The sequence below is a fragment of the Caretta caretta genome, chromosome 5, assembly GCF_965140235.1.
Source record: "Caretta caretta isolate rCarCar2 chromosome 5, rCarCar1.hap1, whole genome shotgun sequence".
Taxonomy (NCBI): Eukaryota; Metazoa; Chordata; order Testudines; family Cheloniidae; genus Caretta; species Caretta caretta.
In genome coordinates, this window is record NC_134210.1 from 30,529,850 (window position 1) to 30,674,028 (window position 144,179).

The 144,179-nt window shown below is 43.9% G+C and overlaps 4 protein-coding genes across 7 annotated transcripts in view; 2 read left to right on the forward strand and 2 right to left on the reverse strand.

Moving 5' to 3' along the window:
- Positions 1 to 5,642: 5,642 nt before the first annotated feature.
- Positions 5,643 to 43,313, forward strand: CCDC152 (coiled-coil domain containing 152). The gene is made up of 8 exons (XM_048851694.2): positions 5,643 to 5,729; positions 8,257 to 8,362; positions 20,581 to 20,649; positions 28,073 to 28,137; positions 28,614 to 28,716; positions 38,913 to 39,040; positions 40,065 to 40,151; positions 42,726 to 43,313. Exons 1-8 carry the CDS (start codon positions 5,643 to 5,645, stop codon positions 42,846 to 42,848), a joined length of 768 nt encoding a protein of 255 aa, XP_048707651.1. The 3' UTR covers positions 42,849 to 43,313.
- SELENOP (selenoprotein P) lies at positions 42,971 to 55,837 on the reverse strand. Its single transcript, XM_048851691.2, has 5 exons — positions 55,696 to 55,837; positions 53,960 to 54,175; positions 49,953 to 50,165; positions 48,602 to 48,719; positions 42,971 to 44,822 (listed from the first exon to the last, which is right to left on the reverse strand). The coding sequence occupies exons 2-5, from the start codon at positions 54,160 to 54,162 to the stop codon at positions 44,463 to 44,465; spliced, it is 894 nt and encodes a 297-aa protein (XP_048707648.1). The 5' UTR covers positions 54,163 to 54,175; positions 55,696 to 55,837; the 3' UTR covers positions 42,971 to 44,462.
- A 32,281-nt stretch (positions 55,838 to 88,118) lies between these two features.
- LOC125637335 (uncharacterized) lies at positions 88,119 to 90,217 on the reverse strand. Its single transcript, XM_048851689.2, has 2 exons — positions 89,310 to 90,217; positions 88,119 to 88,723 (listed from the first exon to the last, which is right to left on the reverse strand). Exons 1-2 carry the CDS (start codon positions 89,890 to 89,892, stop codon positions 88,182 to 88,184), a joined length of 1,125 nt encoding a protein of 374 aa, XP_048707646.2. The 5' UTR covers positions 89,893 to 90,217; the 3' UTR covers positions 88,119 to 88,181.
- An 18,640-nt stretch (positions 90,218 to 108,857) lies between these two features.
- The window catches only part of ZNF131 (zinc finger protein 131), a 41,772-nt gene continuing 6,450 nt past the window's right edge, over positions 108,858 to 144,179 (forward strand). Inside the window, exons 1-7 of one of the 4 annotated variants that reach the window (XM_048851682.2) lie at positions 108,858 to 108,981; positions 121,005 to 121,158; positions 123,908 to 124,046; positions 125,042 to 125,143; positions 125,707 to 125,851; positions 129,641 to 130,329; positions 139,853 to 139,983. In XM_048851682.2, coding sequence (XP_048707639.2) covers positions 123,923 to 124,046; positions 125,042 to 125,143; positions 125,707 to 125,851; positions 129,641 to 130,329; positions 139,853 to 139,983 — 1,191 coding nt within the window. In that variant the 5' untranslated portion in view covers positions 108,858 to 108,981; positions 121,005 to 121,158; positions 123,908 to 123,922. The remainder of the gene's footprint in view (positions 108,982 to 121,004; positions 121,159 to 123,907; positions 124,047 to 125,041; positions 125,144 to 125,706; positions 125,852 to 129,640; positions 130,330 to 139,852; positions 139,984 to 144,179) is intronic. The other 3 variants (XM_048851683.2, XM_048851681.2, XM_048851684.2) reach the window with 3 other exon arrangements.

Below are 144,179 nucleotides of genomic sequence, written 5' to 3' on the forward strand. Positions count from 1 at the left end.
TTTATTTTATTTTTTCAAACCCCATTATAATAGTAATAATTATAATCAAACTACAGGAACAACTGAGTAGGTGGCAGTAGCACTTAAAAGGGTCTGGGGGTTATAGTGGATCACAAATTGAATATAAGTCAACAGTGTGTTTGTAGATGTGACAAAGGTTAATATGATTCTAGGGTGTATTCATAGGAGTGTCATATGTAAGGCACGGGAGGTAATTGTCCCACTCTACTGGACACTAGTGAGGCCTCATGTACTGTGTCCAGTTCTGGGTGACACACTTCAGGAAAATGTGGACAAACTGGAGAGTCCAGAGGAGAGGGGGAATATGATAAATGGTTAAGAAAACTTGACCTATGAGGAACGGTTAAAAAAACTGGGCATGTTTAGAATTGAGAAAAGAAGACTGAAGGGGAAACCTGGTAACAGTCTTCAAATATGTTAAGGGCTGTTATAAAGAAAAACTATTCTCCATGCCCACTGAAGGTAGAAGAAGAAATAATGGGTTTAATCTGCACCAAGGGAGATTTAGGTTAGGTATTAGGAAAATCTTTCTAAATATAAGGGTAGTTAAGTACTGGAATAGGTTTCCGAGGGAGGTTGTGGAATCCCCATCACTGCAGGTTTTTATGAACAGGCTAGACCAGTGGTTCCCAAACTGGGGTTCGCATACCCCTGGGGGTTCGCACAACGTTACAGGGGGTTTGCCAGAAAAATTTCTCTAATGGTGGCCAGAGGACCCCGGGCATGGGAGGCAGCAGGTGGGACCTGGTTGCAGGGCAGACAGCCCGAGTCCCACGGAGTGCTGAGCAGGTAGCCGAGCCCCGGTCAGTGGAGGGACTGGCAGCCCAAGCCTGTGGAAGTTGGGGCCAGCAGCCCGAGCTCTGCAGAGCACGCAGCTGAGCCCTGGTCGGCAGGAGCCTGAGCTCCAGTGGTCAATGTAGGGCTGGCAGCCTGAGCCCCATGGAAAGCAGGGCCGGGAAGTTGGAGCTAGCAGCCCGAGCCCTGCCCCAGTCAGCGGGGGCGCCGGCAGCCCAAGCTCCCGTGGTCAGCATGGAGTCAGCAGCCGAAGTCCCATGGAGCACGGGGCTGGGCAGTTGGGACCGGTAGCCCAAGCTCAGTGGAGCACTGAGTGGGCAGCCTGAGCCCTGGTCAATGGGGTTGGGCAGCCTGAGCCCTGTGGAGTGTGGATCCAGCAGCCCAGACCCCAGCACAGGGCCAGCAGCCTGAGCCCCATGGTGGGCAGGGCAGCAGCTGGGACCCCAGGTGCACAGATGGGTAGCTTGGACCCTTGGCCAACAGGGGAAGTTGGGTGGCATAAAGGGCAGAGTGAGCAGGGGCCACACTGTATGTGGAGGGTGGTCCAGGCTAATTTGTCCCTTATGGGGCACCCCCCTAGGAATGGCCCTGGTGGTGGAAGAAAAGGTTTTTGCACGCCAAACCAGCCGCAACCACGTTGTAGTCAGTGTAGCAGAGTTAAGGTGACTCAGTAATTTGATACTAAGTCATTCTCTCTGGAGTGCTACAGTGAGACGTGAGTGAATCTTCTCATTTTCTAGTTTGTTGGTTGTTAGCATTCTCTCTGTTTTATTTTTATTACAACACAATAAATATTTTGTACACAAGTTCAGTGGATAAGTGGCTGAAAAAGGAAAGTGTAAAGACACAAGAATCAGCTAGTGTTTCCTCAAGTCCACACTATGGAAAATCTAAGTCTAATGATCATGATGCTCCTGGAAACTCACCTACAAAGAAAAGAAAATATGACGATGATTATATAAAATATGGCTTTACATGCATTGGTGATCAAGAATAGATCACCACTATGTGTGATTTGTGGTGATGTTCTAGCAAACAGCATTCTCAAACCTTCTCTACTTCGGTGCCATTTAGAAACTAGGCATCCTGCACAACTCGACAAGCATGTTGATTTTTTCAAGCGAAAATTAGCTAAGAGGAAAAGTGACACTACCAGTTTTATATCCAAAGCAAGTACTGATAATGAAAATGCACTTGAAGGATCATATTGCATGAGCTACTGAGTAGCAAAAGCATCAGAAGCCTATACCGTAGCAGAGAGCTTGATTGGTCCATGTATAAAAGACGTAGTTCATTGCATGCTCGGAGAAAAGGCTGCAAAAAGGATTGACATGGTACCTTTGTCCAATAATACATTGTCACGAAGAATTAATGACAAGTCAAATAACGTAGAGACTACAATGGTACATAGAGTGAAAACTAGTCCATATTATGCTATACAGTTGGATGAATCAACTGATGTAGCTAATCTAGCCCATTTTGCTATGGTTTGTACGTTATGTGAATGAAGCTATGGTTGAAGACTTGTTGTTTTGTTGACCATTGGAAGAACGTACAACTGGAGAAGATATCTTCAATCTGACTAATGAATATTTTCAAGAAAAGAAAATAGATTGGTTTCGTTGCCTAGGCATTTACACTGATGGGGCCACATGAATGACGGGGAAGTATACTGGATTTGTAGATAAAACAAAAAAGGTTGCATCAAAAGTCTCTTGGACTCATTGCAGTATCCATAGACAAGCCCTTGCAACAAAATGCATGCCTGAGGGACTGAAGGAAGTGCTGGAATATGCAGTAAAAATGGTAAATTTCATAAAATCACAGCCAACAAATTCCAGAATATTTCACGTACTTTGTGAAGAAATGGGTAGTATACACAATTTTCTGTTGACCCACACCGAAGTTAGATGGCTCTCACGGGGCAAAATCCTTTTGCGCTTGTTTGAGCTTAGAATGGAAATCCTAGGGTTTTTTTCAACAGCCACCCTTTCCACCTTGCCAGCTGTATGGAAAATAATGTCTGACTCCAGAACCTGGCTTATTTAGCAGATATTTTCTCAAGAATTAATTACCTAAATTTATCTCTTCAAAGCCTCACTATAACAGTTTTCAATGTGCAAGAGCGAGCTGAATCCATGATAAAGAAGTTGCAGTTCTGGGAAAGTTGTCTGAAAACAATCAAACTGAGTGTTTCAGTACTCTTCATGACTTCCTGGCAGAACATAAACTTCAGTTGGATCAGTGCACTAAAACCAATACACCTAACAGGACTTTGCACAACTTTCCAGCTCTGTCAGGTGATAATGACTGGATTCACAACCCTTTTGATGATACCACTTTCTCAACACAGATATTGAACACTGAGAAAAAGAGAAATTGATTGAGATCTCCTGTGATTACTGAAAAGGAGTTTCAGTAATCTGTCATTGATCAACTTTTGGCTGAGTTTAAAAAACGAGTAGCTTTTTCTGCCAGAAGAGGGTATTACAGTTTTGTTACCATTTTCAACAACATACTTATGTGAGAAAGCATTTTCCTCATATGCACATCTGAAAACCAAATACAGAAACAGACTCTATGCCAAACCAGACCTGAGACTTTATCTTTCTCCAGTGGTTCCAGACTTCCAAGAGCTATGCAGAGCAAAGCAAGCACATCCATCACACTGAGGAAATTTAAACTTAAATCCCTGGAAAATTTTTAGGAGGGGGTTTATAAGATTTCACAATTTAGTGAAAGGGGTTCGCAGGTTCTTAAAGTTTGGGAACCACTGGGCTAGACAACTGTATTTCAAGGATGGCACAGGTTTACTTGGCCCTCCCTTACCACTGGGCTTTATAACTTCTCGAGGTCCTTTATAGCCCTCCATTTCTATGATTCTGTACAGGTAATTACTTATTAGGAAGAAAAGTTTTATTCTGTAATGCTAACCACATTTTGTACATATCTTCCTGAAAAATATTTGTAAAGTTAATTAGCTGTTTAAGTAATCTGTGAGAACAAAAAAAAAATGTACTCATCACAGAGTGCTAATGTTTTTACATTATTGTTTTACTAATGAAGCTATATAATATATGTGTATATATATATTATACAGGCTTCTAATCATTACATTACCAAGAATATCTGCTGGCTTGATGACATAATTTTGTCTGCTAATCAAAACTGGTCACTTAAATGCACATTTCTGTGTAATTTTCTCTTAAATGGTTTTATCTAGAAATCCATTCAATTTTTTTTTATACTGCACATTCCAACCTCTGGTCTTTTTCTATCATGTTGCCACTTACTGTTTGTAAAAATTGAAAACAAAAGGTTGTACAAACCATCTTGAAATTAAAAGTTGAAATTAAAAGTTGAAGTTAAAGCTCTGTCCTAATTCATAATTTGTTCTGGTCTTTCGGTTGTTTCCTAATAGAGTCTTCAGGTTAATGCATATAGACTGTCTTTATAAATATTTATTACAAGTGAGACTTTCTTGTAAATTTATGTTTAAGTTCTTAGAGTGAAATTTCAAAAGTGTTGACCTTTGTTTCCACTCAAGTCAATGGAAGTTTTTTACTGTTCACTTCAGTGGGAAAAGAGTTAGGCCAGCACAGATTGCTTTTGAAAATCACACCCCACTGTGAGACATAAAACTGTGAATATATGCTATATATACTGTAATACAAGGCTCACTGGCCTGCACCCAAATCATGGTTTAAAAGAACACATAAAAGTGAATTTATGCAGGATTGTAAACCTGAGTAGTTAAGTCTAGCAGCATGTACATTATAAACATAAAATAACTGGGCCAAATTCTATATTAATTTACACTCTGTAAAATCCCACTGATATCAGTAGCATTGTATAGGTTTTAAAGCAGCACAACATTTGATCCACTGGTTCTAGTATCGGTGCAGTGTGGTATAAAGGAGTAAGCACATAGCTGTCTTAACTATTCATGTACTGTGTAGTTTGGGTACATCACTTAGCCTTTCTGATTCAGTTTCCCTAGCTATAAAATGAGGACAATCTATTTCACAGGGTACTGTGGATTAATTGTCTTTTAATGTTTGTAAAGTTCTTTGTACATGTAAACCACTAATATTTATTTGGCATAGTATGTTGATGATATGGTTGCAGCTTTAGTTTTGAACTTCAGCAGAAAATTCAAATTCTTACAAGATTGCCCGCTATTCTATTTAATAACATTGCCTCTGTTTTCTGACATTTAAATATCATTCCTAGAAATGTCACTAAAGGTACTAGAGAGACAAGATGGGTGAGGTAATATCTTTTATTGGACTAAATTCTGTTGATGAGAGAAACAAGTTTTTGAGCTTACACAGAGCTCTTATTTGGATACTAGTGAGAATGATTTTTTTAAATGGTTCTCATAGGTGCATATGAAATAGCACATCTAGAAAAATGTCTGCAACACTTTCTGGCTTATTAATAAAGATAAGTGAAATATTATATGTAAAATCAGCTATGTCTAAGTTGGATAGAAATTCATTTTAATTTGCAAGACTAATTTGATTTGAAGATAAGACATATTTTGCTCACATTCACACCCATGCAGTCCCTTTGACACGTGAAATGAATGAGGGCATAGGTGCTGGAACTTGGGGTGTGGGGGGTGCTGCAGCACCCCATGGCTTGAAGGGGTTTCCATTACATACAGGATTTACAGTTTGGTTCAATGATTCTCAGCACCCCCACTATAAAAATTTATTGCAGAACCCCTGAATGAGGGAAGAATTTGGTTCAAGTAGTACAAATTCTTAAATCAATGTTAATTTTATATATAATAAATACTGGGTGATATTTTCTAGAAACAAATGAATCACACCAGTGAAGCAAATATGAAGAAAATCAGCGTGGCAAATCTTGATAAACTTTTAGATGACTTCTCACAGATAGAAAAGGTAGGTAACAAAATTAAGCTGAAATGGTTCTTTGTTAACACTTTGTGACATCTTTTTAAATGCTTTTTTTAGTGAAATTGTCTTCAGTGTGGCATCTGCAGTTGTCATACTTGTGGAATGTGCCCCCTAGTGCCACAGAACTTCAAAATCTGTTGCAAAGTAGTGCCTATTTGTGCCACACAATATCCTCTCTCATCACTGAATGTTTGGAGCCAACGCTGTAAAAAGGCTGTCGTACAAACATAATCCTGGATCTGACAGTGGATCAGACATCTGCCCTGCATAGCAATAGAATGGGCTATCTTCAGCTTTAAACCCAGCAAGTCAGGGATAGCTGGCACCAAAGACTTCAGAGCCAGGTATATCAGATCTATAGCTGTAAGGCCAGATTTCTAAAGATATTTGAAAATCCCACTCGTAGCCTATCTGCATCTTCAGGTGCCAAAATACCTTTAAAAGTCTTGTTCATGGTGCTTTATTCACCAATGAGCATCAAGACCTCATTGGCACAGGGAACACCTCAGAGAAGCGGCCCCTCTGGTACCAAAACTTTATCAGTGCTGAGGCCACTTTGGCTTCTAGATAATATGACAGAGCAGCTCTCACCAGCACCAGTTGCTAATATTAAGTAAGCACTTACTGGTGTGTTGGTGCATTGGTGCTAGACTCCTTCAGTACCAAAGAGCTTTTTCCGTTGGAACAAGTCATGCAGATACTTTTTCCGTGCAGGAATTGTCCAAGGAAATTGCAGCAACAGTGAGGACCTCTTTTAAGTATGATCTCCTAAGCATCAAGCAGTTCATTTTAAGGATGTATCACTTCCTCAAAGATTGCACACTTTCAGAGATATTACTGCAATTTTTATTTAATTAGAACGACTCAGCCCAAGTTCCTAAGGGATTGTACTGCTCACTAGATTCCCACAGTGGGAATATGCAGAGGCCACCTCAAGAGAAAATAATGATTTTCCATAAAAACTGTGGTTATACAACAGTGTTGTCTCTGCATATTCACACTACCTGCCCACCTTGACTCTTCCTCAGAATTCTACTCATATGGGGCCTTCATCAACTCCACTGAAATTAAGAGGGATTCCCATTGAGTTCAATGGGAGCTGGATCTGGCCCATAATGTTCTGGAGTTTAGTGGAAGAAATTGAGTCAGTAGAGCTACACAGCCCTTTTATAACGACTGTCATTATCATTACCTTCCTCTCCTCTTTTCCAACACCAAGGTTGGATAGGGCCAAGATTATGAGCAGATGCTGTCCACATCAGTTTTGAGTTACTATTTTAGCCTACTGAGGGGGTTGCCTGGATGGTTTTATATATACCACTCTCTCCTGGGACATCCATGGCTTCTTTCACCATGCACTCTTCCATAGAGAATAATTTTAGGGTGTCAGTATGAGGTTATTTTAGCAACATCTCCAACCATTGTAGTTGGCACCTTCTGATGATTGTATTTAACTACTGCACTTTGAGTCTTCTACAGATGTCATCATTAGGCATGACAAGGTTAAGTAGACACGTATGGCACAGGCCCCTCATTTTAAATGTGTGCAGCTTTTACTCCAGACACTTAGTCTGTACCCATGTTTCCTAATTGTAAAGTAATATGGACACATGGGTGTATATAATCTGGTTTTAGCTGTCGTGGACACTGATTTAAGATTCCAATTGTTTTTATTCAGGCACACAAACATTCTGCTGGCGTTAGCGATCCACTTGTTGATGTCATCATCCTAATGGCTGTCATGTATTATGATGGAGATCAAGTAGCAAAAGCTGTCCACTTGGTCGATGTCTACACCAATCATGACTAGTTTAGCCTATTTCTTTGATTTTTTGATGTTACCATTAGTTTGGTCTTTTGTCATTCTTTTTTAATCCCCGTTCTCTGACTGCTGTGTACGGGTTGGTTGCAACTTTTTGGTTGTATTCCTCCAGAGGCATTATCACTACAATATCGCCTACAAGGTCAAGGTGATTGATAATTTCCCCCCATTATCATCCAACTTCCATCAGTACTACCGAGCGTGTTGGACAAGATGTTTTCTAAATATAGAGCAAAAACCTTGGCTTGAATATTTAGTTCTGCAAGAAGGAGCTTACAGAGCCCGAATGGATTCTGCTTCCCAAAGATTCCCACAGCTCTGCAGCTTGGACGGGGACATCCCTAAGCTTGAATATGGAGAAGCAATACTCTGAAAGACCATTTCCATAGTAACCATTATCAGAGAGGAGCCTAAACCTTTAATTATCTACAATGCAAGCCTCTAACACCTAACTTCATTTCTTTACGGCTAAATCATAATGGCAGTATAATAGACCTGGGAGGGAGGCACTGAACTATTCTGTAAACCTCAGCTCAATGTTGTTGGTTTTTTGTTTGGTTTGATTTGGGATTAGTTTTTTGTTTGGTTTTTGTAACTTTCACTTGAAAAACCAGAGATTTAGATTGAAAATTTAGAACAAAAGGATTTAATTTAGCATTAACCTACAGATATTTCAATATTTTTTTGAAGAAAATATGCGAAATTAATGGAAAGAATAGCCTTCTGGATCTTCAGCTGGAAAAATGTAATAGGTTATTAACATTAAGCCAATCGAAGGAAGACTCAATAAAAGAGGGTAAGCATTATTTTAATGCTTAAAAATACAGTTCTTGTATTTGACAATTCAAAAAATAATTCCACTATCTTCCATCATAAAATGTACAATAATAACTTAGTAAGGAATGTAAGATATCCTATTAATAAAGCAATTTTCTACAAGACTTTGGAGCCAATCCAGTCAGATGTCCTATTTAAATGTATGGTAGACAAGAATGTTGATTAATTCATAACAGACTCAATATCAAAGGTAGAAGGCCAAGGGGAGACGATTACAGTAATCATGAGAAATAGCCAAGGCATGGACGAGAGTTTTAGCAGTACAGATAGTCAGGAAAGGTCAGATTTTGGTAATGTTAAAGAAGCGGTGACAGAATTTGGAAAGTGGGTGGATACAGAGGAAGAAGTAAAAAGAAGAGTTGAAAATTACTCCAAGCTTTCAAGCCTGGGAGACTGGAGGGGCGATGGAGTTGCCAGTAGCAAAGGAGAAGGATCTGGAAGAAAGGTAATTTCAGGTTAGGAAAAGTTTGAGAAGGTGGTGGGATGTTCAAGAGGAGATTTTCAGAGACATTTGGTAATGGTGAGAGTGGAGAAGGGGAAGATATCAAGGGTATAGACAACAGACGTTAGCTGCTCCCCTGATAACTAGTGAAGCAGCAAACATTTAGCACAATATTGCTTTTTTTATGTAGGCAAAACTCCCAGTGGGCCCACAGTTAATTGTCAAGGTGTTTTGTTTTTTTTTTAAATCAATCACACAGGTATAACCATATGGAAAATTTGTCAAGATATGTCTTACAGACATGGTCACATTAAGGCATAATTCTTGGGATTGGGGATTCTTAATCACAAGTGGTTTACACTCAAATAGGGGTGGAGCAGCAAGCATTGGTTCAGTCTGCAGCTAGTTTCTCTCCACTGCCTTGCCAACTGGGTATACTGACTGGGTTGCCTCATTTGTGAATATCACCAAGGATTCAAAATGAAAGGAAGACAAGAGCCGTCCAGGGGTGTTGGAAAAATATTATTAAAATATAATAAAAATTTCCACAAGATGTATGCAGCAAAGGTTTTCAAAATGTGCTTGGACTAGAGCCCTGCACGGGATTTTTAAAATCCTACTTCCACCCGCTCCTGCTATTATGACAGAGAGTCCTGCTGGACCCATGGGATCCCAGTCCCTCTGAGGGCTCTACACTAGTCTTGTGCAGGACTCTACCTTGAACCTAAAGGATGGTATATGGGCAACAAGTTTCCATCATTCTGAGTGGAGAGGCAGAACCAGTCACTGAAAATGGAGGTAGGAGTAAAGATGTGGATGCTCTCCCTCTATGGGTCATATTTGAAGAAAGTTGGTTTTCCTTGGGTCCTAATCATAAAGCATTGAGATGCAGTATGTAATCTATTTTTTAGCATGAATAAACATTATTTCTGAAAATAAGTCTGTAGGACACCCAAATAAGACACAATTTAAGGGACTGGGATTGGAAGTAAGTAAAGAAGAATTACATGATTCCTGAATAAAGAATGCAATTGTGTTCTGTAAATTATAGGTGGAGCTGAGAGCGCCACCTATTGTTAAGATCACTTGACACTAATTATGAGACCCTGTTTTTACTTGCTCTGCCAAACTTACTGTGTGTGTTGAAATTTTCCACGTAGTGTGTCTGCCTCGGGTTGAATTCTTTTAGAAATTTTCAGCAAAAATGGTTGAGCTCCTTCTCAAAATAAGGTGAGGGGAAAACACATAACTTTAGACACATTAAAAAAAATCTTACCACCTTTTTTGGTGAAAAGCTTTGTCGTCTCCATGCTTTGGAGCAGGCACTTCAAATTTGGCAGTGGGGGGTATCCTTTAGCATCAGAGGTGTGCCTTTTGTTGTCTCTTTGAAAATTCTCCAAAATTTGGCCAAATTATGAGCCTCTGAAAATCTCAGTTCACAGTAGAGACAAATCTCAGTAGAGACTTGGAAGTTTGACAGGTAATTTTTCTGAAGAGTCCTTCTGTACAGAGCATATTCGAGTCTGGTACTGTAGGCGCTGAACAGGACTTTTCCTGCAATTGCTGCTTCTGGCTTCTGAGGATGCTGTGGTAATGGGCACAAGAAATGAGAGCAAGGAGATTAGCTGTCTTTCCTGTGCTCTCTATGCTCCCCGTACTGGCTGCCAAGCAGTGTGAAGAGGAGGATGAAGTAGCCTACTGAAATGCAGGGGCTGGAAATTCAGAGGTGTAACGGAGGGAATAGATTGGGTGAAGGAGCCTAGGGGAAGACTGGGAGAGGAAACTGGAAGCTTAATCTAGCTCCTTGTGTACATCGTTGTTAAAGTCTTTGATTTCATGATCACATACTATTTGTTTCCACACGACCCCTACTTCATTCAGTGCAAAGGATGGATGATGCTCTGGAGTTGTATCAGGATTGTACAGTGAATGAGGTTTTGGTCTGTTGGACCCCCTGCCTTATTTGTTGCAGATGTTGGAAGATATACTGCGAATGACAGAGGATTGCAGGAAAAGAAAGGATGGCCTCAGACACAGGCAACCTTTATTCTAGCATTTCCTGACTTCTGAGTGCTTGGTTTTGCAACCTTAATATTCTTTTAATATAGTTTTCTGTGTGTAGTTTCTAAACAGTATGAGTTTTTTAAAAGAGGCATGCACACAATATCTAATGAGGATTTTATATTTTAACATATTACAGGAGAGCCATCTTGTGTTCACATGTTAATATTGCAAATGTTTGCAAAAACTGAATAATTTTTTGCTTATAAATATGTTCTAGTTTCTGAAATTATTTACCAATAAGAAATGGCCAGTTTCCCAAACAAATACAAATTGTATTTTCATAGTGGTTTTATTTAAGATGCTGTGATGGGGTATTTAAACCTGCACTAGCATGGAAGAGGATAAGGAGCTACTTTGGGCTGGAGTAGCCCTGCCCTGTCACACCTGCAAATGGTGCCAGGACTGGAGGAGGAGTTAAAAAGAGATAATTCCACTCAGATGGGGAACCCTGGAATGGGAACAGACTGTTGAGCTTTTCCAGCCCAGGAGAGGGGACTGACAGCTTGCAGGGCCCCTGCCCTCCAGGAAGGAGGGTGCAGAAATCCTGAGTTGAAGGAGAAAAGAACTGGAGCCCAGTGAACTCTAAAGTAGATACTTCAGAGGGGCCCTTGGAGTATCAGTAAGGGAGGTCCATATGCTGGAGGGAGCTGCTTTACCTTTCTCTTGTTTAACTCCTTTTGCTGGCTATGGGCTGTTTAGTGGCATCACTCGGGACACAGAGAAGGGATCAGACAGTCTCAAGGCCCCAGTAAGAAGGTGAGTGCTGACATGCTAAAAAGATGACCTGCGACACCTGTTGGGATGGGGGTGGAGTAATTGACTTGTGTGTGTGCACTCCCCATGTAGCCTAAAGGGGGTGCTCACCACAGAAAGATTTGTAACAGATGGAAAACTGGAACAAAGTACAGAGCTGCATACTCTTTGAATTTCTCCAACTTTGGTCTGGATTATAAAACACATGTTAATATCTGATATCCAAAAGGGGAAAAGAGAGATTGGACAATAAAAAAACCTTATGTTTATTTAGGAGCTATGTCTAAATTAATCCTCCTTCACCTTCTACTTAATAGCCAAATTTAAATTCAATTAAGAAGAAATGGAAGAATATCAGAAACAATATCTCCATTTAAAATAAATTTGATGAAATTGGAAGATGCATTTAGCCTTCATCTGTTGGTATTTCCAATAAAATGTGAGACTTAGAACACACAAAAACTATATAAATTATCAAGATACTGGTTCCTCTCGTCCTGTAATCTTTAGAATTAATAATCCCACCAGTGTCATTGTATATTACATTAAAAAAAACTATATTAATTAAACATTAAGGTTGCAGAGTCAAACACTAAACGTTAGGAAATGACAGAATTCGAATAATAGCATCATAGAAGTGTAGGACTGAAAGAGACCTCAATAGGTCATCTAGTCTACTCCCCTGCACTCAAGGCAGGTCTAAATAATAACTAAACCATTCCTGACAGGTGTTTGTCTAACCTGTGTTTAAAAATCTCCACCGATAGAGATTCCCCAGCCTCCCTAGGCAATTTGTTTCAGTGCTTAACTATCCTGACCACTGTTCCCTCTAAGCTGTGTGTGTGTACGTGCACACACACAGATTCTAAACCCCATGCACACGGTGAAACACCGTGCGCACAAAAATTTGCACAGAAGAAATTTTTTACGCAAATGGCCTGTCAAAAATTTGAGGGAACATTGATCCTGACAGTTAGGAAGTTTTTCCTAATGTCCAACCTAACCTTCTCTTGCTGCAATTTAAGTCCATTGTTTCTTGTCCTATCTTCAGAGAACAGTTTTCACCCTCCTCCTTGTAATAACCTTTTATGTACTTGAAAACTGTTATGACGTACGTACGTCCTGTCCCCCACCCAGTATTCTTTCTTCAGACTAAACAAACCCAATTTTTTCAATCTTTCCTCATAGGTCATTTTTTCTAGACCTTTAATCATTTTTGTTGCTCTTCTCTGCAAAATGGGAATAATAACATCTTACCTCACAGGGGCGTTAATATAAATTAATTAATGTTTGTGAAACACTCAAATGCTACAGTAACGAGTGCCATAGAACAGTCCCTGAGAAACTTAATAATTCTGTACTCATAACAGGTTTCAGAGTAACAGCCGTGTTAGTCTGTATTCGCAAAAAGAAAAGGAGTACTTGTGGCACCTTAGCCCTGGTCTACACTAGGACTTTAGGTCGAATTTAGCAGCGTTAAATCGATTTAAACCTGCACCCGTCCACACAATGAAGCCCTTTATTTCGACTTAAAGGGCTCTTAAAATCGATTTCCTTACTCCACCCCTGACAAGTGGATTAGCGCTTAAATCGACGTTGCCGGCTCGAATTTGGGGTACTGTGGACACAATTCGATGGTATTGGCCTCCGGGAGCTATCCCAGAGTGCTCCATTATGACCGCTCTGGACAGTGCTCTCAACTCAGATGCACTGGCCAGGTAGACAGGAAAAGAACCGCGAACTTTTGAATCTCATTTCCTGTTTGGCCAGCGTGGCAAGCTGCAGGTGACCATGCAGAGCTCATCAGCAGAGGTGACCATGATGGAGTCCCAGAATCGCAAAAGAGCTCAAGCATGGACTGAACGGGAGGTACGGGATCTGATCGCTGTTTGGGGAGAGGAATCCGTGCTATCAGAACTCCGTTCCAGTTTTCGAAATGCCAAAACCTTTCTGAAAATCTCCCAGGGCATGAAGGACAGAGGCCATAACAGGGACCCGAAGCAGTGCCGCGTGAAACTGAAGGAGCTGAGGCAAGCCTACCAGAAAACCAGAGAGGCGAACAGCTGCTCTGGGTCAGAGCCCCAAACATGCCGCTTCTATGATGAGCTGCATGCCATTTTAGGGGGTTCAGCCACCACTACCCCAGCCGTGTTGTTTGACTCCTTCAATGGAGATGGAGGCAATACAGAAGTAGGTTTTGGGGACGAAGAAGATGATGAGGAGGAGGTTGTAGATAGCTCACAGCAAGCAAGCGGAGAAACCGGTTTTCCCGACAGCCAGGAACTGTTTCTCACCCTAGACCTGGAGCCAGTACCCCCCGAACCCACCCAAGGCTGCCTCCTGGACTCAGCAGGCGGAGAAGGGACCTCTGGTGAGTGTACCTTTTAAAATGCTATACATGGTTTAAAAGCAAGCATGTGAAAGGATTACTTTGCCCTGGCATTTGCGGTTCTGCCTTTGCAAAAGGTTTCTGGGGAGGGCAGCCTTATTTCGTCCTTCATGGTAGGACACTTTACCACTCCAGGCCAGCAACACGTACTGGGGAATCACTGTAGAACAAAGCATTGCAGTGTATGTTTGCTGGCATTCAACCAAAATCCGTTCACGCGGTGGGAGGAGGCAAAATGCGACCTTGTAACGAAAGCACATGTGCTATGTATGTAATGTTAACAGCAAGGTTTACCCTGAAAGAGTGTAGCCACTGTTTTATAAAATGTGTCTTTTTAAATACCGCTGTCCCTTTTTTTTTCTCCACCAGCTGCATGTGTTTCAATGATCACAGGATCTTCTCCTTCCCAGAGGCTAGTGAAGCTTAGAAAGAAAAAAAAACGCACTCGCGATGAAATGTTCTCCGAGCTCATGCTGTCCTCCCACACTGACAGAGCACAGACGAATGCGTGGAGGCAAATAATGTCAGAGTGCAGGAAAGCACAAAATGACCGGGAGGAGAGGTGGAGGGCTGAAGAGAGTAAGTGGCGGGCTGAAGACAGGGCTGAAGCTCAAAGGTGGCGGCAGCGTGATGAGAGGAGGCAGGATTCAATGCTGAGGCTGCTGCAGGACCAAACCAGTATGCTCCAGTGTATGGTTGAGCTGCAGCAAAGGCAGCTGGAGCACAGACTGCCACTGCAGCCCCTCTGTAACCAACCGCCCTCCTCCCCAAGTTCCATAGCCTCCACACCCAGACGCCCAAGAACGCGGTGGGGGGGCCTCCGGCCAACCAGCCACTCCACCACAGAGGATTGCCCAAAAAAAAGAAGGCTGTCATTCAATAAATTTTAAAGTTGTAAACTTTTAAAGTGCTGTGCTTAAAGTGCTGTGTGGCATTTTCCTTCCCTCCTCCACCACCCCTCCTGGGATACCTTGGTAGTCATCCCCCTATTTGTGTGATGAATGAATAACGAATGCATGACTGTGAAGCAGCAATGACTTTATTGGCTCTGCAAGCAATGATTAAAGGGAGGAGGGGAGGGTGGTTAGCTTACAGGGAAGTAGAGTGAACCAAGGGGTGGGGGGGTTCATCAAGGAGAAACAAACAGAACTTTCACACCGTAGCCTGGCCAGTCATGAAACTGGTTTTCAAAGCTTCTCTGATGCGTACCGCGCCCTCCTGTGCTCTTCTAACTGCCCTGGTGTCTGGCTGCGCGTAACCAGCAGCCAGGCGATTTGCCTCAACCTTCCACCCCGCCATAAACGTCTCCCCCTTACTCTCACAGATATTGTGGAGCACACAGCAAGCAGTAATAACAGTGGGAATATTGGTTTCGCTGAGGTCTAAGCGAGTCAATAAACTGCGCCAGCATGCCTTTAAACGTCCAAATGCACATTCTACCACCATTCTGCACTTGCTCAGCCTGTAGTTGAACAGCTCCTGACCACTGTCCAGGCTGCCTGTGTACGGCTTCATGAGCCATGGCATTAAGGGGTAGGCTGGGTCCCCAAGGATACATATAGGCATTTCAACATCCCCAACAGTTATTTTCTGGTCTGGGAATAAAGTCCCTTCCTGCAGCTTTTGAAACAGACCAGAGTTCCTGAAGATGCGAGCATCATGCACCTTTCCCGGCCATCCCACGTTGATGTTGGTGAAACGTCCTTTGTGATCCACCAGAGCTTGCAGCACTATCGAAAAGTACCCCTTGCGGTTTATGTACTCGGCGGCTTGGTGCTCCGGTGCCAAGATAGGGATATGGGTTCCATCTATAGCCCCACCACAGTTAGGGAATCCCATTGCAGCAAAGCCATCCACTATGACCTGCACATTTCCCAGGGTCACTACCCTTGATATCAGCAGATCTTTGATTGCGTGGGCTACTTGCATCACAGCAGCCCCCACAGTAGATTTGCCCACTCCAAATTGATTCCCAACTGACCGGTAGCTGTCTGGCGTTGCAAGCTTCCACAGGGCTATCGCCACTCGCTTCTCAACTGTGAGGGCTGCTCTCATCTTGGTATTCATGCGCTTCAGGGCAGGGGAAAGCAAGTCACAAAGTTCCATGAAAGTGCCCTTACGCATGCGAAAGTTTCGTAGCCACTGGGAATCGTCCCAGACCTGCAACACTATGCGGTCCCACCAGTCTGTGCTTGTTTCCCGAGCCCAGAATCGGCGTTCCACAGCATGAACCTGCCCCATTAGCACCATGATGCATGCATTGGCAGGGCCCATGCTTTCAGAGAAATCTGTGTCCATGTCCTGATCACTCACGGGACCGCGCTGACGTCGCCTCCTCGCCCGGTATCGCGTTGCCATGTTCTGGTGCTGCATATACTGCTGAATAATGCGTGTGGTGGTTAATGTGCTCCTAATTGCCAAAGTGAGCTGAGCGGGCTCCATGCTTGCCGTGGTATGGCGTCCGCACAGAAAAAAGGCGCGGAACGATTGTCTGCCGTTGCTCTGACGGAGGGAGGGGCGACTGACGACACGGCTTACAGGGTTGGCTTCAGGGAGCTAAAATCAACAAAGGGGGTGCCTGTACATCAAGGAGTATTTCAGGCAGGACTGCACGGAGGGTTCCAATAAGAAATGGTACACCTAAGTTATCGTTGTTATTGGAACAAGGAGGTTAGCCTGGCCTCTGATTGATACATGGCTAGATTTACCTCGCTGCACCTTCTCTGTGAGTGACTGCAGTGTGACCTAGAGGAATGAGTCCCCTAGACAGGGGAGGAGGCAAATGAGTACAAAACAAATCTGGTCTATTTCTTGTTTTGACCCACTCCATCTATCTTTTACATCTTTGGCTGGCAGCAGACGGTGCAGAAGGACTGCATGCCATCCACATCTCATGGCTGCTCGGCAGAAGATGGTACAGTACGACTGCTAGCCATCCCCATCTCTTGCCTGCCTGGCAGAAGATGGTGCAATACGACTGCTAGCAATCCTCATCTCTTGCCTGCCTGGCAGAAGATGGTACAGTACGACTGCTAGCAGTCCGTATCGCCTGCCCGCTCACCATAAGACGGTTCAATAGGACTGACTGCAGGACTAAAGAGAATGACCTGGTCAAGTCACTCCAAATTTAGTCCCTGCGCCCATGTCTGCCCAGGCGCTCCCAGCCGACGCGGCCAGGAGCACCTCGGACACGATGAGGACGACTACCAATCGTATTGCACCGTCTGCTGCCAGAAGGCAAGGGGTTGCTGCTACTGTGCAGCAAAGCCGTACCGCGTCTGCCAGCACCCAGGAGACATAGGGTGACGGTTACCTGAGCGGGCTCCATGCTTGCTGTGGTATGGCGTCTGCACAGGTAACTCAGGAAAAAAGGCGCGAAATGATTGTCTGCCCTTGCTTTCACGGGGGGAGGGAGGGAACGGGGGGCTGACGATATGTACCCAGAACCACCCGCGACAATGTTTTAGCCCCATCAGGCATTGGGATCTCAACCCAGAATTCCAATGGGCAGCGGAGACTGCGGGAACTGTGGGATAGCTACCCACAGTGCAACGCTCCGGAAGTCGACGCTTGCCTCGGTACTGTGGAAGCGCTCCGCCGAGTTAATGCACTTAATGCACTTAGAGCATTTTCTGTGGGGACACACACACTCGAATTTATAAAACCGATTTCCAAAAAACCGACTTCTATAAATTCGACCTTATTCCGTAGTGTAGACATACCCTTAGAGACTAACCAATTTATTTGAGCATGAGCTTTCGTGAGCTACAGCTCACTTCATCGGATGTGATGGCCCAACCTGATGATCACTTTAGATAAGCTATTACCAGCAGGACAGTGGGGTGGGAAGAGGTATTGTTTCATATTCTCTGTGTGTATATAAAGTCTGCTGCAGTTTCCACGGTATGCATCCGATGAAGTGAGCTGTAGCTCACGAAAGCTCATGCTCAAATAAATTGGTTAGTCTCTAAGGTGCCACAAGTACTCCTTTTCTTTGTACTCATAACAGGGCTTGAATGATGTGCAATAATGCAGAATGGAGCCACAAACTGAATGATGAGAAAATGAAATATTGCATAGCTGCTCCTTCAGTGAGCACCATTCATCCTGTGCACTGAATGAAGGGGCCGCTTTAAAAAAAAATGTGAAAATGTAATTAAAGACTGTATCATAATGCATATGCACAAAGCAGCCAAATTAAGATTTTAAGGTTACCTTAATTTTGTCATTGCTTTGCTGTTGGGTGCTTAACTTCACAACCTTAACATTCTTTTAATGCAGTTTTTGTATGTAATTTCCTAGGTTTAAAAAAACCCCTGAAAAAACAGAAATTCTATCATGTTAGCACCATATTTACACCCACTTGGTCCATCAGCAGGCTTGGAACCTTTAGATCTAAAGAAATCTCTGCTGCTTAATCTAACAGAGTAACTGGTAGAAGTAGTAGGTTGTCATTGTTTTATGTGGGTCAAGCACTAGTTAGATGAGGCACACGTTTGCCAGTGGATTTCACAGGTATTTATTGACAGCAGAGGAATGCTGACATTTAAGGAGCCTTGTTCTGTTCAAGAGTTTGAGGGCAGCATACTTTAAGAGTTGTAGGCTCTTCGTCCTTGGCCTTCCATTATGTTTTTGTCCCAGTCTTTGTCCTCCACCCCCACCGCACTTTGGCTCCTCATCTAAGTCTCATTCCCCTTCCACCAGCCCCCTTGATTCTGTGTCCCGGTTCCCTGGTTTAGGGTCCCATTCTTCTCCCAACTGCTGCCTCTTGGTTCACAGTTTCAGTCCCTCCCTGGTTTCTCATCCCACTTCCCCCTCTACCTATCCCCGCCTAAGTCTCCACCATGGCACCATGCCCCAGTTTACCTCCTCCTCTACATTCCAGTCCTCCTCCTCCTTGCTGCCTAGGCTCCAGCAGTTAGAACACAGGACAGACAGCCTTCCTGCTTTCACTTCCTGTGCTTGATGCCCCAAGAAGCCCCTGGTATTGTGAATAGTTCTCTGAAAACATTCAGTCAATGTGCAGCAGTCAAAAAAACTAACAAAATGTTGGGAATAATTAGGAAAGGGATAGATAATAAGACAAAGTATCATATTGCCTATATATAAATCCATAGTATGCCCACATCTTGAATACTGTGTGCAGATCTGGTTGCCGCATTTCAAAAAAGATATATTGAAATTAGTAAAGGTACAGAAAAGGGCACAAAAATGATTAGGGGCATGGAACAGCTTTCATATGAGGAGAGATTAATAAGACTGGGACTTTTCAGCTTAAAAATGAGACAACTAAGAAGGGATATGATAGAGGTCTATAAAATCATGACTGGTGTGGAGACAGTAAATAAGGAAGTGTTATTTACTCCTTCTCATAACACAAGACCTAGGGATCACCAAATGAAATTAATAGGCCGCAGGTTTAAAACGAACAAAAGGAAGTATTTCTTTACACAGTACAGTCAACCTGTGGAACTCTTTGTCAGAGGATGTTGTGAAGGCCAAGACTATAGCAGGTTTCAAAAAATAACTAGATAAGTTCATGGAGGATGGGTCCATCAATAGCTATTAGCCAGGATGGGCAGGGATGCAAAACCATGCTCAGAAGTGTCCCTAGCCTCTGTTTGCCAGAAGCGGGGAAAGGGTGACAGAGGATGGATCACTTGAGGATTACTTGTTCTGTTCATTCTCTCTGGGGCACCTGCCATTGGCCACTGTCAGAAGACAGGATACTGAGCTAAATGGACCATTGGTCTGACCCAGTATGGCCATTCTTATATTCTTATATTGCAAGGAAATTCCTGTTCATCCCTGTTTGGATTATGCCCCATACAAATAGAATCTTCAGAGAATTTAGCTGCCAAACTCTAAAAGGTCTCTACTGAACATGTGCAAATTAAGATTTTCAGAGGCTCAAAACTTGGCCAAGTTCAGGGAGATTTTCACAGGAATGGCAAAAGACACATCCCTAACATCAGCATGACCCCTCACTTCCTGGCCAAATTACAAGTCTCTGTTCTGAAGTAGGGAGGTGCTAGAGCTTCTCAACAAAAAGAGTTGTAAGAATTTTTTTAACATGGCAGAAAACAATGTATTCTTCCCTCATTTTGTTCTGAGAATTGTCTGAACTATTTTTACTGAAGTTTTCATTAAACAGAATCACATTGAGGCAGACACCTAGTGTGGAAAATTTCTGTTCAAACACTTAACATTTGGCAAAGCTTTAAGTGACTGAAAACAGGTTTGTTCTTACCATGGACAGTGTCGGGAAACCTGACTATAGATGTCATTGCCTGCACTACCTATAATAGGTATAACATAGATTTGTACATTTGGAAAAGTCTGTAACTGAACACTGAAATAGTTGTAAGATTGTTTTTCCTTGAAGTACCTGCTACCTGTTACAAAAGACCACTCATTGTTAAATAAGATATTTATGGTTGTTTTCAGTTCTTAGAGTGGAATCCTAAAATGAAAATAATGAAAAAATTATTGAAAAATAATATATTTATATTTCTTTTTGTTTGTTTAGAATATGCCACTCTCCAGAATGTGATAAAAGGTCTAAGACAAACAATTGAAAATCAGTGTAACCTGAGAGGTAAAAAAAACAAACACACAAAATCCTCTAAAGTATATTGCATTATATTTTAGAACAAATATGCATCTACTGAATAAACAAGGAGATTCCTAATTCACATGTAATCCTTTTGTTAGACCAATCTTTAACTGCCAATCAGAAAACACAACAAAATTAAATTAAAAAAGAAACAAACCTATCATTTCATATGTACCTAAGTTTAAGTGTGTGATACACAATAAAGGTCTTTTCCTGCAGTTCTACACATACAAAAATTGCTTTATCTTCAATGGGAGTTTTGCCTGAATGAGGATTTATATTCTGAATTTGTGGTTTGTTTTTTATTTCTTAGCAGTGCAAGAAATCTTGCAAGAAATCAAGGTAGTGTAAATCACTTTTTTTAAGTGCTCTGTAATCCAGCAAAGCACTTAATCATGTGCTTACACATGCATTAGTGCTTTCCTGGGTCAAGGAAGCCTAGGCTTTAGTTTGATAATGTTCTTAAAATGCAGCTATCATCCAGAAATACTTTGATCTAGGTAGTTATTATTAGATATTATTTTGAAATTAAATGATAAATATATTTGTCATGTTTTGTCTTATTTTTGATACACATCATAATTAGAAGCAGATGGTTATACTCATAAAGATGTTGATTTCTGTGAAATCTCTGCTTCTTCTGAATTGTTACTTGTGAAATTCACCCTGTATGAAGGGCCAGCAGAAACTATGTTCTTGTTAAGTGCTCCTTGAGCCTGTGCATTTAAGTGGTACTTAGGCCTTGTGCTGGGAAGTGAATTTTCCCTAGAATGAATGCCATCTCTCTTTCACTTATTAGTTTCACATTAATAAAAGTATGATATCCAGTTCTAATCAGCTCATCTTGTATTCTGTCAGTTTGCCCAATATTTTGCATTTACAGGTTTAAATTTTGCTTAGTTCTAATTATCTGCTACTGGCTTATAAACCATTTATTCTATGTTAGTACGTCTGAATTGTTCAATACGGTTTTTAATTTTTCTGTGATATTGACAGTCTTAGAGACATTTCCTCCATGCTTTTTTCTCCTTGTGTTTACTTCATGCCCTCTCTCCATATTTACCCTACAACTTTGTTTATCTCTAGAACCTTGATATCATCTGCTATGCCCATTCCAAATACTCCCCCAGCTTCTCATAATGCTAATAAAATATTACACCCCTTCAGGAAAATGCTGATAGAATGTATATCATGTAAATAGACTCCCTGAGGGAGTACTTCTGCTGTCCTTCAGAAATGGTGATTTCTTTCACCCATTTTAGAAATCCTCCTTGTGCTGTTTTAACTAAGTCATCCTGCCTAATTCATTTACTGGACAGTGTCAATCTTGAAGAATAGAATGCAGTGAGAGAAAATTGTCCAAATTTGAATTTTTGCCAGTCATACATTAATGTCACAAATTTTACTGCATGTGCATAGTCTTAAAAATGATTGTGTGTGTGTATTGAGTTTCTTAGTTTCTTTCTGTGTACTATTTTTATGGAAAGATTTTTTTTTGAAAAAAGACTCCACAGTTTTCAAATGTCCTTGTAGTCTTAGTCTCTGGTCTCCAGTTTGATGACCTTGATTTGTTTCCAGTATCAACTTTTAGCAACAAAAATGTCTACAAGTATGAAACCAAAAGCTAGAGAAAAGTATTAGCAGATGATTCAGATCTAACAACCCCTGCCTTCTAAAAGAATCATGACCATCCAAATTTGTGAATTTTTGAATACATAACTCATAATGCAGCGTTTTATGTTGATGACAGCTAAGCAAAATAGATTAAAATATATATATATATATATATATATATATATATATATATATATATAAAAGCTAAGAGTCTGCTCAACGCACATCAACTAATAAGAAAGGATCAAATCCTGCAAGACACTGCGCCATCTAATTTCCATGGGAGTCAGACATTTAAACACCTTTGAGGATCTGGGCCTCTGAGTGTCTCCTGTCAGCTACTGAGCAACCTCAACTCACATTAGCCTCTATGGGACCTATGAGCATTCAGCATGTAAAAGGAGGTGCTCTGCACCTCTGCCCTGTTCCTCCATAATTCCTACTGAAATCCATGGGAATTTTGTGTGGGAAACAGCCTTAGGACTGGTGGCTTAAAGGGCTTTCATTACCCAAGTGAAAGTGATTCAGCTCCTCTTATTGAAGCTTCACTGTCCCATTTACCATCTGTCTGGGAGGTAGGTTGGCCCTCTTTTTAACAAATGAGCCAGGACTCTAAAGTACGGATTCTCATTTGTTCTAAAGCCACTTTACACCACTCCAGCAGTGTAAAGGACCTTAAAAGGGTGTATATATAATTTACTCCCACTTTATGGCTCCTTTACACTGGTGTAAAGTGGCAATAGTATCTATGAGAATCAGCCTTAAATAAAAAGAAAAGGAGTACTTGTGGCACCTTAGAGACTAACAAATTTATTTGAGCATAAGCTTTCGTGAGCTACAGATCACTTCATCGGGTGCATGCAGTGGAAAATACAGTAGGGGGATTTTATATACACAGAGAACATGAAACAATGGGTATTACCATACATACTGTAACGGGAGTGATCAGGTAAGATGAGCTATTACCAGCAGGAGAGAGGGGGAGAAAAAAAAAAAAAAAGAAAAAAAACCCCTTTTGTAGTGATAATCAAGGTGGGCCATTTCCAGCAGTTGACAAGAACGTGTGAGGAACAGTATGGGGGGAAAATAAACATGGGGAAATAGTTTTACTTTGTGTAATGACACATCCACTCCCAGTCTTTATTCAAGCCTAACTTAATGGTGTCCAGTTTGCAATTAATTCCAATTCAGCAGTCTCTCGTTGGAGTCTGTTTCTGAAGTTTTTTGTTGTTGTAATATTGCCACTTTTAGGTCTGTAATCGAGTGACCAGAGAGACTGAAGTGTTCTCCGACTGGTTTTTGAATGTTATAATTCTTGATGTCTGATTTGTGTCCATTTATTCTTTTACGTAGAGATTGTCCGGTTTGGCCAATGTACATGGCAGAGGGGCATTGCTGGCACATGATGGCATATATCACATTGGTAGATGTGCAGGTGAACTAGCCTCTGATAGTGTGGCTGATGTGATTAGACCCTATGATGGTGTCCCCTGAATAGATATGTGGACACAGTTGGCAACGGGCTTTGTTGCAAGGATAGGTTCCTGGGTTAGTGTTTTTGGTGTGTGGTTGCTGGTGAGTATTTGCTTCAGGTTGGGGGGCTGTCTGTAAGCAAGGACTGGACTGTCTCCCAGGATCTGTGAGAATGATGGGTCGTCCTTCAGGATAGGTTGTAGATCCTTGATGATGCGTTGTAGATCCTTGATGATGCGTTGGAGAGGTTTTAGTTGGGGGCTGAAGGTGATGGCTAGTGGCGTTCTGTTATTTTCTTTGTTGGGCCTGTCCTGTAGTAGGTAACTTCTGGGTACTCTTCTGGCTGTGTCAATCTGTTTTTTCACTTCAGCAGGTGGATATTGTAGTTGTAAGAACGCTTGATAGAGATCGTGTAGGTGTTTGTCTCTGTCTGAGGGGTTGGAGCAAATGAGGTGGTATCGTAGAAGCCTTAAATAAGAATCAGGTATCTTCTGAGATTCACTGACAGGATATAATCTTAAAGCCTTGGTGGCTATCACTAAATTCTTTCTAGGAATTAAGACACTATCCTTAGCTAAGAGATTTGCTGTCTAATTAAAGGCAGACTGAGGGCCAGAGTCCTATTTTGTAAAATGTTCTCTAAGGCTCTAGGATCTGATTGCCCCAAGCAAAAGACATGTTAATTAGCTATCAGGTTTTTCTAATCTTCTGTCATACAGTTCCCACTATAACATCTTTATCCATAAAAATAAGTGTTAACATCCAGAGGCAATGAAACATCTTAGAAGGGCATGACATTTTAGTAAGGTTTGTTTTGCCAAATAAAGTTTAGAAGTCCTTTCAACTTGGCAAGTGTTCACTAATTCCATCAAAAGGGATTAATTCAACAAGATTTACTCAATACTGCTGAAATAAATAAGGCTTAATAACATAATGAACTATTAAATCCATATCAATTATAAGGCTTGAACTCATAAAGTGGACCTAGAAGATCGCTGAACTGATTAATAGGTGATTATAGGGTCTAGAATTTCTGGCAAAATAACATGTATCATCCGTATGAAGAGTCAGTTTGTTATTTCTCTTGCCTGTTGAAACTCCATGAAAATCCTTTGCCTGTATTAGGTTTTTAATAATGGTTTGTTCATAAATCCAATAATACGGGGCATAGACAATCTGAGTTGTGATTTTCCCCAGCCTAAAAATACTACTGAAAATATTGGGGAAAAAACAAGGTTTTCTGAGGTGAAATATAAATCGCTTACACTATATGATTCACTTCAGAAGCAATCCCTAAGACACAAAAAGGAACACATACTATTCAAAATGCAAAGATTGCATTTCTATAAGTAAAACACAAGTATGCTATAACTGAGTCCCTAGCCAACTAAGTAGTTAGGCCAATCACTCTTTTGTGTCTGTCCTTAAACATTACTATACTTTTACCAAAATAATTTGCTCTTTCAGCACCTATGCTACTAAGTTTGAAACAAATTTGTTCAAATGGAAAGGTACCATGCACAAGTTCTGAATTTTTCAGTTTTGCCTTTGTGTGGTTCCCGTTCTTTGTTGTTAAGCAAATGAAGCCAGATTTCCAGAGACTGTAATAATAGTGTTCTTTGCCCAGTGGTTCTCAAACTTTTGTACTGGTGACCCCTTCACATAGCAAGCCTCTGAGAGCGACCTCCCTTATATAAAAAAAGTGTTTTTAGTTTATATTTAACACCATTATAAATGCAGGAAACAAAGCAAGGTTTGGGGTGGAGACTGACAGCTCGCGACCCCCCATGTAATAACCTCATGACCCCCTGAGGGGTCATCCCAGTTTGAGATCCTCTGCCTTAGCCTCTCATCTGTCAACTCTCTCCAAAATTTCCAATTGTTTTTGCAAATTTATTCCTTCTTTGTAGAATCCTTTGTTCTGCAGAATGTGTGCTGTATTTTGATCAAAAACCTCTTCTGTTTCATAAAATGTCAACAGACTTACAGTAGTTGGATGCAAGTGTAGAGACACAATATTACTGAGAGTTCCAACAACAGTTATTGGGAAACTCAGTAGTAATCTCCCCTTTTTCAACCAACCAACCACCCACAAAGTTGATGATGGTTGCAGAATTTCTGAACTTCCGCACTGTGCTTTAGGATTGTGTTAGGTGTTACTTCTTTCTCAAGAAGGTTTAAATATTGTGCTGAACATTCATACCTCAGAAGTTTAGGACAATTGTATCTGAGAGGTTCCTTCATTATTTTAATTTTATTTTGTTGTCTGAGCAAATGGCAAAGAGCTTCATGTCGTACTTTTGTTTGTATTCTTGGATGGCATACTCTGCGATTTGGACAATATTCTGCAGTTTTCATTTTAGATGTAGTAGAAACAATAATGTTACATATGAATGCATTTTTCCCTTTATGGATGGTTGAAACCATTGTTGGGTCATTTCCCATATTTGACCAAACTTCCTGTATTAATGTCAATGTTGAGTCTTTTAGTTTTCCATTTACTATTTCTTCTAGTTTTTCACCTGCAGCATACAGTAGCAGACCTGTGAGTTCACATCTGTCAGGAGGAATACATTCAGGGTGAAATGCTTCAACCATTTCTTTATACTACTCATTTTGTGCTATGTCGAAAGCAATGTTGTCATAAAAGTGGGTTGCAATTTTCTTTTCTAGTTCAAGTCTTTTCCTTTCTGTTTCCACAGGTGTCCACTAATTGTGTGTTCCTCATTTGCTGCAAACCCAACCTGAGACATATACAGTCTGATTTTCAGAAATTCTGAGCACTCATGATTAAGGCTACAATTTTGTCATTGAGGTCATGGAAGTTATGGAATCCATGAGTTCCAGAGACCGCCGTGACTTCCTTCCCACAGTGGCTGGGAGCTGCAGATTCTCCCCGCTGCCCACTGTGGCCAGGAGATTAACTAAGAGCCCCCAGAGCTCCTAGCCACCACGTGTGGTAGGGATACCCCGCAGCCCTCGGCCACCACGGGCAACAGGGGCTCCCGGAAGGTCCAAGCCACCGCAGGCACCAGGAGACCCCACAGCTCCCGGCCTCCACAAGTGGCAGGGGGGACCCTGCAGTTCCCAGCCACTGTAGTCAGCAGGGGGGACCTGGGAGCTCCCAGCTGTGGGCAGCAGGGGGACCCCGGAGCTCCGAGCCACAGGCAGGGAGACCCTTTAGCGCCGAGCCCCCATGGGTGGTGGGGGGCCCTGGAACTGCCCAGCCGTCACTGGGGACTCTGCAGCTCCCAATTTTCTCATGGATATTTTTAGTAAAAGTGACGGACATGTCACGGGCTTCCGTGAAGTTTTCTTTATTGCCTGTGATCTGTCTGTGACTTTTACTAAAAATATCCATGAGAAAATCTTAGCCATACTCATGATTGCAACTGAACTCGAGGGAACTGCAGATGCTCAGCACCTCTGAAAAATCAGGTCCTGGATGCTTCAAGGCACCCAAAGTTAGTGGGCACTCTCTGTACCTTAGTTTTTCATCTGTAAAACTGGGATAATAATACTTCTCTACCTCACAGGGGTGTTGTGATGATAAATTCATTAATTTTTGAATTAATTCAAAGGCTCTGAGATGGAAAATTGTGAGGAAGTTTATAATTCTGTATTCAGTGCAGGATTTGGATGGAGTTTAGTAAGTAAAGAATGAGGCCACACATTGAATAATGCAGGTAAAAAGAAACCTTGAACCGTGCTTCAGTTCACTCAGTCCAGTCCAGTCTGTGCACTAAATGACACAAAAATAGGATGAGCACGTGTAATTAATGTTTGTAAATGAATATGTACAAGGGGGCAAAAATAAGGTTACATGGACAACCTTAATTCTGGTATTTCCTAAATGTTGAGTACTTAACTTTGCAACCTTAAAAATGTTCTTTTAACAGTTAATTTTTATATGATTTAATACAGCAGCACCCCAGAGGCCACACTCAGTACTGGGGTCCCACTGTGCTAAGTGCTGTACAAACATCTGTAAAGACTTCATTCCTGATCCAAAGATTTTAGCATCTAAAATTCTGATCAACTAAATCAATTATTATAAGGTTCTTCCAAATTAATAAGACTGAGACAAATACTATAAATAAACAATAATCGTGCTTTTAAAAGAGTTTTAAAATGTATTAGAAACCACAAAGATGTAATAAAAGGGTGTGGTAATGGAATCTACTACTAAATAAGAAGTTTTATTTTAAGGTTCAGATGGATAATAAAAATACATACAAAAGTATTTCCTTATTCTGACTGTTGTTCAAAAAAATGAAATCTCATCAATTCCATCTGATGCAATATTTTATTTATACAGATGAAAATGAAAGGCTGAAGAATAATACCCGTCTCTTGGAAGAGAAATTAAAGGTTCATGAACAGGTGAGACATGACTGGGCAGTCTGTATTCAAAGCAATAGGGCTTATATATCTATATTTCCCTTGACTGGAGCATCTCAAGCAATGGTTTACAGGTTTTCATGTTCTCAGGGGCATGGTATTGAACTTTGGGGAAATTCTATGACCTCTGTTATATGGCAGGTCAGACTAGGTGATCACAATGGTCCCTTTTGACTTTGGAATCTATGAATCATTCCTGAAAGGGCTGTGGCTGAACTGAATTATTCTTTTAATTTATCTTATTATTGCTCTTCTGAAGCTGATCTTGCACATAAAAACAGATGAGCAGCTGTTTAAAGGTCAGATCAGTACAGATAAGAGGTGATGTTTTGGAGAGCCAGGGTAGGTCTTGTAAGGTGCTGAGCACTCTGGCTCAGTCCAGCAAAGTACTTAAATATGTGCTTTCCTTTAAAGGCACTTAACTTTAAATTCAAATACTCACATGTTTAAATTTACAGGAATATAAGAATCAAATTGACAAACTTGTGACAGAAATTAAAAACAAAGACGAAGAATACAAAATGGAATTAACAAAGGTTCATTGTGACATGAGCAGAAAACGTAAGTTTTCTGAATGCTGCACTAAGTTTTAATGATGCTGAGATATGACATATCCAAATCAAAATCACCAGCTGTTTATATATGTTCTGTATCTCTTTTTCACTGTTTCATATTGTTCAGGAAACTTATAGGTAGCACATTTTGTACCTATTTGAGACCTTTTTGTAGATAATTTAAAAGCAAAGTTTCTATAGACGTCTAAGACCCTCTGAAAAGATATTCCTGCCTACAATAAGGGATAAGGGTGAGTTCCACTTAACAACAGATTATATTTATTTGTTTAATTTGAAATGTATTACTTGTAAAATATTGAACTCTGTGTGTGTGCGTGTGCGTGTATACATGTAACCCTTCTGCCCATCAGAGTTGGCAGCAACAAAGGCTGGGTTCAATATCTAGGGGTTCCATTCCAATAACACAATGCAAAATCGACTTGAGCCCCCACCCAGTGATCTGAGACAAATATATACCAGCCCCGCTGGGTGCCTCTAAGAGGCAATACTTCCCCTCTCGCAAGCACAGAGTCTGAGTGTAGCAAAAAGCCTTTTAATAACAGAGAGAAACAATGTGCCATTATATTGGGGAAACACCTCCAACAGGATTCATAACACAACCCATGAGCAAAAACCCACCCCAAGCAAATTGGACCATGTCCTTTCCTTTTGATTCTTGAGTCCAGCAACCCAAGGGACACTCAAGTCCCAAAAGTCCAACAACCCAAAAGTCTGCCCCTAGTCAGTGCAGCCCCAGAGTTCAGAAGTTTATCTGCAGAGTTTTACCTCCCAACCTGGGTGGGGATGAAGAGCTAAGGGGCACCTTACGTGGTCGGAAGCCGATTGCCCCACCTCTCTATGGGGCTCTGCTCCGCTCTACCAGCCATCCCACGAATCGCTTTGCTCTGCCAGCCATCCTGTGAGCTGCTCCGCTCCACCAGCCACTCTGCTCTGCCAGCTGTCCCATGAGCCGCTCCAGTTGTCCAAAGAACTGCTCCACAATATATCTTCAGGGCCCCCCCCCTTAACACAACAATCAGTGATTTCAGCTCTTAGCAATTTTAACTCTTTTGTGATTTCAGCTTGTAGTAGGGTACACCATTAGCCCAAAGTGAATTCAGCTCAGTAGCCTGTAACTAGACTCCTAATAAAATCAAAATTAACTCTGATATTCTACAGTGGAGAGAAGAGAAGAGAAGATGCAACTGACATATAGAGCCCATACCACAAGATATGAATACCTGTCCCTAGCCTCTGTCAATTCACTGAGTTTTGGAACCCATGTCCCTTGCCTAGCAAGTGCTACTTAGTTGATGGCGAGTCCCTCAATCATAACAAAAGGCCAAGTACAGTTCCACTGTCCTTGATTCACATAATCAGGATAATAACAATTTATTCTTTCTGCCCCAATAACAGAGAAACTGGGGATCCCACAGCAGCCAAAGTGACCATTTGGGCAGCTATGGGCTCATGCGAGACTGGGTGGGTGTGCCTATGCAAATGAGATCACCCCTGAAATTATTTTCCACAGCTTGCCACAACTCACCACCAGATGTCAGGGTGGAGCTCATCCTGACTCTGCTTACAAATAGCAGGGGTAGGCAAACTATGGCACGTGTGCTAAAGGTGGCACACAAGCTGATTGTCAGTGGCACTCACGCTGCCTGGGTCCTGGCCACCGGTCCGGGGGGCTCTGCATTTTAATTTAATTTTAAAATGAAGCTTCTTTTAAACATTTTAAAAACCTTACTTACTTTATATACAACAATAGTTTAGTTTATATATTAAAGACTTATAGAAAGAGACCTTCTAAAAATGTTAAAATGTATTACTGGCACATGAAACCTTAAATTAGGGTGAAAAATGAAGACTCAGCACACCACTTCTGAAAGGTTGCCAACCCCTGATATATAGCAATGGTAACTATTATCCTTTCTCAAGGTGAGGTTCACAGCTTCTTAGGGTATGTCTACACTATGAAATTAAGTCGAATTTATAGAAGTCGGTTTTTTAGAAATCTTTTTTATATAGTCGATTGTGTGTCCCCCCCACACAAAATGCTCTAAGTGCATTAAGTGTATTAACTCGGCAGAGTGCTTCCACAGTACCGAGGCTAGCGTTGACTTCTGGAGTGTTGCACTGTGGGTAGCTATCTGTTAGCCGACGGCCAAGGATGTTTGGTGAGGTGCCAGCTATGCCCGTTTATACCATCCGTGACTTTAACCGCTAGGACGCACTGTCCCTTCGCGGCGGGCAGCCCGGGCTAGGCTGACGGATGCCCGAAGGTCCTAACCACCCGTGACTTTAACTGCTAGAGCTCAGAGCTCCTTCGCAGCGGGCAGTCAATACTGACTGACAGGTGCCCCAATGGCAGCACTAAGAGCCTCTCCACACCCGTGACTTTAACTGCTAGAGCTCAGAGCTCCTTCGCAGCGGGCAGCCAGGATTGACTGACAGCTGCCCCAAGAGTTTGCCCCGTGGAGGCGGCACAACTCAACGCTAGGCTCTTAGTACTCTCACCTAATGGCCAGGCTTTAGAGCCAAAACGGCTGAGGTTCTTTAATTGTGTTGGCTGCTTTACAGTAAACCAGAGAAAACAAGTCAGGCTTATGCACAAATGGTTACCAAAATTTATTAAGCTAGATTCTAATCATGTGGTTACAAAATTGCTAGTGCCTACTTATTTAAATGTAGAGATGTTACACACACAAACAAGTTACAAAACTGAAGCCACAATCCCAAAGAAAGAAAACAAAGTATAGAGCTCTATTTCAAAATATGTGTACACTAAAGATAGGAGATCAGGTGTGGGTGCTTCTTACCCTCCTTGCATCTCTCGATTCCAGCGGTGCCAAGCCAGGATCGGTCACTCAATTCCGTGGAAAGACGAATAAGGGACAAGGCTTAGGGACCCTCTTAGCTGCAGAAGCCTTGGGAGGCTGTCACTTATCTGACCAGCAGATAGATAGTGAAAAGCACTCCAAAAATCATGGTGCTGTAGGTCCCCTACTTATACCTCTGTACTCCTTTATTCTCTTTCTCCTTTCTTATGCCAAATTGAGGCTGGTCTGTCTGGGTGACGCCAGCTTTCGCAAGAGTAGTTTACACTTGCAAGGGAGAGAAACAATAAGTGTCGACTACTGGACATTTCTTTTATCAGGGTAAATATTTTCCCACCTAGGATGTTGGTGTGTGTGCATCACGCTATTTAGTAGGGGCTAAGAGCCATGTCTGTCACAGGACCTCTGCCTGCTGTGAGCTTAATCGTTGTATCTGTTCCCAAAGGCACATTGTAGCAGCACACCTGTGCTTTTCACAGCTTCAAAGGCTGTGCTGGAATATATGTTAAGTGCCCTGTTCCGGCTTCCTCCTGTGTTTCCAGCAATGCTGGTCTGAGGGGGGGGGCTGGCTGTCTGGCTACACTATCCCACAGTTCCCACAGTCTCCGCCGCCCATTGGAATTCTGGGTTGAGATCCCAATGCCTAATGGGGCAAAAACATTGTTGCGGGTGGTTCTGGGTACATGTTGTAAGGCCCTCCCTCCCTCCCTCCATGAAAGCAACGGCAAACCATCGTTTCGCGCCTTTTTTCCTGAGTTACCTGTGCAGACACCATACCACGGCAAGCACGGAGCCAGCTCAGCTCACTGTCAGCATACATCTCCTGTGTGCTGGCAGATGCAGTACTGCATTGCTACACAGCAGCAACCCATTGCCTTGTGGCAGCAGACGGTGCAATAGGCCTGATAACCATCGTTGTCATGTCTGAGGAGTTCCTGGCTGCCTCGGTAAGGTCAGTCAGGAGCGCCTGAGCAGACATGGGCACAGGGACTAAAATAGGAGTGACTCGACCGGGTCATTCTCTTTAGTCCTGCCAGCAGTCCTATTGTACCATCTTATGGTGAACAGGCAGGAGATGAAGATGGTCAGTAGTCCTGTTGCACCATCTTCTGCCAGCCAAAGATGTAAAAGATAGATGGAGTGGATGAAAACAAGAAATACACCAGATTTGTTCTGTATTCATTTGCTTCCCCTCCCTCCCTCCGTGAAATCAACAGCCGACAATCGTTTCGGTGATGTCTGTCAGGGGCACCTTGAAAAGTTTAAGGGAGATTCAGTCCTGCCTGAAATACCGGGGGGAGGGATAGCTCAGTGGGCTGAGCATTGCGTTGAGCATTGGCCTGCTAAACCCAGGGTTTTGAGTTCAATCCTTGAGGGGGCCATTCTGTGTGACAGTTGTTTTTGTTTCTCCTTGATGCAAGGCCACTCCCTTTGTTGATTTTAATTCCATGTAAGCCAACCCTGTACGCCATGTCGTCAGTCGCCCCTCCCTCTGTCAGAGCAATAGCAGACAATCATTCCACGCCTTTTTTCTGTGCAGACGCCATAACATGGCAAGCATGGAGCCCACTCAGATCACTTTGGCAATTAGGAGCACATTAAACACCACGCGCATTATCCAGCAGTATATGCAGCACCAGAACCTGACAAAGCAAAACCGGGTGAGTGGGCAACATCAGCGCAGTGACGAGAGTGATGAGGACATGGACACAGACTTCTCTCAAAACACGGGCCCTGGCAATGTGGGCATCATGGTGCTAATGAGGCGGGTTCATGTGGTGGAATGCCGATTCTGGGCCCAGGAAACAAACACAGACTGGTGGGACCGCACAGTGTTGCAGGTCTGGGACGATTCCCAGTGGCTGCGAAACTTTCGCATGCATAAGGGCACTTTTATGGAACTTTGTGACTTGCTTTCCCCTGCCCTGAGGTGCAAGAATTCCAACATGAGAGCAGCCCTCACAGTTGAGAAGCGAGTGGCAATAGCCTTGTGGAAGCTTGCAATGCCAGACAGCTACCGGTCAGTTGGGAATCAATTTGGAGTGGGCAAATCTACTATGCGGGCTGCTATGATACAAGTAGCCAACGCAATCAAAGATCTGCTGATATCAAGGGTAGTGACCCTGGGAAATGTGCAGGTCATAGTGGATGGCTTTGCTGCAATGGGATTCCCTAACTGTGGTGGGGCCATAGATGGAACCCATATCCCTATCATGGCACTGGAGCACCAAGCCGGTGAGTACATAAATCGCAAGGGGTACTTTTCAATAATGCTGCAAGCACTGGTGGATCACAAGGGACGTTTCACCAATATCAACGTGGCATGGCTGGGAAAGGTACATAATGCTCGCATCTTCAGGAACTCTGGTCTGTTTCAAAAGCTGCAGGAAGGGACTTTATTCCCAGACCAGAAAATAACTGTTGGGGATATTGAAATGTCTATAGTTATCCTTGGGGACCCAGCCTACCCCTTAATGCCATGGCTCATGAAGCCATACACAGGCAGCCTGGACAGTAGTCAGGAGCTGTTCAACTACAGGCTGAGCAAGTGCAGAATGGTGGTAGAATGTGCATTTGGACGTTTAAAAGCGTGCTGGCGCAGTTTACTGACTTGGTTAGACCTCAGGGAAACCAATATTCCTGCTGTTATTACGTCTTGCTGTGCGCTTCACAATATCTGTGAGAGTAAGGGGGAGACGTTTATGGCGGGGTGGGAGGTTGAGGCAAATCGCCTGGCTGCTGGTTACACACAGCCAGACACCAGGGCGCTTAGAAGAGCACAGGAGGGCGCGGTGCGCATCAGAGAAGCTTTGAAAACCAGTTTCATGACTGGCCAGGCTACGGTGTGAAAGTTCTGTTTGTTTCTCCATGATGAAATCCGCCACCCACTTGGTTCACTCTACTTCCCTGTAAGTTAACTACCCTCCCTTCCTCCCTTCAATCACCACTGTCAGAGGCAATAAAGTCATTGTTGCTTCACATTCATGCATTCTTTATTTATTCATCACACAAATAGAGGGATAACTACCAAGGTAGACCGGGAGGGGTGGTGGAGGAGGGAATCACCGGGAGAGGTGGTGGAGGAGGGAAGGACAAGTCCACACAGCATTTTAAAAGTTTAAAACTTATTGAATGCCAGCCTTCTGTTGCTTGGGTAATCCTCTGGGGTGTAGTGACTGGGTGGCCGGAGGCCCCTCCACCGTGTTCTTGGGCGTCTGGGTGAGGAGGCTATGGAACTTGGGGAGGAGGGCTGTTGGTTACACAGGGGCTGTAGTGCCAGTCTGTGCTCCAGCTGCCTTTTCTGCAACTCAACCATACGCTGGAGCATATTAGTTTGATCCTCCAGCAGCCTCAGCATTGAATCCTGCCTCCTCTCATCATGCTGCCGCCATCTTTCAGCTTCAGCCCTCTCTTCAGCCTGCCACTTACTCTCTTCAGCCCACCACCTCTCCTCCCCATCATTTTGTGCTTTCCTGCACTCTGACATTATCTGCCTCCACGCATTCGTCTGTGCTCTGTCAGTGTGGGAGGACACCATGAGCTCAGAGAACATTTAATCACGAGTGCATTTTTTTCGCCTTCTAATCTTCGCTAGCCTCTGGGAAGGAGAAGATCCTGTGATCCTTGAAACACATGCAGCTGGTGGAGGAAAAGAAAGGGACAGTGGTATTTAAAAAGACACATTTTATAGAACAATGGGTACACTCTTTCATGGTAAACCTTGCTGTTTAACGAAAGCACATGTGCTATGTATGTAATGTTACAAGGTCGCATTTTGCCTCCCCCCACCACGTGGCTAGCCCCTCACCCCTCCCCACTCCCCGTGGCTAACGGCAGGGAACATTTCTGTTCAGCCACAGGCAAACAGCCCAGCAGGAATGGGCACCTCTGAACGTCCCCTTAAGAAAAGCACCCTATTTCAACCAGGTGACCATGAATGATATCACTCTCCTGAGGATAACACAGAGAGATAAAGAATGGATCTTGTTTGAACGCCAGCAAACATACACTGCAATGCTTTGTTCTGCAACGATTTCCGACTATGTGCTACTGGCCTGGCGTGGTAAATTGTCCTACCATGGTGGATGGAATAAGGCTGCCCTCCCCAGAAACCTTTTGCAAAGGCTTTGGGAGTATATCCAGGAGAGCTTTATTGAGATGTCCCTGGAGGATTTCCTCTCCATCCCCAGACACGTTAATAGACTTTTCCAGTAGCTCTACTGGCCGCGAATGCCAGGGCAAAAACACGCTTGCTTTTAAACCATGTATACTATTTAAAAAGGTACACTCACCAGAGGTCCCTTCTCTGCCTCGCAGGTCTGGGAGGCAGCCTTGGGTGGGTTCAGGGGGTACTGGCTCCAGGTCCAGGGTGAGAAACAGTTCCTGGCTGTCGGGAAAACTGGTTTCTCCGCTTGCTTGCTGTGAACTATCTACAACCTCATCATCATCATCTTCCTCGTCCCCAAAACCTGCTTCCGTGTTGCCTCCATCTCCATTGAAGGAGTCAAACAACACGGTTGGGGCAGTGGTGGCTGAACCCCCTAAAATGGCATGCAGCTCATCATAGAAGCGGCATGTTTTGGGCTCTGACCCGGAGTGGCCGTTTGCCTCTCTGGTTTTCTGGTAGGCTTGCCTCAGTTCCTTAAGTTTCACGCGCCACTGCTTTGGGTCCCTGTTATGGTCTCTGTTCTTCAGGCCCTGGGAGATTTTGACAAATGTTTTGGCATTTCAAAAACTGGAACGGAGTTCTGATCGCTGTGTGGGGAGAGGAATCCATGCTATCAGATCCCGTACCTCCCTTTTGGTCCATGCTGGAGCTCTTTTGAGATTCTGGGATTCCATCATGGTCACCTCTGCTGATGAGCTCTGCACTCACCTGCAGGTTGCCACGCTGGCCAAACAGAAAATTAAATTCAAAAGCTTGCAGGCCTTTTCCTGTCTACCTGGCAAGTGCATCTTAGTTGAGAGTGCTGTCCAGAGCAGTCACAATGGAGCACTCTGGGATAGCTCCCGGAGGCCAATTCCATCTAATTGTGTCCGCAGTACCCCAAATGTGACCCGGCAAGGCTGATTTCAGCGCTAATCCCCTGGTCGGGGGTGGCATAAAGAAATCGATTTTAAGAGCCCTTTAAGTCAAAAAGAAGGATTTTGTCGTGTGGACAGGTGCAGGGTTAAATTGATTTAATGCTGCTAAATTCAACCTCAACTCCTAGTGTAGACCAGGGCTTAGTGTGGGTCAATGCCTGTCTGTAGCTGTAGGGGGCAGAATCAAAGCATTGAACTGGGGACAAGGGACTAGCCCCCACCCCACCTTCCAGAGAGGACCCCCTCAGTTACTCTTTGTCTCCTGTAGCTAGGGGCAGGGCGGGGAATCCAGCACTTGCTGCAAGAGAGAGAATTTTTTAAAAAAACCTGAAGGTGGTGGGTGGTCGCCTGCCTGGAATTAGCACAGTCCCTCCCCCTGCCCTGACTGTTCAGGTTATAGGGTAGGAGGATGGTGGAGGGAGACCAAGGCTATGCTTCTCCTGTGCTGTGCCCCTGCCAGAGGGTACAGAAGAAGAGGGTTGTGCCTTGTGCAACCCAGTCGCCTCATCTTCTCAGAAAGGTTTCACTTTGGCTGACTCCCACAAACCCCTGAGCCAGTTCCCCAGGAGTTCCCCACTAGTGAGGGAGGAGTCTGACAGTCAGAGACCACAAATGTCTCAATGGGTGGTGGAAAAATGAAGAGAGCGCTTGAGCCACCAGAAGCAGTTACATCAAAGGGCAGCGGCCCGGCATAGGAAACCATAAGTTTCCTTATTCAGTTGTCTGAATCCACCACAGACAGAGCCAGGAGCGGCCAGTAAGACCATTTTGGGTGCATGCCGTCCCATGGCTCAGGTCTTACCATCCCTCCCTTGGTTCATTGGGCAATTCAGTCTCCTCTTAGCCTCAGGGAAGTCAGGAATTCTGCATGAAGTGGCGAAGAAGGGAATCAGTCTCCCCCTCAGAAAGAAATTTCCTCTTGGGCTAGGGAGTTCTTGGATTTGGCACAAAAAGCACCTTTACCTCAGAGGCCACCATCTTGTGAGCCCCAGCCAGAGGCTGCAGTATCCCCTTACGGGCTTTTTATCCACTCTCAAAAGGACAAAGATAAAGAGATACCTGCTAGCAGAAGAGGTTCCCAGGACTCCTCATCTGACTCAGGTCCCCAATCCCCACCTCCTTTAAGAAATCAAATTATAAAAGGGGGAAAGATTCAAGAAATTAATTCAGAAACCTTGAAGAAAACTGCCCTGTTCTTCTTGGGATAGCAGTTCCACTGACACATCACCAGAAGGACCCAGAACTAGAGGCTCTGCTCAAAGTTTTCATACAGGGAAAGAAAAACCATAATAAAGGGAATACATTGTTTAAGCATCTGGTTCTTCATCATTATCATTTAATTAACCAGTTCAAAATCTGAACCACACATTCCCCTTTATATCTTTTTGCAAAAAGTAATAAAGGCTGAATGGGGAACATCAGCAAAGTGTATGAAATTGTCCAGGTGTGCCAAAATATTCTACAACACAAACTGTAGCAAACCAGTTTTTGTCTCTTTTCCCAAAGTGGACGGGGCAGTCTCAGCACTAGTCAAAGACACTGCTACCCCAACTCTCTGAGGGCTTCTGCAGCAATGCATTTTGCAAGAGCAGAACTGGCCTGGACTGACAATTTGGCAGCCAGACTGCCAAGAAAAAAGGCTAAGAAATCATTGAGGTTAGGTTTGGAGTTAAAAGAAAATCCCAGTGGCTTCAGCAATCATAGCCAATGCTACCAAGGATTGCTTTGATGTTTTCAGCACATGCTGTGGCCTCCAATGTGGTGACCAGATTGCACCTCTGATTATGAGTCTGGAACAGTGAAGTACAGGCCAAAATCATGATAGTGGCTTTGAAATAGTCAGTTATTTTGGGAGCCATTAGACCAGTGGTTCCCAAACTTGTTCCGCCACTTGTGCAGGGAAAGCCCCTGGCGGCCAGCTTCCAGCAGCTCCCATTGGCCTGGAGCAGCGAACCGTGGCCACTGGGAGCTGCAATAGGCTGAACCTGCGGACGTGGCAGGAAAACAAACCGGCCCGGCCCAACAGCGGCTTTCCCTGCACAAGCGGCGGAACAAGTTTGGGAACAACTGCTTTAGACATTTAAAATAACCATTTTTTATTCCAAACCAAGAACAATACATTTTTAATATGTTAGTGTTCCCCTTTTTTCAGTTTGTGTTTTTAGTTGGTTCATGAATTTGTCACATTACAGCTTCCGCTGCTTTTGAAGTTTTCTCAGCTAATAAAATTAATTTTCTTGATAATTACAATTTTATATTATTATTTTATTGTTATTAGTTGAACTAAAAGAAGAAGAGCATAAAGAAAAGCTAGAGAAAAAAGAGCTGACAATATTAGACTTAACCAGACAGCTGAGAACTCTAGATAAAGAGAAACAGAATGAGATAATCAAACTGCAGATCGAGGTATGCACTACTGGGAAGAGAGGTGTAAGTTTAAAGACCAAATAGACACGCACCTTGGATAGATTTAGAAGAGTCTATGTAAAGAAAAGGGTTGAGATTAGCATTTACTAATGTAATTTGGATCCTCACAGTTTTAAAATTTAAAGAGGCAGATCCACAGGTGGTGTAAATTGTCATAGCTCAATGAGCTTTTCATCTGAGCTGAGGATAAACCCTCCAAAGTTGGCCAGTACAGAAAATGTTTATAACCTATTATGTTGTTTTTGAGAAAGGTAGAATTGTTTTAAGTACAACTGTTATGCCCTCTTTGAAAATTTTGCCCTATATGTTTTTGAGCACCTAGAGGGATGAAAAAAAATGCTTTTGTTTTTTGCTTATTTTTTCAAATGTTTATAGTTCCTGTAATGTTTGGAAGATGTCTTTATTTAAAAATGTTGAGAGCTTGAGGCCCTGATCCAGCAATGCACTGGCAGCAGCCCACTGATTTCAGAGGAGCGTTGCATAGGTACTGTAAGCTTCAGGACTGGAGCTTTATTTAACCGCTGAGGTTTTAAAGCCACTGCACTGCTACTGAAAAACTAAGCAAAGATTTAAAATGCTCTAAATGTTAATAATAATAATAATTAATAAAAAAATAGGGGATGAACCTCTGGTTGGGATGAGCTCTCCTCAGGACCCAAACTTGGGGCTGGTTTAATTAAGAGTATGCAGTGCCTTCTTTTGCCCAGACACACTCCCTACAGTTGGGGAAAATCCTCAGCTGGTTGGCAAACTAATATTATGGCCCCTCTGAACCACCAGAACCAAGGGCCTGGGCCTATATTTTTAAAGGGACACTGTCAACTTGTAATTGTATTAATTTTTAATTTTAAAAAACTAATTGGCTCACCCTGACCATTTTAATTTTAAGGTACAACATTATGGTGCAAAAACATGTGGAAATTATGCCTATTTTTATGAAAATGTTTTCTTCTGTTGGGTCAGTGTAAATATTAGGGATTTTTGTCCTTTCCTTTTGTTTCAGTTCAATGCTAAACTAGCAAGAGTTCAGAATAAAACAACAAAATCATATCCAGATACCACTGTCTTGCCTCAAAATATCTACAGACGGGTATGTGTTTTAATAGCTTTTTCCTAAAAATGTCTGTGGGTTGCAAATACTGTTGCTACCATGTGTTTATATAGAGTACCTAGCTGGTATTTCTGTATGATATGCAAGGTTTTAAAGTGCAGCTTGCTTTGAAAAGTGACTTTGTAAAAATGGTAATGTGCCACTCCTTGTTTATTGTGCCACCATGGCTCCAAACCATATTGCTCATTTACCAAGTAAAACAATTATTTTTCTATGTATCTGAAAGTGAAGCTGTGATCCTTCCAGCTCATGTGTCATCCCCAGCACTAAAGATTCTAGGGAACAGATTCTATCATCAGTTACTCCTATACAACCCCAGTGTGTTTAGCAGAGGCTCCAAAGAGAGGCATAATTTGCCTCAATCACACCACCAATATCCTGGAAAACTGTCCAGAAGGAGGAAGCAACAACCAGTGGATTTAATTGCAGTGTGCATCCCCCAACAAAGGGCCTGATCCAAAGCCTGCTGACTCTTTCTATTAACTTCAATAGAGTTTGGATTGAGCCCTAAATATTCCTGTATATAGCTGTCACATGTTGGCAGCTATGCATGACGTGCAGCCCCACCATGGCCTTCCAGCTTTCATTGATTATGCTCTTTCCAGTATGATGATGTCACGGTTACTACAGAACCATTCTGGTGCCAGCTTATGGAGGTCAGGGGTTAGGGTTGAGGATTTACTATTATTATTATATATCTTAAAGTGTATGTAATAATAATAAACTCTGAAAATTTTAAATATAGCACCAGGTGGATTTTTTTAAGTATATGCATGATCCCTTGCATGATCCCTTGCTTAATTTTACTGCCATTTGCACATAACCTTCAAATAAGCTTGAATTTTTTTGTAGATGTTTAAATATATTTTGTTAAAATAATACCCATACACAATCAAACATCTACTATTGCTTTCATTCCAGTGTAAAGTGAGGATTGTGGGATTTAAGATTGGCCATGTACCAACAAAGCACTTAAGCACATGTTTAACTTTACCTTGAATAGTCCTATTGACTTCAGTGGCAGTACTTGTATGCTTAAAGTTAAACTTGTGCATTGTGTACATGCTTTTCTAGATTAGGGCCATTAAGCTGTCAAAGAAAGAGGATTTTGTGAGACTTATCCTTGTAAAATACATATTATTATGTTCTCATTATTGTACTTAGGATAATTTTTCATTAGTAGCATCATGTTGTGTTGATACAGTGGAGTCGCATCATACGCGCATTTAACTTATGTGAATTCAACTATATGCATGTGGCAAAAAAAAAGAAAAACTACAATAACTCACGGCGGTGGAGTACTGTACAGGAGTAGACGGGAGAGCGCTCAGGGGTCGATTGCTGCCCGCCGATGCAGTGAGCATCTCGCTGTGCTGAGTGTGATTCTAGTGTTTAAAGATACGTATTTTTTTGCACAACATTGCCCCTAAACGCAAGCCAACTACTTCATCTGGTACTCAGCCAAAGAAACAGCGATCTGTTCCAATGCTGGAGGAAAAACTGGCTGTGTTGGACTTATTGAGAGACGGTATGTCGGTCTCCAACGTGGCGCATAAATATGGCCGCAACAAATCTAGCATCCGTGGCATCAAGTGCTCCATTAACTGCTAAGGTGAAGAGCCAGGTGCATGATAAGACTTCAGTGAAGACTGAAAAGGCATTAAACTTATGGCTGGAAGACATGAACCATAAACCTGTGCCTATCGATGGCAACACGTTGCGAGAAAAGGCTCTTAGCCTCTACGCGCTGTTCATACCTCCCGACGAAGAGGGACAGCCTTCTGATGAGAAGGAATTCAAAGCCAGCCAAGGTTGGCTTAACAGTTTTAGGAACCACTTCAACCTCAAAAACGTGCAGACTACTGGTGAAGCTGCATCTGCCAATGAAGAGGCAGCAAAAGCCTACCCCGAACAATTAAAGAAAATCACAGAAGAAAAGGGCTTTCTTCCCAAACAAGTTTTTAATGCTGACGAGACTGGGCTCTTCTGGGAAAAAAATGCCCAACCGCACTAACACTTTGAAATCAGAAAGACAAGCCCCTGGCTTCAAAGCAGTTAAAGACCATGTGTCTGTGTTGTTTTGTGGCAATGCGGCTGGGCATTTAATAAAGCCAGGCTTGCTCTAGAGGTCTGCAAATCCCCATGCCTTAAAAGGCAAGAACAAAAATCTCCTGCCTGTGTTCTGGCAATCAAATAAAAAGGCTTGGGTGACAGCAGCAGTATTTCTGGATTGGTTCCACAAGTGTTTCATTCCAGAGGTCAAGCGGTATCTTGAAGAGAAAGGACTTGACTTTAAAGTGTTGCTGATCATAGACAATGCTCTTGGCCATCCTGAGGCACTCCAGTTTGTGCATAATGACATTGAAGTAATCTTTCTCCCTTTTTCATTCTTTCATTCTTCCGTCTCTCTCTCTTTTTGACTATACGCGATTTTCGCCTTACACGCTGACTTTAGAACCTAACCCCCATGTAAGATGCGACTCCACTGTACACCTATGCTGTATTTCACTTCCAGATTTTAATTACCAAAACATTTTATTTATATTTCTATAGAAACTTCAGCATCTCCAGGAAGAAAAAAACAAGGAAATTGAAATTCTCCGTAACACTATTAAAGACTTAGAACAACGACTCAGCAATGGCCCAGATTCCCTCCTCAAACGGAGGCGGTTTTGAGAGTAACTTTGAACATGCAGTACTGAAATGGTTTATTGACTTAATACAACTGAAAAATATATTATAAATGCAATAGCACAAGCTATGTACTTGGAAAGTGAAAACAAAATATAAGGCAACTCTGGAATGCCATCTATTTTTTTATTGAAAACTCCCTTATCAAATATACCATACATCTATATTCTCCTTATATTCAGTACTGCTTTCTTGCTTATTAGCATTCACCATAAAAGGATTCAGGTTTTGTAGGAGACACAGTTTCCCTATTAAACCATCATTAACTATGGCATGTACTTTCAAAGCATTCACCTCTATTCTCTTTTCTTTCTTCCATGATCCTTCAAATTAAACACTACGTTGTTTTCAGTTCAGCTAAGATAGTCAAATTGTAAGAATAACTACACCAAGAGAGACATTATACAAGTTTCATTCGTAAGTTATATTAATAATCTATATATGGATAAATTTAACACGGGCATAAATAGGTGCAATTCAGTGAGAGTTGTGTTTGCTTATACCAGGATTGAATTTGATTCATAACCTTGTTTCATGCCCTGATTCCACATCAAGATCTACTAACACTGCCCCCTGTGCCCATGCAGAATCCTATTGTCTTCAGTAGGGCTTCACAAAGGTACAGGGGTCCTTGCTAATGGATCCTGATACAGGATCTGGTCCTTAAACTATAAGAGTATCAAAGAGTACAACAATTATTACTTTTGAACAATGCAATTTTTGTCATATAGTTTACAGCTGAAATTAAACATTGTTATGGCAAGTTGCTCTTGAATAAGCTTTTTGTGTGCATCAAAAACAATATGGTTGGATCACTTTCATAGCTCCTTTTTTAATTGAGAAAAAAATTAACTTTTTAATATTTCGTGTTCTTCAGAAATAAGTAGTAAAACATTATTAGAATGTCTTTTCTGGCTTTCTTCTATTCTTGGTTGCTAAATATCAAACAGAAGCCCCTAGGTTATAGTTTATGCTTCTGTCCTCATTAATGCAAGCAGAATATTAGGAGAGAAACGAGAAAGACAAATTAACCAAATACTGTAGACACTCTTCAACTAGCACTGAAAAAACAAACTATGGCTTAGGTAATTTTACTTTTTAAAAAACCCAGAAAAATAACCCTCTACTAATGGTATTGTAACACACATCAAATTGTTTTCAGTGTTATATTTTAACTTCTGTACGCTTTTCCATTTCCTGTCTAGGGTATTAATCTGATACGTTTGAAGTTTGTTATTACAAGTTGTATTACAATTAAATGCATTAAAATTGAAGGGATCTTTCCTGATGTTAAAATGTTTAGTTTGCTTTTCATGCTCAGTTTCCTGTCTTTCCGTCTCACTGTCAGGTGTCAGATGTTTCATGCTCACTTGCTGCTGGTGAACGTCAAGCAGCTGTGGGCAGACGTCACTGTCAAGATTCAGTGATGTTCTCTGCTAACAGCTGGCCATGTCACCTGCAGGAAGATGGGAGTTCTTCCTGACAGTGTCAGGTGGCTGCATTTCCTGATTCTTCAAACAACAGGTGTCGGCAGTGTCAACATCAGCTACTAGAAATTGACTGTGACACTTTCTGCCAGTTACAGGTTAACTGATTGTTTCAGCTGGCAGTTCCTTTTTTTCAAGGCCTCTTAATTTGTGTAGGAACCTTCCCCACTTCTCTTTGTGGGGCAGTTTCTACATTTGGTTGATTACCTTTCTGACCCTGTCTATTATGACCCACAACCCTATTATAACGTTGACTGCTCTGGTGGGAATGATGTCTTGGAGCTTGACCAGCATCCTGTTGAGTCTGATCTTCTGAAAGCTGGTCCCCTTCCTGGTGGTGGTGCCTGTGTCCATGATGTCTATGTTGACTGTGGTGGTGTGAATGGTTGTTGTGTGGCTTCAGTGCTTCTTCAGTTGTCTTTTCGTCTGCTGTCTGAAATATGTTTTTGCATATATCTTCAATGACTGGTGTCTGGAAAATATACGTTCATACAATAAAAATGCACTCATCTGAAGTAAACAGGGTTAGTTTTAAAATCTCAATTAACTGATGTCATTATTACAGTAACTGAAAACAAAGGCTTAATCAAATCAACATAAAATATTGTCATTGCTTAGGTATTTTTGTTCATTTATCCTTTTTAAATATGTTTTTGAAAGCCATGACTGTAACATGAACAAATTAAAGGCTAGATTTTGATGCAGTAGGGCAACCTGCATTGCAGATCCCAGCACTCACGGGAGTGCTGGAACTATGCAAAAGATGCTCTCACCAAAAGTAAGTTGGCATGGGGAAGGAGAAGCAGGTCAGCTGGCTGGGGGAATTTTTCAGCATCTCAAAGGGTATCATCAATTGCTGCTCCCCATCGCAGAAGGGGAGCTGGGGAGGAATTGTGCCTCTGAGGGCTTTCTCTGAGGCACAGTGTCTCCCTATGTTCTCCAGGTGCATTATGCGTATACTCTGCCACTTACTTCAGGCTGTGTCTTAATGGCACAATTTAGCCCTAAATAACTATGCCAGCAGAGCAACTATGTACACTAGGCCACATGGCTAAAGTTGTATTTAGATTTCCAGCTAAGCTAAAGAGAAACTCCTTTATTTGTAACCTGCAAAATATTATTTCAGAAATTTGTGAAGGACATGAGGTTTAAGAAAGAAAATCACTTCTGTTATCAAGCTGCTTTGTGCTACCAGGTGCATATTCACATGAAACAGAGTAATTCAGATGTTTAAAAAAATGAAGCTGAGGAAACTGAATGCCTCAACTGACTAGTAACAGAATATGAAAACGCTCTCTTTTTCACAAGGTCATTGATTTCAATCCAGCCCATTTTAGTAATGACTTAATGTCATACTGTTTCAGTGGATTATTAGCAAGACAAGGTGGGTAAGGTAGTATCTGGTACTGGACCAAAGTAGGTTGGTGAAAGAGACAAGCTTTTGAGCTACACAGAGCTCTTCTTCAGTTCTGGGAAAGGTTCACTGGGGGCACATCTACAGTGCAGAGTAAGCCCAGGGTGAGCAGAACTTGAGTAAGCAGCCCTGGGTTTGTTAACATAGGGTTTGAGTATCTACACTTGTTTGTATCCCCAGGTTAGGAATTGTTGAGCCCTGGGTCCCAACCTGGGGCTCCAGCATTTATACTGCATGATGTGGGCCAAGTCCAACCACCCATATCCCAGACTTCCTAGTGCCCTCCCAAAATGTGGTTGCTCTAACCCTTTGTTCATGGTGCAGTCTCGCAAAACTTGATGGTCCACCAAACTTGTCTTTGTCTGTTGACAAAGAAAGTTGGCCTGGGGGTTGTGGAATACTTTTGGCAGACTCCCAGAGCACTAGTTCAGTGGGACTGAAAAGCAACAGCGCTTGAACCCTGGATCCTGGCTTGATTCAAGCTTGAACCATTCACCCCCTGGAGCCAAGCCCTGGATTAGCAAGAGTTGTGTGTAGATGGAACCGGGGTTAAGCTTGAGCCTGAGTTTGAATCCTGGGCTTACTGTGCAGTGTAGACATACCCAGAGTGTCACAGCTAAACACAAAGTGGAATAGATTGTTTGGCATAAGTAGTTAACACATATTGTATCAGACCATTCAATGTGAAGTGGCCTGTTAACACTTTTGCAGTAATCAGACACAAAAATGAGGGTTAGTGGGTAACAGATTGTTGTAATAAGCCATAAATCCAGTATCTTTATTAAGACCATGATTTTTGGTGTCTAGCAAAGTTATAAATTTAAGCATCTAGGTTCATGTTTTGAAGATGTTGTGCAGGTTTCCTTTGAGGACAAAGATATGAGAGATCTGATATGGAGTGATCACTTTGTGAAAAGTGCTTCCCCATTGGTGATATGGTATTTTTTGTCTTTTATTATTTTTCTTGTCTCTCTAATATCCTGGCACCAACATGGCTACAACTACACTGCAAACATCAATGGATTATGTGAAACTTTATGGAATGCTTGTAGGATGCTGCATGTATTAATCCTACTTATAATAATTGTATTCCATGTTATAAGGTAATGTTTAAATGCTTTCTCTGTAATTATACATATGTTTAAGACACTAAATTTCCCACAGTTGGGGAGAAGAATTACCAAGTGTGAAACATTAGTTTATCCCAAGAGGTGTTATCTCCGTCAGGAAGGATTATTGAATCCAAATGGGCTACTGGGGGAACAAAGACTTTGTCAATTGCTCCCCCCCAAGAAGAGGTTATATGCAAGAGTGCTCATCTCATGAGCTTGGATTCTGGGGTGAAGGGGAGAAGGAAGGGTGTGACAAGGAGAAACTGGATCTTTTAGACTCTGGACTCTCAGTGGAAACATTCTTAAACATAAGGGAGAGATCCCCAAGTTGCTTGGCTTGGGTTAGCCCCAAAGGACATAAAAGTTTACTTATTTATAGAAGCTTCTATTACCTTTTGAACTTAATATTGTACCTCATTTGTGTGTGTATGTTCATCTGCTTTCATCTTTTATGTAAGAGAGTTATTTCTTTTCTTAGTTAATACATCGTTAGTTAGTTTATTAGAGGATTGGCTACAGGTGTTGTCCTGTGTCCCTGTACAGTGTGGCCAGGGATTGCTTGAGTACAAACCCGCCCGGACTCCCTGAGTATATACTCAGGCGGCTAGCCCAAGCTGCTGCCCATGCTACCCCTGGCTCCACTGCTATTTTTAGCATGCTAGCTTGAGCAAAACTAGTTTATTTCTGTCTGCCTGAGCTGGGAAGTATTCTCCCAGCTGCGGTGTAGGCATACCTTCAGGGCTCATAAAGTGGACTAGTGAAAAGCCGTAAGATAAGTAAACAAAAGCAGCAAGGGATTTTTGTGGTCAGCACTAGTAAATGCAGTAAGCAGTCTAACGTATTGTAAACTGCTAAATGCTTCCTGTTAGTTAATTTTCCCAATTTTGTGAATTTTTCAAATCCACTATAATTAACTGGTGGCAGTTATTTCACTCTGATACGGCCCAATTGCACAGCCCATTGGTTGGCTTCATATTCCCCAGATGAGAAGAATAGGCACTTGCCCTTCTGCTGCCTATCAACTAGCAGCACGAGCAGTGGTTGTATTATGCATATCAGCAAATCACTAAGGTTAATGGGTAATATCCTGGCCTCATTAAAGTCAATGACTTCACCGAGACCAGGATTTCACCCAGTATGTACAAATTACACATCCAACCTAATTGCCATTGACTTCAATAAAGCTAGGTTTTCACCCATACAATTCAACAGTAAAACTATCATTGGCTTCAGCAGGACCAAGATCAGGCCCAAAGGCAAATTCAGAAGTGCTCAAAATAAGTCAAATGTGACATTTTATAGTTTACAGAGGTATTAATGATCATTTCAAAAGTTAGGAAGTATCTAGAGAATGAGTCACATTAATTAGAAAGACAAGAGAATCTCAGAACTCTGTTGGTTTTCTGTTTTGCTGATTATACACACAACTAAGTAAACAGAATTGGCAGCCAAGCCAGGATTTAGATTTCTCAAAATGATTCACATTTTTACACAAGGGCAGCAATTTAGCCCTTATATTTCAATCTTTTCTGAGCTCAAGTTGATCCATTTTGAAAAATGTGTAACAAATTACTTAATAATTGAGGAGCCATAAAATGGCCAGGTTGGGGAACAATGGCTTTTGGGATTAATCAGGTAGAAACAGTTCCTTTAAACATCAGTCAATCTCACTTCCCCTCCCAATATATTTATATATATAAAAAAAGAATAAAATTAGGAAAATACCATATAAGAGCAGTTTCCACACTTGTATTCACAGTATGCAATCTTAATAGTTTTTTCCACATATGGGAAAGACAGGAAGCTATAAGGCAGACCAAGATGATACACCAGACGGCCACACCTAAGAAGAGAATGAGATTTACAGTTATACAAAAAACCCAGAAAATATCTATTACTATTATTCTTTGTGTTAGTGTACTGCCCAGGAGCCCTAGTCACGGACCAGGACCCCACTGTGCTGTACAAGCACAGAACAGAAAGATGCTCCCTGTTCCCAAATGTTTACAATCTAAATATCTATAATGTGCAGTTTCAACATATTGCAAACGTAAACTTAATTCTGTAAAAATAGAACTCTTCCTTACACCCAGCTCTGCCTGAATAAAGACTATGGGCCATATCCTAGGAATGCTGTTTACAACAAGACAAAAGCAGTTGTCAGTCTGATACATGGGGGTGGCGAAGCAACAGCAACCGAAACACCATGCACACGTTTCTCTCCAGGAAAAAGATCATTGCACAAAAAGATCATTGCACAACTTCCCAGAGGGAGGGATTGTGGACAAGCTAGGGGTGTCGTTGGTGCATCCATGCATTGCACTGGGTGAAAACTCCATAGGTAGATAGGAGCCGTGAGCTACACCTGCTTCTTGTTTCCATGCTGCATGAAATGGCACAGACAGGGTACTCAGATGGGGCTGAGGTTTGTTCATCAAACCTAGGATGTTTTCACATGAGGAAAATATGTTTATTTGGACTTTGCTCTATGCTCCAGGATTTGGCTGTAGATAAGGACATTGACCTTCGATACTGTTAACTCATCTACATAGTTATTTCTTTTTTAAAAAATCCTATTTAAGCAACACAAATATTTTCTTTCTACTCAGTAAACCCACAAATGTCTAAATGGATTTACCCCTCCTTTTCTCACACAAACAGCCTTTTAGGCTCAGATTAAATATGCTAAATAAATTTTCTGTGTAAATCAGACTCAGAATCAGATGTCCTAGTGTTGTGTAAATATAAAAAATGAGCAAGTGTGATTGGAATCCTCGACCAAATTCTGCTCTGTTACTCTGATCTAAATCCAGAGTAACTGCACTGAAAAGAATGAAGCTATTCCAGATTTACACTGATTTAAATAACAGCAAAATTTGGTCCATATTAGTTCTTCTCTGGCTGTAAAAGGTGAAAAAGACTTTGCTTAATAGCATTTAGAAAAGCAGAATATGATGCACTTGTTATGAGATAAAGGGCTTTTGGCAAGCAAATGAGAAAATATTCTGTTGGGTTACAAAATACAACACTGTAAATTAATATAAATCATTTCCTAATTTCTCCTTTATATACAGACCTGTCATAGATAAGAAAATCATCTTTGTTTCCATTTAAGGTAGTCCAGACATCAGTTTGATTCTCATCCTGCTGGTATACAGTAATATTCTCCGATACCTTCTCCTTCAGTGTGTGAATTTTCAGTTGGGAATGGATTCCTTGATGATTAACCACCATGTATGAGATATTGACCAATCCTTCATTCTCTAACTTTACTCTCAGGTCTTCCAATCTGATGGAGATTTTAAAAGAAAAAGACCATTAATCAGACAAGAATCAACTTTATTTCTTGATAAATAAAGTATGTTTTTTAAATGGACATTTGCTTTTATGGATCAATGATTTGCTTTGATCTATCTGAGAGCTAATAATTCCAATTCTTCCATTGCAATCATTGATTTCAAGCAGGGTCATTAAAATCAATGGGAGCGTTGACATTGTCATCAATGTCCTTTGTATTATGCCCAGGATTGGATCCTATAAGAGTACACAGTGTAGCTAAAAAATACAGTATCCTATCCTTTAATATATTTTACATACATAGGTAAAGCAGATGCATTCATTTAATTGATCTTTCCATTTCAATTCCTTTGTTTCTTTTACTGATATAGATTTAGATATTTAATCTAACGGGTGTATTTGAGTGATAATTGATTAATGACCAAATACTGGTGTGACATCTGAGTGCATGTACAGTCCAAACACAGCAGAAACAGTGCCTCACTATAGATGATCAAGAAGGGGTACTTACAACGAAGGGCTGCTAACTCTCCCACTCTTTTGGATGATATAACAGCTACTCAATAAGTCAGAAAAAGGATATGGTAGCCATTGGAATAAAAGGGGGAAATAAAACTTATGCAGGATGAGGTTGTGTTACTAATGATCTTCTTCAAGAATTACAGGATAAGCAAATTCGGTTCCCTAAAATTGGCAATGCAAGAGTTCCGACTTTGATACATAGCAACAGCATGGTCATACTTTCATACCCTACTGAAGTGTTCTTTAAATGCATTTGCTCTGTAAACTGAATGAATGTATTATTAACTACCATACAGTGAAAATTCTTCATTACCCAGAACTTGAAATCCTCTGGTCCATTATAAAATTTGGTTTTCTAGGGTCAGAGTCTACTCCATTGACGTTAGTGGCACAACTCCCATTGTCTTAAACTGGGCCAGAATCCCATCCCTAGTTTTTCAAATCCAATTACTGAAAAACTCATAAAGACCATTGTAATATTAGCCCAGTGCAACCTCTAGAAGGAGTTTAAAAGAGTCAGGCTGTGAAAGCAGCTCTGTCCGTTTTCAACTCAAAGTGATTGCACAGCTGCAACAGGAATCCAAGTTCTGAGCAGGGGGAGCAACTGCTGCTTGATTCCATCCAAAAGAATTGTCTGACTCTTGCTGCTGTTGATTTTTTTGTATTCTGGTAGGGTTCACAGGCTCCACCCCATTGTGCTAGGTACTGTATGAACATGTAAAAAGACAGTCTCTGGAATCCTTGGCCTATCTCCTTACTCACAAGTTGACCCTTACTCACATGGGGAAAAATACATTAAAAATACCAGCTTTCATGTGTCTTTTTCCATTAGAATTTGAATAAAGATTATTTATCTTGAATAAAGAATATTCATCCTACTTATGCTTTTACGGACAGTAATTCCTCACTTAAAGTCATCCTGGTTAACGTTGGTTTGTTGTTACATTGCTGATCAATTAGGGAACATGCTCGTTTAAAGTTGTGCAATGCTCCCTTCTAACATTGATGGGCAGCCGCCTGTTTTGTCCACTGCTTGCAGGAAGAGTAGCCCGTTGGAGCTAGCTGGTGGGATCTTGGAACCAGGGTGGACCGGCAGCCCCCCATCAGCTCCCCGCTCCCCTAAGTTCCCTGTGAAGCAGCCACCTGGCAAGCTATCAGTTACTGGCAGTTCAGCTGTCCCTCCCCCCACTGCCATGTGCTGCTCCTGCCCTCTGCCTTGGAGCTGCTCCCAGGAGCCTCCTGCTTGCTGTGCGGGGGGCCTAATGTCAGGGTGTCCCCCTCCCCGCTGCTCCTGCACCCCATTTATGCCATCTCCATGGGGGTGGGAATGACACAACAGGGCTCAGGACGGAGGGAGCTCCCTGGGAGCAGCTGCTGTCTCAACTTGCTGACCTACTTAAAAAGGCAGTGCACTTAGAGTGGGGTCAGCCTACTTAAAGGGGCAATGCGCTGTGTGTCTCTGTCCGCCATGCTGTCTCCCCTCCCTCAATTCATGCTCCCGTTTAGAGTGTGAGGCTACATTAACAGCAATGGGTTAACCCTTGAGAGCTCAGCCAAAAGTTAGTTCATCATTTAGCAGTAAGGCATTCCCTGGGAAATATCCCACCCTCTTCCACCCTCTGACTTCACCACCTCAACCAAGCTTCACAATCGTCATCACTGGGTACAGTATTAAACTGTTTGTTTGTTTAAAACTTATAGTGTGTGTGTATGCCTTGTGAAAAAAATTTCCCTGGAACCTAACCCCCCCATTTATATGAATTCTTATGGGGAAATTGGATTCGCTTAACATCATTTCACTTAAAGTCACATTTTTCAGGAACATAACTACAACGTTAAGCGAGGAGTAACTGTACAGCTTACCTCTGCTGATCACAAAAAAGAGAGTGAAACATATAAAGGTCTCTCTATTTCAAGTAGTCTTTTACATATGTGAGAAATATGATTTTACTCAGCTTCAATATCTCTGCCAAATTACTAACTAAGGAGTCAGAGATAGTGGCAGTTTGAAAGAACTAGCGAATCTCAGGTCATCCCTTTATTTTTTCTTTTATCAACTCAAGAAAACATTCTGTATTTCAACCAGCTGTTTACAATGAAATTCAGCACTGCCTGTGTTCGACCCTGATTTCTAGCAATGAAAGACCTGACCACAGGTGTAAATGATGACTACACAAGGAGCAAGGCACTGGAGAATGAAGCCCACTGATGATCGCCTTAACACAGACGGAAGGGTATGCTCATAAATGGATGAATCTGAGCATGCATTGCAAATGAAATGGAGACCCTTGAATGTTAGGGCCAGGATTTGCAAAGGAGCCTGAAGGCATAAGCAGCTTTGAAAACCACGTCCCACAAGACTCACCTTAAGCTTCATTCTGATTTCAGATGGATCTTTCTCTTAGGGACTGGTTTTGCAGTGAGAATAGGATCAAGCTCTTAAAAAGTAGCAAGTCTGGCTTACAGCTTCCGAATGTATTGCCATTTTCTTTTGTATTAGTTTGTTTACCATTACTGATCTAGGGACTACTCTTGGTAATGCTTGGAAAACTCTGTAGGATCAGGCCCTAAATCACATCTCAGTGCAGTGGGTCTCAAACTTTTGTATTGGTGACCCCTTTCACACAGCAAGCCTATGAGTGTGACCCCCCTAATATATTAAAAACACTTTTTTTATATTTAACACCATTATAAATGCTGGAGGCAAAGCGGGTTTGGGATAGAAGCTGACAACTTGTGACACTGCACCACCCCCCCGGTAATAACCTCGCAACCCCCCCCCCCCCCCCAAGGGATCACCACCCCCAATTTGAGAAGCCCTGTCTTAGTGGGAGTATAGCTCTGGAGGAACAGTTTCTGCTGGATTTGCTAGGGTTCATTTGCATTTGTGTGGCCTAAGATCTTAAAGGTCTATTTTGGTTTTGGTTTTATTAATGAAGAGTTGGTTGTTGTTTATATTTATATGGTGGTAATTGGAAGATGGCAAGACTTTTAAATGGTTGCTTCATCTACCAATGAATACTGAGGCAGTGATTTAAGAATCTGAGTCACAGGGACGGATTTGTCCATCTAGGAACTCAGTCAATGGAGCTGCACCTGTCACGGGTCCTGTTTGATACACAAGCAGGTGAAGAAGCCATAAATCAGTGACCATATCGATCTATAATATAAAAGCTTTGCATACATGTTGTAATTAAATAGCTGAGTTTTAAAAACTGCTCTGTCCCATTTTCAGATGTACATGGAAGAGACAAATGTCCTTACCTGGAAGCCTGCAGCAGGCACAAATATCAGCTGGCTTGGAGGAGCGCTACCACTGTGACTGAGCCCCTAGAATTCTGCATTGGACTGCGCTCCTGGATTTGCCATTCTGGTGGTTCTTTACAATGGGCACTTGAACCTTGGCTCTCTGTCCCTCCTCCTGGGAGGAGACAGAGAACCAGGGCCAGACCCAGCCCTCCCCACATGGCTGGGCTTCAGCTGCAAATGAGAGAAAACAAAGGAAATGAGATACGTGCACAGAGCAGTTCCAGTTGCTGAAATTCTCATAACAAAACCAGCAGGCCGTTAACTCTCTGGGGCTCGCACAGAAAGTAAGCTCAGAATTTGGCCCACTATGTTTATTGCTATTGGCAATATTCCTTTGATTCCATGGAAAGCACTAATGGATAACCTTGATATTTTCTTAATTGAAAACAGGACAATCTAAGTATTCCAACCAGTTGGGTGACCCTTTATATTAACTAAACAAATTGAGTTGTTCCCTACTCCTATTTCTTCTTCTTATCAAACTGCAATTTTAATGACTACAGAACTGACTCCAATTCTGCTGCTTTTGACTTATTTGTGCATTGACGTCAATGGTGCTATGCCAGTTTACACCAGGTGGCGATCTGGATCATTGGTCCAAATCAATCTGGGGTGCAATTCCATTGACTTCAAAGTAGTTGCCCCAGAGGTATATGTTGGCTCATAGCAACTACTATACAAACTGGGAGCAGAATAAAAAAGTCCAGAATTTTTAGAAGATTTTTTTTTTCAAATTTGGACCTTAGCCAGAAAAAGCTCTAAAGAAGGCAGACACCAGAGACAACTGAGTAACAAAGAAAAGGAAATGAAAAATCCAAAATTTCAGGATTCCCTAAATCTCACAAAACCTCTTGCATGCACCCAGGGCATCTTATATTTGTGATCATCATAAAACATAGAAATATTGTAAAACCTCTTTTTCTCCCAATGATACATTAACATAACACCCTTTGGCTTTTTGTGTTTAGAAACCATGCATTATCTAGGAAAGAAACTGAAAAACTACTCTTTTCCCCCTCACAGGCTGCAAGATTGTATTGGATATCCCACAGCCACATTCACAACAGAATCTGATCAGATGCACCGTTGTGCTCTGTGATGTAACATACATAATACATGAAACTCATATACATAATATACATTTTCATCAACCCCAGAGCATTCCAATACAAGGAAAGTTTTGTATTACCGATCTCAGGCAGACAGACGAAATTGCTGCAAGCCAGCCTTATTGTCAGACTCCACATTTCCTGACTTTTCTTTCCTCCAATTCTGTAGAAGCAATCTGGTAAAATACTTTAGGGATGAAATTATGGAACCATTGACTTCAGTGGAGCCAGAATTTCATTCCAGGTCTCTGCACACACTTGGAGAACTGCATTCCTTTCATGTGATTCTCTTGCAGACATGTACAAAACTTCAAGACATGCCAGGATTGTTCCATGACTTTAGCATTCTGCAGTGTTGGCACACAATGCCCAACAACAGTTTGCCAAGCCCCACAGACTGGAAATAAGTTTCGTTCTGAATTACACTTTCTTCTATATTTCAATTTTTTTAAACAGCCATTTGAGTTAGTTTCAAATGGAACTTTCTAGCTCCCCAATCAATCTCTACAACCAAAGAAACAAAGGAACACTTTGCAGAACCAGAAATCAAGATGATATTTTATAGCAAAACAACACACTTACCCTGTTTTCCCCTTTGGTTGGCTGCTCTGCTTAACTCCGCTTTGCAGGAGTAAACAGCCTCAGCAGCTGCTGCTCTCTAGTATTTATACTTGCCTTGTTTATCTCACTTCTCCGATGTGGTTCAAAGTTCGGGGAACTCATTGGAAACGACCTTGCAAGCAAAGCAAAGCCAAGCCTTTTAGCTAAAGCAGCCAAATCCTTTCTTGATTAACTCACTGAAAGTAGCAATCATTTATCATTCAGCAGGGAGGTATTTTTATACAAACATGAATATCAGGTTATGAAGTTTGCCAGCCACCCCAGTGACATGGAGGCAGTGGTACAGTTGGAGAAGGGGAATGGGCTTGAAAGTCACATTCTTTACCTAACAGACTACAGAGGGAAAATATATATACACATTTGCTGAGCCAGCAAGTTTTTGCTCTCATATCCTTTAGCCCTTATTTGTCTTAGACTGTGGTGTACCCTGCCCTAGTATGTGTAGAAAGGTAACCTTCCTTGTGAACAACTGTTGTCAATTACTTCTGTTTGCTTTTAAAATTGTGTTTGTGCATATAAACAACACTTCGTGTTGCTTTTATATTTACTCCTGTTGAAGGAGATGGGCCAGATCCTCAGCTGATAGAAATTGTTGTAGATCCATTGAAGCCAGTGGACCTATACTGATTTACAACAGTTTTCTATTCTATATAGGTTCTTGTACTGCCCTTATCACTTTAGGATCTGAGCACCTTCTGGTAGTGCATTAAGTGGTGTGACTAACAACTGTCACATGTGGTTCTTTCTCTCTCTCATCTTCTCCCCAGGGCAACAGTTGTGTGCACCATTTTGTTTTTGTAGAGTATTGGGTTTGGTTTTTAAATATTTGCATTGTTCTGTGTCTAGGTTAGGGAAGGCAAGGTCAAAGAAATGTGCCTTGAACTTAGCATGGAAGGTGGTGAGGTTTGTGTTGGTCCTTAGTTCCTGGGGGAGTTCATTCCACAACCTCGGACCAGCCCCCAAGAAAGCTCTGTCTCCAACATAAATCAGCTTTACTCTTATGGTAGAAAGTTCCATTGTGCCAGAGGAGCAGCTTTATTGACCACGGTCCTTATCCCCGAGCTTTAGACTCTCTTAGATAGCTTGGGCCCAGGCCACTGAGCACTTCGAAAGTAAGGGCTGAAACTTTGAACTTGACTTGATATTGTCTGGGAAGCAAGGGGAGGAAGAGTCCGATGTGCTCCCAATAGCTTGTGTTGCTGAGTAGATGTTCTGCAGCATTCTGCAGGGAGCTGGCCCCACATACCTGTCATGATATCACTTGGTTGTTATTTCTAGAGACAGTGTATTCACTAAGCTGAATACTTCATCAAAGCTTCCTACCTGGCAGGGGTGTTGTGTGAGGTAATTAGTGTTTGTAAAGCCCTTTGAGGTTCTTGGATGAAAGACACTATAGAAGTTCAATAGTAGGGTTAATATTATGTGCACAGCTGGTCAGTCTGTTGGGTAAATCATAGAATCATAGAATATCAGGGTTGGAAGGGACCTCAGGAGGTCATCTAGTCCAACCCCCTGCTCAAATGAGCACAGCAGCTGCAGAAAGCAGTTCAAACTAGAACTGCTTAGAATCATAGAATCATAGAATATCAGGGTTGGAAGGGACCTCAGGAGGTCATCTAGTCCAACCCCCTGCTCAAAGCAGGACCAATCCCCAACTAAATCATCCCAGCCAGGGCTTTGGCAAGCCTGACCTTAAAAACCTCTAAGGAAGGAGATTCTATCACCTCCCTAGGTAACGCATTCCAGTGTTTCCCCACCCTCCTAGTGAAAAAGTTTTTCCTAATATCCAACCGAAACCTCCCCCACTGCAACTTGAGACCATTACTCCTGGTCCTGTCCTCTTCTACCACTGAGAATAGTCTAGAACCATCCTCTTTGGAACCACCTGTCAGGTAGTTGAAAGCAGCTATCAAATCCCCCCTCATTCTTCTCTTCTGCAGACTAAACAATCCCAGTTCCCTCAGCCTCTCCTCATAAGTCATGTGTTCCAGACCCCTAATCATTTTTGTTGCCTTCCGCTGGATGTTTTCCAATTTTTCCACATCCTTCTTGTAGTGTGGGGCCCAAAACTGGACACAGTACTCCAGATGAGGCCTCACCAATGTCGAATAGAGGGGAACGATCACGTCCCTCGATCTGCTGGCTATGCCCCTACTTATACAGCCCAAAATGCCATTGGCCTACTTGGCAACAAGGGCACACTGTTGATTCATATCCAGCTTCTCGTCCACTGTCACCCCTAGGTCCTTTTCCGCAGAACTGCTGCTAGCCATTCGGTCCCTAGTCTGTAGCTGTGCATTGGGTTCTTCCATCCTAAGTGCAGGACCCTGCACTTATCCTTGTTGAACCTCATCAGATTTCTTTTGGCCCAATCCTCCAATTTGTCTAGGTCCCTCTGAATCCTATCCCTACCTGCCACCGTATCTACCACTCCTCCCAGTTTAGTATCATCCGCAAATTTGCTGAGAGTGCAATCCACACCATCCTCCAGATCATTTATGAAGATATTGAACAAAAACGGCCCCAGGACCGACCCTTGGGGCACTCCACTTGATACCGGCTGCCATCTAGACATGGAGCCATTGATCACTAGCCGTTGAGCCCGACAATTTAGCCAACTTTCTACCCACCTTATAGTGCATTCATCCAGCCCATACTTCTTTAACTTGCTGACAAGAATACTGTGGGAGACCGTGTCAAAAGCTTTGCTAAAGTCAAGAAACAATACATCCACTGCTTTCCCTTCATCCACAGAACCAGTAACCTCATCATAGAAGGCGATTAGATTAGTCAGGCATGACCTTCCCTTGGTGAATCCATGCTGACTGTTCCTGATCACTTTCCTCTAGTGTAAGTGCTTCAGGATTGATTCCTTGAGGATTGATTGATTGATTCCATGATTTTTCCGGGGACTGAGGTGAGGCTGACTGGCCTGTAGTTCCCAGGATCCTCCTTCTTCCCTTTTTTAAAGATGGGCACTATGTTAGCCTTTTTCCAGTCATCCGGGACTTCCCCCGATCGCCATGAGTTTTCAAAGATAATGGCCTATGGCTCTGCAATCACAGCCGCCAACTCCTTTAGCACTCTCGGATGCAACACATCCGGCCCCATGGACTTGTGCACGTCCAGCTTTTCTAAATAGTCCCGAACCACCTCTTTCTCCACAGAGCGCTGGCTACCTACTCCCCATGCTGTGTTGCCCAGTGCAGCAGTCTGGGAGCTGACCTTGTTCGTGAAGACAGAGGCAAAAAAAGCATTGAGTACATTAGCTTTTTCCACATCCTCTGTCACTAGGTTGCCTCCCTCATTCAGTAAGGGGCCCACACTTTCCTTGGCTTTCTTCTTGTTGCCAACATACCTGAAGAAACCCTTCTTGTTACTCTTAACATCTCTTGCTAGCTGCAGCTCCAGGTGCGATTTGGCCCTCCTGATTTCATTCTTACATGCCCGAGCAATATTTTTATACTCTTCCCTGGTCATTTGTCCAATCTTCCACTTCTTGTAAGCTTCTTTTTTATGTTTAAGATCTGCAAGGATTTCACTGTTAAGCCAAGCTGGTCGCCTGCCATATTTACTATTCTTTTGACACATCAGGATGGTTTGTCCCTGTACCCTCAGTAGGGATTCTTTGAAATACAGCCAGCTCTCCTGGACTCCTTTCCCCCTCATTTTATTCCCCCAGAGGATCCTACTCATCAGTTCCCTGAGGGAGTCAAAGTCTGCTTTCCTGAAGTCAAGGGTCCGTATTCTGCTGCTTACCTTTCTTCCCTGTGAACTCGACCAACTCATGGTCACTGCCTCCCAGATTCCCATCCACTTTTGTTTCCCCTACTAATTCTTCCCGGCTTGTGAGCAGCAGGTCAAGGAAAGCTCTGACCCTAGTTGGCTCCTCCAGCACTTGCACCAGGAAATTGTCCCCTACATTTTCCAAAAACTTCCTGGATTGTCTATGCACCGCTGTATTGCTCTCCCAGCAGATATCAGGATGATTAAAGTCGCCCATGAGAACCAGGGCGTGCGATCTAGTAGCTTCTGCGAGTTGCCGGAAGAAAGCCTCATCCACCTCAACCCCTGGTCCGGTGGTCTATAGCAGACTCCCACCACTACATCAATCGTGTTGCTCACACTTCTAAACTTAATCCAGAGACACTCAGGTTTTTCTGCAGTTTTGTACCGGAGCTCTGAGCAGTCATACTGCTCCCTTACATACAGTGCAACTTCCCCACCTTTTCTGCCCTGCCTGTCCTTCCTGAACAGTTTATAACCATCCATGACAGTACTCCAGTCATGTGAGTTATCCCACCAAGTCTCTGTTATTTCAATCATGTCATAATTCCTTGCCTTCACCAGGACCTCCCGTTCTCCCTGCTTGTTTCCAAGGCTTTGTGCATTCGTATATAGACACTTGAGATAACCCGCTGATCGCCCCTCATTCTCAGTATGAGGTAGGAGCCCTCCCCTCTCAGACGTTCCTACCTGTGCTTCCTCCCGGTATCCTGCTTGCCCACTTACCTCAGGGCTTTGGTCTCCTTCCCCCGGTAAACCTAGTCCAGCTTCACTGGAATGGGAGGGGTTCAAATGAACCCCTCCCGCACCATGAACTGTGCAGGGGAGATGACCCTCCCCCCACTCTAAGAACCCTGCAGCCATGTGGCCTTTGGGAAAGAATTGCAGGGAGAAGCAAGTCACAACCTGACTTGCCATTTGCCATCATCACTTTACATGTATGTTTTGTGCCTTTCCCCTACCATTTTCCCACCTTGTCTGTGTAGACTGTAAGCTCTTCGGGGCAGGGACTGTCTCTCCTTGTGTTTGGAGAGTGCCTCGCGCAATGGGACCCCATTCTCAGTTAGCCTCTAGGCACTACTGTAATAAATATGAAGAATAATAACAACAGCAAATGAGCAAATTCGCTCTGTGGAATTTGTGTTTATTTAGTGATATGTAAGTGATATATTTCCAGGAAAATTGACTGGTTGGTTGCCAGTTATTGCAACACAGATTGAGACATCAGATGGCCAACTTTCCATAGCCGTCACTATTTCATTTACCAAGAAAGAAGAGTGGGGTATTGGTTTGGAGGTGTTCAATGTATGAGGCCTGTATATATTGCCACTGAGCATCTAGGGAACAGTAACTCTGGTTTAGGGATGAACACGGAGTCTAGATGAATCAATCTTAGAACTGCAAACTTACCATTCAGCTGTGAACACAAAGACAGGTTTAGAACAGAAAGGCACGGTGGCTTTCGTTAAAAAGTCATCATTTGCCAACAGTTACAATGGAGTGGTATTTGAGATACTAATGATTCTTCCTGTCCTAGGATAGGAAACAATTGTGGTTACTACATTGTATCTGATGGCAAACTTTTATGTATTTGTGACTAAATGTTAAAATGTGGACTTTGGCAATGTCTACAGTTACAATCACAGACATCTTGCTTTAAAGTGTTCACTCTTTCTATCTAAACTACTGCGATCATTACTTTACGTTCCCAAGAGATGTTTTTAAGCTGACCTAAACCCAGTATAGACATCTTGGACCTAGCTGCCGCCTCTTGAGAGGGCAGATTTACTACAGCTATGGAAAAACCTCTTCCGTTGCTGTAGCAAGTGTCTGCCCTACAGCAGTGTAACTGCAGTGCTGCAGCTGTGTCGATGTAGAACTTGTAGTGTCGACATACCCTTAGTTTAGGGGGAAAAAACACTCTCAAAGCAACTGACAGAGAAGTACTAGAAAAACAGCTGTGGGAAAGGTTAGACAAACCAGGTTGTATAAAATAAGTATCAACTCCAAGCTTTGCCCAAGGTTCAATCTGAATCTAAACCCTTTTTGGGTAAGAAAATGTTTGGATAAATAGCCTCTACTACTAAACAAATTTACACAACCTTTTATAAAATAAAGATTTATCTAGAATACCCATAAAGTCTCAGTGTTTGCTCTCTGAACACTCCTATTGTATGAACAGCACCATAACCAAACTAATTACAGAAGAGTGTCCAGACCATTCTGTTCCCCTCATTCATCCCCCTCAAGCATGCAAAATTGTCCCAGTCTCCCAGTTCCTCTACTGTAGCTTCCTAAGCAGTACTAGCCTTAAACCCTAATTTTGGCCTCTAGAGTAAGTACTTATTAACATCAGGCCATGTTCCTGTTTCACAGCAGGCAGCAGCTGTCAACCCTAATCTGGAAAAGCTTTTATTTTCAGGCAATAATTTTTCTAATTATTGCCCTATTTCCACCCTCTGTTTTTGGAGGGGGAGGGTGAAGCCTTTGGTGGATGTCATGGCACCCCACTTATTGGACTTAAAGGTAATCAGTTTTATGAGATGCTTCAGTCAAACCTTCAGCCATGTCATAGCTCTAAAGCTGCCCTTTCCCTAGGAGGGTAACGACTTGGTAGTTAGGAAGAAAGCTTTTGAGCACTAATTGGCTTAATGCCGACATAAGCAATGGAGGCAAGAGTGTAGGTATCTGACTTTTTCCTTTTCATTGTTTTCTAAATGTATGAATCTTCTAATGACACATTGGAGGGGGAAATGTAAACTACTTCTACACCTTACAGGGTTCTAAATGAACTGTATCAACTCAAGAGAGCGACCTAGGCATCATTGTGGACAGCTCAATGAAGATCTCTGCTCAATGTGAGGCTTCAGTCAAAAAAAAAACCAAAAAACCAAGATATTAGAGTGCATAAAGAACAGTGTGGTGAGCTGGAGACTGTTATCATGCCTTTATATAAATGCCTAATCTGCAATCCTTTGTGCAATACTGGTCCCCCCATCTCAAAAACTAGAGAGAGTTCAGAGAGTTGTGGTGAGAATGATCAAAGGACTGGTAAAACTCTCCTCTGAAGAGCAATTGAAAAGACTGGGATTGTTTACTTTAGAAAGGAGACAGATAAGACGGAACATGATAAAAGTATATAAAATAATTTCTGGATTAATGAAAGTAGATTGGGAATTTATCTTCTCCCTGTCTGATAACACAAGACCAAAAGGACAAAATTTCAATAAAAGTAAAAGGTATGACATTTAAAACTGATAAAAAGAAATACTCTTTCACACAATGTGGAATTAAACTGTTGAATTTATAGCCACTGTAAGTCCTGGAGGCCAAGAATTTAACAACATTTAAAAATTGGATATTTCTGTGGATATCAATAGTATCCAGAGTTACCATAAAACAAAACAAATTTTGGGGAAAATATATTAAATCTTATGCTTCAGGTTTTAAGACAATCTCTAAATATGAGAGATTGGGATGATGATAACTAATGTAGAGGACAAGATTACTACACAACTATCTCCTATTGTGGGTTCTTACATCTTCCTCTGAGGCATTTGGGGCAGGCCATTGATGGAGATGGGATACTGGATTAGATGGACCTTGGGTTTGATCCAGTCTGGCAATTTCTGTGACCCTACAAAGCCAATAATACTTGCCATTTATATATTACTATGCGTTCAAACTGCCATAAAGGCATCATCTAATTCCTTACTAAGTAAATAGCAGAATGTCTGTGGAACTAAATTCATCTGGGCTGGGAATGATCATTAGGAAGAATCACACTGCAGAGCCAGTTTTCTTACATTTTCAATACCTCTTGGAAATCAGTGCCTTTTTTTAGTCTCTCGTTCAGTTTTACTTATCTCATTGGCCCCAAATCTAGACAGGTGGAAGAATTCAGACCCAGGTGTTTTTAAGACATTTCCATCTGAAGATCAATGCTTTGATAAATCAGGTGGGAGCAAACTTGTGAAACTTACCTCTTGAGTGAATACTTCAGAGGGTCGTGTGCTGGGATCTGAGCCCTGGCTGGGGACGGACTTTTGAAATCAGCTGTTTGTTTGCTGCTATTTTTGTAGCCTGGAGTGCCACATGAACGTTTCTGAAAATTTGATATGAACAAGGAATGGGAGGCTGTCAGCACTTCTGCTTTGGTAAAAGGAGCTAGACTATAGCGATGACTTATAATACACTGGTTCGTGAGATCAATGACGGAGAGGTGTCAAAAGATACTGAAATCTAACAAAAAGAAAAGGAGTACTTGTGGCACCTTAGAGACTAACCAATTTATTTGAGCATGAGCTTTCGTGAGCCACAGCTCACTTCATCAGATGTTTACCGTGGAAACTGCAGCAGACTTTATATACACACAGAAATCATGAAACAATACCTCCTCCCACCCCACTGTCCTGCTGGTAATAGCTTATCTAAAGTGATCAACAGGTGGGCCATTTCCAGCACAAATCCAGGTTTTCTCACCCTCCACCCCCCCACACAAATTCACTCTCCTGCTGGTGCTAGCCCACTAACCAGCAGGAGAGTGAATTTGTGTGGGGGGGTGGAGGGTGAGAAAACCTGGATTTGTGCTGGAAATGGCCCACCTGTTGATCACTTTAGATAAGCTATTACCAGCAGGACAGTGGGGTGGGAGGAGGTATTGTTTCATGATTTCTGTGTGTATATAAAGTCTGCTGCAGTTTCCACGGTAAACATCTGATGAAGTGAGCTGTGGCTCACGAAAGCTCATGCTCAAATAAATTGGTTAGTCTCTAAGGTGCCACAAGTACTCCTTTTCTTTTTGCGAATACAGACTAACACGGCTGTTCCTCTGAAACCTGAAATCTAACAATGGTTTGTGAGAACTGGGATTTAAAATCTATTGGTAAAGTCCTTAAGTAATTCCTCAGAGCCTGAGTCTCCTCTTTATTTAAGATGGTTTTTATATCAGTGTAACCTTTTGACCACAATGGAGTTACTCCTAATTTACTCTAACAGAATCAGACCCTTAGATTTTATTCAGTCCTTAACCAGGTGAACGCCCATTGACTCACGGGGCCTGATTCTCTTTTCTCAGTGGTGTAAATTGAGAGTAACGCCTGTAAAATCAATGGATTTACACCTGTGTAAAACTGGAGTTAGTGAGATCAGACTCAGGACAGTGAGCTCAATAGCTGAAGTAACTCCTGAATAAAGCAAGTGTCAGTGTGATGGAGCAACGACGCTACAGTCCAGGAGATCTCAGCCAGAGGTCTACACCTGGCGAGGTGATAATTAAACCATGGCGTTGAGGCAGCTGCACTTGGAATGCTGCGTGCAGTACAAGAAAGATGTTAAAATACTGGAGGGGATCCAGAGAAGCGTAACAAAGGTAATCCAAGGACTGTAGAAACTGACAACTAAGAAGAGTTAAAAGAACCATAATCCTCAAAAATATTTAGGTGCCTAACTAACGGGGCCTAAACACCTGGGAAGGTCTTGGCCTAAGGACCTGATCTTGCAAGGTTCAGAGAGCTGTACACTGCTGCTACATCTTGCAAGATCAGGCCATGAATGGACCATATTTGTCCACAATTATATGCACACAACTCCCATTGGAGTTCATATACCAGATATTTCTCGTCTCTCACTAGGTTCTCCTTGAAGAAGAGCTGAGCTGTGATGAAATATCAGCCTACCTGGTTTCTGACTCTAAATGACCACAAAAAAGTTTTTTTTCTTTATGAATTTATTTGTCTGTTACCTCAGCCCTCATGCTGCTTAACTTTCCTAGGTGCACAACCTCAAACCAAAAGTTCACCCTCTGCAATGCAGACTGCAGACTTTAGGACCAGATCTTCAAAGGGTGCAAACTGGAGCTTACATGTGAAGTTAATGGAGCTCCATTGATTTGACACCAGCTGAGAATCTGCCCCATATGCCCTCTCTATTGGATGCTGGTTTTGATGGTGTTTCCCAATGAACTGAATATGTCATCATCTAGAAGGCTGCATTCATGCCAGAAACGAGTTCTGTGTGCCTTTTCATAGGGTAAAGTCTGTGCATCCGCAAGCAGCACAAGCGATGAAGCCATAGCCAGAAACAACAGGCCTTTTGGAGTCATCTGTTAGTCATGGGCAGTTCAAGAGTACCTGCTGCTTTGGCATCAAAACACTGTCCAGCAGCAAACTATTTGTGCTGCATCGTGAGCTGCTGAACCGCTTTGTGGATGGAGCACAAAAATAAATAAGCCAAAATTGGCTATCAAAAGCAGCACTCCATGCTAGTGCAATGCTCATCCAACAAGCATGGACCCACAACCACCTATTCCAGCTGTAATTAAGACAGACCTCCTAATACCGTGATGGCCTCTGAACTTAAACCTGACATGAATGGTAGAGTTCTGCTGTGCAGAATCAAGGACAACTCAAAGATTTACTCTACAGTTCAGACTTACAGTGGGAACATTGAACTGTTTGTTAAAGGGAACACTTTGAACCCTTAGACCCCTGCTTTTTAGAGCACACGAGTTCGCAGGCTCACTTCACGGAAGGGTAGAATTTGAGCAGATTGAAAGAGGCTTCTGCTGCCAATAGGCCAGATCTTGAGAGTTGCTGAACACCTGCTGAGCAAACTTGGTTGTGACAGACCCTCAGCTCATATAAATGAGCATACCTCTACTGCCATCATGGGAGCTATGCTGATTTTCACCAGCTGACTTACAAAACCTCAATCAGAGCTGTGGTGCTTAACATTTCTCTGGATTTGGCCTGTGTTAACAAAATAATCTTGCCTTATACACTTTGCCTCTGATGGCAATACCCTGGCAAAACACAAACAAACCCCAACAATTAAAATATGAATCTTTGACAAGTGGCTGCATGGTGTCTGCATTTTTCACAGCTATCAGCACTTGTAATACAGAATGGGCACCGCTCTAATCAGATAGATAGATAAATATTTAGCACTTTTACAAGGTGTGCTATTTATCTGATAGAATGCAGTAGCTCTGCCTTTTGGGTACTAATACATATTTGATAAGTTTGTACCAAATAAGTGACTGATCTGAAGCCCAGTAACAAGGCTCCCATGGGCTTCACTGGGCTTTGGAGTAGAGCCTAAATCAACAACTCCAGACGGTGGGTCTCTATTCAATAGCTTGTCCCTGGTCCTACTGGAACTGTTAACTAATGTGTATTTGTTGAAAGCAGTGGATGTATTGTTTCTTGACTTTAGTAAAGCTTTTGACACGGTCTCCCACAGTATTCTTATCAGCAAGTTAAAGAAGTATGGGCTGGATGAATGCACTATAAGGTGGGTAGAAAGTTGGCTAGATTGTCGGGCTCAACGGGTAGTGATCAATGGCTCCATGTCTAGTTGGCAGCTGGTATCAAGTGGAGTGCCCCAAGGGTCGGTCCTGGTGCTGGTTTTGTTCAATATCTTCATAAATGATCTGGAGGATGGTGTGGATTGCACTCTCAGCAAATTTGCGGATGATACTAAACTAGGAGGAGTGTAGATATGCTGGAGGGCAGGGATAGGATCAGAGGGACCTAGACAAATTGGAGGATTGGGCCAAAAGAAATCTGATGAGGTTCAACAAGGATAAGTGCAGGGTCCTGCACTTAGGACAGAAGAACCCAATGCACCGCTACAGACTAGGGACCGAATGGCTAGGCAGCAGTTCTGCGGAAAAGGACCTAGGGGTGACAGTGGACGAGAAGCTGGATATGAGTCAACAGTTTGCCCTTGTTGCCAAGAAGGCCAATGGCATTTTGGGCTGTATAAGTAGGGGCATAGCGAGCAGATCGAGGGACGTGATCGTTCCCCTCTATTCAACATTGGTGAGGCCTCATCTGGAGTACTGTGTCCAGTTTTGGGCCCCACACTACAAGAAGGATGTGGAAAAATTGGAAAACATCCAGCGGAGGGCAACAAAAATGATTAGGGGTCTGGAACACATGACTTATGAGGAGAGGCTGAGGGAACTGGGATTGTTTAGTCTGCAGAAGAGAAGAATGAGGGGGGATTTGATAGCTGCTTTCAACTACCTGACAGGTGGTTCCAAAGAGGATGGTTCTAGACTATTCTCAGTGGTAGAAGAGGACAGGACCAGGAGTAATGGTCTCAAGTTGCAGTGGGGGAGGTTTCGGTTGGATATTAGGAAAAACTTTTTCACTAGGAGGGTGGGGAAACACTGGAATGCGTTACCTAGGGAGGTGATAGAATCTCCTTCCTTAGAGGTTTTTAAGGTCAGGCTTGCCAAAGCCCTGGCTGGGATGATTTGGTTGGGGATTGGTCCTGCTTTGAGCAGGGGCTTGGACTAGATGACCTCCTGAGGACCCTTCCAACCCTGATATTCTATGATTCTATGATTCTATGTTTTGTTTAAGTGTTTAGGATATATAAACTGTAGAGAATGTAGAAATATTAGCCATATTTTGATGGTGCCCCTCTCCCCTATCTTTCACATGTCTCCGATCTCCTGAGTCCTGGGGCTGTCCATGGACCAGTCAGAGTAGTTCCCAGTGTGCGTTACAGCAGTTTTACACTTGGTGTCAATGGCTCTCTGTGGGGCTGCAAGAAATTCCAGAAGCAAGGCCATGGTGTGCACATGCCTATGTTCAGAGGAAGCAGCTGTGGTACTCCCTGTAGTCAGACAGGGAGGGAGACATTTAACCCCTTCCTGGCAATCTTTGGTTGAGGTGTACACATGCCATCACACTTCTCCATGGGACTCACTAAGCACTCCTACACACACACCACTGTGGTGGTTAGTAATCACCAGTGCTCATCACCCCAGGTACATAGCCTTTCTTTAAAATCTTGAAACACTTAAGTGAGCATTTTAACTTTCCTAAGGATTCCGAGTGTGAGACTGTCTCATATCCTCTCCTCTGCCTACAGATGAGTAGGGTGAATGCCTCTGTTAGATCTGCTCACCAACCCATTCCCATGGCATCAGCTCAACTTGAAGAGCTTGAACAGTAGCTGATGTCCTGCCCTGAAGAGGAACAGCAGCAGCATGGAGTACCCTCGCAGAGTCAATGGCTACTTCCATAGCTGCCCACCAATCTTTCCTGACCCAGTCAGACACAGGAGCATTTATTGAGCTGTAGAAGATGCCTGTGTAACTTGCTGGCCTGAAGAAAACAGCAGTGCCATAATAAGCCCTACTCTGCTCATCCCATTCTAGTTTTCCTTCCAAGTACACACAACCAGGAATAGAGTAGGGATGCTAGTTAGAAACATTCACTTGCTATCTCTATAAGTATCAGGCATATAATGTTCTTTAATGTCTCCCAGTCAACTGGTAACCGGCTTGTGTCTGCAAAAAAGCCCCAAGCTCACAGCTGTGGTTTTGAACTAGTTTAAAGCTGCATTTCTCTGAACTTTTGCCAATCAGCAAAGGAAACAAACAGAACACAATTTCTGCTGATCCTGCATCATGGGGTCTTTGCCAAACTTCCTGTCAGGACTTGTGGGAGGGAAAAAAAATCTGTCTGTGAAATGAACTGCTTAAACAAACAGTGAGAGTAAAATCACAGGTTGTTTGCGGTACAATTAGCAGCCATCCAAAGGGTGAGATATACCACAAAACTAAGTACATTAGAAATCATATTACTTTATTAATAGTAATAATTGCATTTATATTTCTCCCTTAATTCCAAAAGATCCCATAGGTCTTGATCCTGAACCCATTGAAGTTAATGATAAAACTCCCATTGATTTTAAGTACAGATCTGGTCCCAAAGTGCATTACAAATGCAAATAAGATATTACAAACAGATCATGAGGAAATTCAGATTTCCTGATGCCAAATGTATGGTTAGGTCCTGCAGCCTTTATTCAGGCAAAACTCCCTGTGCAGTCAGAGGGAGATTTGCTTAGTGAAGGCTGCAGGATTGGGTGCATACTTCATGTAGTCAGGAACTAAATTCAGCCCAGGCTTAATATCACAGCTCCCATTGACTTCAATGGATGGTGCATCTCCTTTCACCAGGACTGGACTTGGTCCCTGGAGTTTACTGTTCCATGGAAAATTCTGACATTTTGAAAAAAAAATTCACTCTGAATTGTAATGAAAGCCCAAAATGTCCTGTGAAACAAAAATTCTGAAAAACTTAATCCAAAACTAAAATTTTTCAGAATCATTTCATTTTGATTTTTTAAAAAAGTGTTGATTTACTAAGGTAAAATGTCTTATTTCAGAGTTGTATCCAGTGTTATTGTAGCCATGTTGGTCCCAGGATATTAGAGAAACAAGGTGGGGGAGGGTAATATTGGACCAACTCCTGTTGGTGAGAGAGACAAGCTTTTGAGCTACACAGAATTCTTCCTCGGGTCTGGGAAATGTACTCAGAGTGTCACAAGCTAAATCCAAGGTTGAACAGATGGTTTGGTGTCAGTAGTTAGCACATACAGTAGAACCTCAGAGTTACGAACACCTTGGGAATGGAGGTTGGTTGTAACTCTGAACTGTTTGTAACAGAACAAAAAGTTATGGTTGGTCTTTCAAAAGTTTACAGCTGAAGATTGATTTAACACAGTTTTGAAACTTTAGTATGCAGAAGAAAAATGCTGCTTTTAACCATCTTAATTCAAATGAAACAAGCACAGAAACAGTTTCCTTACTTTGTGAAATCTTTTTTTAAACTTTCCCTTTATTTTTTTATAATTTACATTTAACATGGTATTATACTGTATTTGCTTGGAGGATGGGCAGCAGAGGTTGTCTTTGCTGCTGCCTGATTGCATACTTCCGGTTCCAAATGAGGTGTGTGGTTGACTGGTCAGTTCATAACTGTGGTGTTCATAAGTCTAAGGTTCTACTGTATTCTAAGGGATCATTCAAGGTGAAGTGGCCCATTAACTACCGTGCAGTCCTAGGATAAAAAGGGAGCCAATAGTGAGTTATAGATTGTTGTAATAAGCCATAAATCCAGTGTCTTTATTAAGACCATGATTCTGAGTGTCTAGCAAAGTCATTAATTTAAGCTCCCAGGCATGACTTTTGAAAGTGTTGTGCAGGTTTTCTTTGAATCAGATATAGAGTGATCACTTTGTGAAAATTATTCACCAACACATGATATGATGTTTTTGTCTTTTATTATTATCCTGTGTGAGTTCATTCGAGAGAGTAGTGATTGTGTGTTTTCACTGACACAGTTATTATTAGCAAAAAGAAAAGGAGTACTTGTGACACCTTAGAGACTAACATTTATTAGAGCATAAGCTTTTGTGAGCTACAGCTCACTTCATCGGATGCATACAGTGGAAAATATAGTGGGGAGATTTTATATACACAGAGAACATGAAACAATGGGTGTTACCATACAGACTGTAACAAGAGTGATCAGGAAAGGTGAGCTATTACCAGCAGGAGAGCGGGGGAGGGGGGTGGGGGGAGAGGAACCTTTTGTAGTGATAATCAAGGCGGGCCATTTCCAGCAGTTGACAAGAACAGTAGGGGGGGAAATAAACAAGGGGAAATAGTTTTACTTTTTGTAATGACACATCCACTCCCAGTCTTTATTCAAGCCTAAGTTATTGGTGTCCAGTTTGCAAATTAATTCCAATTCAGCAATCTCTCGTTGGAGTCTGGTTTTGAAGTTTTTTGTTGAAAAATTGCCACTTTTAGGTCTGTAATCGAGTGACCAAACAGATTGAAATGTTCTCCAACTGGTTTTTGAATGTTATAATTCTTGACGTCTGATTTGTGTCCATTTATTCTTTTACGTAGCGACTGTCCAGTTTGGCCAATGTACATGGCAGAGGGGCATTGCTGGCACATGATGGCATATATGACATTGGTAGATGCGCAGATGAACGAGCCTCTGATAGTGTGGCTGATGTGATTAGGCCCTGTGATGGTGTCCCCTGAATAGATATGTGGACACAGTTGGCAACGGGCTTTGTTGAAAGGATAGGTTCCTGGGTTAGTGTTTTTGGTGTGTGGTGTGTGGTTGCTGGTGAGTATTTGCTTCAGGTTGGGGGGTTGTCTGTAAGCAAGGACTGGCCTGTCTCCCAAGATCTGTGAGAGTGATGGGTCATCCTTCAGGATAGGTTGTAGATCCTTGATGATGCGTTGGAGAGGTTTTAGTTGGGGGCTGAAGGTGATGGCTAGTGGCATTCTGTTATTTTCTTTGTTGGGCCTGTCCTGTAGTAGGTAACTTCTGCGTACTCTTCTGGCTCTGTCAATCTGTTTCTTCACTTCAGCAGGTGGGTATTGTAGTTGTAAGAATGCTTGATAGAGATCTTGTAGGTGTTTGTCTCTGGCTGAGGGGTTGGAGCAAATGCGGTTGTATCGTAGAGCTTGGCTGTAGACAATGAATCGTGTGGTGTGGTCTGGATGAAAGCTGGAGGCATGTAAGTAGGAATAGCGGTCAGTAGGTTTCCGGTATAGGGTGGTGTTTATGTGACCATCATTTATTAGCACCGTAGTGTCCAGGAAGTGGATCTCTTGTGTGGACTGGTCCAGGCTGAGGTTCATAGAATATAAGGGTTGGAAGGGACCCCAGAAGGTCATCTAGTCCAACCCCCTGCTCGAAGCAGGACCAATTCCCAGTTAAATCATCCCAGCCAGGGCTTTGTCAAGCCTGACCTTAAAAACCTCTAAGGAAGGAGATTCTACCACCTCCCTAGGTAACGCATTCCAGTGTTTCACCACCCTCTTAGTGAAAAAGTTTTTCCTAATATCCAATCTAAACCTCCCCCACTGCAGCTTGAGACCATTACTCCTCGTTCTGTCATCTGATACCATTGAGAACAGTCTAGAGCCATCCTCTTTGGAACCCCCTTTCAGGTAGTTGAAAGCAGCTATCAAATCCCCCCTCATTCTTCTCTTCTGCAGGCTAAACAATCCCAGCTCCCTCAGCCTCTCCTCATAACTCATGTGTTCCAGACCCCTAATCATTTTTGTTGCCCTTCGCTGGACTCTCTCCAATTTATCCACATCCTTCTTGAAGTGTGGGGCCCAAAACTGGACACAGTACTCCAGATGAGGCCTCACCAATGTCGAATAGAGGGGAACGATCACGTCCCTCGATCTGCTCGCTATGCCCCTACTTATACATCCCAAAATGCCATTGGCCTTCTTGGCAACAAGGGCACACTGCTGACTCATATCCAGCTTCTCGTCCACTGTCACCCCTAGGTCCTTTTCCGCAGAACTGCTGCCTAGCCATTCGGTCCCTAGTCTGTAGCTGTGCATTGGGTTCTTCCGTCCTAAGTGCAGGACCCTGCACTTATCCTTATTGAACCTCATCAGATTTCTTTTGGCCCAATCCTCCAATTTGTCTAGGTCCTTCTGTATCCTATCCCTCCCCTCCAGCGTATCTACCACTCCTCCCAGTTTAGTATCATCCGCAAATTTGCTGAGAGTGCAATCCACACCATCCTCCAGATCATTTATGAAGATATTGAACAAAACTGGCGCCAGGACCGACCCTTGGGGCACTCCACTTGATACCGGCTGCCAACTAGACATGGAGCCATTGATAACTACCCGTTGAGCCCGACAATCTAGCCAGCTTTCTACCCACCTTGTAGTGCATTCATCCAGCCCATACTTCCTTAACTTGCTGACAAGAATACTGTGGGAGACCGTGTCAAAAGCTTTGCTAAAGTCAAGAAACAATACATCCACTGCTTTCCCTTCATCCACAGAACCAGTAATCTCATCATGGAAGGCGATTAGATTAGTCAGGCATGACCTTCCCTTGGTGAATCCATGCTGGCTGTTCCTGATCACTTTCCTCTCATGCAAGTGCTTCAGGATTGATTCTTTGAGGACCTGCTCCATGATTTTTCCAGGGACTGAAGTGAGGCTGACTGGCCTGTAGTTCCCAGGATCCTCCTTCATCCCTTTTTTAAAGATTGGCACTACATTAGCCTTTTTCCAGTCATCCGGGACTTCCCCGGTTCGCCACGAGTTTTCAAAGATAATGGCCAATGGCTCTGCAATCACAGCCGCCAGTTCCTTCAGCACTCTCGGATGCAAGTCGTCCGGCCCCATGGACTTGTGCACGTCCAGCTTTTCTAAATAGTCCCTAACCACCTCTATCTCCACAGAGGGCTGTCCATCTCTTCCCCATTTTGTGATGCCCAGCGTAGCAGTCTGGGAGCTAACCTTGTTAGTGAAAACAGAGGCAAAAAAAGCATTGAGTACATTAGCTTTTTCCACATCCTCTGTCACTAGTTTGCCTCCCTCATTCAGTAAGGGGCCCACACATTCCTTGGCTTTCTTCTTGTTGCCAACATACCTGAGGAAACCCTTCTTGTTACTCTTGACATCTCTGGCTAGCTGCAGCTCCAGGTGCGATTTGGCCCTCCTGATAACATTCCTACATGCCCGAGCAATATTTTTATACTCTTCCCTGGTCATATGTCCAACCTTCCACTTCTTGGTTGATGGTGGGATGGAAATTGTTGAAATCATGGTGGAATTCCTCAAGGGCTTCTTTTCCATGGGTCCAGATGATGAAGATGTCATCAATATAGCGCAAGTAGAGTAGGGGCATTAGGGGACGACAGCTGAGGAAGCGTTGTTCTAAGTCAGCCATAAAAATGTTGGCATACTGTGGGGCCATGTGGGTACCCATAGCAGTGCCGCTGATTTGAAGGTATACATTGTCCCCAAATGTGAAATAGTTATGGGTGAGGACAAAGTCACAAAGTTCAGCCACCAGGTTTGCCGTGACATTATCGGGGATAGTGTTCCTGATAGCTTGTAGTCCATCTTTGTGTGGAATGTTGGTGTAGAGGGCTTCTACATCCATAGTGGCTAGGATGGTGTTTTCAGGAAGATCACTGATGGATTGTAGTTTCCTCAGGAAGTCAGTGGTGTCTCGAAGATAGCAGGGAGTGCTGGTAGCTCCTGAGGAGGGAGTCTACATAGCCAGACAATCCTGCTGTCAGGGTGCCAATGCCTGAGATGATGGGACGTCCAGGATTTCCAGGTTTATGGATCTTGGGTAGCAGATAGTATACCCCGGTCAGGGTTCTAGGGGTGTGTCTGTGCGGATTTGTTCTTGTGCTTTTTCAGGGAGTTTCTTGAGCAGATGGTGTAGTTTCTTTTGGTAACCCTCAGTGGGATCAGTCTGTATGGTAACACCCATTGTTTCATGTTCTCTGTGTGTATAAAATCTCCCCACTATATTTTCCACTGTATGCATCCGATGAAGTGAGCTGTAGCTCATGAAAGCTTATGCTCTAATAAATTTGTTAGTCTCTAAGGTGCCACAAGTCCTCCTTTTCTTTTTGTGGATACAGACTAACACGGCTGCTATTCTGAAACCAGTTGTTATTAGGGCACTCAGTGCACTGGATGAGGTATACCACATTGTGATAGGCATGTCTTTCTTATTTCATATTTATCATTTTGAATAATTTTGGTTTTGATATTTATATTATATGAAAATAACAAACATATATGTGAAATATAATATTGATATTTCATAAAATGTAAAAGTCCAAAGGAAATGAATCAAAATGATAAAAATAAACAAAATTGTTTTGACTTTATTGAAACAAAATGAGAAAGATGAAACCATTTGTTTATACTTTTCCCCATCAAAAATGTTGTCAGAATTGACACAGCGCCACAACATTTAGGTGAAACAGCATTTTTCAATAGAAAACTGGTCAGTTGAAATTTTTTCAGCCAGCTGTAGCAGAACCAGCACCAGCAAACAAATATCAGGAGAAGTTTTTGTAATCAGGGCATTCAGGATAGCACTTGCATCACTTGGCAGCAGATGGTACATTGTGTTAGATGAGAAGGGACGCTATGTTCAGACTTGTTTTGTTAGTGCATTTAACTGATATGTAGCACTGTGTTACTGTTGTGCATTGCATGATTGACAGATAACTAAGAAATTAGGAGTAAGAAGCACAGAATGCTAAAATAAATGTAGACACTGCAATTAAGGATCCCAATGGAACTAAGCCCTGGTCTACACTAGGACTTTAGGTCGAATTTAGCAGCGTTAAATCGATGTAAACCTGCACCCGTCCACACAATGAAGCCCTTTATTTCGACTTAGCCCTGGTCTACACTAGGACTTTAGGTCGAATTTAGCAGCGTTAAATCGATTTAAACCTGCACCCGTCCACACAATGAAGCCCTTTATTTTGACTTAAAGGGCTCTTAAAATCGATTTCCTTACTCCACCCCTGACAAGTGGATTAGCGCTTAAATCGACGTTGCCGGCTCGAATTTGGGGTACTGTGGACACAATTCGATGGTATTGGCCTCCGGGAGCTATCCCAGAGTGCTCCATTCTGACCGCTCTGGACAGCGCTCTCAACTCAGATGCACTGGCCAGGTAGACAGGAAAAGAACCGAGAACTTTTGAATCTCATTTCCTGTTTGGCCAGCGTGGAAAGCTGCAGGTGACCATGCAGAGCTCATCAGCACAGGTGACCATGATGGAGTCCCAGAATCGCAAAAGAGCTCCAGCATGGACCGAACGGGAGGTACGGGATCTGATCGCTGTTTGGGGAGAGGAATCCGTGCTATCAGAACTCCGTTCCAGTTTTTGAAATGCCAAAACCTTTGTGAAAATCTCCCAGGGCATGAAGGACAGAGGCCATAACAGGGACCCGAAGCAGTGCCACGTGAAACTGAAGGAGCTGAGGCAAGCCTACCAGAAAACCAGAGAGGCGAACAGCCGCTCTGGGTCAGAGCCCCAAACATGCCGCTTCTATGATGAGCTGCATGCCATTTTAGGGGGTTCAGCCACCACTACCCCAGCCGTGTTGTTTGACTCCTTCAATGGAGATGGAGGCAATACGGAAGTAGGTTTTGGGGACGAAGAAGATGATGATTAGGAGGTTGTAGATAGCTCACAGCAAGCAAGCGGAGAAACTGGTTTTCCCGACAGCCAGGAACTGTTTCTCACCCTAGACCTGGAGCCAGTACCCCCCGAACCCACCCAAGGCTGCCTCCTGGACTCAGCAGGCGGAGAAGGGACCTCTGGTGAGTGTACCTTTTAAAATGCTATACATGGTTTAAAAGCAAGCATGTGAAAGGATTACTTTGCCCTGGCATTTGCGGTTCTGCCTTTGCAAAAGGTTTCTGGGGAGGGCAGCCTTATTTCGTCCTTCATGGTAGGACACTTTACCACTCCAGGCCAGCAACACGTACTGGGGAATCACTGTAGAACAAAGCATTGCAGTGTATGTTTGCTGGCATTCAACCAAAATCCGTTCACGCGGTGGGAGGAGGCAAAATGCGACCTTGTAACGAAAGCACATGTGCTATGTATGTAATGTTAACAGCAAGGTTTACCCTGAAAGAGTGTAGCCACTGTTTTATAAAATGTGTCTTTTTAAATACCGCTGTCCCTTTTTTTTCTCCACCAGCTGCATGTGTTTCAATGATCACAGGATCTTCTCCTTCCCAGAGGCTAGTGAAGCTTAGAAAGAAAAAAAAACGCACTCGCGATGAAATGTTCTCCGAGCTCATGCTGTCCTCCCACACTGACAGAGCACAGACGAATGCGTGGAGGCAAATAATGTCAGAGTGCAGGAAAGCACAAAATGACCGGGAGGAGAGGTGGAGGGCTGAAGAGAGTAAGTGGCGGGCTGAAGACAGGGCTGAAGCTCAAAGGTGGCGGCAGCGTGATGAGAGGAGGCAGGATTCAATGCTGAGGCTGCTGCAGGACCAAACCAGTATGCTCCAGTGTATGGTTGAGCTGCAGCAAAGGCAGCTGGAGCACAGACTGCCACTGCTGCCCCTCTGTAACCAACCGCCCTCCTCCCCAAGTTCCATAGCCTCCACACCCAGACGCCCAAGAACGCGGTGGGGGGGCCTCCGGCCAACCAGCCACTCCACCACAGAGGATTGCCCAAAAAAAAGAAGGCTGTCATTCAATAAATTTTAAAGTTGTAAACTTTTAAAGTGCTGTGCTTAAAGTGCTGTGTGGAATTTTCCTTCCCTCCTCCACCACCCCTCCTGGGCTACCTTGGTAGTCATCCCCCTATTTGTGTGATGAATGAATAAAGAATGCATGAATGTGAAGCAACAATGACTTTATTGCCTCTGCAAGCGGTGATCGAAGGGAGGAGGGGCAGGTGGTTAGCTTACAGGGAAGTAGAGTGAACCAAGGGGCGGGGGGTTTCATCAAGGAGAAACAAACAGAACTTTCACACCGTAGCCTGGCCAGTCATGAAACTGGTTTTCAAAGCTTCTCTGATGCGTACCGCGCCCTCCTGTGCTCTTCTAACCGCCCTGGTGTCTGGCTGCGCGTAACCAGCAGCCAGGCGATTTGCCTCAACCTCCCACCCCGCCATAAACGTCTCCCCCTTACTCTCACAGATATTGTGGAGCACACAGCAAGCAGTAATAACAGTGGGAATATTGGTTTCGCTGAGGTCTAAGTGAGTCAGTAAACTGCGCCAGCGCGCCTTTAAACGTCCAAATGCACATTCTACCACCATTCTGCACTTGCTCAGCCTGTAGTTGAACAGCTCCTGACCACTGTCCAGGCTGCCTGTGTACGGCTTCATGAGCCATGGCATTAAGGGGTAGGCTGGGTCCCCAAGGATACATATAGGCATTTCAACATCCCCAACAGTTATTTTCTGGTCTGGGAATAAAGTCCCTTCTGGCAGCTTTTGAAACAGACCAGAGTTCCTGAAGATGCGAGCATCATGCACCTTTCCCGGCCATCCCACGTTGATGTTGGTGAAACGTCCTTTGTGATCCACCAGAGCTTGCAGCACTATCGAAAAGTACCCCTTGCGGTTTATGTACTCGGCGGCTTGGTGCTCCGGTGCCAAGATAGGGATATGGGTTCCGTCTATAGCCCCACCACAGTTAGGGAATCCCATTGCAGCAAAGCCATCCACTATGACCTGCACATTTCCCAGGGTCACTACCCTTGATATCAGCAGATCTTTGATTGCGTGGGCTACTTGCATCACAGCAGCCCCCACAGTAGATTTGCCCACTCCAAATTGATTCCCAACTGACCGGTAGCTGTCTGGCGTTGCAAGCTTCCACAGGGCTATCGCCACTCGCTTCTCAACTGTGAGGGCTGCTCTCATCTTGGTATTCATGCGCCTCAGGGCAGGGGAAAGCAAGTCACAAAGTTCCATGAAAGTGCCCTTACGCATGCGAAAGTTTCGCAGCCACTGGGAATCGTCCCAGACCTGCAACACTATGCGGTCCCACCAGTCTGTGCTTGTTTCCCGAGCCCAGAATCGGCGTTCCACAGCATGAACCTGCCCCATTAGCACCATGATGCATGCATTGGCAGGGCCCATGCTTTCAGAGAAATCTGTGTCCATGTCCTGATCAGTCACGTGACTGCGCTGATGTCGCCTCCTCGCCCGGTATCGCTTTGCCAGGTTCTGGTGCTGCATATACTGCTGGATAATGCGTGTGGTGTTTAATGTGCTCCTAATTGCCAAAGTGAGCTGAGCGGCCTCCGTGCTTGCCTTGGTATGGCGTCCGCACAGAAAAAAGGCGCAGAACGATTGTCTGCCGTTGCTCTGACGGAGGGAGGGGCGACTGATGACACGGCTTACAGGGTTGGCTTCAGGGAGCTAAAATCAACAAAGGGGGTGCCTGTACATCAAGGAGTATTTCAGGCAGGACTTCACGGAGGGTTCCAATAAGAAATGGTGCACCTAAGTTATTGTCCTTATTGGAACAAGAAGGTTAGCCTGGCCTCTGATTGATACATGCCTAGATTTACCTCGCTGCACCTTCTCTGTGAGTGACTGCAGTGTGACCTAGAGGAATGAGTCCCCTAGACAGGGGAGGAGGCAAATGAGTACAAAACAAATCTGGTCTATTTCTTGTTTTGACCCACTCCATCTATCTTTTACATCTTTGACCGGCAGCAGACGGTGCAGAAGGACTGCATGCCATCCACATCTCATGGCTGCTCAGCAGAAGATGGTACAGTACGACTGCTAGCCATCCCCATCTCTTGCCTGCCTGGCAGAAGATGGTACAGTACGACTGCTAGCAGTCCGTATCGCCTGCCCGCTCACCATAAGACGGTTCAATAGGACTGACTGCAGGACTAAAGAGAATGAGCTGGTCAAGTCACTCCAAATTTAGTCCCTGCGCCCATGTCTGCCCAGGCGCTCCCAGCCAACGTGGCCAGGAGCACCTCGGACACGACGAGGACGACTACCAATCGTATTGCACCGTCTGCTGCCAGAAGGCAATGGGTTGCTGCTACTGTGCAGCAAAGCCGTACCGCGTCTGCCAGCACCCAGGAGACATAGGGTGACGGTTACCTGAGCGGGCTCCATGCTTGCCGTGGTATGGCGTCTGCACAGGTAACTCAGGAAAAAAGGCGCGAAATGATTGTCTGCCCTTGCTTTCACGGAGGGAGGGAGGGAACGGGGGCCTGACGATATGTACCCAGAACCACCCGCGACAATGTTTTAGACCCATCAGAGTGCTCCATTGTGACTGCTCTGGACAGCACTCTCAGATGCCCGATTGTTTGCCGTTGCTCTGACGCCGGGAGCGGTGCTTACAGGGTTGGCTTCAGGGAGCTAAAATCAACAAAGGGGGTGGCTTTACATCAAGGAGTATTTCAGGCAGGACTTCACGGAGGGTTCCAATAAGAAATGGTGCACCTAAGTTATTGTCCTTATTGGAACAAGAAGGTTAGCCTGGCCTCTGATTGATACATGGCTAGATTTACCTCGCTGCACCTTCTCTGTGAGTGACTGCAGTGTGATCTAGAAGAATGAGTCCCCTAGACAGGGGAGGGGGGGAAGCAAATGAGTACAAAACAAATCTGGTCTATTTCTTGTTTTGATCCACTCCATCTATCTTTTACATCTTTGGCTGGCAGCAGACGGTGCAGAAGGACTGCATGCCATCCACATCTCATGGCTGCTCGGCAGAAGATGGTACAGTACGACTGCTAGCAGTCCGTATCGCCTGCCCGCTCACCATAAGACGGTTCAATAGGACTGACTGCAGGCAGGACTAAAGAGAATGACCTGGTCAAGTCACTCCAGATTTAGTCCCTGCGCCCATGTCTGCCCAGGCGCTCCCAGCCGATGTGGCCAGGAGCACCTCGGACATGACGATGACGGCTACCAGTCGTACTGTACCGTCTGCTGCCACAAGGCAAGGGGTTGCTGCTACTGTGTAGCAATGCCGTACCGCGTCTGCCAGCACCCAGGAGACATAGGGTGACGGTTACCTGAGCGGGCTCCATGCTTGCCGTGGTATGGCGTCTGCACAGGTAACTCAGGAAAAAAGGCGCGAAATGATTGTCTGCCCTTGCTTTCACGGAGGGAGGGAGGGAACGGGGGCCTGACGATATGTACCCAGAACCACCCGCGACAATGTTTTAGACCCATCAGAGTGCTCCATTGTGACTGCTCTGGACAGCACTCTCAGATGCCCGATTGTTTGCCGTTGCTCTGACGCCGGGAGCAGCGCTTACAGGGTTGGCTTCAGGGAGCTAAAATCAACAAAGGGGGTGGCTTTACATCAAGGAGTATTTCAGGCAGGACTTCACGGAGGGTTCCAATAAGAAATGGTGCACCTAAGTTATTGTCCTTATTGGAACAAGAAGGTTAGCCTGGCCTCTGATTGATACATGCCTAGATTTACCTCGCTGCACCTTCTCTGTGAGTGACTGCAGTGTGATCTAGAAGAATGAGTCCCCTAGACAGGGGAGGGGGGGAAGCAAATGAGTACAAAACAAATCTGGTCTATTTCTTGTTTTGATCCACTCCATCTATCTTTTACATCTTTGGCTGGCAGCAGACGGTGCAGAAGGACTGCATGCCATCCACATCTCATGGCTGCTCGGCAGAAGATGGTACAGTACGACTGCTAGCAGTCCGTATCGCCTGCCCGCTCACCATAAGACGGTTCAATAGGACTGACTGCAGGCAGGACTAAAGAGAATGACCTGGTCAAGTCACTCCAGATTTAGTCCCTGCGCCCATGTCTGCCCAGGCGCTCCCAGCCGACGTGGCCAGGAGCACCTCGGACATGACGATGACGGCTACCAGTCGTACTGTACCGTCTGCTGCCACAAGGCAAGGGGTTGCTGCTACTGTGTAGCAATGCCGTACCGCGTCTGCCAGCACCCAGGAGACATAGGGTGACGGTTACCTGAGCGGGCTCCATGCTTGCAGTGGTATGGCGTCTGCACAGGTAACTCAGGAAAAAAGGCGCGAAATGATTGTCTGCCCTTGCTTTCACGGAGGGAGGGAGGGAACGGGGGCCTGACGATATGTACCCAGAACCACCCGCGACAATGTTTTAGCGCCATCAGGCATTGGGATCTCAACCCAGAATTCCAATGGGCAGCGGAGACTGCGGGAACTGTGGGATAGCTACCCACAGTGCAACGCTCCGGAAGTCGACTCTAGCCTCGGTACTGTGGAAGCGCTCCGCCGAGTTAATGCACTTAATGCACTTAGAGCATTTTCTGTGGGGACACACACACTCGAATATATAAAACCGATTTCTAAAAAAACGACTTCTATAAATTCGACCTTATTCCGTAGTGTAGACATACCCACAGAGGCGGAGGAGCTGGGAGACAGAGCTGAAATATTCTTCATACCATAGGGGTCGTGGGTATCGTGCGCTCTTTGTGAACAAGCACGAGGGCATGACATCATTATATTGAACGTTGCAGGGCCCAGACCTAATATTAATGGAGTATTCACATTGGAAGCAATTTGGATTTGCTGAAATAAGGACTGATTAGGTCCATATGGGCAAATTTTGCCCACAACTTGCTGGTGCGGAGAGCCCTGAATGCAACAGAACTGGGATGAGAAGGAGGATGTGGGGAGCTCCTAAGTGGGACTGCACCCAATGCACATTGCCAGAGCACAGCTCTGGGGCACCTGCATGCACCCCAGTAATAAGAAGAGACTTGATAAGCCAGGGGAATGGAAAGTGTTTTGGTTCAATGACTTGCCAACTAACTACCTCAGATATGTCAACACTGCAATTAAGCGCTGCAGCTGGCCTGTGACAGCTAACTTGTGTTCACAGGGCTCAGGCCCAAGCTTTGGGACCCTCCCACCTCACAGGGTCCTAAAGCCTGAGCCCAAACATCTACACCACAGTTAAACAGCCCCTTAGCCTGAGCCATGCAAGCTCAAGTCAGCTGGCAGGGGCTAGCTGTGGGTTTTTAATTGCAGCCTCGACATACCTGCCCACTACCCACTGCTGCTCACAAGCCTGGAGGGCTGGATTCCTTCCCCTGGAGGAAGTGGGGGATTCCTGCACACAGCCATGTTCCTGGCTTGTGTGCAGTGGCTAAGATTTGCCTCAGAGTGATTATTCTAATTATTTATAAATTTCTATTTTGATCATTAATATTTAAGATCTTCTTATGGAAAACTCTAGAAAAGCACAGTGCTTTACAAGCATTAAGTATTAAGCTTCCTAATCCCCACCTTCTGAGCTTCCTAATCCCCACCTTCTGAGCTTCCTAATCCCCACCTTCTGAGGCGGGGAGGCGGCGCCGCCCCTTTGCTGCAGGGTGGGAGGCTAATTGCCATGCCTAGGGTCAATTTGCAAGTCAGTGGCAGAGCTACAAATGGAACTCCTTAACTCCTGAGTGCCAGCGCTGCGCTTTAACCACTACATCAGGGGTGGGCAAACTACAGCTCGTGGGCCACAGCCGGCCTGCGGGACCCTCCTGCCTGGCCCCTGAGCTCCCGGCCGGGAAGGCTAGCCCCCGGCCCCTCCCCTGCAGCCACTTTGCCGTGTGGGCAGTGCAGCTTCTGCCTGCCCACCTCCCAGGCTTTACAATACGCCTGTCCTGCCGCTCTCAGCAGCATGGTGAGGGGGCTGGGGGAGCGGGGTTGGATAAGGGCAGGAGGTCCCAGGCGGGGGGGCAGTCAGGGGACAGGGGGTGGCTGGATGGGGTGGAGGTTGGGGGCGAGCGGTCAGGAGACAGGGAGCAGGGAGAGTTAGCTAGGGGGTTGGGTCCTGGGGGGGGGGGGCAGTGAGGGATGGGGGTCCCGGGAGGGGGCAGTCAGGGGACAAGGAGTGAGGGGGCGTTGGATGGGTCGGGGCTCCGGGGGGCCTGTCAGGGGGTGTGTGTGGATAGGGGTCAGGGAAGTCAGGGGACAGGGAGCAGAGAGGGTTGGATGCGGTCAAGGGTTCTGAGGGGGGCATTCAGGGGGCAGGAAGTGGTAGGGGGCAGATAAGGGGTGGGGGGCCAGACTGTTTGGGGAGGCACAGCCTTCCCTACCCAGCCCTCCATACCGTTTCGCAACCCCGATGTGGCCCTTGGGCCAAAAAGTTTGCTCACCCCTGGGCACTAGATTGTCCTTCTTCCATGCAACATGACTGTTATTGACAGTGTGTTGTTGCACTTTTAGAAAATTAAATCATAGGTATTATAAATTATAATCCAGTGAAGGTCTAGCCATCAAGTAGCTTGCTCCGTATTTTTGTTGTCCCTTTCTCTTCACTTTGCATTAATCTGTGTCCTGCTCATCTTGATTCCCTTTGTTTTGTTTCTCTTCCCTTCCTTTGTTGCCTAATATTTGCTCCTTGCATGTAAAAGACCACAGATACAGACTTGTACTGTCCTAACCTTGTGCTTAAATGCAAACATCTAATTACCTTGTTGTTTTTGTAATAATTTATAGGTGTTTTTCTATAGTACCTCACAAACATTAGTAAATTTAGCCTCACAACACCTGAGTGGAGTGGAAAATATGATTATTTCCATTTTACAATGGGGAAACTGAGACAATGCAAGATTAAGGTCCAAAAGTGACCACTGATTAAGCGTGCACAACTTAAGATCCCCGGTGTAATTTTCAAAGATAGTGAGCACTTGCAGCTCCGACTGGAGTCAAAGAGGTTATGATATTAATGTTAAGAAAGGATTTATAATCCACAGGTAAAACTCCCTCTGACTAATTTCACTGAAGTCAGTAAAGTGACTATCAGACTTGTAACTACTCCATAGATTTTTCTTGGCAACACTCCACATTTAGGGTATGTCTACACTACGGAATAAGGTCGAATTTATAGAAGTCGTTTTTTTAGAAATCGGTTTTATATATTCGAGTGTGTGTGTCCCCACAGAAAATGCTCTAAGTGCATTAAGTGCATTAACTCGGCGGAGCGCTTCCACAGTACCGAGGCTAGAGTCGACTTCCGGAGCGTTGCACTGTGGGTAGCTATCCCACAGTTCCCGCAGTCTCCGCTGCCCATTGGAATTCTGGGTTGAGATCCCAATGCCTGATGGCGCTAAAACATTGTCGCGGGTGGTTCTGGGTACATATCGTCAGGCCCCCGTTCCCTCCCTCCCTCCGTGAAAGCAAGGGCAGACAATCATTTCGCGCCTTTTTTCCTGAGTTACCTGTGCAGACGCCATACCACGGCAAGCATGGAGCCCGCTCAGGTAACCGTCACCCTATGTCTCCTGGGTGCTGGCAGACGCGGTACGGCATTGCTACACAGTAGCAGCAACCCCTTGCCTTGTGGCAGCAGACGGTACAGTACGACTGGTAGCCGTCATCGTCATGTCCGAGGTGCTCCTGGCCACGTCGGCTGGGAGCGCCTGGGCAGACATGGGCGCAGGGACTAAATCTGGAGTGACTTGACCAGGTCATTCTCTTTAGTCCTGCCTGCAGTCAGTCCTATTGAACCGTCTTATGGTGAGCGGGCAGGCGATACGGACTGCTAGCAGTCGTACTGTACCATCTTCTGCCGAGCAGCCATGAGATGTGGATGGCATGCAGTCCTTCTGCACCGTCTGCTGCCAGCCAAAGATGTAAAAGATAGATGGAGTGGATCAAAACAAGAAATAGACCAGATTTGTTTTGTACTCATTTGCTTCCCCCCCTCCCCTGTCTAGGGGACTCATTCTTCTAGATCACACTGCAGTCACTCACAGAGAAGGTGCAGCGAGGTAAATCTAGGCATGTATCAATCAGAGGCCAGGCTAACCTTCTTGTTCCAATAAGGACAATAACTTAGGTGCACCATTTCTTATTGGAACCCTCCGTGAAGTCCTGCCTGAAATACTCCTTGATGTAAAGCCACCCCCTTTGTTGATTTTAGCTCCCTGAAGCCAACCCTGTAAGCGCCGCTCCCGGCGTCAGAGCAACGGCAAACAATCGGGCATCTGAGAGTGCTGTCCAGAGCAGTCACAATGGAGCACTCTGATGGGTCTAAAACATTGTCGCGGGTGGTTCTGGGTACATATCGTCAGGCCCCCGTTCCCTCCCTCCCTCCGTGAAAGCAAGGGCAGACAATCATTTCGCGCCTTTTTTCCTGAGTTACCTGTGCAGACGCCATACCACGGCAAGCATGGAGCCCGCTCAGGTAACCGTCACCCTATGTCTCCTGGGTGCTGGCAGACGCGGTACGGCTTTGCTGCACAGTAGCAGCAACCCATTGCCTTCTGGCAGCAGACGGTGAAATACGATTGGTAGTCGTCCTCGTCGTGTCCGAGGTGCTCCTGGCCATGTCGGCTGGGAGCGCCTGGGCAGACATGGGCGCAGGGACTAAATTTGGAGTGACTTGACCAGCTCATTCTCTTTAGTCCTGCAGTCAGTCCTATTGAACCGTCTTATGGTGAGCGGGCAGGCGATACGGACTGCTAGCAGTCGTACTGTACCATCTTCTGCCAGGCAGGCAAGAGATGGGGATGGCTAGCAGTCGTACTGTACCATCTTCTGCCGAGCAGCCATGAGATGTGGATGGCATGCAGTCCTTCTGCACCGTCTGCTGCCGGTCAAAGATGTAAAAGATAGATGGAGTGGGTCAAAACAAGAAATAGACCAGATTTGTTTTGTACTCATTTGCCTCCTCCCCTGTCTAGGGGACTCATTCCTCTAGGTCACACTGCAGTCACTCACAGAGAAGGTGCAGCAAGGTAAATCTAGCCATGTATCAGTCAGAGGCCAGGCTAACCTCCTTGTTCCAATAAGAACGATAACTTAGGTGCACCATTTCTTATTGGAACCCTCCGTGAAGTCCTGCCTGAAATACTCCTTGATGTACAGGCACCCCCTTTGTTGATTTTAGCTCCCTGAAGCCAACCCTGTAAGCCGTGTCGTCAGTCGCCCCTCCCTCCGTCAGAGCAACGGCAGACAATCGTTCTGCGCCTTTTTTCTGTGCGGACGCCATACCAAGGCAAGCATGGAGGCCGCTCAGCTCACTTTGGCAATTAGGAGCACATTAAACACCACACGCATTATCCAGCAGTATATGCAGCACCAGAACCTGGCAAAGCGATACCGGGCGAGGAGGTGACATCAGCGCGGTCACGTGAGTGATCAGGACATGGACACAGATTTCTCTGAAAGCATGGGCCCTGCCAATGCATGCATCATGGTGCTAATGGGGCACGTTCATGCTGTGGAATGCCGATTCTGGGCTCGGGAAACAAGCACAGACTGGTGGGACCGCATAGTGTTGCAGGTCTGGGACGATTCCCAGTGGCTGCGAAACTTTCGCATGCGTAAGGGCACTTTCATGGAACTTTGTGACTTGCTTTCCCCTGCCCTGAGGCGCATGAATACCAAGATGAGAGCAGCCCTCACAGTTGAGAAGCGAGTGGCGATAGCCCTGTGGAAGCTTGCAACGCCAGACAGCTACCGGTCAGTTGGGAATCAATTTGGAGTGGGCAAATCTACTGTGGGGGCTGCTGTGATGCAAGTAGCCCACGCAATCAAAGATCTGCTGATATCAAGGGTAGTGACCCTGGGAAATGTGCAGGTCATAGTGGATGGCTTTGCTGCAATGGGATTCCCTAACTGTGGTGGGGCTATAGATGGAACCCATATCCCTATCTTGGCACCGGAGCACCAAGCCGCCGAGTACATAAACCGCAAGGGGTACTTTTCGATAGTGCTGCAAGCTCTGGTGGATCACAAAGGACGTTTCACCAACATCAACGTGGGATGGCCGGGAAAGGTGCATGATGCTCGCATCTTCAGGAACTCTGGTCTGTTTCAAAAGCTGCAGGAAGGGACTTTATTCCCAGACCAGAAAATAACTGTTGGGGATGTTGAAATGCCTATATGTATCCTTGGGGACCCAGCCTACCCCTTAATGCCGTGGCTCATGAAGCCGTACACAGGCAGCCTGGACAGTAGTCAGGAGCTGTTCAACTACAGGCTGAGCAAGTGCAGAATGGTGGTAGAATGTGCATTTGGACGTTTAAAGGTGCGCTGGCGCAGTTTACTGACTCACTTAGACCTCAGCGAAACCAATATTCCCACTATTATTACTGCTTGCTGTGTGCTCCACAATATCTGTGAGAGTAAGGGGGAGACGTTTATGACAGGGTGGGAGGTTGAGGCAAATCGCCTGGCTGCTGGTTACGCGCAGCCAGACACCAGGGCGGTTAGAAGAGCACAGGAGGGCGCGGTACGCATCAGAGAAGCTTTGAAAACCAGTTTCATGACTGGCCAGGCTACGGTGTGAAAGTTCTGTTTGTTTCTCCTTGATGAAACCCCCCGCCCCTTGGTTCACTCTACTTCCCTGTAAGCTAACCACCCGCCCCTCCTCCCTTCGATCACCGCTTGCAGAGGCAATAAAGTCATTGTTGCTTCACATTCATGCATTCTTTATTCATTCATCACACAAATAGGGGGATGACTACCAAGGTAGCCCAGGAGGGGTGGTGGAGGAGGGAAGAAAAATGCCACACAGCACTTTAAGCACAGCACTTTAAAAGTTTACAACTTTAAAATTTATTGAATGACAGCCTTCTTTTTTTTGGGCAATCCTCTGTGGTGGAGTGGCTGGCTGGCCGGAGGCCCCCCCACCGCGTTCTTGGGCGTCTGGGTGTGGAGGCTATGGAACTTGGGGAGGAGGGCGGTTGGTTACAGAGGGGCTGCAGTGGCAGTCTGTGCTCCAGCTGCCTTTGCTGCAGCTCAACCATACACTGGAGCATACTGGTTTGGTCCTGCAGCAGCCTCAGCATTGAATCCTGCCTCCTCTCATCACGCTGCCGCCACATTTGAGCTTCAGCCCTGTCTTCAGCCCGCCACTTACTCTCTTCAGCCCGCCACTTACTCTCTTCAGCCCGCCACCTCTCCTCCCGGCCATTTTGTGCTTTCCTGCACTCTGACATTATTTGCCTCCACGCATTCATCTGTGCTCTGTCAGTGTGGGAGGACAGCATGAGCTCGGAGAACATTTCATCGCGAGTGCGTTTTTTTTTCTTTCTAAGCTTCACTAGCCTCTCGGAAGGAGAAGATCCTGTGATCATTGAAACACATGCAGCTGGTGGAGAAAAAAAAAGGGACAGCGGTATTTAAAAAGACACATTTTATAAAACAGTCGCTACACTCTTTCAGGGTAAACCTTGCTGTTAACATTACATACATAGCACATGTGCTTTCGTTACAAGGTCGCATTTTGCCTCCTCCCACCGCGTGACTACCCCCTCAACCTTCCCCCCTCCCTGTGGCTAACAGCGGGGAACATTTCTGTTTAGCCACGGGCAAACAGCCCAGCAGGAATGGGCTCCTCTTAGTGTCCCCTGAAGAAAAGCACTCTATTTCAACCAGGTGACCATGAATGATATCTCACTCTCCTGAGGATAACACAGAGAGATAAAGAACGGATGTTGTTTGAATGCCAGCAAACATACACTGCAATGCTGTTCTACAATGATTCCCGAGTACGTGTTAGTGGCCTGGAGTGGTAAAGTGTCCTACCATGAAGGACGCAATAAGGCTGCCCTCCCCAGAAACCTTTTGCAAAGGCTTTAGGACTACATCTAGGAGAACCTCAAATGCCAGGGCAAAGTAATCCGTTCACATGCTTGCTTTTAAACCATGTATAGTATTTTAAAAGGTACACTCACCAGAGGTCCCTTCTCCGCCTGCTGGGTCCAGGAGGCAGCCTTGGGTGGGTTCGGGGGGTACTGGCTCCAGGTCTAGGGTGAGAAACAGTTCCTGGCTGTCGGGAAAACCGGTTTCTCCGCTTGCTTGCTGTGAGCTATCTACAACCTCCTCCTCATCATCATCTTCTTCCTCCCCAAAACCTGCTTCCGTATTGCCTCCATCTCCATTGAAGGAGTCGAACAACACGGCTGGGGTAGTGGTGGCTGAACCCCCTAAAATGGCATGCAGCTCATCATAGAAGCGGCATGTTTGGGGCTCTGACCCAGAGCGGCTGTTCGCCTCTCTGGTTTTCTGGTAGGCTTGCCTCAGCTCCTTCAGTTTCACGCGGCACTGCTTCGGGTCCCTGTTATGGCCTCTATCCTTCATGCCCTGGGAGATTTTGACAAAGGTTTTGGCATTTCGAAAACTGGAACAGAGTTCTGATAGCACGGATTCCTCTCCCCAAACAGCGATCAGATCCCGTACCTCCCGTTCGGTCCATGCTGGAGCTCTTTTGCGATTCTGGGACTCCATCATGGTCACCTGTGCTGATGAGCTCTGCATGGTCACCTGCAGCTTTCCACGCTGGCCAAACAGGAAATGAGATTCAAAAGTTCTCGGTTCTTTTCCTGTCTACCTGGCCAGTGCATCTGAGTTGAGAGTGCTGTCCAGAGCGGTCATAATGGAGCACTCTGGGATAGCTCCCGGAGGCCAATACCATCGAATTGTGTCCACAGTACCCCAAATTCGAGCCGGCAACGTCGATTTAAGTGCTAATCCACTTGTCAGGGGTGGAGTAAGGAAATCGATTTTAAGAGCCCTTTAAGTCGAAATAAAGGGCTTCATTGTGTGGACGGGTGCAGGTTTACATCGATTTAACGCTGCTAAATTCAACCTAAAGTCCTAGTGTAGACCAGGGCTGTGACCCATGGCTCCAGGAAATGAAAAGTTGTTTTTCTCTGCTGAAAGCAGCTTTTCACTTCTGGCAGCACTGCCCTGGTTGAAAGGTGAATGTTTCCACCTCATAGTGAAAATGGCAACAGTGAAGCCACATTTACTAAATTTCAGATCAGGTGCAAAATATGTCATTTGTTTGAGAAGCAATTATTTCATGAACGTATTCCTCACCTTTTGGCATGATGCTCATTTGCCTCTCTCTGCTTTATACTGAAAGTGGAAAATACAAAGGTATTCTGACTCTCACAGGGAAAAGGCATTTCTCAACTACGTCCAGTATCTTTCTCCAAAAGGATTTTCTGACCTTCACCTCCCATGCAGCATTTTGTTTTATAAATGTAAAATTCAATAATGTTGAGAGAAACGTTATACAGCAATACATATGGATTATAGAGGGGTTTCCTGCTGAATAAATCGTGGTTCTGTTGAATTCGCTGTCAAAGCTGCCATTGGTTTGGAAATGTTTATTGTTTTGTATGCACTGTTAGGGGGCTTATTCCTTCACCTGCTTACTTTTCTGGTCTTTCTTGCATGAACAGAGAACAACAATACCTGAAGTCCGAAGGTGCAAACAATTTGATGTTTATTGGGGTGAACTTTTAGTAAGCAATTATTTTAATTTTCTTCCTTAGTATCCCCCTTCCCAGCTTTGACACCACAGAGCCTTGCCTGTGACCCTGTTCCCATTCCCCCCACTTTAGCGAAACATAATTCCAATTCCCCATCCCCATTCCCTGTTCCTATTTCCTCCCCTTACTTTCTGATTGACTGCAGACTATATAGTAAAACTTGAGTTCAGCTTAGCTATACCTTAACCAATCATTTTACTAACATTTAACTAACCAATTCTAACATATTATGACATAATTAAACCAATTATATTCCACCCTCTTAATTAGTTTAAACCCAGCAAAGTTAATTATACAGCAAACAAAAACAATCACAAAACCAAACAAATTATACAAACAAACAATAGGAAAATGAAAACTAACGTAATAAAACAAAACAAAATAAAAATTTCACATCCCAGCTATTAATAAGTAAGTTTTTGCCAAACAAAATGCTATCAGACTAAGTTTCCTTTTACATCTTCTAGGCTCTTCCCTTTCTCTAAAGGTGATAGGCATTATTAAAACAGAATTGTATTCTTAACAGCCCAATAGCACCTTATTTTAATGTAATTAGTTTAAAATGTAAGAATGTAACCATACACTTCCCAGCTTATGGCTGCTTCTGCTGCTTAGCCTAAGAACAGGGCCTCAAACTGTCACAGTAAAAAAAGGCCCTAGAAGCAGGCGAACTATGATTTTAATTCTTTCTTTTATACCTCTATAACTAGCTAAGTAATAAAAATACACCTAAATTCTTAAAGTATAGGCCTTTGCAAACAGACCTGAATATCTATATCCTAATATGCACTGCCTGTGAAAACTGTTTAGGTTTCTAGCGTAAATAAGGTTCTCTGTGAACTGAGTCCCTGAGGCCACATCCTGCTCCCCCAAACCCCTCATGAACAACACCCCAAACACTGAAGAGAACATGGAGAACTCCCCAGTCCCCCATCACCACAAAGCAGTGCCCTGGGAGCACTCTCTCTGTGAACCGGTGGAGCGCAAATTTGTGGGCTGGCCAGGGAAAGGGCATGGGCAGTATATCACACAGCACAGATCCACTGGCCTAAAGCCTTACATGTGTGGGAGGAGGCTGTAAATCGCAGCCCACATGTACTGTGGTACAGAGGAGAACTGAGCTCTACTTGAAGCCTTTGGACTGGGGCTTCGGACAGGGAGTTCTGGATTTGTCCTTGAGCTGTATATGTCTACTTCTTATTAATTGCAAGCCAAATCTACTTGTGAAATCTTACTCTGTTGCCTGTCTCCCAAAATTGGAATTCTCAGGTTCCAAAGTCAGAGTTCATCCATAATAGTTATTTTAAAAATGTAGCTGTCAGACTTTATCTCTACTGGTTGATATTAAAGTCCATAGGCCAATGAGTTTCTAGTTAGGTAGTAATGCAGTCACTTGGCCTGAGAGAAAAGACCGGGATTTAAGATGAACTATTAGGTGTCTGCATGTATAATGTGAGAAATGGCAGAGCTGACAGAGAAATACAGTAACTCCTTGCTGAACGTTGTAGTTATGTTCCTGAAAAAAGCGACTTTAAGCAAAACGATGTTAAGCAAATTCAGTTTCCCCATAAGAATTAATGTAAATGGTGGGGTTAGGTTCCAGGAAAAAAATTTTCACCAGACAAAAAACATATATATACACACACAGAGTATAAGATTTAAACAATTTAATACTGTACACAGCAATGATGATTGTGAAGCTTGGTTGAGGTTGTGAAGTCAGAGGGTGGAAGAGGGTGGGATATTTCCCAGAGAATGCCTTACTGCTAAATGATGAACTTTTGGCTGAGCCCTCAAGGGTTAACCCATTATTGCTAATGTAGCCTCACACTCTACAAGGCAGCATGAATGGAGGGAGGGGAGACAGCACGGCAGACAGAGACACACACCTTGTGTGTGTGTGTGAGAGAGAGAGAGAGAGAGAGAGAGAGAGAGAGAGAGAGATGTGCATTGCCCCTTTAAGTACGCTGACACCACGGTAAGTACATTGCCTTTTTAAGTAGATCAGCAAGTTGAGACAGCAGCTGCTCCCAGGAAGCTCCCTCCATCCTGAGCCCTGTCGTGTCATCCCCATCCCCATGGAGATAGGGTAAGTGGGGTGCAGGACCAGGGGGGAGGGGGACACCCTGACATTAGGCCCCCCGCACAGCAAGCAGGAGGCTCCTGGGAGCAGCTCCAAAGCAGAGAGCAGGAGCAGCACATGGCAGTGGGGGGAGGGACAGCTTGATAATTGATAGCCTGCTGGGCAGCTGCCGCACAGGGAACTTAGGGGAGTGGGGACCTGACAGGGGGGCTGCTGGTCCACTCTGGTTCCAAGCCCCCACCAGCTAGCTCCAACGGGCTGCTCTTCCTGCAAGCAGTGGGCAAAGCAGGCATCTGCCAAACGACGTTAGAAGGGATCATTACACAACTTTAAATGAGCATGTTCTCTAATTGATCAGCAACGAAACAACGTTAACCAGGATGACTTTAAGTGAGGAGTTACTGTAGTCCAAAGCCTTTCCTGCACCCTAACCTTCACATCATAAAATAAAGTAAATATCATAAGGATTAAAATTCCTTGCCCCGTTATTATCTGAAATGACAAAACTGGAAGATATAAATTTCCTAGTTCAACTACCTTTTTTGCAGGCAGTGTTTCTGGCTCTGGAAATCTTTGTTCAGAAAGGGGGACAGCATTACAAAAGTTGTGGTGTAGTCTTACTAATGGTAGTTTATCACATTTATCACTATCTGGTCAAATTTTAGGATTTAAAACAGTCTTAAGAGAATCACTTATATAATAACTGATGAGGATTCCTCACAAAACTGCAGATTTCTTCAATTCATTGCAGAGAGAACTATAACAATCTTCATTTCCTAAAATACTTTGTGCAAGCAACCAAGGACAAAACCATTCTGCCATCTCCAAAACTGCAAATCCTGGTGTTGTCAAAGAAGCTCCTTGTGAAAAATCTCATTTACCTCTGAAGATGCAATATTGTATGTTACAATTCATGATCAGGGATTACAAATATACACAAGTATATATTACAGTGAACACACATATAAAAATGCCATGTTATCTATGTATCTTATCTGAATTAGCTATGTCCTTTCTACACTGGGTGGGTTTGCTCTAAAGGTCTACCATCCACACAGTGACCCAGCCACTGCCTGCTGAATTTATAAGATGTGTTAATAAAAGTAAATAACATGAAAATGTTTAGCATTTACTTTGACTTCAGCACAAAAGGCTGCAGACAGCCCTTTTCAAACACTAAAACATTGCATTGTTCCTTTTTTAATGGTCTCATGGTTGTACAGTATTTACATTGTTCTTAGCCTTTTTGTCTTTTTCTGGACTGACAAGACAGAAAAAAGGATCGTTTAAAAGACAATACCATCCTCAGGAGAAAAATGCTAGAATTGCTTCCTCCTCCTCCCTGCTTCATGATCACAACTGCTCACCAAAGGAAATAAAAATAAGAAGACACAATGTTGACCTCACTTACACCAGTATAAATTGGGAGTAACTGCACTGATGTCAGTGGAGTTAACGAGTGTAACTTGTATATGGGAGATCAGGATCTCGCCCAGAGTTTGAAAAACAGCAGAAACAACTGAGTAAATGTAAATGCATATCTTTGCTAACCACACCTTTCCTTTGAAAAATCTAAAGATAACAAAAGAACATGCTGACTCCTTTGCCTTACAGATATAGCAGTTGATAATAGCTTTCTCAAACAATTCAGTAAATAAGCCTGGTCAACACTAGGAGTTGAGGTCGAATTTAGCAGCGTTAAATCGACATAAACCTGCACCCGTCCACACGATGAAGCCCTTTTTTTTTACTTAAAGGGCTCTTAAAATCGATTTCCTTAATCCACCCCTGACAAGTGGATTAGCACTTAAAACAGCCTTGCTGGGTCAAATTTGGGGTACTGTGGACGCAATTAGATGGTATTGGCCTCCAGGAGCTATCCCAGAGTGCTCTATTGTGACCGTTCTGGACAGCACTCTCAACTCAGATGCACTGGCCAGGTAGACAGGAAAAGGCCCACGAACTTTTGAATTTCACTTTCCTGTTTGCATGGTCACCTGCACCTTGCCACGCTGGCCAGAGCTTATCAGCAGAGGTGACCATGCAGAGCTCATCAGCAGAGGTGACCATGATGGAGTCCCAGAATCGCCAAAGAGCTCCAGCATGGACCAAACGGGAGGTACGGGATCTGATCGCTGTATGGGGAGAGGAATCCGTGCTATCGGAACTCCGTTCCAGTTTTTGAAAGACCAAAACATTTGTCAAAATCTCCCAGGGCATGAAGGACAGAGGCCATAACAGGGACCCGAAGCAGTGCCGCGTGAAACTTAAGGAGCTGAGGCAAGCCTACCAGAAAACCAGAGAGGCAAACATCCGCTCTGGGTCAGAGCCCCAAACATGCCGCTTCTATGATGAACTGCATGCCATTTTAGGGGGTTCAGCCACCACTACCCCAGCCATGTTGTTTGACTCCTTCAATGGAGATGGAGGCAACACAGAGGCAGGTTTTGGGGACGAGGAAGATGATGATGATGATGAAGTTGTAGATAGCTCACAGCAAGCAAGCGGAGAAACCGGTTTTCCCGACAGCCAGGAACTGTTTCTCACCCTAGACCTGGAGCCAGTACCCCCCGAACCCACCCAAGGCTGCCTCCTGGACCCAGCAGGCGGAGAAGGGACCTCTGGTGAGTGTACCTTTTAAAATACTATACATGGTTTAAAAGCAAGCATGTGAAAGGATTAATTTGCCCTGGCATTTGCGGCTCTCCTGTATGTGCTCCCAAAGCCTTTGCAAAAGGTGTCAGAGCAGGGCAGCCTTATTCCGTCCACCATGGTAGGACACTTTACCACACCAGGCCAGTAGCACGTACTCGGGAATCATTGTAGAACAAAGCATTGCAGTGTATGTTTGCTGGCGTTCAAACAAGATCCGTTCTTTATCTCTCTGTGTGGTCCTCAGGAGAGTGATATCATTCATGGTCACCTGGTTGAAATAGGGTGCTTTTCTTAAGGGGACATTCAGAGGTGCCCGTTCCTGCTGGGCTGTTTGCTAGTGGCTGAACAGAAATGTTCCCCGCTGTTAGCCGGGCGGGGGGGGGGAGTGGGGGTGCAAAATGAGACCTTGGAACGAAAGCACATGTGCTGTGTATGTAATGTTAACAGCAAGGTTTACCGTGAAAGAGTGTAGCCATTGTTCTAGAAAATGTGTCTTTTTAAATACCACTGCCTCTTTTTTTTTTTCTCCACCAGCTGCATGTGTTTCAATGATCACAGGATCTTCTCCTTCCCAGAGGCTAGTGAAGATTAGAAGGTGAAAAAAATGCACTCGTGATGAAATGTTCTCTGAGCTCATGGTGTTCTCCCACATGGACATAGCAGAGACGACTGCATGGAGGCAGACAATGTCAGAGTGCAGGAAGCACAATATGACCAGGAGGAGAGGTGGCGGGCTGAAGAGAGTAAGTGGTGGGCTGAAGAGAGGGCTGAAGCTCAAATGTGGCAGCAGTGTGATGAGAGGAGGCAGGATTCAATGCTGAGGCTGCTGGAGGATCAAACCAATATGCTCCAGCGTATGGCTGAGCTGCAGGAAAGGCAGCAGGAGCACAGACGGCCGCTCCAGCCCCTGTGTAACCAACCACCCTCCTCCCCAAGTTCCATAGCCTCAAAACCCAGACGCCCAAGAACGCGGTGAGGGGGCCTCCGGCCTCTTGGCCACTCCACCCCAGAGGATTGCCCAAGCAACAGAAGGCTGGCATTCAATAAGTTTTAAAGTTTTAAACTTTTAAAGTGCTGTGTGGCCTTGTCCTTCCCTCCACCACCTCTCCTGGTGCTTCTCTCCTCCACCACCCCTCCCGGTCTACCTTGGTAGTTATCCCCCTATTTGTGTGATGAATAAATAAAGAATGCATGAATGTGAAACAATGACTTTATTGCCTCTGACAGCAGTGATCGAAGGGAGGAGGGGAGGGAGGTTAGCTTACAGGGAAGTAGAGTGAACCAAGGGGCAGGGGCTTTCATCATGGAGAAACAAACAGAACTTTCACACCGTAGCCTGGCCAGTCATGAAACTGGTTTTCAAAGCTTCCCTGATGTGCACCGCGCCCTCCTGTGCTCTTCTAACTGCCCTGGTGTCTGGCTGTGTGAAACCAGAAGCCAGGCGATTTGCCTCAACCTCCCACCCCGCCATAAACGTCTCCCCCTTACTCTCACAGATATTATGGAGCGCACAGCAAGCAGTAATAACAGTGGGAATATTGGTTTCGCTGAGGTCTAAGCGAGTCAGTAAACTGCGCCAGCGCGCTTTTAAACGTCTAAATGCACATTCTACCACCATTCTGCACTTGCTCAGCCTGTAGTTGAACAGCTCCTGACTACTGTCCAGGCTGCCTGCGTACGGCTTCATGAGCCATGGCATTAAGGGGTAGGCTGGGTCCCCAAGGATACATATAGGCATTTCAACATCCCCAACAGTTATTTTCTGGTCTGGGAATAAAGTCCCTTCTGGCAGCTTTTGAAACAGACCAGAGTTCCTGAAGATGCGAGCATCATGCACCTTTCCCGGCCATCCCACGTTGATGTTGGTGAAACGTCCCTTGTGATCCACCAGTGCTTGCAGCACTATCGAAAAGTACCCCTTACGGTTTATGTACTCGCCGGCTTGGTGCTCTGGTGCTAAGATAGGGATATGGGTTCCGTCTATGGCCCCACCACAGTTAGGGAATCCCATTGCAGCAAAGCCATCCACTATGACCTGCACATTTCCCAGGGTCACTACCCTTGATATCAGCAGATCTTTGATTGCAGTGGCTACTTGCATCACAGCAGCCCCCACACTAGATTTGACCAGTCCAAATTGATTCCCAACTGACCGGAAGCTGTCTGGCGTTGCAAGCTTCCACAGGGCTATCGCCACTCGTTTCTCAACTGTGAGGGCTGCTCTCATCTTGGTATTCTTGCGCCTCAGGGCAGGGGAAAGCAAGTCACAAAGTTCCATGAAAGTGCCCTTACGCATGCGAAAGTTTCGCAACCACTGGGAATCGTCTCAGACCTGCAACACTATGCAGTCCCACCAGTCTGTGCTTGTTTCCCGAGCCCAGAATCGGCGTTCCACGGCATGAACCTGGCACATTAGCACCATGATGCCCACATTGCCAGGGCCTGTGCTTTGAGAGAAGTCTGTGTCCATGTCCTCATCACTCACGTTACTGCGCTGACGTCGCCTACTCGCCCGGTATCGCTTTGCCAGGTTCTGGTCCTGTATATACTGCTGGATAATGAGCGTGGTGTTTAATCTGCTCCTAATTGCCAAAGTGATCTTAGCGGGCTCCATGCTTGCCGTGGTATGGCGTCTGCACAGAAAAAAGGCGTGGAACGATTGTTTGCTGTTGCCCTGACGGAGGGAGGGGCGACTGATGACATAGCTTACAGGGTTGGCTTACAGCGAATTAAAATCAACAAAGGGGGTGGCTTTGCGAGAAACTGAATGGTCCCTCAAGGATAGAACTCAAAACCTTAAGGATAGAACTCAAAACTGGGTTTGGCAGGCTGTTGATTTCACAGAGGGAAGGAGGGAGGGAGGAGAAAATGAATACAAAACAAATCTGGTCTATTTCTTGTTTTCAGCCACTTCATCTATCTTTATACATCTTGCTGGCAGCAGACTGTGCAGTACGACCGCTAGCCGTCATCATCTCCTGAGTGCTCAGCAGAAGACGGTGCAGTATGACAACTAGCCATCATCTTCTGCTGGCTGGAGATTAAAAGACAGTGCACTGCCGGTAGGACTGAATCGCCATGAGACGAAACTTAAAAGGGAAACGACCTGGCTGAGTCACTCCCATGTTTGCCCAGGCGCCTGATTAAAAGAGCACCCAGGACTACGTCGATGACGGCTACCAGTCATACTGCACTGTCTGCTGCCAAAAGGCAATTAACTGCTGCTGTGTAGCAATGCAATACCATGTCTGCCAGCACCCAGGAGACATAAAGTGACGGTTTGCTGAGCGGGCTCCATGCTTGCCGTGGTATGGCGTCTGCATAGGTAACTCAAGAAAAAAGGCGCAAAACGATTGTCTCCCCTTGCTTTCATGGAGGGAGGGAGGGAACGGGGGCCTGACGATATGTACCCAGAACCACCCACGACAATGTTTTAGCCCCATCAGGCACTGGGATTTCTACCCAGAATTCAGATGGGCGGCGGAGACTGCGGAAACTGTGGGATAGCCACCCACAGTGCAACGCTCCGGAAGTCAACGGTTGCCTTGGTACTGTGGACACACTCCGCCGACTACATGCACTTAGAGCACTTGTGTGGGGACACACACAATCGACTGTATAAAACCGCTTTCTACAAAACCGATTTCTATAAATTCGACCTAATTTCATAGTGTAGACATACCCTAAGTTACAATTTTCTGAACATTTCATTTTATAAGCATAATTTTGACTATCATGAAACAGAAAGCACAGATGGTGGAGGGGAAAGTGAACTGAGACTGGCCTCCTCTCTCCCCCATCACTAACACTGTATGAGGCATAGCTCACACAAGTCTCTTATTTCCTTCTGTAAGCAATTTAACCTGCAATCTGAAACCTGGAATCTCTTCACTATAAGCTGTTATTGAGGGGGTTTACAAAAAAGGATTTCCTCTTGCTTAACAGCATATGTCTGGTTTGCACTGGGAATGAAAATAAAGCCATGTCAGCCACAAAACAGCAATTCCAAGGTATGCATGAGACTATCTTGAGCTTTCGGATAACAAAAAGATTCATCACAAGTCCCTGAGCTCACTACAAGGGTAACTGAGTAAAATTCTATGGCCTGTGTTATACAGAAAGTCAGACTAGATAATCTAATGCTCCCATCTGACTTTAAAATCTACTAATCGCTGCTGCTGGGAAGTGATAGCCATGAAATTCTAGACCACAAATTGAACAGGGCTTCTAATTCAGCTCATTAATCCCTCACATATCCTTAGATCAGAGAATTTTTGGCAACAGCTACATCAAAATAAATAAGGGGAACTATGGTAACAGTTTTTCTCCCTGTTACATAGATCATACAAGTAGAATGTTTAGGTTGCTTTAAATGTTCATAGTTAGCACATGAAACAAATCAGTGGTGAGAGATCTCTGCCACCCAATGGGAAAGGCTGATCACACTCAATCCATATACTTTCTTCAGTGTTCTCAGAATCATCTTGCATCTGGAGGCAAAATCTTTCCTTACTGAGGATTGATATATTTCCAAGATCCAGCTAAGTCCAGCTGCCCAGGAGTTTTAGTGCATCATACAAATGAATACAGCTTTCTCTGGACTTTTGCTGATGGCAATTGTGGAGGGGTCATATGATGCTGTAGTAAGAAAGGAGTGATAGAAAAATATAGAAGTGGTTAATGGTGACAAAAGTAGCAATGGTACTCTTTCAAAAGCAGGCAATGGATGTTGGAAGGGGGTTCAATGAAGTAGGCGATTTTGTTCATATAGGTATAGAATAAACTACTGAGCACAAAGAATAATGAGGTATTTCTCAGAGTTACAGTTAAACTATATTGGCTTCTAACAAACACGATAAAACATAAAATATATTTAAGCACTGGCTCTGATTCTCAGGTGCTGTCAAGCTATAAATAGCCCAGGACACAAGGAGGGGCAAAGGTGGCACAGTGTACCTCAGTTATTCTTGGACCAGCCAGAGGCTTGGCTATTTATAGCTTGACCCCCCCCCCCCCCCCCCGTGCCAGTTAGAGCAGCTTCAGGGCCCAAGGTCTCAATGGGTCATTGCTACCCTGAGGAACCGCCAGAGATAGGTGGCACTTCAGCCACATCCTCTTTTCCCCAACGATGTCCGCATCGCTGGCTGTGAGCAGGATGGCATAGAGATGTACACTGTCTCTACACCATGCAGGGACTCCCTATGTTAGGAGGAGTCCCCAGTGGCTGGATCCACCAGCTTTATAGGCCCATTGTGCTGATGGAGCCAGTCTCAAAGAGATTGCAGCTCAACAATGAATTGTGCCCAATATTGTATATAATAAATTAGTATTTGCTTGTATCTATGATTTTATGGGCTTTCTAGTAAACTAGGCAGTAGGACTTGACACCTATCCTTTAGCTCTCTGGCCCTGGTTCTCCATCTGGGTCAGCCTCAGTTCAGCCCCTTTCTGGGTGTGTGTTTGGGGGGGGAACACTTCCACGTACAGTCCCTTCCCTGGGCCTGTCTAAATTCCCTTTTCTTGGGGCATAGCCATTTTCCCAGTGGCTGTTGGGGGGACCCCCCCCAAGCCTGCCCATTACTCTGGGCCCCAACCCAGGGACCCTCTAAATACCAGCCACATGCCATGCCCCTTTAACATGTGTTTCCTTGGGCCACTTCCCCACAGCCCTTATCTTTGTCAAGTCCCAACAGGCAGCCAGGAGCACCTTCCTTGTTCTCCCAGCAGACTGAATTCACTGTGGCCCCTTTATATGAGCCTGCTGGGCCCTGATTGGCTGCTCCTATAGCCTCTTTTCTGATTGGCTGTGTCCCACGCAGCTGCTCTAGGGAACTTGGAGGACCCTCTCCACTGCCCATTTTCTGGGCCCAGTGGGCCAGGCTGTATTCAACTTTGGTTCCACAGCCTGCCAGGTAAATCAGCTGGCAGCTCCTTCATGGAGCTGCCACGGGCGTGTACCTGGCGCAGTTCATCTGCATCCCCAATACCTGTCCTTTTTGAGGAGTGAGGGAGACCCTGGCATATGTTGGTTTGAAGTGTGCTAGGTACAGCCCCCTTTTCCGACTCCTCCAGAACCTTCTCCTAAGGTTTTCCCCACATTTCCTGATCTATGCATATCCAGTCCGTAGCCCCACGAAGTCATGAGACCTCCTCATCAACCTCCTCCTGGTGTTGGCCAAAGTGGCCATATAATACCAGAAGGGGGATGCTGGGCGAGGGGGGTGCTCTGTGACTGTGGGGCCTACTTTCATTCCTCCTTTGGCTCTTATATCCGGGCAGAGTTCCTCTGGGCAGCATCTGTTGGCTCCCTAAGACACTTTTGAGGAGAGGTGGGTGCTGTCTGAGGTTCTCTATATAAAAACAGCCATACTGGGTCAGACCAAAATTAATAGGCAGCAGGTTAAAAACAAACAAAAGGAAGTTGGTTTTTTTTCACACAATGCACAGTGGAACTCCTTGCCAGAGGATGTTGTGAAGGCCAAGACTATAATGGTTCAAAAAAGAACTAGATAAGTTCCTGGAGGATAGGTCTGTGATGGGTTGTCACCCCTGGCACGCAGTCTTGGCACTGTGGGAACCGCTGGGCCCCTCTAACCACTCAGTTGGGTTGGCCCTGCTCATACCGCTTGGGGACACAGCCAGCCTAACCCAGGTCCTGTTATCACCCAACACAACAGCAGGTGGCGCCACACATCCAAACTGAGCTACCAGCTTCACCCAAGCCACTCAAATAAATGCAACAGACAGCAGCCAATTTCCCCGCTTTCCAGCCATTACTTGGAGACTGTCTGTAGCATTTTCAGGGAGGCTTCCCAAGTGGGAGATAAGCTTCTCCTAAGGCCTATTGTTTTTTTCTATTGGCCCATTGCCCTGAATAGGCCCTTCCCCACCCACTATCTAGACTGAATGCATCTTGTCTAGTGGGCATTACCCAGGTGTAACTACATTTGAAATATAGATGCATAGTCTATATTCATAACTTCAGATACAAAAAAGATACATGCATACAAATAGGATAATCGTATTCAGCAAATCATAAATTTTCCAATGACACCTCACATGACTTATCTTGCATAAAATACATTATAATTATGTCATAATCATATCATCATAATATCACTGCGAAGAACATGGGGTGCAGTGTCACAAGGACCATTAATGGCTATTAGCTACATTGGGAAGAGATGGTGTCCCTAGCCTCTGTTTGCCGAAGCTGGGAATGGGTGACAGAGGATGGATTACTTGGTGATTACCTGTTCTGTTCATTCCCTCTGGGGCACCTGGCATTGGCCACTGTCAGAAGACAGGATACTGGGCTAGATGGACCTTTGATCTGACCCAGTACAGCCCTTCTTATGTTCCACCCCATCACAGGGTTCTAAAGGAATTCAGTAACAAAATTAGGCAGCTCTAAAGATAACGCACCATAAAGATAGTTTAAAATTGATTAGCTACCAATAGATAAAATAATTATGTAACGCAAAGATAGTCAAGTGGATATAGCTTCAACCTTATCTGTTATACTCACTGCAAAGGACAAGTACCACCTGCGATGTTCCAGACAATAGTAAGGAACATTTTTTGGAGGACAGTGGGGAGTATTGCAGGGGATGGCAGCTGGGTGGCTTCTGATTTTCTGGAAGTGCTTAGATTTTTTGAACATGCCTGGAAAAAAGTTGGCCCATAACTCTGTCACCAGAGACAAACTAAGACCCTTACATGGAGTAGCACCTTACCTCACAAATAGTCCTATTCATTTCTGTGGGACTATGCCGAGAGTAAGGTACTTCCAAAAATGAGTAGTATCAAAATGTGACCCAAAGTCTGATCACAGTAGCTGATGATGCCTGAGAGTCACAGTAGCACTTTGCGATCTTGTTTGCATATTGCAACTGAATTTAAAAATCAGTATTGGGTGAGTAAGGGTCCTTTCAATAGTTCCTCTACACTGCAGCACAAATGGATAGATTTTCCCTTTAATCCACTCCCCAAAATAAATAAATAGCCAGACAGCATGTCTTGAGAGAGGTCTGTCAGGTCCTAGCCCTGCTCTCATTCTCCTAAATTAAATTCTATCATGTGGGTGGACTGGTATAAACATCCATCATCCAGCTGTCCCCAAATGGGGCAATTAGGAGGGTAAAGCAGGAGGTGAGAAGGAAAGAAATAAAAGCTACGAAAGATGGGGAGGAAGAGGAAAAAGATAGGACAACAGACAAAAATACAGACTAATAAATAACAAACAAACCTACCAAGATAGGGAGAAGGTGATGAGATTAAACCCTTTGTGGGAATGGTCAGTACTTCTTAATTGTTATACAGCATTTTGAGCCCACAGTACTAGGTGCCTTAATTGTATTTCAGTCAGCTTGATTACATGCCATTCAAAATTCTGTTCTTTCAACAAGAATTAGACTCATAGTGATATTGAACAAACCTTTAGCTGCATTTTTGTAAAAACAACTGAGTGCTATCATGAAAGGACTCATCATTCCTAATGCAATTCAGTAAATTAGAAAACAAGAAGGGGACGGTAGACAATTTCTCAACCTTCTAGTCTAACCAGATCCATTAACAAGATATTATTGAATTTCATTGCACCAGGAAATCCGCTGTGCAATAAGAGAGGAAACAGAAGGAACATAAATTTGATTTTGAATCATAAAGGATCCAGGATATCTCTGGATCAAGAACTGAAACTAGCAGTAATTACGAAAATAACTTTATTAAACAAGCTCAGCAGGAGTTTTGGTTTGGTTTCAAGTTTGTAGCAGGGAAAAGGAGAAATGATGAAGAAAAGGGAGGGGTAAAAAATTAAAATTTCTTGGCTGAAGAGATGTAACTGCTCAACAGATGTAACTTGGCCAAATCTACAGTGTATGTGAATTGACATAGCTCCAGTAATTTAAATAAGCTTATGCCAGTTTACACCAGCTGAAGATCAGGCCTTTCTGTTTTCCGCTAACCACATCTGAAAATTAATGAGTCAGAGTTTGATTCTTCACTGCTTTCCACCTTGTCTGGTCATTTATACCTGTGACAAGTGAGTGCCCAGAGGGTGTAAAATACTCCCCAGTGAGAACTGCATGGACACCAGTGGTGGTATTGCACCAGCATAAAGAGGAGTAATTCCACTGAAGCCAATGACAATGATGTTAAATGTATATGGTGAAGTGGTGTTAGATCAGAATCTGGCTGTGGTGGAAGTGGGGCTGCTCTGTAATAATTTATTAATACTGTACTGTGACCAGGTTATTGTAATGTTTACTGTATGAATATGATGATATAACTGTCTGTTGGGAAAACAAGCAGGAAATGGGAAAATATCTTGAGAGAGACACCCTTCTGCCAAAACTTAAGGGACAATGCAAGAGCTATTCGCTTTGATGTTCTGCCACTGATCCTCTGCAGAGCTCACCTATCTGGTTTTGGGCAGCAGGGTCCAATCCTGGGAAAGTGAGAAGACAGAGGACTTCTGAGTAGACAAAAAGGTGACCCTTTCTCTGCAGGGAGGGAGTCTTGGGAAGCTGTTTGAGAGGCAATAGACTGACAATTGCAGACACTGCTGGGAGTGTCTGAAGAACCCTTTCTAGAGTGAGGGCTCCCATCAAAGGATGGTCGGGCTTTAGGTACAATAGATAATCATAAAAAGAAAAGGAGTACTTGTGGCACTTTAGAGACTAACCAATTTATTTGGTTAGTCTCTAAGGTGCCACAAGTACTCCTTTTCTTTTTGCGAATACAGACTAACACGGCTGTTACTCTGAAATAGATAATCATGTAGATCTTTTGCTGTGTGAAAATACTTTTATTATATTATGCCTAGTTCCTACTGTTAAGATTAATCAATACTTTGGTTTATGAATGCTGTCTGGTCACAGTATTCACTGCTGGTTACCGACTCCTGAAGGGAAGAACCATAGATACCAAACCCAATTGAACCTGTTAGGGAAGCACAGTTGATCCAGAGTCCGGTGTCAGATGGGAGAATCGTGGGCTTCCACCTTAGGACAGACAAAGGCATAAGGCCTGAGTAGGGCTACCACCTGTCCAGGTTTTACCCTGACAGTCTAATTTTTTATTTACCTGGACAGTCCAATGGCTTGTGTCCGGGTGCCATTTTAGGGTTGCCAGATGCCCGTTTTTTTACCGGAAATTTCTTGAAGAAAAAAGTCTGGTAGAAAATGGGACCTGCCAGTGTCTGGTCAGATGTATTGACCAGACCAAAAGCCCGGTTACTGAGGGGTGGGCACTAGGTCATTAACCTGTGCCCCCCCTGCTCAGCTGGGGCTGCTTCCTATTGCAGGCAAGCTCCTTGTCAGGCTGCAGCCGCTCCCGTCCCAGCCCCAGAGCAGAGGGAACCCAGCGGGAGCGGGGGAAGGGAGGTGGAGACAATCCAGCAAGTGAGGGCAGAAGAGGAGTGAGCAATGGGGGCAGGACCTTGGGAGAAGAGACAGAGAAGGGCAGACCCTTGAGGGAAGAGGCGAAGCAGGAACGCAGCCTTGGAGAAAAGGTGGGGCAGAAGGTGGGACCTCAGGGGTCCAGTTATGAATAATTAGAAAGGTGGCAACCCTAAGCACTCTGATAGACTAGAGAAGGTACTAGGTAGGCCTGTAACCATAAGACAGGGTAAATTTGTTTTAAAACATCAACAGCCACAGGAAGGTAAGTGGGAAAAAAGCAAACACATTTATTTAGCTGCTGTATTTTATGTCATTTCTAATTACTCAGGAAAGCAACTACATTTGTTAAGTCATTTCCAGAAAGACTGAATTGTTTTTCCTTGTTTGTACATGTATATGTATAATGTGGAAATGACATATACAAAATAATGGGGTGCTTTTCAAAACTGAATCCTACTTTATGAGAAGTTATTTGTAAAGTACCAGTGTCAATTTAGTTGCAGTCACAAATTGTATACAATAATTTGATCATCTGGAAATGATTAGAGGCCATAAAATCATTTCCATGAACTATTGCTGGTTTCACATTTTTCCCAGTACAGTGCCAGGAATTGCATCTCTCCTACTGAAGGTTATTAATTTGACATTAAATTACAATTAGTTGGCACAAATAAAGCTACGGCAGCCATTCTGTGTTTTTATGTTATGAACAAAACAAGCTATTGAACAGCTGCTGGAAGCTTTGAATACCTAGAAATGCAGGTTTTGCCAAGGACTATTTAAAAATATTCAATTGAATTTCACTGAATTTTCATTTTGTTTGCTGTTAGTAGGATTTGTTCACTAACACACACAGTTAAAGTACAAGCAGTTATTCCATCTATGAACGAGAAGCGGAGCCCCAAGACAAGGGAGCCCAGGCAGCTATGGCCCTTGGGAAAGGAGCAACAGCCAACTGGCCATTAAAGATGAGCTCAGTAACATCAGTTTTGCAAGTGAGCACATATGAACCTGTCATAATAGTCACAAGTCTGTGGGATAGTTTATGAATGTGCTCCTTTTTTGCTAATATCCTAGACATGAGGCATTAATAGCTAGTTTCACATTGCTGGGATTGTGACAGGGTGTAGGAAGGTTGGTTGATTGGCGTTGATAGTGCCTGTGATATTGCAATCCCATGCAGTAGCTTCGGGGACCACTGCAGTACATTTATGAATTATTTGTATATGACTGTGTTCTACTCCACAGGGGAGGATTACTGCAATGCCACAGGGATTATTAAACAACTCAAGAGAAGCACCACCCTTTGGAATAGTTTATATATACTGGTTCAGACTGGGTTTTCCAAAACTAGGAAACAAAAAAAAAAAAAAATGGCTTTTGGTATAATAGGATGACCTGGAACTGACTTGCAGTCTTTCTTTTGATTCAGCAGACAGGACCTTTGGTCCTAAGCAGACCTCAACACTGAAGAGCTCGAAGGGGTGTTGGCTTCCCAGATTCTCCACGTGGAAGTTGGGTGATTTCTGGTATGTTTAGTAAGAGTGCAAGAACTTTTTATTGTATTTATGTTTTCTCTGTATGAATAAATATACTTTGCTCTGGAAGAGCTGTGTGGTAACTTGTAATGGCTGACCTACACTGGTCATTGTCCTCAGAAAAAGCACATCCCAGAGCTGGTCTTTAGCAGACTAGCTTCCTGAGGCTATCACAGTGTATGGGAGGGGGGCTGTGCAGCCCTTAAACCCCAGTCAGAAAGGACTGGAACATAGGTCCCTGCTGAGAGGCAAGTGACTGCTGGAGGCTTGAGACCCAACTGGGCACTCCTGGAGGGGAAAATGGTAATACACATGTTCTTACCCTAAAATTGTGACATTGTCGTCTCCTTTTTCCCCCTCCTGGGCATTGAAATGTTATATCCTTTTGAGTCATCTAAGGCCTGGTCTATACTAGGAAATTAGGTTGATATAAGTACATCACTCAGGGGTGTGAAAAATCCACGTCTGAGCGACAGTTAAACCAACCTAACACCAGGCACAGACACCAGGCACTAGGTTGACAGGAGACCAAGCTACCACTTCTCGTGGAGATGAAGTACGAAGCCCTGCAGCTGCACTGCTGCAACATTTTAAAGTGTAGACAAGCTTTGTCAACAAGGCTCGTAGTAGACGCACCTCGACTAAAACCTCCTTCTCCTGGAGGAAGGATGTGCTGTTAATGGGCGTGGTGCTACAGGGGGAGGATTAGGCACAGATGTTAGTGTTGGTAGCAGGATCATGGCCGGCCGGTGAACTTGGGGAGACTAGCCCCCTGCCCTGCCCCGCCCCTACCCTGGCCTGAAGGGGGGGGGGGGCGGGCGGGGTGGCAAAACAAAATTAAAGGTAAAAAACTTCAGAGCAGGACACTTGAAACAAGCTGGAAATACTGATCACGGGGAAGGTTTTCGGCAGTGTAAAGCCTGCGACCCGAGCAGCAGGCCGGAGGCCTGGTCGAGTGGGACTAGAACCGGCCACTGTGCCCTGGGATGAGACACGTGGGCCCTCGCTAGGGGGCAGACAGCAGCCTCTGGGGCACTTCTAGCCGCCGCCCCGCTTCCGCAGAGCGGAGACCCCCGGCACAGCGCGGGCCGAGCTCCCGCTTCGGCAGCCGCGGTAGCGTACGCCCGAACTTCCAGAGCCCATCCCGCGGCTCCCCCCAGAATGCAACGCGCCACGCCATTCCTGACGGAGACTACGACTCCCAGCGTCCCCCGGGTCAGTTGGACCCAGGCGCCCTGTGGTGCTAAAGGTCACCGTGCCGTCACGTCCGGTACGCGGTGCAGGCCGGGAATGCGAGTCGCGATTGGCCGGCGCCCTCCCCGCTTTTCGGCGAGCTGGGGGAGCAGGAAGCGGCAGAGCCGGCGAGACGAGGCGAGAGGCTCCTCGCGGTGAGTACCAGGCGCAACGTCCATCCCCCCTCGGGGCGCGCGCGTCTCCGGGGTGCGACCCCGGCCGGGAGGGGGATTGAAAAGGGATCGATTTAATGCGCGCTTTGATGACGTAATAACGACTACAGGGCCCGAGGCGCCGCTAGGTGCCTGGCTCAGGCTGGTCCTTCCGCCCGCCTCACGGTGGGGGCCCGGCCGCGCCAAGTCCCCGCTCGTAGCAGCCTGGTAACCCGTTGTTCTGTCGCCGAGTTATCCGACACCTGCGGGCGCGCCACACGTCTAGGCCTTCCGCCTTCCCTAGCGTCTGGCTCTTAGCGAACGTCCATTGGCTCGTGTCCTGGCTTGGTGTCACCCACTTCCTTGCAATTGGCTGGAGTGTATTTGATTGGCAGCAAGTTTTCCCTATTGGGGTCGAGAGTTGAGGTCATGTGACCAGCTTGGGCTGGGGCGCTGAGGTTCGAACCCGGAGAAGCTGCGCTCTTTGGGCACGTGGCAGCCCCGCCTGGGCCTGCTGGGCGTAAGGCAGGGGGCGCCACGTGCCCACCCCCACTGTGCTCCATGCTGCAGGGGACGCAGAGGGGACGAGACACTACCCACCCCGCCGTGCTTCTGGGGGTGGTCACGAGGTGGAGGGCGTGAGACGTGTCCTGCTCCACCTTGCTCCATTCCTGCTAGGCAGTCACTGTACTGCGTCCCTGCTGCAGGGTCACAACGGCATGGGGACCTAACACATCCCACCCTGTCTCATGCTCCATCCATGCTGTGGGGTTGCCACGCAGAACGGAACATTATGTGTCCTCTTCCACTTCACCATGTTCCATCCCTGCTGCAATGGGACAATACGAAAAGGGAACATAGTGAATTACCAAATCTAATGGCAGATGATGATGCAGAGAGAAAAATAACACCTACCTCTTGGGGAGATGCTGAAAAAAGGAGCTGACTCATGTCATGGAAGGGATATGATCTAGTTTGCCTTGAATGAATGCACCATAGAGAGAGGATGAGTGTCCTGTCTTGGCACAGTGCTGCAGAGGAGACTGTAATGCATTGCACACTACCATGTGCTTTCTTGAGGGTTTGCAGGAGGGAATATGGCCTTGCATATGATAATGCTTGACCTGTCTTCTGGAATTGAGCCACATACTATGCTCGGATGAGGATGGAACAATGAGCTCAGAGTCATGGTGCTTACATAGGGTGACCAGATGTCCCGATTTTTGGGGCCTTTTCTTATATAGGCACCTATTACCCCCCACCCCCATCCTGATTTTTCACACTTGCTATCTGGTCATCCTATGCTTACATTAGCTGTATGTTTCCATAAAGTAGAGGGTGGCTGCAATAAACTTCTAGGTTAGCTTGACACGGTTCTTTGCCATTGTGACAGCATACACTGGGCAGTTTGGTGCAATGTTTCCTTTCTGTTGATTAGCATACAGCTCTTGGTGAATGACAGTAGTTCAAATAGATCTATGATTAAAAAATATTTTCTTATTGCTAAAAGAAAAGGAGTACTTGTGGCACCTTAGAGACTAACCAATTTATTTGAGCATAAGCTTTCGTGAGCTACAGCATCCAATGAAGTGAGCTGTAGCTCACGAAAGCTTATGCTCAAATAAATTGGTTAGTCTCTAAGGTGCCACAAGTACTCCTTTTCTTTTTGCGAATACAGACTAACACGGCTGCTACTCTGAAACCTTTGTTATTGCCGACAACTTGATTAATGCTGCACATGTATCCTGGCTTTTGAGCTAATAGATAACATAACAGGCTACATCTTTATTTAGTGATCACAGACTGATTTATCCTGCCATCATTACTTCTGTGACTTTTATTTTAGCAGTTCCTATCTGTGTGTATTTATAGATTGCTTATATCCCAGTAGTAGCTAAACCAGGGGTCTCAAACTCCCGGCCCGCGGGCCATCTGCGGCCCAAGAACCTCCGCAATGTGGCCCGCGGGGTTCTAGCAGTTTTGGGGCTGAGTATCTCCCTTGGCCCCACCTGCCGCCCTGGGCGCTCCCACTCGCCCCCCTGTCTCCTGGGCGATTTGCAATGGCTCCGGGCCCTGCCCACCACTGACAAGGGAGTTGAGCGGCTTCCTGCCAGCTTGCTCCATGTGGTTGCCAGCCGCTCCCTGCGGCTAATGGGACGCTTTGGGGGTGGTGCCTGGAGGCAGCAGTGCACGGAGGCCCCCCACCCGGCCCTGCCTTAGAGCCCCAGGTAAGCGCTGCACCCTCCAACCCCCTCTCAGAGCCTGCACCCCCTCCCCACATACCCCCTCCAGCCCCCAAACTCCCTCCCAGAGCCTGCACCCCCTTCCCACACAACCTCTCCCACCCCTCCTCCCTCCCAGAGCCTGCAACCTCACCCCCCCTGCAGCCCCACCCCCTGTCCCAGCCCAGAGCCTGCACCCAGCACCCAATCTCCATCCCAGAGCCCAACCTCTCACTCCTTCTGCACCGAAATTCCCTCCCAGACCTCCTCCCCACCCAAACTCCCTCCCAGAGCCTTAGACAGGTGCGGGGGTGGAGTTTTGGGGGTCCAGGTTCTGGGCAGGAAGAGTGACATTATTGGCCCGCTGGGAAGATTTGAGGATTGGCAGTGGCCCTAAGGTAAATTGAGTTTGAGACTCCCGATCAAAACATTTGAGTTTCAACTATTTCTTATAATAATGCTGTCCTCCTATCTTTCAATTTATTGAGAGATTCGTTCTTTGGATTTTTTTTTTATTTATTTTTTTTTTTACAGTATTCCACTTTAGCGTATAAATATTCTAAAACTATGAGTCTTAGGGAATGAAGTGAAATATACAAAGCTCTGTTCTTCTGTGATTTAGAGGATTTGCCTTCAGAAAAATGAGCTGTGGATAAGTCCAGTTTGGAAAGTTCTTTGGGGCTTTCAGACATTTTTGAACATAGGAGGCATTCTACCTCTTACCCCCCATTCTGGAGAACAATTACTGTTCTTTGTTTCTGGGGATTCTTTACATATGTTCTGCATTTTTGCACTTTGGTGTCACTTGGGGATATTTTGCATATAGCTTGAACTTCCACAAGAGAAAAACATGGTGCAGCATGTAATGGACAAGAACCTTCCAAAGCATGCAGTGAAGCATGGTTCCTTTGAGGTAAATTCACTGCTGATCTAGGTTGGTGAAACTCCATTAGTTTCAGTGGAGCTGAGATTGCTTATGGCAGGAATTAATTTCATGGAATCATAGACTTTAAGGTCAGAAGGGACCATTATGGTCGTCTAGTCTGACCTGCACAAAGCAGGCCACAGAATCTCACCCACCCCTGCGATAAACCTCTCACCTAAGTCTGAGCTCTTGAAGTCCTCAAATCATGGTTTAAAGACTTCAGGGTGCAGAGAATCCTCCAGCAAGTGACCCATGCCCCATGCTGCAGAGGAAGGCGAAAAACCCCTAGGGCCTCTTCCAGTCTGACCCCCCTGGAGGAAAATTCCTTCCCGACCCCAAATATGGCAATCAGCTGAACCCTGAGCATGTGGACAAGATTCACCAGCCAGATACCCAGGAAAAAATTCTCTGTAGTAACTCAGATCCCACCCCATCTAACATCCCATCACAGGCCATTGGGCCTATTTACCATGAATAGTTAAAGATCAATTAATTTCCAACATCATGTTATCCCATCATACCGTCTCCATAAACTTATCAAGTTTAATCTTGAAGCCAGATAGGTCTTTTGCCCCCACTGCTTCCCTTGGAAGGCTGTTCCAGAACTTCACTCCTCTGATGGTTAGAAACCTTTGTCTAATTTCAAGTCTAAACTTCCTGGTGGCCAGTTTATATCCATTTGTTCTTGTGTCCACATTGGTACTGAGCTTAAATAATTCCTCTCCCTCCGTGGCATTTATCCCTCTGATATATTTATAGAGAGCAATCATATCTCCCCTCAGCCTTCTTTTGGTTAGACTAAACAAGCCAAGCTCCTTGAGTCTCCTTTCATAAGACAGGTTTTCCATTCCTCGGATCATCCTAGTAGCCCTTCTCTGTACCTGTTCCAGTTTGAATTCATCCTTCTTATACATGGGAGACCAGAACTGCACACAGTATTCCAAGTGAGGTCTCACCCGTGCCTTTTAAAATGGTACTAACACCTCCTTATCTCTACTGGAAATACCTCGCCTGATGCATCCCAACCCTCTCTAGCTTTTCTTAAGGGCATATCACATTGGCGGCTCATAGTTATCCTGTGATCAACCCATAATCCGAGGTCCTTCTCCTCCTCTGTTACTTCCAAATAATGCGTCCCAAGCTTATAACAAAAATTCTTGTTGTTAATCCCTAAACGCATGACCTTGCACTTTTCACTATTTAATTTCATCGTATTACTCCAGTTTACAAGGTCATCCAGATCTTCCTGTATGATGTCCCGGTCCTCCTCTGCATTGGGAATACCTCCCAGCTTTGTGTCATCCTCAAACTTTATTAGCACATTCCCACTTTTTGTGCCAAGGTCAGTAATAAAAAGATTGGTCCCAAAACCAATCCCTGAGGAACTCCACTGGTAACCTCCCTCCAGCCTGACAGTTCACCTTTCAGTATGACCCACTGTAATCTCCCCTGTAACCAGTTCCTATCCACCTTTCAATTTTCATACTGATCCCCATCTTTTCCAATTTAGCTAATAATTCCCCATGTGGACCCATATCAAATGCCTTACTGAAATCAAGGTAAATTAGATCCACTGCGATTCCTTTGTCTAAAAAATCTGTTACCTTCTCAAAGAAGAAGATCAGGTCGGTTTGGCATGATCTACCTTTTGTAAAACCATGTTGTATTTTGTTCCAATTACCATTGACCTCAGTGTCCTTAATTTTTTTCCAAGACCTTGCATACTACAGATGTCAAACTAACAGGCCTGAGGTTACCCAGATCACTTTTTTTCCCTTTCTTAAAAATCGGAACTGTGTTAGCAATTCTTCAATCATACGGTACAACCCCTGAGTTTACAGATTCATTAAAAATTCTTGCTAATGGGGTTGCAATTACATGTGCCAGTTCCTTTAATATTCTGGGATGAAGATTATCTGGGCCCCCCGATTTAGTCCCATTAAGCTGTTCAAGTTTGGCTTCTGCCTCAGATGTGGTAATATCTACTTCCATATCCTCATTCCTATTGGTCATGCTACCATTATCCCTAAGATCATCATTAGCTTTATTAAAGATTGAGGCAAAGTATTTGTTTAGATATTGGGCCATGCCTAGATTATTCTTAACCTCCACTCCATCCTCAGTGTTTAGCGGTTCCACTTCTTCTTTCTTTGTTTACTTCTTATTTATATGGCTATAGAACATTTTACTATTGGTTTTAATTCCCTTTGCAAGGTCCAACTCTACTTGATTTTTAGCCTTTCTCACTTTATCCCTACATATTCTGACCTCAATAAGGTAGCTTTCCTTCCTGATCCCTCCCATCTTCCACTCCTTGTAGGCTTTCTCCTTTTTCTTAATCACCTCTCTGAGATGCTTGCTCATCCATCTTGGTCTACAACTCCTGTCTATAAATTTTTTCCCCTTTCTTGGGATGCAGGCTTCTGATAGTTTCTGCAGCTTTAACTTGAAGTAAATCCAGGCCTCCTCCGCCTTTAGATCCACAAGTTCTTCAGTCCAATCCACTTCCCTAACTAATTTCCTTAATTTTTTAAAGTTAGCCCTTTTGAAATCAAAAACCTTAGTCACAGATCTGTTTTTGTTTATCCTTCCATTTAGTTTGAAATGAATTAGCTCATGATCGCTCAAACCAAGGTTGTCCCCTATAACCATTTCTTCTATGAGGTCCTCACTACTCACCAAAACCAAATCTAAAATGGCATCCCCTCCTGTTGGTTCAGCAACTACGTGGTAAAGGAATCCATCAGCTATCGCATCTAGGAGAATCTGAGCCCTATTATTATTACTAGCACTTGTCCTCCAGCCTATATCTGGGAAGTTAGTCTCCCATGATCACACAATTCCCATTAGTATTTACTTCATTAAAAACATTTAAAGAGGACTCCATCCATATCCAAATCAGATCTCAGTGGTCTATAGCACACTCCAAGCACTATCCCAGAGAAGGCTCTAGTAGCTTTCTTCCCCAATGTGATTTTTGCCCAGACAGACTCTTACCCATTTCGTCACTTCTTATTTCTTTACAGTCTACCTCATCATTGATATACAATGCTACTCCGCCACCTTTGCCTTTATTTCTCTTTCCTAAACAGCACCTTCAATACCTTCCTTCAATACCTGTACTCCTGTCATGACTACTATTCCACCATGTTTCTGTTATCCCTATAATATCTGGTTTCGCTTCCTGCACCAGTAGCTCTAGTTCCTCCATTTTGTTATCTAGGCTCCTCGCATTGGTGTACAAACATCTTAATTTTTGCTGTTTGGCTTCGCTCACATTCTTTACCTGATTAGGCACAGACATTCTAATGCCAGTATCACCTATTAGACTGGTATCTACACTACCCTTCCTCCTGATGTCCATTCTCCTACCCACGGCTGTATCCTTTCTTACTTGGTTTTCTTCTCTCTTGATGTTAAAATCCGGCGTGGAGATTACCTAGACATCTCCCAACCATCTCTCCCAAATTCCTAGTTTAAAGCTCTCTTAATCAGTTGTGCCAGTCTCCATCCTAGAAGTCTATTTCCCTCCCTACTCAGGTGAAGTCCATCCCAAGAGAATAGTCCTCTGTCCATGAATGCCTCCCAGTGGCCATACATCCCAAAGCCCTCCTTACAGCATCACGGCCTGAGCCATCTGTTGGTCATCATAATCTTGTCACACCTTTGTTGCGGTTCTCTGGGAACAGGCAGAATCCCACAAGAGATCACTTGAACCTGGATTTCCTTAAGCATCTTCCCCAGCCTGGCATAATCTCCCTTGATACGTTCCATCGAGAATCTAGCCATATCATTTGTTCCCACATTAAGGACAATCAGTCGATTCTTTCCCAGTCCCCGTTAGGATCCTCTTCAGCCTCGGGTCCACATCCCGTGTCTTAGCACCCGGCAGACAGCACACCCTTCTGTTCTCTGGATCAGCTCTGGTTACAGGCCTGTCTGTTCTTCTCAGTAAGGAGTCCCTAGTCATGTAGACCTGCCTTTTCCTGGTGATGGTGCGATACTCCGGTCTATCCCCTGTTCCCTCTGGCTGCAAGTCCTCTCGATTCCTATTTTCCCTTGCAATCCTCTGCAACCCATCCTGTATCCTCCTGGGGCTCATATTTGGTGTTATCTCCATTGCCTCTTCCCCTCTTCCTATAGGACTAGCTGCTCTTTTCTTCCTTGCCCTCTCACCTTCAGTGACCACCTGCTGTGCCCCTTCTTCATTTTCCAACTCCTCAAACCTATTCCTGAACTCTTTCTCCTTCACTAGCCTGTCTTTTCCTTTGCCTGGTTCTCTTAGTCACATGCTTCCACTTTCCTTACCCAGCAGTCTCCCTTCAGAGCTCTTTGGTCCTGCTTCCATCTGCAAGTCTGAGCTTTTCCCTTCAGCCTCTTCATGTCTTTGCTCCATCATCTGCTCGAACCCCCTTCTAAACTCAACCAGAGTTTCCACCTCCATCTCCAATCCTTGGATCTTTTCTTCCATCAGCTCTATCAGGCGGCACTTCATGCAGACGAAACTCTTTTCAGGTCCCCCCTCCAGGATCATGTACATGCCACAGCTTCCACATCCAGTCATCTTCATTGTGTCTTCCACTGCTTGGGTCACTACCACTGCTGCCTCTGTGTCTGTCATAGCCTTCTCACCTAAGTCCTGTTAGTCTGGGAAACACAGACCAAACCAAAACACTACCACCCACAGCAAAACAAACCCCCAATGAGCACCAAAACGCTGCCAGACCACCACACACTCCCTTCACTCGCCTGTCTGTTCCTCTGCCTGATTTTCCTCGTCTTCCCCCCCAAAACTCCCTAACAGAACTCCCACTCAAACTCCCCCGTTTGCAGCTCTGTTTGCTGGGTCCTGTGCCGCTGCATTTGTTCCCATCACTGCATTTTTTTCAGTTTGTAAATCTCTGCCGAACTGCAACTATAAAGATAAAAAAAAAAAATACTAAATGCAAAAAAAAATCCAAATGAGTTATAATAGTGATCTGATTCCATATGAGGAAAAGAACGTTGTCATTACTGTCCACTCAGGCCAAACATGATAAGGCATTACTCTTGTGTTCTCTGGAAGTAGTAAAATATGCACAGAAGTAAGGGAGCAATGGTGTTAAAAAGGGGTTATATTACCTGTTATCTGAGTACAGCAAAGGGACCATTTCTTATTCACTTATCAAGCTGTCAGCTTCCTCCTCCAATTGACCCATGATGCCAGCCTATATTGCCCACTTGCTAAATTTTCAAACAAGAATCTCTGTGCTTTCTCTGATGCTGCCCCTTACACTTGAAAGAACTTCCCAGATCCATGTGCAAAGTTACTCCATTGTCCTTCAAAACCCTCCTTAAGTCTCTCCTTTTCCATGATGCCTATGGGTGTGAGACCCGTTTATCATGCTGACCAATATTGTTTCCTTCTGTTTCCCCATCTGTCTGCATCCATCTTTTGGCTCTTCTTTTAAACTTAGATTGAATTCTTTGGAGCAGGAATTGTCTGTTCTGTTTGTACTGTACCTAGCACAATGAGGTCCTGATCCATGACTAGGGTTTCTAGTAGTAGTAGTAAATAATAATAATAATAATAAATTAATAAATAATAATAATAATAAATTAATAATAAAAGTGTTTATAAATTTACAACAGCACATATATATTTGACTATAAGTATTTACTTACGTTATTCTGAGGTGGATTTGAACTACCAGTTACTACAAAAGATCTTCAGTCCTACTACTTTGTGGTGAGATTTGATCAGATCATACAAGTTAAGCAGTAGGTACTTGTTTGGGAGACTTCCTAGGAAAACTTGGGTGGGGAAACAGAGTAGTTGATACCGATTTTGGAGTCCGTACACAACAACGTGCTTTGGAGTCAGTACTCAACACCATGCAGCTTTGTTGAGGAGATACTGCGCTGCTGGAGAGGCTTCTGGAGGTGATAGAGAAAAGTCATTAAAGATTCCATCATGTGTTTTGTAGCAGGAAGCACTGATAAGCACCGTATATCAAATAGGCTAATTTAAATCTTTATTAGTGCAATGTATAAGGCCCAAGGAGACTCCTGGTAGTTTGACCTGCAAACTTCAAAGTCTTGTAGCGGCAGCCTCACTCATTGGAACTAATTTCAATTTCTGAGATAACAGAGAGAGTAAGGTGTAATCCCTGTGTAATATACACTGCTGCATTTTAATAAACAGTGAGAGGGAATCTTAAGCACTTGAGTCATAGAATTAGAGATGCAACTGCAGCTGGCAGGAAGACAGAGAGCTGCACCCTAAAACAGGGGTGAGCAAACTTTTTGGCCTGAGGGCCACATCGGGGTGTGAAACTGTATGGAGGGCCAGGTAGGGAAGGCTGTGCCTCCCCAAACAGCCTGGCCCCTGCCCCCATCCACCTCCTCCCACTTCCTGCCCCCGACTGTCCCCCTCAGAACCCCTGACACATCCAACCCCCCGGGACCCCACCCCCTATGCAACCGCTCCCTGTCCCGTGACTGCCCTCTGGAACCCCTTGCCCCTTATCCAACACGCCCCAGCTTCCTGCTCCCTTACCATGCCACTCAGAGTGGCAGGAGCTCACAGCCACGCCGCCCGTGCTGCCCAGCAGTGCGGCAGGCCAGAGAGCGGGCGGCATGGCTACGGCGGAAGGGGGACAGCGGGGGAGGGGCTGGGGGCTAGCCTCCCCGACTGGGAGCTCAAGAGCCGGGCTGGATATGGCCCGCGGGCTGGATATCCGGCCCGCGGGCTGGATATGGCCCGCGGGCCGGATATGGCCCGCGGGCCGGATATGGCCCGCGGGCCGGATATGGCCCGCGGGCCGGATATGGCCCGCGAGCCGGATATGGCCCGCGAGCCGGATATGGCCCGCGAGCCGTAGTTTGCCCACCTCTTCCCTAGAATAATCTCCATTTACTACATAGACACCCCAAGCTGTATAGAAATAGCATATTTTTAGCACCATTACTTAGTTTTTATAGGTTCTCCATTGTCTCCTTTGAGTCTGGAAAATATTTGTGTCACAAAAACCACTGTCACAATTGGCACTAGTTGGCACCCTGTCAAGGTTCCTCCCCCACTCTGAACTCTAGGGAACAGATGTGGGGACCTGCATGAAAAACCTCCTAAGCTTATCTTTACCAGCTTAGGTCAAAACTTCCCCAAGGTACAAAATATTACACCCGTTATCCTTGGAATGGCCGCTACCACCACCAAACAATTACTGGTTACTGGGGAAGAGCTGTTTGGACGCGTCTGTCCCCCCAAAATACTTCCCAAAACCTTGCACCCCACTTCCTGGACAAGGTTTGGTAAAAAGCCTCACCAATTTGCCTAGGTGACTACAGACCCAGACCCTTGGATCTTAAGAACAATGAACAATCCTCCCAACACTTGCACCCCCCCTTTCCTGGGAAATGTTGGATAAAAAGCCTCACCAATTTGCATAGGTGACCACAGACCCAAACCCTTGGATCTGAGAACAATGAAAAAGCATTCAGTTTTTTACAAGAAGACTTTTAATAAAAAATAGAAGTAAATAGAAATAAAGAAATCCCCCCTGTAAAATCAGGATGGTAGATATCTTACAGGGTAATTAGATTCAAAAACATAGAGAACCCCTCTAGGCAAAAGCTTAAGTTACAAAAAAGATACACAGACAGAAATAGTTATTCTATTCAGCACAATGCTTTTCTCAGCCATTGAAAGAAATCATAATCTAACACATACCTAGCTAGATTACTTACTAAAAGTTCTAAGACTCCATTCCTGTTCTGTCCCTGGCAAGAAGCAGCATACAGATCGACACAGACCCTTTGTTCCTCTCCCTCCTCCCAGCTTTTGAAAGTATCTTGTCTCCTCATTGGTCATTTTGGTCAGGTGCCAGCGAGGTTACCTTTAGCTTCTTAACCCTTTACAGGTGAGAGGAGCTTTCCCCTGGCCAGGAGGGATTTCAAAGGGGTTTACCCTTCCCTTTATATTTATGACACACCCTTACTGGCAGTGTCAGCAGTTTGTAAGGATTGAAGGGGCATGGAGAATGGACTAATCTCTTACTCTGAGAAGTAGTCTGCCTGATGTGAGGGGTAGCTTTCACTCCACTATGCTTACTGGACATGTTCTGTGGATAAATCAATGGCTTTTGACTTCCAGGACTATCAACCTGACACCTCTCACATAAACTAAATTCACACTTTTTTCTTTTTTGTAATGTATGAGCTGAGTTTTGCTGATTATCTGTACTTCCTTTCACAGGAGTGGGGACAAAGAGCATAATTTTAGTTTTAGCTTTAGCTAGCATTTTATCTGTATATTCCCACCCCTCTACCTTGAAAAAATGAATGATAATTTCACCCTGTCAGTTAATTCCATTTCTGTTAGACTATGATCTAACAAGAAAAACTGCTGTTTGGAGAATAAATATGGTATCTTTGGTGTCCTGCCAAAATTTCAGCTTTGATCATTAATTTTGTTTACCTTAATTCAGTGTTTTCCCCTATTGGTACACTGAATACTTCATTTCGTATTCCAAAGTTTTGTTGTTTTGCTGTGTGCTTGTTATAGTGTCACTGTGCTTCAACTCGGAGGTAGCATTTCACTGGTATCATTTGGGATCTTTCAGGATAAAGGTCACTCTTATTAGTTTATCTAAATCTTTTCAGGATTCTGTCTGCTATGTTTTTGAGTTTACCTGTGAGACACACAATGATTTATGAAAGCCACAACAGACACATTGTTAATGAGGATTAGGAATAATCCAAGTCTTTTTTCCAAAATAATTTCAAAACATTGTATTACTTTATGATAAGTTAACGCTTGCTATCAAATGCATTTCAACCCATGGAAATAAATCCTTCATAATGTGTGAGTGTGATCACCTGGTTTATGTAATTCACAGGAATTGGGGCACTCCTGACAACTCTGAGAACTAGTAATGGAAGTATGGAGCTTACTTGTCAGACTGATTCTTAACCGTTGAGGCTTGTACTGTTACTCCATGGATGAGGAAAATACAGCAATGAGGAAAAGTTTGGAAAAAGCAATATCTGGAGGTTAAACTGCTTTTGAATATATGGAAGTTATAAGAGCTGGGATTTGGGGGGGTTTTCCTTTGATTTTATATTAGCAGAATCCTTAGGGAATTTTACCTGTAATTCCAAGTTGCCTGTCTATTTATTATGTATCTTAGTTTCTACTTCTTATAGTAGACATGGTGATGGCAAACAGAAATAGATTTCTTTAAGCAAGCATTTTTATTTTTTCTGTTTGGTGAGTTGGACATATTCTAAATAGGGCATTTTCCTTAAACAAACATACAAACAAACAACAACCCAAGGAGGGATCTGTTCTATGGAGAAATAGGATAGCAACAGCTTTCCACCAACTTGGCATCTGTAAAATCTAATCCTATGCCTAGAGACAAAATGTCTCCTTATCATAACAATAGAGTTTTTTCCCCAGGCTTCCACTCCACCTTTTTATTTCCACCCCACACCAATCCAAGACACAAGCATGTTAAATACTTCCTTACCTCCAACAGCCACATATGAGGTCTTGTCTACACTTGAAATGCTACAGCACTTCAGTGTAGACACTACCTGTGTCAATGGGAGGGGTTCTCCTGTTGCAATAGTTCTCAAACTGGGGGTCATGACCCCTCAGGGGGTCACAAGGTTATTACATAGGGGATCACGAGCTGTCAGCGCCCAACCTCGCTTTGCCTCCAGCATTTATAATAGTGCTAAATATTTTAAATATATATTTTATTTATAAGAGTGGGGGTCACACTCAGAGGCTTGCTGTGTGAAAGAGCTCCCTAATACAAAAGTTTGAGAACCACTACAACAGGTAATCTGCCTCACCTAGAGGCATTAGCTAGGTCAATAGGAAAAAATTTCCGTTGACCTAGTGCTGTCTACAAGGGGGGTTAGGTTGGCTTAACTCTGTAACTTGGGTATAAATTTTTTGCACCCCTAAGATGTGTAGCTGAGCTGACTCTATCTTCTTAGTGTAGACCTGAGAGTTAGCAAGCTTGGTAATGTCAGATGGATAGTAGTGGATAGGTTCAAGGGATCGGCTCATGTTCAAAGGAGGAGGCTCTCTGATTCTGGTTGAGGAAAACCAGGCAGTTAGATTAATTATGAAGACTTTGTTCTAATCTTTCATGGAACTCTGTGGATTTCCACTTCGTGCACCCACACCATACGCTTCTGTTACTGCAGCCACCATGATAATGCAGCTGGCAATGCATCTCTAATTTAATGTAAGATACTCTCTCTTCTGTTGTTCTCCCACGTGCTATTCCTCCACGTACTTAGTACCTAAGTACAGATTAATCACTAACTATAGATATGAAATTTCATGAAGGAAACATCTTTGATGTGACTATTGCCTGGCACCCTACCGCAAGCAGGAGAAAAGGTATAAAGATACATTCAACCCTTTCTTTGTCTTCTTTGTCTGGAACCAATTGTTCTTTGAGCTAAATTAAGTTCACTCAAAAGACATTAAGCTCTTGCATTGTTCAGATTTACTTCCAAAGAAAGTTTGGGTCTGCAGCAGAGGGCTTTCTTTTCGACATCCTTCAGTAGTGGGAGTCTTCTTCTGAACTCCATTTTATACAGTTCCACAACTCAGAAAAGCCCTAGGTTAGGTGCAAAGTCTTATTCCAAATTTCTTCGCTGCTGTACCTCACAGAATACTTCTGCTTAAATAGAGCCTTAAGGGACTTAAGAAGGAGAGTCTCCTGTCAGATTCACCTGGTTGAATTGAGCACAAGGATTTTATACTTCTAACATATGAAGAGCTCCTATTGACCTCTGTGTGAGAGCCACACCTGTAGGGGGAATAGAACATCAGAGATGGGTACTGCCATGCAGATCTGAACTTAGGCAAAATTCTTCTTTATTTGAGTGAAATGCTTGCAGTTGTAATTATCTGGACTGTCTCTCCAAAGGTATTAACGCATACCCAGCAGATTAACATCCGTTGTCCATGTTTTAGGGTAGATTTTTCATGATTTTTTCTGGTGGTAATCTCTTAAAATCAAAAACTTTCACAGCCCTCTTCCACTTACTATAAAAGTATCAGATAAGCCTGTATGATTTATTTGTGTGTGTGTGTTTTGAGAGGTTGACAGTGACTAGTCGATCCTGAAGGGAAAGGTTGTGCGGGAACTAGGGGAGTGAGATTTTCTTTGCTTTAGATAGTAACAAAATTTTCACTCCTTTGCCACTCCCCTGAACTCATAGGTGAAGAAACACTTCCTTGGTGGATACCTACTTCCTTCATTCCTCTACCTTCTTTAAACATCTTCTCTTCACTGAATAGAAAATTAACTTAATCTGTGAGAGTATTGAAGAGCCATTCTGTCATCAAATGGGTTAGCAGCGTTCCTCAAAGTAACCGTATCAAGATGCTGATATTATCTTGCCAAATTTTTGTTGAAATTGCAATAATTAGTTATGTTTCCACCATTTCTGATTGCTTTGAGGGAGGCAAAATTCTTTCCAATTTATAGAATAAAGAAGTAGGCTTGCAAAAGTTTTAGTCTCTGTCTATAATAAAGCCATGTTTCTTTTTTGTTTTACTCTAGCACCTCCTGTTAGCTAAATTGAGGTACACCTATTGTTGATCTAATTTAGTATAGTTATTAACAATCACATTACTCTATTTCATGGCCCTTTTTTAAACGCTGAATTTAATTAAAGCATTATGCTAATTAATTTTTTTGTATGGCGTACTGAAGATGTTAAACGTTGAGTACTGCAGTATTCTTACTTCATTAATAATCTTTTGTAGACTAGTCCATTCACTATGGAAGCTGAAGAAACGATGGAATGCATTCAAGAATTCCCAGAACATTATAAAGTTATTTTGGACAGACTGAATGAACAGCGTGAGCAGGATCAATTTACAGACATCACTCTGATTGTAGATGGTACGTACTGTCATACCAAATTAGCTGATACACAGATGCTTTGGAATTCTTCATTTTGATTGCCATAGGTCAGACAACTGAAAATAAAGAATCAATGTATTTTATTCTCAATCTGGGCAGAACACAAACTAATGTCTTCCAGTTTTATATAGAAGTACTACAAATTCCAAGAAGACTTTCATCCTGAATGATGTAGAAGATGGAACCTTTCCCTAATTTTCAGATGTTATGCTGAAATAGTCAGCAACATTAAATAATAGTGGTGTTTGTTTACTAGTGTTCACAGCAAAACAGAAATTCAAAATTGAATTTCTTAATGCTTTGTCTAAACCAGCCTAGGCAAGAAGACTTACGCTCACCATCAGCAGATGTAGACAGAACGGGGGAAATAGCAAAGCTCTTGTGACCTCATTTCCCATCTTAAAAAGGACAGTCTGCTTGAACTCAGTTCTTTTCCTGTCCCTACCAGGTGGAGATAATTCTCTGTTACCAAAGAACTAAGACTTCTTTGTTTTGTTTTTCTACCATCTTTCTTTTGGTGAATTCCCTGCCTATAGCCCAGTCCTTTTCTATTAGGATTAGGGCTTTATAGTGAAGTATTCAGTTTAGGGTTTTTTCCTTGTCCCCCCACCCCCCACACCCCTTTTTCACTCACCTGAGCACTCTGAAGGGAGGAGGCTGCCTAGCTTTGGTGTGTTTGGACTCTTAGTTACCAAGCAAAAATGGTCCCACATGTAAACAGTCCTTTGGTTTTGATGTATCCTAATACTCATCATTCATACCTACATATTCTGGTAATTGGAACCAGAAGTGAAGGCCCAGGAAAATGTCTGCAGTAGCATGCTATGCAACAAAGGGCAGGCTCAGATTGCACTCTGCTACAATGTCTTCATGTACTGAATTCTGTAGCTTCCTTTATTCTGAACCCATTAGCATCTAGCATGAGCAAGTGTATGTTGACTTAAAACATTTGATTTTTATCTCTTTCCTTTTAGGTCACCATTTCAAAGCTCATAAGGCTGTCCTTGCTGCCTGCAGCCAGTTCTTCTACAAATTCTTCCAAGATTTCACTCAGGAGCCGTTGGTAGAGATAGAAGGTAACCTGTTGATATGACTTGTATGACCAAAATACTTATATTTCTGTAATGTTAGTGATACAGATTGATATGCGGGCTTTAGTGGTACTAATCTCCTTGTCAAGACCTAGCTCCATGGTGGTTGTGAGGTAGCTAATGCCACCAGAAGGCAGCTTCTTTCAAAGATAACATCTGAAGGAACAATTTTGAGTAGAGGCTTTTTTCAGTGGCAGTAGAAACACGATGGAGACTGCTGTCTCTCTAAACTTCAGTACTAGCCACTTTAGCAGAAGGGGACTAGCAGCCTTTCCAGTGATAAAGATGATATGTTTTATATTATGGGACACGTAGTTCTACTATTAAAACATGGCACAAACCTGAAGAAGCTGCATGCAGCAGTAGACTTTCTAAAGCCTATGAGAACATCTCATGAAGGTGATCTGCAAAAGCCAATAAGCAGGACATTGTGAACAAAAATCTAAATGGTGAAAGATTTGTAAGCAAAATTTACTACTTATGCTTGTAAAATGTAACAACTAAAATCTGAAGAACTGCAAAAAAAATGTATATTTTCTTCTAAACAGGTGTAAGTAATATGGCATTTCGACACTTAATTGAGTTCACCTACACAGCAAAATTAATGGTCCAAGGTGAAGAAGAAGCAAATGATGTTTGGAAAGCAGCTGAGTATCTACAGATGTTAGAAGCCATTAAAGCACTTGAAATCAGGTAAGCATGCAGATTTTTCATTCATCTTCTAGAAACATGGAATACATTATCTGAGGAAGATTCTTGCCAGGCTTGGTTGTCAATATTGTGCGGAGCTGTTTCTTCTCCTCCTGGAACCTGAGTAGAAGCTGTAGAGTCCTCATCCACTTCTTCTTCCCAAAGTCTGTAGTCTCCTCCAATGAGGGTGGGATGGAAACCATAAAGGGTAAAATTGAGTCTCAAACTCTGTGTGCTGGAACTTTGTGTCAGGGGACATGGCTTTCAAGCCTGAGCAGATGTGACAAAAACAGAGCACAACCCTTGGGTGCCTTTCCCTTCTCACTGCTCTCGGGAGGACCTTCTCTGCCTTCCCATTCTTTGAGTTCTGCTGTAATCTTCCCTTTAGCTATGCAGTTTCTCTCTCCTTATGAGAAGGAAGCCCATGACAGCCACCCCTACTTCCCATTCTGGAATTCACACAGGAGTTTCTGCAAGCTTGAGGAACACGAAGGGAAGCTGCTGTTTCCTTCCTATCCCCTCAAAAGGGCCTTTTCCTCACCAGATAACATGTTCCTTAACATTCAGCATAGTGGAGAGCAAACATAGGCCTATAGTACTTACAGTAGTAGTATAGACTTACTGTATTACTTTGCTTTATTTTAAAAAAAAAAAAGCTTCGTGACACTGCAGACTAGAAGCAGGGTTTTCAATATCAATATTTATTTTAAAATATTTGCCCTATGCTTAAACTTTGCTGCCAATAAATATAGGGGAAAAGTATGGTCTTGTGGTAGTAGCAGGGACTGGAATCAAGACTGCACAACTTCATTCTTGGATTGAAAAGACATGATGAGGATAAAAATACACATTTAAAAAAAGGGCAAAAAAGTTACTTATTGCAAATAGCTGCCAAGTTTATTCACACTGAAAAAAGTATAAAGCTAATATGATTACAGTAAAACCTCAGAGTTATGAACACCACAGTTGTGAACTGACCAGTCAACTGCACACCTCATTTGGAACCAGAAGTATGCAATCAGGCAGCAGCAGAGACCAAAAAAAAAAAAGCAAATACAGTACAGTACTGTGTTAAGCGTAAACTAATAAAGGGAAAGTATCATTTTTGTTCTGCATAGTAAAGTTTCAATGCTGTATTAAGTCAATGGTCAGTTGTAAACTTTTGAAAGAACAACCAGAACATTCTGTTCAGTTACAAACATTTCAGAGTTATGAACAACCTCCATTCCCAAGATGTTTGTCACTCTGAGGTTCTACTGTATTTACAGTTCCTTTACTTATTACAATTCTCTCAGCTTGGAAAATGGAGAGAGTACAGTTTTATTTAAGGCCAGTTTCAGGATCTAAGGCACTAATGTAATGTTACAATAATTTGGGTTGCTAAAGTTGCAAGGAAATAACTATTTGCTTTAAAAAACAAAAAACTTGTTTAGTAGTTTTTCGAAATATTTTAATTAATCTTGGATTTAGTTTCTCCAAAAATAAGCTTTTTACAACATTTTGGAGCTAAATTTAACTGGACAGTGTCCATTTAGTTTAGCTGTTTACCCATCTCTAAACAAGATGTTGAGGCAAAAAGTATATAATGCTACTAAAGCAGGGCAGAATTTTTCAGATGAAATTTTTTTTCGCTGAAAAATATAGATAAGGGATCGATTTAAAAAATTTTGAAAAATCATATACATTTTGGCAAATTGTTCCAGCTAAAATAAAAAAAAAATTGGGACTGTTGAAACAAACCATTTCAACATCAAAAAGGAGCATTTTGATTTTTCAGGCTACATTCACAAGGGGATTTAGGCCTATTGATGGAAGTGACATTGTACTCCTTATGCCATATATTCATTGGAGCAGGGATGGAACATGGATATTCCCCCTCCTCCCAGGTGAATGCCCTAACCACAGGGCTGTTGGTTATAAGGACACCACCACCATCTCCTCCTCTGTTTTTTGAATTCCTTTGCATTTTATTAAAAAGGCCCAAAACAAAATGTTTCTGACTTCCAATTCAATGAAAATTCTGAAAACATTTTGGTTTTCATTCAACCTGAACTGATTTTTTTTTCTGAATTTTCAGAATTGCCAAAAATCCATTATTCGCACAGTTCTAAATGTTACTATGAGCTAAACTCCTTTGGCTCAAATGGGAGGGGATTGTGGAGAGGGGATGCACAGTGAGTTCCTTACCTCACAGATCTGCTAGAACCTGCATTTATTGAACTTCAGGTCATACTAAGAAGCTCCTATTTTCTCAGGCATTTCTAAGATATTGTTTTCAATTTTATATGGATTTTATTAGTTAAATGTTATATCAAATGAAGTGCATTTAGATTCTCAAATGAAATACGCTATATAAATGCATCATATTATGGTTTATGCCCTTATTAACATTTTATATAAAGGGGGAAGGGATAGATTGGCCTTCGCTCTTCACTACTCTGTAAGAGAGCTGGATACTCTTCCTTATCCTGGCTTCTTACTCGCAGGCTGGGCTGCCAGGAACTAGGATTGTGGTAAGGAAGTACCACTTTCTCTCCACCATGCCAGCACTTACCCTATGTTATCCTTCTGTGGACTTGGAACCAGGACATAACCCCTCTCCTCCCGCCGCAACCAAAATAGTTGAATCGGTATGCAACTGAGTGTGGACCAATCCTAGACACACACAAATCTCACCCAGTTCCTATTTTGAGAACTAAAGTCCTTGAGCTGGCCCTTTGCATAGGGGTGAATTTCACATTTTGTGCTGGAAGGCTTCAGTGCTTCGGTATAGTACGATGGGTTTTGCACTACAGGCCTTGAAAACCAAATCCCACCACCACCATCTCCTGCTTGGTCCTTTTGGCTTCTCCACGTGTGTTCGTCTACAGCAGCCTGATGTTCCTGGGATCCAACACCTTTGCTCATGGCCCCGGACTGAGCGGGGTGTAGTTTTCACAAACATCTTACCAGTTGCAGTGTTTTCTTCTCCTTTGGGACAGAATGCATGAAATACGCGCACAACAGTAGTTCTCGTTAAAAGATGACTTATTAAAATAGAGAGAAAAGTGGAATTACAGTGTTTGCTCAATATCTCTAGATTTACACTTCATATAACCTAAACTAGATAAGGCATTCTCAGCTCAGTTACAGAGGAGATGGACAATCTTTTATGTTTAAGACAGTTCTCTTCTCTTACCACTCTGTCAGAGACTCAACCCCACATGTCTCCAAAGACAGACAGACAGTGAGTTCCCTCTCCTCACCTCTTTTTCACATATGTGGTCCTGGGGTTGGTTCATTGCCATATCATGTGAGGTGGTCACCTTTTTTCCATTTCCCCCATTGGAGTTTCTCTCCACTGAAGCCTCAAGTGCAGCATTTTCCAAGGTCTCTGAATTTCTGTCTAACCAGTGAGGCTGGTTGGTTTTTGATGGGCCTGTCCATTCATTGTTCTTGCAGATAGGTATTAGATCAGTCCAGAGTGGGTGGAATATTTAAAATCTAAAACAAAACTTTGGTCATCTCACTTAGTTATAAAATAGGGGCGGCGGTCCAGATTCTCCATCCCAGGCCACTCTCCATTAGCCCTGATGGTTCAGCAGTAAAGAGTATGGATTAAGGGTTAATGCATTCCTGAATCTACAATGTAACCATCTGCATGGTATTTCAGAACATGCATTCTCTTCAAACACTTTATTACTGATTTATTACCTATTTTGAATGATCTCATGTGTAAATTCAGTATATTGCAGGAATTATTATGTAGGTGGTTTTGGATCCTTACAATGTTCTATTACACACACTTTACAGGAACAAAGAAAATTCAGCACCACTAGAATCAAATAAAACACAAGGTAAAAATAAAACCAAAAAGAGGAAGATAGCCGAAACCTCCAATGTCATCACAGAAACATTGCCATCTGCAGAATCAGAGCCTGTTGAAATTGAGGTGGAGATTGCTGAAGGGACAATTGAAGTGGAAGATGATAGCATTGAAACCCTGGAAGAAGTAGCTTCTGCAGAACAGTCCATAAAGTATATACAGACTACGGATACGTCAGACGAGTCTGCTTTGGCTCTTTTGGCAGATATCACCAGCAAGTACCGTCAGGGGGAAAGAAAATGCGAGATCCAAGAAGAAGGTGACAGTGCAACTGATCCTACATGCAAACAGGTAGAAGGTATTGAAATTGTGGAACTTCAGCTGTCACACATGAACAATTTATTCCACTGTGAAAAATGTAACCGTTCGTTTAAATTGTTTTACCATTTTAAGGAACACATGAAAACACACTCCACTGAGAGTTACAAATGTGACATATGCAATAAAAGGTACCTTCGAGAGAGTGCCTTGAAACAGCACCTCACCTGTTACCACCTTGATGAAGGTGGAGCCAGCAAGAAGCAAAGACCTGGCAAAAAAATACACGTATGCCAGTACTGTGATAAACAGTTTGACCACTTTGGACATTTTAAAGAGCACCTTCGGAAACACACAGGTAACGTTTCTGTATTTCAAGTATACATCTGTTCCTTTGGTTTTGTGTTTGCCTGTTTTGTGGGACTGGGGGAAATAAGAGGGGAGAGTGTGCAAGATTTGTTGCAAATATTTTTCTAAAGCTGTATAGTAGTGGTTCCCAAACTTGTTCCGGCACTTGTGCAGGGAAAGCCCCTGGCGGGCCGGGCCGGTTTGTTTACTTGCCGCAACCGCAGGTTCGGCCGATTGTGGCTCCCAGTGGCCGTGGTTCGCTGCTCCAGGCCAATGGGAGCCGCTAGAAGCGACAGCCAGTACGTCCTTCGTCCCGCACTGCTTCCAGCGGCTCCCATTGGCCTGGAACAGCGAACCGCAGCCACTGGGAGCTGCCTTTGGCCGAACCTGCAGACACGGCAGGTAAACAAACCGGCCCGGCCCGCCAGGGGCTTTCCCTGCACAAGCAGTGGAACAAGTTTGGGAACAACTGCTGTATAGAATCGTGAGACTGAAGAAAGCTAGAAATGCTGGGCTTCCACTATGACAAAATGTGAACAATTTATTTACATAGCAGTGAATGTAGATCTTAATGAATGCAACTTACTTAAAATACTGACTCACGAATTTCACTTAGCCACCTACTGAAAAAAAGCCTACTAAAGAAATAAATGTGTTTTTTAAATTTAGTATATTGTATTTGTTTCAAAAAAACAACATACAAAGAGTGACACTCATCTGAAAAACAAGTATCCAATTCAGGAATAAACTTGTGGAACCAAATTAACTTCCAGTTCGTCAAACAAAGTGATATTCAGTAGAAAATTCATCTGAAAAAAATAAGTCCACTAAGCAAACCTACCACACTCTATCATAAACCAGCAGAAAATTCTTAAACAAATGCCTATTAATATAGTAGTTTGGGTAAGCAAGTTATGCAAATATAGGCAACATACAGTAGAAAATTAACTCTTTTGATACTTAGTATGTGATTACTTAACCCAGTGGAGTTACACTGATTTTAAAAAACCCCTATGTGACTGAGATCAGAATAAACAACGAGGAGTCCTTGTGGCACCTTAGAGACTAACAAATTTATTTGGGCATAAGCTTTCGTGGGCTAAAACCCACTACATCAGAGCTTATGCCCAAATATATTTGTTAGCCTCTAAGGTGCCACAAAGACTCCTCATGGTTTTTGCTGATACAGACTAACACGGCTACCACTCTGAAACATGAGATCAGAATGTTGCTTTTAGACTACAGTGGATCATTACAGGAGGTAACTTTTGCTTTTTAAATTACACTGCTTCATTTTTCCCCTCCTTATACAGAGATCGTTAAGTGCCTCTACCATGCTCTCTGTGGTCCTGCTGTAAAAAGAGTTACATTTTTATTACTTTACCATATTTGCAGTATTAAGCACCATACAAATACTTTATTAGCCCTGAGAACATGTGACAGTTCGCATGGGCCCTGGTCCTTCAAACACTTAAGCATATTTGTCACTTTACCTAAGTGAGTAGTCCAGTAACACGTTAGTGGGTAGATGTGGGGTAGCAGCACAGGTCTTCCAAGGCTACTATGCTAGGTTCTGAACTAAAACTTCTTTGCACCCATATGTGAGTTTCCTGGCCACAGGAGCAGTGGCCCAGCTCCTGTCTACTCACAACTAATGTAGAAAGGTTTTGGAAAAACCTCTTCCGTGTCCAAGCAGTATAGAGAGGGCTTCCGTTGCATGCTCCATCTACACCCTTTTTGCCTCCATCCACTGCTGAGCAGAGACGTCAGTGGGCTTGTGTAGGTCCCTGTGTAGTGTGGTAGATTTCATCCATTATGACCAAGCTATGTATAAACTTATTATAGGTTTCTCTCTTAGAAAATGTTCATGACAGCTTTAAGGACAATATTTGGTCAGATTGCCAAAGTAGCTGGTATGTCGTTACGCCTAGTTTGGTGTTCCAACAAAAGGGCTTAGTTTAAGGCCATTATATTGCAAGTATGTAGAAGGCAATTCCCATTTATTAATTGCTGCCATATCTTTTTGAATTGTTTCACATTAATGAAATAATTATTAGAAGGAAAGCAAAATTGGAATGTAAAAAAGAGGCAAACAAAGTAAAAGTAGTTAAAACCTTTTATGTACGTTGGGCTCAACTGGATAGAGCACTCCACTATTATTGTTCATTGAGATCAGTGAAAAGACTCCCATTGATTTCAGTCATCTTTGGATCAGGCCTAGTATTTGGAGAGTACAGTGTAGCACACAGTGTAAAAACTGAATTTGAAGCAGAAGATGTAATTTTCTCCCCAAGTATTTAACACTAATAATGTTGTGCATTAACAATGACAAGATAAATGCATATGTAATCAAGTGACAAATTGACTTCAGTTGTTACAAATTAACAAATTTCCAATTAGTACTAATAACTGCATACAACTTAATAATAGAAAAAGCTTTTCCTTTCTAGCTAAAGTTATAAGGCCAGCCATCAGCTGTCTTTGTCATAAGCTTCTAGAATGTGCTCTGTGTCTCTAAACCTAAATTGTTTTTGTTCAGATTAATCCTGTGAAGTACTAACTTCCAAAATTGTCATCGTACCTTACCAGACCAGGAAAAAGAATCCACTCACTCATCTCCTCTTTTATCATGATTTCTGATAATAAAGAGAAAACAATGAAATTTCAGTTGCCCATCATAAATTGCAATGGAATAGAATTTTACTGAGCTAAATTAAAGCAATAGATGTATGTATAGTCGGGCTAGTTTGGTATTACTCAGAATAAGAACAGTAGTTATTTATTTGGATGAAAAAATATAGCGCTTGTAACTAAGAGCAATTAACTCACTGTATTTGCCTAAGCATGATCTTGCGGGAAAAGATTGGGGTCAGCTAACAAAAGGAGGGACTGAACACCTACAAGTCTTACTGCCTTTACTGGGAATTATGGATGCTCAATGTCTCTCAGCATTGGGGTCTTTCTGAATTTTTAAGAAAATAAAATTGGTGGGCGTCTCTAAATCATTTTATCACTTGATTAACAAATGATATTACATTCAGTGCATCTGACTATTTAACTAAGATTGAAAGAACTTTTTGGAGTTGTTTTTTTTTTTTTAGGACTTAGACTATTTGAAAAAACTAAAAGAAATTTTTAAACGAGCCTCTTCATATCCTATATCTATGTACAATAGCCTTCTAAAGGATTTTTATATATAAAACACTCCATAATTTCTAATGCTAATAATTGGGTAGGGCAAAAAAGTTAATGCACAAAATTGGGGAGGAAAGAAAGATAATGCACAAAAATAGGAAATGAGATTCAGAGAAGCTTTATAAACTTCTAATCATGGTGAAAATATTAAAGGCAAAAAATAGGTCCTGGAGAAGTACCAGAAGCTGACTTATTTTGCTTGCTCTGTGGCAGTGGTGGGCAATGTGCGGCCCATGGGCCGCACACAGGGCAATCGGTAATCCGCTGACATGCCACGAGTCAGTGTTTACATTGACCATCCACAGGCACAGCCGTCTGTAGCTCCCAGTGGCCACGGTTCGCCGTTCTTGGCCAATGGAAGTTGTGGGAAGTGGCGGCCAGCACGTCCCTGCAGCCCGCACAGCTTCCCGCATCTCCCATTGGCCGGGAGCAGGGAGCTGCAGGTGGCCATGCCTGTGGATGGTCAATGTAAACACTGTCCTGTGGCCCACCAGCAGATTACCCTGACAGGCCGCAGGTTGCCCACCACTGCTCTTTGGGGAAATAGATCATATTCAGGGAAAGCTGGTGGAGAGGGCTAATGATACTGTAACAAAAGTTAGACTTATTGAAGTACAATAATCAATTTCTGTTTCTACTTCAGTAGTGAATCTATATAGTAGTCATAGTTCACAAGGAGTACTCTGTCAAACCTGGGTAAGATTGTCCATAAAAGCATGTGAGGAAAACTGACATTTTGTGAAAACTTCAATTAATATTCCTAGAAACTCTACTTTATAAATAGTGTCAGGTATGTTTATGAGAAATCCGAAATAACTGGGTTTACTAATAACTTTCCACTATCTAGACGTTATTTAAATATTAGTGCAGTAACTTATTGGTTAAAGATGCATTCCTTTGTATTTTGTAATCTTAAACAAAAAGTCAATGTGTATAGCTACTTGCTTGGTTCAGTTTCATCCTGGTGATGGACAAATATCAAGTGCTGACTGAAATCTATCGGCTGTCTTTGAATGAGAGCTGATTTGCTAAAGCTCAGTCTGGATACGACTGAAGTATGCTTGTGTGTTGGTTGAAGGAATAGAAAGAAATGACAAACAGTCATATTTACGGAAGTCTGGCCACTGTTTTTGTTACTGAGATTTTCAGCCCTGGGGATCGTGTTGACTCCTTGACTGTACTTGGAGCTCCCGGTAGCAGCAATGAGCAAGATCACTGGTCTAGTTTCACATGACAAGCAGGTTGTAAACTTTTTAGGGGGGTGAGGGGGCATCAGACTTTGCCACAGTTGTCCATGATGTTGTCATCTTGAGATTATTACTGCAATGTGCTGTACATAAGAATATACCTGAAGACTGTTAAAGAACTTCCCAGCTATAATAGAATGAGACTGCCCACTTATTGAGCAGTGGTTTGCTCCGGACACACGTGTAAATGAGTCCTGGATTCAGATTGGATTACCGATGAAGTTTAAAGTGTGGGTTTGGCCTGATTTGATTTTGGTCTTGGTCTCCACTCTGGGACTTACTCTCCTTTCCCACATACTCTCCTGACATTGCTTCCGCAAAGCCCAGAATTGTTGACCTGCAAGATTGATGGCAATTTGCTGCCAGGAAACTGCAGTGGAGCAGAGGTCTCCCGGTGCAGTCTTGGCACAGGGCCAAGGCATAAGTTATCGCTGACCCCCAACACATCCCCTACAATACATATAGCTCTTTGGGCTGAGGATGAATAATGTGCAGATTGTTGGGGTCAGTTCCTTGTTTCTCTGGGGTTTCCAATCCCCCTGCATAAGAGACTATTTGGGCTAAAATTCATGTGCCCAACTCTTTGTGTCTACTGCCATTCTTGTCTAAATATTAGAGATCCTGGGATTTGGATTGTATGTTGATGGTGAATAGATTCCAACAGTTCCTTTGAATTTTCTATGCTCATTAACATTTTACTCTTTAATATTTCACTATTTTTACTTAACGTTTTCCTTCTGATTATTATTATATTTTACTGTGGTTCTCAATCCCATTTTCAAAAGTGAGTTAGGCACTCACTGGGACTTGCACGCCTAAGTCACGTAAGCACTTTTGAAAATTTTTGCTGAGTGACTGACGGCCATTTAAATTTCAGTCCTAACTAGAATAACTGCAAGTGCTGTTGTACGTGTCAATGTCTTATCCTCTTTGGAATTTTACTGAACAATTTGCTTCAGATATTATAGAATCATAGAAATGTAGGGCTGGCAAGGACCTGTGAGGATATCTAGTTCAGGGGTTCTCTCACAAATTTTTTGGCAGCCCCAGAGTGTGGTGACCAACTCCTGCTGGTGGCTGCGCTGACAATTTTTTTCCTAAAATACTTAATTAACTTTATGTGGATATTTATTTGTTATTCCTATACATATCCAAATCACTGTAATTTATTTATATATGGTGGTTGTTTTTTTGAAGACTCAATAATAACAACAATGTGCAGTTTAGCCTCTGAGTGCAACCCCCCCATATAAATTAAAAACACTTTTTAATATATATTTAACACCATTATAAATGCTGGAGGCAAAGCGGGGTTTGGGGTGGAGGCAGACAGCTCGCGACCCCCCATATAATAACCTCGTGACCCCCCTGAGGGGTGCCGACCCCCAGTTTGAGAACCCCTGCTCTATTCTTTCCTGGATCTAAACAGAATAGAAACATAAATAAGGTGCTTTGTCTTTTTTGTTGTTTTCTGTTGCCTTTTTTGGTTGCTTATTATTTTTAGACTTGCTAGCTAGTAAGTCCGCTGCTGTGAAAAATGATATTAACAAACATACAAATCTAACTTTTTCACAGCAGACTTACTCAGCCATGGCAAGCCCGGGGAGAAATTAAGCCCTGGATCAGGAGATGGATAGGGAGGCATTGGGGGCCAGGGCAATGGAGGGATGAATGGGAGGACGGGGGACGCAGCAGGTGCCTGGGGTAATGGAGGGGTGAGCCCTTGGCAAGCACCTGCTGCCATGGGGCTGGGGTTGAACCCGAAGCCCCGTGGCCAGATCCTGGGGCCCGATCCCGAAGCCCTGCAACTAGATCCAGGGCCAAGCCTGAAGCCCTGTGACTGGATCCCAGGGCTGGGGCCGAGCCCGAAGCCCTGCTATCAGGAGACAGAGCCTGCCACCACATGGCTGAAACCCGGGGACAGAGAAGACAGCAGGGGCCAGATAAGATGGGGGAGGGGAGGGGAGCCCAGGGTTTGAGCCCATTGCCAAGGCGAAGGATGGAACCTGAAACCCCACAGATGGAATCTGGGGCCTGCAGCAGAGTCAGAGGCCCCTGGCCAGAGCCCAAAGCCCCAAGGATGAAGGATGCTCCTAGGAAGATGAGGAACTCGCCATCTGCCTGCTCCTCCAGAGCTTGTGTCTCCGGGAGGGCAGGGCCCAAAGCCCTGCTGGCAGCCCTGAGGGAGGGGCCACTGCTTTTCCCCCACACCCAATCATCACTCAGGAGGCTGTGGCCACAAGAAAAGTTGCTGGTGGACACATGCAGTGGCCATATTTGAGAAACATTCTAGTTTGGGGGTGGCCAGCCTGAGCCTGAGAAGGATCCAGAATTTACCAGTGTACATTACCAAAGAGCCACAGTAATACATCAGCAGCCCCCCATCAGCTCCCCCACCCCTGCTCCGAGAACCTCCCACCCACCAGCAGCCCCGCCGATCAGCGCCTCCCCATCCCTCCCCGATCAACTGTTTCATGGCGTGCAGGAGGCTGGGGTGGAGGGGAGCGAGGGCACTGCAGGCTCAGGGGAGGGGACGGGAAGGGGTGGCGTGGGGGCAGGGCCTGTGGCAGAGCCAAGGGTTGAGCAGTGAGAACCCCCTGCACATTGGAAAGTTGGCACCTGTAGCTCCAGCGTCGTTGCCTATACAGGTTTCAGAGTAGCAGCCGTGTTAGTCTGTATTCGCAACAAGAAAAGGAGGACTTGTGGCACCTTAGAGACTAACCAATTTATCTGAGCATGAGCTTTCGTGAGCTACAGCTCATCTGATGAAGTGAACTGTAGCTCACGAAAGCTTATGCTCAAATGAATTGGTTAGTCTCTAAGGTGCCACAAGTCCTCCTTTTCTTGTTGCCTATACAGGGAACCACATATTAACTTCTGAAGAGCCGCATGTGGCTCCGGAGCCAGAGGTTGGCCACCCCTGCTCTAGTTCATCCTCCAGCACTGAGGCAGGACCAAGTAAACCTAAACCTTCCTCAATAGGTGTTCGCCTAACCTGTTCTTAAAAACTTCCAATGACAAAGATTCCACAACCTTCCTTGGAAGTCTATTCCAGAATTTAACTATCCTTGTAGTTAGAAATTTTTTTCCTAATATCTATCCTAAATTTCCCTTGCTTCAGATAAATCCCATTACTTCTCCAGGTCCACTAAAGATAGAACAAGAACAATTGATCGCTGTCCTCTATATCAATGTTTCTCAATGACCAGTCTGTGGGCTGGCACCGGTCCCTGAGATTTCCCTGACACAGTTTAGGAAGGCAACAAGCCAGTGCTTGGTATCAAAAAGGTTGAGAAACACTGCTCTGTGGAACAGCTGTCAACTTATTTGAAGACTATTATCAGGTTCTCAGTCTTCTTTTCTCAAGTCTAAACATGCTCAGTTATTTTAGCCTTTCCTCATAGGTCAGGTTTTCTAAACCTTTTGTCATTTTTGTTGCTCTCCTCTGGGTTCTCTCCAGTTTGTCCATATCTTTCCTAAAGGGTGTTGCTCAGAACTGGACACACTACTCTAGCTGAGGCCTCAGTGGTGCTGAGTGGAGTAGAACAATTACTTCCCATGTCTTAGGTACGACTCTCCTATTAATACACCCCAGAATGATGATATTCTTCACAACTGCATCACGTTGTTGGCTCATATTCAGTTTGTATGCACCATAAACCCCAGGTCCTTTTTAGCAGTACTGCTGCTAATGAATTATTGCCCAATTTGTATTTGTGCATTTGATTTTTCCTTCCAAGTGCAATAATATGCACTCCCCTTTGTTGATTTCATACCAATTCTCTATTTGTCAGGGTCGTTTTGAATTCTAATTCCATTCTCCAAAGTGCTAGCAACCCCTCTCAGCTTGGTGTCATCTGTAGTTTTTATAAACATACTCTCCCCACCATTATCTAACTCATGAATGAAAATACTGAATAGTCCCACTCCTAGGATATAGACTCCTGCATGACCCCACTAGATACATCCTTCCAGTTTGACAGTGAATCATTGAAAACTAGACTTTGTCAGCAAGTGTCATGGGTGGATTATCTCTTGAATTTCAGAAAATACCTTCTTATTTTAATTTTAAAACGTTCCACTTTTTAACTTCATTTCATGCATATAATTTCATTTCTGTATGATGAGAGAGACAAATAGGAATTCCTGATTTTTACTTTCATTGAGACTGATGTTCTTTTTGTACCTCAATCCTAGCTTCTGTAATTTTTTTTATCCTTTTCATGCTGAATAAAACAGCCATCTTTTGAATCTCTCCTGCTGTGCAAGTCTCTAATCATGTTTTTATTCACTGCTTCTCACTGGACTTTTTTTCTGCTGTATCTGGTTGGAAATGAGCTGACCAAACTGTATGTAGCATTGAAGGTTAGGATGACCCATTGTGGAATTTGTTGCTCTTGTTGTTTTCTCCCCCTCTGCCCCCCAAATGGTCTCTGCTGCCTTCTCAGTGTATCTTATGGTCTTATTTTCTGATTATCGCTGCATGTTGAGAGATGTCACTCAGTGAACTGCCCATGACAGCAGCTCTATCTCTTTCCTGGAAGGTTTCAACTATTTTTTAGGAGGATCCATACTGACTTCCTGTAACTCTAAAACAAAAAATAGTCTTCACAGTTCTTGGTACATGATGAATATTTCTGTATGTTAAACTGGACATGAGTGAGTAATGCAGAGCTCTAGTCATTGCTCTAGTCATTAGTTCCAGTCATTGCTTGTATTTCATCTCAGCAAATCAAGATAATACTTGAATGTAACCAAGCTCTTATCAAAAATGAGTTTTTCATGAAACTAAAGATTCCATTTAAAATGTAATCAGCAGTTATGTCAAAATCATCATAGCTCCCAGCTGTGGAAAAATTAATCTACTCAACCATTGTTTTCTCTGCCCTTTTGGTTTCTATATAAAATGTATTAAATGAAATGGCTGTTTCTATTGGAACAATCCCAGTGACTGCCTCTTTAAAAGATTATATCTAAATCTTTAAATTATATTTACCAAGTTACTAAAATCTATATACACAACAAAAAACCAACTCCAGTAGAATTGATTTGTTTTCCTATACCTCCATAAATTCTTATCTGTCTTAACAGGTGAAAAACCATTTGAATGTCCAAATTGCCATGAACGTTTTGCTAGAAATAGCACACTCAAATGTCATTTGACAGCCTGTCAATCCGGTGCTGGAGCTAAAAAGGGAAGAAAGAAGCTGTATGAATGTCAGGTATGTAATGGAAGCAACAGGAGGAGAGAGTCTTGGTGGGAGGGAGGGGAAATTTAAAAAACTGTTGGATGCCAAGTAATTTTATTTTTAAAATTACTAAAATTGTTTAGTTTAGCGAAGTAAGAAACGGTAGGCATTGTTTCTCTTACTGCCAACAGAAGGGTGTGGCTCCCACTGTTTAAGTCACAGGAGTTTTTACATACCTTAGTGGATACCATTCATAAGACCAAGACAAGCCATCACAGTTATTAACCATGGATCTTTTATTATTAAAGAAAGGAAAAGAAAACGTTAAATAACTCACATGACCGAACACAACTGATTAACTGGTTACTTCCATTACAATATCTACGGTATGTCTCTCTGTAGAGACCTTTTAACAAAGATTATGTCCTTGAGAGTGAACCACTTCTGGGGGGTGCTTTTTCTCTTGGTAAGTTAAGACCCATGTATATTGTTTCGCAGAACTATTTTAAATGCATTAGTGATATCATTAAATAGGCAAAAGAATTTTATTTCAGTGCTTGCAGACTTTTTGATTATTAATAAATAACCAGCCTGTTTATAGTTGGTAAAGTAAGCAATCTTAACTACATCCTAGGAAATAAAAAAAAGTATTTAAATCAGTTACTTAGAATAAGCCATTTAAGGAGTTGTTTGAAAACAAGCCAGTTATGAATGTTAAGGATCCTAAATCTAATTGAATCCCCTGTTTCATCTCCTATTCAGGAATACATGGTATAAACAAAAAGAAAAGGAGTACTTGTGGCACCTTAGAGACTAACCAATTTATTTGAGCATGAGCTTTCGTGAGCTACAGCTCACTTCATCGGTATGCATACCAATGAAGTGAGCTGTAGCTCACGAAAGCTCATGCTCAAATTGGTTAGTCTCTAAGGTGCCACAAGTACTCCTTTTCTTTTTGCGAATACAGACTAACACGGCTGTTACTCTGAAACATGGTATAAACATTTGATTAATGTGAGAAACTGCTAGCATTTTAAGTTACAACAGCATTTCAGTATTCCAACAAAATCATCATACGAGTTTTAAATTAAATCCTTTGACAGTTTATTAGTTAACTTCCTCTCACCAATCCACACTGAATTCTAGGGGAGCTTTTCCTTGGGTTGGTTTCATCTTTACTCCTGAGGGCATTCTGAGCCAAAAAATTAAAAATTCTCACAATATTTTAAAATTCTGAAAATTTTATTTGTCAAATAAATGTGGAGGCTCCAGCATAGAATTGGGGAGCATAGGCCACTGGCTGCACAGAGATGGGAATCACCCTGCATCACCCCGCAGGACACCCACTCAGTGGTGAGGTTGCACCCAGCCCTGACGCAGCGCAAGGACTGGGCCTGCCCCAGAAACACCCCCGTGTCCTGCCCTTCTGCACCAGGTGCACTAGGTGTGGGGCAGGCAGGCTCAGCAAGGCAGGATCCAAATGTGGAGGGGCTTAGTTTGGAGAGATCCAGGTGTGGGTTGAGAGGGTTCTGTGTGTGGCAATCTAGGTGCAGGCAGCTCAGTGTTATGGGAGAAATCTAGATTCACAGGAGCTTGTTAAGAGGTTCTGGTTGCAATGGTAATGGAACTCTGCAGGGGGGTCCTGGTGAAGGTGGTTTGGGCTCATCAAGGTGGGTCTGGGTGTGAGGGGGATGGAGTTTAGCAGGGGGGTCTGGGGTGGTGGGCTCAGTGGGCGGAGGTCCAGATCCAGGAGAAGTGGGGCTCAGTGGGGTGGAGATCCAGGTACAGCTGGTTGGGACTTGGTGGGGTGGGGATCTGGGTTCAGGTGCAGGAGAGTGGGACTCATCAGGGGGGCTTCTAAGTGCGGGGGGTTGAGGCTCCGCAGGAGGGTCTGGGTGGATGGGGGAGCAGCTCCCTGTAACAGGGATCCTGCAGCTGAGGAGCAGTGGGTGCAGGAAGCAGGCAGGGGGAGTTTGCAGAACTTCCTGCTGCTGGGGGAGGAATTTGAGGGTGGGTCTGACCCGGCCCTAGACACCATGCAGGGGAAGAGGAAGCCCTGTCCTCCCCAGCCCTGCTGGGAATAGTAGGTGAGCCCGGCACAGAGTAGGAGCTAGCAGCTGGTTCTTCCCCAGTCCTGGTCCCTGCCCCACAGTGATTTATCTCTCTGCCGGCTGCACATGGAACATACTGCTGGGGAGGATCGCATGACTGCTCTTGTGGCTTTCCCAACAGAAAGTCATTTTTCTGCGGAGAAGCAAAGAAATCTGTGGGGGACATAAATTCTGAGCATACGCAGTGGCGCAGAATTCCCCCAGGAGTACATCTTGAATCTTCTCTGTTTTTCTTATTTGTGGGTGGCAGCTTCCTTGTGGAGTACACTGCTGTGCTTGAGTAGGGTAACTGGTGGGATGTGAGGGCTGCTCACTTCCGAGTGTTTGGAGCACTTTGGAGTGCTCTTTCTATTTCTACAAAATTATAGTAGAAAAATCCTCTTTTGGACTTGTTTAAATTCAAGATTGGTTGCTGTCACCCTTTGATTGTCTTGATGCCTTCATTAATGGCTTAGGTGACACATTCAGCTCCTGAATATGCAATGTTTCTTTAATTGCCTTTGTTCTTCTTGTGGTGGAAAAGAGTCAGGTAACTTTTTTTTTATTTTAGTTTTGTCTTTTCAGTCAGTCCATTTTCGCAGAGATTATTTCAACTTTTTTTAAGAGTTAGCCTGGAAATGAAATTCTATTTTCGAAATGTCCAAACACTCCTGTTCTTTGTATACGAGTTTTTAGTCCTCAAAACAGATTTTAAAATTAAATAACTTTTAGAATATCTTGAACTTGAGTTTTGACCCTATCTAACAAGTTTTGGAATGATTATTTTCTTTTCTTGCATTAGGTAAGGGTTTGTTTGTGCACTGCTATAAATTAGTTCCCTAATAATGTAAACATTCTATACTTAAATGGTTTCTTATATTAGCAATTAATTTAGCATCAAATAACCTTGCTGTATTTCTATATAAAACATCTTACTCTTCTACTCCTGGTGGAATTCTGTGCCAAAAAATTAAAAATTCTGCACACAATATTTTAAAATTCTGCATATTTTATTTGTCAAAATAACACAATATAATCACACCAATTTCAATTACTTTTGGTCATTTATTTCAAAATACCTGTCAGTAAGTATGTCTGTAACAATGCAGACAATAAAAAAGATTCAAAAAATGTTTTTTTGACAAATAGATTCCTTACTAGGCATATTAATACAGAACTCTGAGTAATAATTTATTTAAACTACAATACAGAATGATATTTCCCACACCCTTCAGAAGTAGTGCAAAGTCTTGGGGGAGTCAGGGTAATGGAAGGGTAACGGAGAGAAGTAAATTGCTGGGAAGGAGCCTGGGTGTGAACTTGGAGAGCTGTTCGGTATGTGTGGGAAAAGTATGGAACAAGTTTTTTTTGGGGGGGTGGGGTGGAGAGAGATTGTTAGGGAGCTTCCCCCATGCAGACCCTGGCTGACCTCTAGCCTCTCCCATTCAGTCAGGCACATCTGCCCCCATCACCATGTGTCTCTGTGCCCTCACCCAGTCACTCCACTGTCCCTATGTAGCTCTTCCACACCTCCCCCTGTGTCTCTGCATCTCCCTCCCCCTGTGGTCCTGTGCCTCCACTCCCATTCAGCTGCTGCCCGAATCTGTCCTCCCCCACTAACCCTTATGAGCCCCTGTCTGACCACACCCAGCACCCCACAACCCCTGTCTCCTGACCTGACCTGACAAGCGCTGCAAAGGCAGCTCTCTCTCTCTCTCTCCCCTCGCTGGCGGGTAGCTGCAACTTTGTTCTATCCCCACAGCACCCTCTGGTGGGCAGGGTAGCTGCAACTTTGTTCTATCCCCACAGCAACCTCTGGTGGGCAAAAGGCAGAACTGCAAAAGTTATTTTCTGGGCGCTGCTGCTGTTCTTGAACCACATTGCCCTCGGCTGGGCAAAAGGCGGAACTGCAGCAACATTTTGGCAGAAGTTTTTTTCTGCGCAAAAAATTGGAAATCTGCAGGGCTCATTAAATGTGCGTGCGCAGTGGTGCAGATTTCCCCCAGGGGTACTATTCATATAACAATGATATCAGGTAGTTACTGTATGAAAACTTTCATTTAAATACAAAATATTTGTAATCTGGAAAAAAGATGCTTATGCCATCTTAAGAAACAAGGAAGGCTTTCATCTTTTAAG

Coding starts and splice junctions, on each gene's coding strand:
- CCDC152 (XM_048851694.2), top strand. CDS start 5,643: ATGAATCACACCAGTGAAGCAAATATGAAGAAAATCAGCGTGGCAAAT. Junction 20,650..28,072: donor AAATCAGTGTAACCTGAGAG/GTAAAAAAAACA, acceptor TTATTTATACAG/ATGAAAATGAAAGGCTGAAG. Junction 28,717..38,912: donor TTGTGACATGAGCAGAAAAC/GTAAGTTTTCTG, acceptor TATTGTTATTAG/TTGAACTAAAAGAAGAAGAG.
- LOC125637335 (XM_048851689.2), bottom strand. CDS start 89,892: ATGCAGAGCTCATCAGCACAGGTGACCATGATGGAGTCCCAGAATCGC. Junction 88,724..89,309: donor AGGCGGAGAAGGGACCTCTG/GTGAGTGTACCT, acceptor TTTCTCCACCAG/CTGCATGTGTTTCAATGATC.